Source organism: Semicossyphus pulcher, unplaced genomic scaffold, assembly GCF_022749685.1.
Source record: "Semicossyphus pulcher isolate SPU_LCO1_2020_fin unplaced genomic scaffold, fSemPul1.0.p SCAF_16, whole genome shotgun sequence".
Classification (NCBI taxonomy): domain Eukaryota; kingdom Metazoa; phylum Chordata; class Actinopteri; order Labriformes; family Labridae; genus Semicossyphus; species Semicossyphus pulcher.
The window spans coordinates 24623437-24735411 of record NW_027211670.1 but is presented as its reverse complement, the minus strand read 5'-3'; the positions used below and the strand labels follow the sequence as shown (position 1 = coordinate 24735411).

At 43.4% G+C, this 111975-nt stretch overlaps 1 protein-coding gene across 1 annotated transcript; it reads right to left on the bottom strand.

The window, feature by feature from the left end:
* Positions 1–7001: 7001 nt before the first annotated feature.
* On the bottom strand, positions 7002–100714 carry srcin1b (SRC kinase signaling inhibitor 1b). Its single transcript, XM_069664374.1, has 19 exons — positions 100663–100714; positions 77751–78058; positions 62263–62289; positions 41231–41432; positions 37417–37546; positions 35224–35395; positions 29330–30300; positions 28523–28612; positions 26868–26908; positions 23298–23458; positions 22460–22635; positions 21926–22056; positions 20349–20496; positions 17453–17750; positions 16805–17147; positions 16586–16728; positions 13228–13377; positions 8973–9024; positions 7002–8804 (listed from the first exon to the last, which is right to left on the bottom strand). Exons 2-19 carry the CDS (start codon positions 78033–78035, stop codon positions 8698–8700), a joined length of 3627 nt encoding a protein of 1208 aa, XP_069520475.1. The 5' UTR covers positions 78036–78058; positions 100663–100714; the 3' UTR covers positions 7002–8697.
* Positions 100715–111975: the final 11261 nt, after the last annotated feature.

Below are 111975 nucleotides of genomic sequence, written 5' to 3'. Positions count from 1 at the left end.
TGCGGTCTACGTTGGATGTGTCATTTGACGGTCTGGTCTACGGAGGATTTCCTGTTTGCGTCACGAGCTGTTCCCGCCCCTTACTCTGGATCCTTCACGGTCGGGAAAAGGAGGACGCATTTGTTGGACGCATCTGAAGGAGCCTTTGAAAAGGGACAGCCTTCGACGCGCCGCTGTGACGCAATCGGCCTTCAGATACGTCCTCCGAAGGCTGCAGCCGCTGAACTGGGACGCAGCTATAATGTGTAAAAACTGAATGACACTAAAGTCAACAGCCGTGAAATTCAAAACTTTATTCAAGCCTCAGAAATTTGCTGAAAAGTTGCAGCAATTGGTTGAATTTGTGATAGAAACACAACTTTGCAACTTCCTGGAGGGACTGATGTGTTATTGAACATTATGTTTGTTTGTAAACAAGATGACACGACAATTCATATTTAAAGATTTAAAATGTATTATTCATATTTGTTATAAAGGTGAAATATCCTCTCTTTTCTTCTTTTTCTAGTCAATTTGCCAAATTTATGTCAGAACACATCCCGGTTGTCATTAGGAGAAACGAAGCCGTCAACGTCCGACCTGTATCTTGTAGGATATCCAGATTTCCTTTCTTATTAATGTTCATTTATCTCAATGAATATCGATATTTTTTACCTGTTAATTTACCATTTTATTTTGGTAACATCCTCATTTTTCTGTGATAAACTTACGACCTGTATTTTGGAGGATCGCCGGATGATTTAGTCTCGTACATGTTTGACTTTGTTCTCTGAGAACATCCGTTTTTTGGGGGGTAATATTTACGATTTGCACCTCAGAGAAAAGTTTTCATTGCGTTCATTTTCGACCTGTATGTTGGAGGATATCCAGATCTTTTCTCATACATTTATTATTGTGAGTTAAATTTTTACATTGTTAGGTTACTTTCCTCCAGAGGATACCCAGGTTTTTTTATCTCTTATATTTATTCACATTTTTCTCCCTTAAATTCACAATTTCACTCCTGAGAAAATCCATTTTTTTTCTCATATATTTATGACTTTCTTTTTTCTGCATCTGCTGCCTCATTTCTTTTCATTTTATGGTCAGAAACACAAAATCTTTTCTTCCCCAGACTGAAAACCTGCTCAGAATCGGTGTGACGTATGGAAGTGGGACACGGACTCTGTGTGTTAGTGTTAGATTTGGTGGAAGACGGATTTGCAATAATGATGTTAGAAGAGAAATCCCCAAACTGCTTCATCCGGCACGTCCACATCTGTGTTTGTATCAACATTAAAAACTACAGTGATCATTTAAACTCCTGACATCCTGTCTGGCTCTCTGGTTTGATCATGTGATGACCTCCAGCTGACGGATTGTTTAACAATAAAATCTCACGCCTTCGAGGTCTGAACTAGGATCCAAAACCAGAGTGATCCGAGAACTCGCTCCGGCTGAGACCTGAGAAGCAGACAGAGGATGAAGAGAGGGAGGAAGAGGAAGAGGAAGGACCGGCTCACAGACCAATGTGATGTGAGGGGGAACATCAGAGAGACTGATGGTGATTGGCCGGGAGGATGAGCAGCGTTTCTGCTGAAGCACAAGAAGCAGCCGTCAGTGACAAAAACAAATCTCAGCACTGCCCCGAAAAAGCGAAGCGGAGAGGGAAGATCAAAGGAGCAAAAAAAAAGAGTCAAAAACAAGAAGCAGTGAGAGGGAGGAGAAAGAAAAAGACAAAATCAAGATTTACAAACAGACAAACTAATACGTGTTTCAACTTTCTGTTAAATGTGTGTCTGAAACGGTCCCCGCCTCCCCCCCGATCTAAAGCTACGCTGTGTTCCCATTGGCCGACGGGGACGTCAGGGTTTGGTGCATCGAGTGACGCTCCTCGTGCTCGTGAGGAGACGAGAGAGGAGGAGAGGAGCGTGAGGCTGTCGCTGAGCTGCAGACAGGCAGAAATGAGGCTGTGATCACAGCGCGGCTCTGCTGTCAGAGCTCTGCGACGCAAAGATCTGTCCTCGTTCACCTCCTCTTCTCCTCCTCTGTGTGACGCAGCCAGGAGGAGACACAGGGAGGAAATGCATGTGGCTGTCTCCTCCTCTAACAAACAGGAGACGACAGCAGAGAGAGGAGAGGACGGAAAAGACAAGGAAGCAAGAAACATGCAAAGAAGAAAAGGAAAAGAAACAGGGGGAGAGGAAAGATAAGGAGAGGAAACAAGGACATGAGATAAGGAGAGGCGATTAGGAGAGGGCTAATGAGGAAAGGCATGCAAATGGAACATGGAAAGAGGAGGAAAGCAGGAAACTAGGACATTAGACAAGGAAAGGAGAGAAGAGAGAGGAAGAGGAGAGAGGAGATAAGGAATGATAATAATGAGGATAAGAAACAAGAAGGCCAGAGGATTAAGGAGGAAGCAAGGAGAGAGGACAAGGATGAGAAATAGGCAGAGAGGTATAAAAAGAGGAAACTAGGACATGAGAAGGGAAATGAGGATAGGACACAAGTAGGCAAGACAATAGGGGAGGAAACAAGGGGAGTAGACAAGGAGGGAAAACATAAGGAAAGGAAAGATAAGGAGAGGAATGTAAAGAAACAAGAGTATAGGAGAGAGGAAGACATGAGGAGGGGATACCGGGAGAGGAGATAAGAAAAGAGGAAATGACGATAGGAAACAAGAAGGCAAGAGGATAGGATGGGAAGCAAGGAGTGGGGAAAAAGGAATAGAAAGAGGCAGAGAGCAGACATAAAAGGAGGAAGCTAGGACATGAGATAAGGAAAGGAGAGGCTAGAAAAGGAAGGGAAAGATAAGACAAGGAGAGAGGAGAAATGAGGATAGGAAACAGGTAGGCAAGAGGATAGGATGGGAAACAAGGAGAGAGGACAAGGAATAGAAAGAGGCAGAGAGCAGACATAAAAGGAGGAAGCTAGGACATGAGATAAGGAAAGGAGAGGCTAGAAGAGGAAGGGAGAGATAAGCCAATGAGAGAGGAGAAATGAGGATAGGAAACAAGTGGATGAAATAATAGGGGAGGAAATAAGGGATTAAGACAAGGAGAGGAAACGAGGACAGGAGATGAGTAAATGAGATAGGAGAGAGAGGAAGACATGAGCAGAGGAGAGGATACAAGTACACAAGAAATGGGGAAATGAGGATAGGAAACAAGTGGGCAAGAGGGTAGGAGATGAAACAAGGAGAGAGGACAAGGAGGAGAGCAGACATAAGGAAAGGTAACTTGGACATGAGATAAGGAAGGAGAGGGTAGGAGAGACGGGAAGAGATGAGCAAAGGACCAAGGATCCAAGGAGAGGAAATAAGGAGAGAGGAAATGAGGACAGTAAACAAGTAGGAAATCAGAGGGAACAATGAGATGAGGATAGGAAGCAAGGAGAAAAGATGACAGATATAAGGAAAATTGACAGATACAAGGTAACATAGAGAGGTAAAAGGAAAGGTGGGAAGTGAAAGGGGAAGAGATGGGACCAAGGAGAGGAGAGGAGATAAGGAGAGGAGACGAGGAGGGTGAATGGACAGCAGACGAGGATAGGAGAGAACAAAAGGACACAAGGAAAGAAGAAGAGTGGAGAGGAAAGGATGGGAAGAGGAGGTGAGTGTGTCCCTTTAACTCCAGCTATTAATAGCTGAGGCCAAAACTTCAAAATAAAAGCTGAGTAATTTAAAGTAGGGACTCTTTGTAAGGGACAACATGACAGAGAATCACAGCGTGTCGAACAGAGCTCGGCTACAGATCGATGTTTTACAGCTTGGTGAGGATTAAAACTCGACTGTAACGCCTGCAGAAAAGACCGGCAGAATAAAAAACACTTAAAAGCCTTTCATGTCGTCTGAACGCTCAGATCGTCTGTAACTGTGTAGGAAGAGGCTGAACAAGGAGGAAGCATCGGAGCCCGACGACATCTTACGTTCAACAAGAAAAAGAAAACAGATCGTGGTGACAAGGTGCTGCTCGGTGCCTCAGGGGGACACGCTTACATCTGAGGCTCTTTCAGAATAAAAGCACGGACTGACAGGTGCGCCACCCAGGCTCAGAGACAGATTACAAAGAGACGCGCAGACGAGCAGACGTAACAGTAGCTGTTGCAACAACAAATTAATGCCTACACAGGTCAACAAAGCCTCAATATTCTGGATAAGTTTTGGATTATTTGGTTGAATTATTTGAGCAGTTTTTGTACATGGATGCTGCCTCTGGTTAACGAACATTTCAGGATGCATTAATTTGCTGGTCGCCAGCGCACATATTACACCGCTTTCTGCTGAACTTAGAGCAGGCATCATGTTTACTGCACCTTTCATCCACAACAGACAGAGGGTGACAAACAAAAGATTCAAGTGACAGTAAAGTGAATGAAAATGCATAAAATTAAAGATTTTAGGTTATTAATTAAACCGTATGTCTTGCTCCATGTGTTTGACTGTTTCAGTGCATCATGATTCTTCACACTTACTATTACACGATCTATGTAACTGTCTGCACAGTTTGCAGAAACCCTTTTACACTCAGTTTTAAAATGCTACTTGGAGACGCCGGTTTAGCTCAGCGGTTATTTTTTTTAAGACCTGTTGTTGCATCTTGATGAGTCATAAATCCAGGAAGTGGCGTCTTGTTTTGCTCTCTTCTGCAAAACAAAAATAACTTTGTGCCTTGGAGTTTTTGGGGTTTTATGACTGCACACATCCCTCTACGAAAAGCACCTTAAACTAGCAACCTTTTGAGTCCAGGAGGAGCTCCTTTCTGTGTCTATTATTTCATCAATTACTTTGTTCTGCACATCTGAACAGCTGAAATGTCCCAGATAATTCTGTAGTGAAGTTTTTGTATTCTTTGCGTGCATGTGCAAAAGCAATCTAGGGTCAAATTGACATAAAAACAGAGCGCAGGTTTAGCGCAGGTTTAGCGCAGGTTTAGCGCAGGTTTAGCGCAGGTTTAGCTCAGTGACGCCCGTAAACAGAGGCAGAGTCCTTGTTGCATCGGCTGCAGCATCAACTGCAACTCGCGGCCCTTTGGAGCACGTCGACCCTACTTTCTCTTCCCCATTTCCTGTCAGTCAAACTACACGCAGGGCTTCTAGTGGAGGAGACGTAGGCAACAAGGAAATCTGAAGACAAGAGGACAGCTGGACACTTGGCGTCGTGTCTCAGTTGGGCCCTTGTGTCCAGGTCACCGAAGACTCATATTAATACGAGGTGTAAACACGGCCAGAGAAGCATTTATATCTACTGATGCTGAACCAAATCATGACCCACATTATGTGAATGAAATGTGACTGATTATTCTGTTTGTACAGAGAAACTATCACTGCCTTCAGTATCAGCAAGAACATGTGTTTGTTAACAACGTTATCTCAGACCACGCGCCCGTCCTGCTGCTGTAAATGTAGAATGAATGTTTAATAAAATCCCTATTTGACCGCTTTCTTTCAGGCTCTCAGAGTGATGAATGTTTAAAGAGCACAAAAAGGGGAATAAGTTGATATTCAGGCCGACACAGCCGGCCCTGAATACTAATCCTGGAGGTCTCTATGTGGAGGGAAGTGACACGCTGGCCCAGATGGCATCCTGTGTCGAGTGGAGGTCAGCCATGTTAGCCATGTGCTAATTGCTGTAACGGCTAATGGAAACTACTGTCAGAGACACTGTCCTTTTCTGGGAAGTCCTAACCTGAAAGTTAAGGCTCTAAATACGTCTGCGCTCCTGAGGCTGCTTGAAGAAAAGAGCGTATTAATGATAAAGTGCATGTTTAATGGGTGAAGTCATGAATTAATCACTGTTTCTGGAACTGCCAAAATGCAGAAATAGAGACGAGGACTGTGGGTGAAAATGTGGTTTAGTGAGAGCGGTGACGGTGAGCTATCGTTTCCTCTTCCAGAGTGTTTTCTGGAAGCGTGGCAGAGGATGGGTGAGGGCTGCTCCGCTCAGCAGGTCGGGGAGCGTCTGCAGGAGCAGATAAGACGAGTGGGGCTTCACTTCTAAAGGCCAGACTTCAGAGTTCATCGGGTGAAGTTTAACCTCCTGTCCACACAAAGAGACTCAGTGACCGTCTGCGTCCGGCCTCTCATGAGCCTGAAGCGTGTCGAATGTAGATGCGTGTTCCTACACGGTCACAGGTCGACGTAGTCGTTTTCCTCTGTGATATTTTCTCATTAGTTTGCCTGCAGCTTGTTTGAGTTATAAAATAGTGACAGGAGAAGCTGTTGACAGCTTTTTCCCCATTTAATGTGAAGAAAACTGAAGGGAAAACGACTGGTGGTCTTCAGGAGGACACTAACATGAAGCTGAACCTTGTGGTCACTTTCAGGAATGCATCCTGTCAGAGCTGCACTGTTCGAGGCTGTGAGGGTTTCGGGGGATTATGAGCAAAGAAAATAATTTGATTTTTAAAAGAAAGTAACCAATGACTTTGTGCTGTTGGCTTTAACACGCCGCTTGTTTAGTTAGGATTGAAATATTTTACTTTGAGGAGCATCTTTCTGAATATATGTCGGTTGAATTTCACTCTTTTAATTCCCAGAAGGTTTGCAATAGTAAATCTATATATTATTAAATGTATACAGCTCCTAAACAATTAAAAGAACACTGTAAAAATGTGTTTTTCTCTGGTTTTTCTGTTTACAGGTTTGTGTTTGTGCACAACATGTCTCCTTCTTCCAAATCAAATGTTCTCACTGACTCTTTTATTTGCAGAAAATGACGACTGGTTAAAAAACCAAAAGATGTTTTTCAGAGCTCGAATTAAGCAAAGAAAACAAGCTCATGTTTAAACAACAGAATGTTTTAACTCAGGACGAGTTCACAGGTCAGTATCTGCTGAATAACCCGGTTTGTAATCACAGCTCTCCTGCATCTCTGCGTGCTCTCCTCCAGTCTGTCACAGAGCTGCTGGGTGACGTTAGGACACTCTTTGTTTAATGGCTTGTGACCGTCCGTCTTCCTCTTGATCACATTCAGGAGGTTTTAATGGCTCACATCTGGACTGTGCCGGCCATGACATGAAGAGAGAAATGCTTATTTAAGGAACATTTAGAGCGGCCTCTTATTTATTTCCAGAGCTGGATGTCTTTAAGGTCATCCAGCAGACTGAATCAAACCTGCTGGAGGAAAAGTCTTCCACTCAGGCTTGATTGATTATCCAGAGCAATTGTGTTTTTTACTTTAGTTGATTTTTTTTTATTTGAAAACCAACAATTTTATTTATAAATGTATTCATTTTTATTTTCTGGCCTTTATTAGAGAGAGGACAGTGGACAGTGTTGGAAATGGGGGAGGAGAGAGTGGGGATGACAGGCGGCAAAGGGCCGAGGGCAGGAGGGTCGTCGAGGACTGCAGCCTCTGTATGTCGGACGATTTAACCGCTGAGCTAAACCAACAACTTCATTTTAATCTTCAGTTTTGAACCCTGAAACTGTAGCCTTTAAAAACTGCACACCTTAGAATGACCTGTGTGAAATTTCAAAGCATAAATTCAGATTCAGGTTTTCTGAGTAAAAGACGCCATGAGGATTTTCGGCTCTCTCTTTTCTTGTTGCATTCCCGGCTTCCCTAAAAATGGTGGTTAGCCACATGAGACAACAGCAAGAAAGCAAGACACAGGATGCCTTGTCGGGCCTGCGTGTTCGTTGTGCTTTTCATAATAAGACCGAGTTGAAAAGGAGACGTGCAATTCTAGATTTCCCTGTCTGTGTTTCTGTCCATTATTTCCTAAAGATGGCCGCTGCTGCTGCCGGATTGGCTCAATTATGTCAATCAAGTTTCCTCTTGTCCTGGGAGAACATCCTCTCTGAAGTAGGAGCTAAACATCTATGTGAGGAGTGTTTTCGCGCTTCAAAAGTTCCCAGTGCTCTGATGTAAAAACAGACTTTGTTTAAATGTAACATGTTGGGGTAGTTTTCGCTCCTCTGCTGCTGCTGTCAGTCTTCCTTCCTCCATCTCTTCTCTCTCTTTCACCGTCTATAAATATCTTTATTGCACTCGTTAATCTGAAAGCTCGTCTCCAAAAACAGCTTTTTCCAGCTAACCTCACACCTTGTGCTTCTCTCTTGTCGTCTTGCATAATAAGTCGTAGCATTAGAGCTGTTAAAAGGCAATTCCGAGTAAGCTAGCTTAATGGATCGGCCTCTTGGCTGGAATGTGGACCTTTGAGGCTGTTCAGTAGCAGCCGTCGCACTGAAACACTCTCTGCTGCAGCTGTAACCTTGAGATTTAAAGGATGGGTAGAAAAAAGCAGCGCGTGGTAATACTTCCTGGATGAATGGAGTGAGAGATGAGGGTTCGGGGAGAGAAAACATGGTGACATTTCTTTAACTTTGAGATGTGAAATCATTCCGTGGCTTTGCTGAAAGTCATGATGGAGGATGTGTCTGAATAAATGTGACTATTATAATAAAGCTAGTTTGATCAGTCACGAGCACCACCAAGACCTTCCTCAGGAAATCAAAACATCGACAAACTCGTACGACAAAAACTTGATCTCTAAGCAGGCTAGGTTAGATCCAGTAACTCAAAGGTCAAAACACACATCAAGAACTGGTAAAAATCACGGTGTCTGCAGAAGTCCCCCCTCTGGTGTTTGTGTAATCTCGTATTGTCTGCTGGTTCGGCCCGCACAGTTTCTATCATCTTGTGAAAGTCGCAGGGGAAACGTGGTCTGAAGTGACAGCAGAGAGGAGAGTCAGACGTCAGAGGTGGAGCTTTTAGAAGTGGAATACCTGCTGCTGGCCCTGGACTTTGGGGAAATCCTCTTTCTGTTTGCGTGTTTTGGGCCGCTCCAGGCTGCCTTGTTGGAGGTGTTTGAGCCTCGCTGCGACGGTCGGACCCTTCATCGGCCCCGGAGAGTTGCTGCTGTTCTGTGGGAGCAAAGAGAAAACAGATCGTTAACAGAACAGTCGGTTCAATTTGTTTGATTTACAGATACACGCCCTGCCTGGGTCCCGCCCTGATTCACTCTGTGCTCCATTAACAGATGAGCAAGCGGCAGAACTCTGGTCAACTTTCCTGCCACCTACTTGGCTAAAAATGCTCTGTGCTTGACTCGACCATGTTAAAAAGAGAAGGACACTCGGCATCCAGCCCATGTTAAAAAATGTTTTTAAGCTAATCCCCCCCCAAAAAACAGACACACATGGGGAGACTGTTCGTTTCAGATGGAATCACAGACTGTAAATAAAAAGCACTGCTTCTTTCTAATGGCCAGAAGGGGGCGACTAAACGAGGTTGCAGAAAGAGGTCCAAATGTTCTACAGGTCTATGAGAAAATAATCCTTCTCACTTGATTTATTCTCTCAGGAAACATTTTCCTGAGTTTATGGTCTCAATCTTTAGTAGCGCTGCACGATTTGTTGTTTAACCATCGCACTGCGATGTGCGCGTGTGCAATCACATGGCAGGACGTGCGATGGTGAAGCACGTCTGACAGCCTCTTTTTTTGTTGCTTAGTGCAAATTGAAAACTTGCCAGTTTCTCATTTTCCACGACTGATGTCAGATAAAGTCAGTCTGAACCCACGTCAGTGCATCAGAGCACAGAGTGAACTGACCGCTGAGCTGCAGAGTCTGTGTGTCACCTGCCTGTAAACTGGAAACACGCAGGCGACGCTGCTGCCGTCAGTTGGCAGGACGGTCGTAGCAGATGCTCCGTTACGCGAGGTGGCTAAAAGTGAGTGTACTCCACGGCACCTCATCCTGGTGCTGGTTAACACTGTGAAAGAAATGTGTTGCTCCACCTGAACTCTCTCTCCTTTTTCACGTAGGTGTCAGAGTCAGTGAACCATGGAGGTTGTGTTTTGTTGCCTTTGCATACTTTCCTGTATTTCTTAAATCGCAGTAAATATGGCAGAACAAAACTTTTATCCAATATCGTGCAGCCCTTATCTTTAAGTCTTCTTAAACACAGCCTGATGTTCATTTAGTAAATTATACTCCCATTTAGAGTCACAGAGGCCATAAAGAAGGGGATGCTACCTGTACTTGACAAGTCGCTTCCACAGCCACCTGTCAACGAGGTTTACACTCGAGGTTTCAAACCTGTCGTCCACAAACCAATAGGCTACGTCCACTTGTTTATACCATCTGTGATTCGATATTAGAAAGGCAACAGCAAAGCCTACCGTCCAGAAAAAGGAAAGGATGTAAACCACCAAGAAGCCTGATAGTCCAGACTGAGAGTGTCGTCTGTTAGCATCTTTTGCAGCATCCTTGTTGTTGGCTTCTTGCAGTTAAAATGCCTGATGCCCATAAAACTAATAGTCTATTACACACCAGGGCAACAGGCTAAAGGAAACCAGGGTTTGCATGTTTTTTTGTCAAGCTTTTCAGACCTAGCAACAGAAACAAGGAGGGAAATCCACAGAGGCTAATCAGCCTCCACTCCTCCCTTCAGGTTTTCTAACAGCATGTATCGCTGTCTGTCCAGAGATGTTGAGATATTGAGATTGAGATTTTGGTCATATGACACAGGCCTGGTCCAAGAAGTGTCCATTTACGGTTCTTAACCTTTCATGAATGTGTAAACAGCACGCACGCTAATTATGAAAATGCCCCACCACGGGAAATATTGTTTTAATGACTGAATTAGAGAGAGAGACTTTGTTTGATTCTGCCGACGTTAATCACGGCTGGCAGATCTTTAAACAGAGCACGGGGCCCTGAGAGCCTTCAGAGAATAAAAACAGGATCTGAATTTTAAACACCTGCGAGTGAGGAAATAGATTCTTTGAGAGGAAATCTGTCTGCAGCTCTGAACCTGAAATCCTCTCCCTCTCTCCCTCTCTCCCTCTCTCCCTCCCTGCCTCTCTCCCTCTCTCCCTCGCTGCCTCTGTCCTTTCCTTTGACAGCTACCTGCTCAGCTCCGTTGTGAGATAATTCCTACGAAAACAAGAGCTCTTTACTCTGCTAAAAATGTCACCCGAGCTGTCGAAGAAGTGCTTTCGCTGCTCACAGTCTGGAAGCAAAACCTAAACACATCATCTGCTTCAATCATGGACTCACACAGCGCACATCACACCTGCAATTATAAGGTGGTGCCGTCACACTGCTAAAGCATCAGTTAACAGAGAGGAAGACACAAAAACTCAGAGCTTCACAAACACAGATTATATTTCAGGGGGCAGGTTCGGAGGAAGCTGAGAGAACGGTTAACAAGGTTAGAAAGAGAAGTTCAGGTTAGCAGCTGAAACCAAACTGTAGGAGGGGCTGCAGACTAACTTTAGTCGAACCTTTTTCTTTTGGTATTATTCATTGAACATGCATGTGGACACATTTCTGTCCTCATTTGCATCCCTTTTTGTGCACTGATGTAAATTTGACAGTGACTCCAGACAGTGACGGGACATAGAGTTTAAACATGATTTAAAGAATCAATTAACCTAAAAACAACAACAGAAGCAGACTCTCCTCTAAACACAAGAACTAACAGGCACGTGCGGGGCAATCTTGGGACCCATCAGCTATCGAGGATATATCCTCTGGGGACAGCGGTGAACATGTCGGGCATGTCCGGTTTAGCTAGCAGTTAGCGATGAACCCAACACTTCCTCCTCCGTGCGCTGCATTGTTTACAGTCCAGTTAGCAGCTCGAGCAGCGACCACGTGCTCACATCAAAGGTAAATTCTCCCTCCAGATGTGTCTGCTAAATAAACAGCATCATCTCTCGGTTCGTCCCATCCCCCGGAGGAGCGCCCGTTCATCTGTCTGTGCTGAGTCTCAGTCTCACTGTAAACAGGAAGTTACACAGAGGCTGCACTCTGGCTTACTGCAGCGGGATGAAGCCCAAACAGAAACAGATTCTCTTGTGATCGACTTTAATTAACGGCTCTTCAGTTTGCTGAAAGAACAACATCATGATGCAGATTAGGAACAACATGAAGCTTTGTCAGGTCTGTCCTCAAGAGGAGGAGAACACTACTTTAAGTCTCTCTTTTTTAAGTCTCTACTTTAAGACAAGTTTGTTGAACGGAGGGCGGAGCCATCATTTATGGTGCATTCGAGGAAGTCAGGAAATCTGGAGGCTGAACGACTTTCATGACAGTGTCAAGATAATTTGTCTCAATTTTTGTCCCAGAGCAGACTGAACTTGCTGCAGATGTCTGTTTATAGAGCTTAAAGTTTCTGTCAGATGAAGCTGATGGGAGCCGGGATGTCGCTCCGCCTGCTTTTGCTCTCCACACGGACTGTTTTTCCTGCATACGCTGCAGCCTGCTGATACGTGATTGGTCACTCAGACTACACGTACTACAAACGGAAACCAGAACCCGTTCTGCCCCTGCCTACAGATTGTTCATTTTTATGTTGAATCTGTAAATAGAGATTATGTGCGGGGCAGAGCGTGAGCAGATTGGCCACTTATCTCTCCTGGATGGCGTTGTTCACATACACAGATACATTTAAATAAAATAGATGTGATCCAATCCCTGCAGGCACTGCTGGGATATCACGTTCACATGAACGGGATGGACATGAAGTAACTCTGACCTTTGACCAACAAACTCTAATCAGTTCATCCTTGAGCTCAAGCGGATGTTTGAAACAAATTTTGAAAATATTCCCTGCAGGCGTTCCCGTGATTTAACGTTCACAGGAAGTGGACGGAAAAAAGGTCAAATCAATGTTTTTTTAAGGTCATTGTGACGTTGACTTTTAACCTTTAGGGGTACTAAAGGTCATCATTGACTTATAATGTTATCCTATCAGACGTTTGTACAGTATTGTGACATAAATAGCACAGACGTGATGTCTCCTGGTGCAACTACAGTCAGCATGAAGTCAATAAAAACTTGCAGATTGGAGCATATTATTTAATAAATATCATGAATATGTTATTTGAGAGTATATAGCACTTAGTGAAAATGTTGTAACTTGTAATGCAACTGTCCTGAGTGTCACTCAGACAGTTTGCATTAAAGTCTTGTTATTAAAGTTTAAGTAAAGAAGAGATAAAAAGGGGGAAAGCACGGCAGAGGGTCAGTGGTAGTAGAAGCAGAGTCCACAGCAGGCGTCAGACGGAGAACACTTTTCATTTACCTTTCTGCACAAGGACCCAAAGGTGCAGGGAGGGGTGGGCGTGGCCTTTGGTAGGGTGTTGCACTGTTTTTTATCTTTTACAGGTGCTCTCTGAAATATCTGATGCGTGGACGTGTGAGAGAGTGTGGCAGAGACATGTTATCACACAGAACCGGCATCACAAAGATAATATACCTCTGAGTAAATAATAACTCAATGATTCGAACCTCGAGCTCAGCTATGATCTTCTCCTCGTCGTCCTCGTCCTGAATGGCGGACGCTGCGATCACAGGCGGGGTGGAGGCGGGTCGGGGGGTGTCAGAGGGGGTCCGCCTCAGCTTCACCAGAGTTTTAGGCAGCTCGCCGTCTTCCTCCATCTGAAAAAGGAAAGATGAAGATGTTAACGCTCCTCTGGTTTCAGTCTCACTGTCGACTGTCTAATAAGCAAAACATCAAATAAATAATACAAATAAAATGAGACATTTTTCATGGTCATCAGCAGAATCCTTCATGGCTGTCTGCACCTCCAAACTCCATTTAAATAACCAGTCATTACTTCAAACTGATATTATTATTGTAGCGTCATTATATCATCAGTTAGTTTTAATATTCACTCAGTTTGGTTTCAGAATAAGACATCTGAAGACGTCTTCTTGGGCTTTGGATGTGCTCATGGGATTTTTTGTGACTTTGGGAATTTTTATAGAACAAAGAAATAATCAATCATGAAAATAATTGTTAGTTGAAGCCCTAATCTCAACAGAACATGTTAAAAGTAACTTGCATTGTGGTTAGGGTTAAATTAGTATTACATTAAAGGGCCAGTTCGCAGATTTCCCACCTCAGTCCTATCATGCTATCATGGGGAGCTAATGCCGTTATGGTAGGAAAAAAAATGCACTTTGGCTCTGTGCCTTTGGAGGGCGCTATCCGCTTCTGCAATGGGACCTGGAAAACCTCCACCAGACTACGGAGGCCAGGGAGCTCGCTAAACTACACTTCCTCAATGTAGGACGCCGCCTCCGATGTCATGTCTCGTTCAGAATCGTCAGGTTTGAAATGTAGACTGCAGACCTGAAGATGTTTTAGACAATCCACCGAGGTGTAAATTCTGACCAATCAGAGAGCAGTTTCCTCGCGCATCTAAACTTTTGGTCTGCTGGTAAAAGCTGCCGTGTGAACACAAACCAAACTCGAGGCAAAATGCAACTTTGTAACAATTTAGTCTTTGATTCTGATCAAACAGACTTCAGGTGTGACAGCAGACTTACCTGTTACACTGTATTGTTCACGTTGTGGTTTAAGTCTAATTGAAATTTAAGAGTTTGTCGAGACAAAATTTACACTTTTAATCTGCAAATTCCCATTTTTCCGTCTTTCTTGTTTCCTCTTATATTTCCAGAACTTTCTTCTACACTTCTTCTCTTCATCTCAAGCTGAACTCTTGTCTCAACGAGGTGCCAAAAATCTCGTCAAAGAAGGAACTACTCGACATTGTTCACTCATAAAGGTCTGGTGTCCCTGTGGAAGGTTATTTCAGCACATTGTTGAATCTGAGCCTTGAAGACTCAGTCTGTTCTGAGACAAAGTGAACTCCACTCAGCAGGTTTCTCCACAGAGAGAGATCAGGGAGGCTTTGGAGCAGCAGCTGCTTGTTCTCGCCTGAGAGCCAAACTGAAAACTGCCTGCAGCCAACAGGAAAGTCACTCTGATGCACATGTGAGGGCAGGTTTTATTAACATGAGGGTCAGAATCAGAACATGGTGCTGAATCCACTGTTTTTTTATACATATGATACATATCCCAAAAAGTTTCTTATATTAGCTTTGGATACGGATGCATTGAACATATTCGTCCTAAGAACAGTCAGTAATGTTTGAAAATGAAGATTTATTTGATGTGAATTGTAGTCAGGATTTACACTGGGTTATATGTACATGCAGGATTTAGCTTTGCTTTAAAACTACAACCAAATGAGTTTTATTTTCTCTGCCAAGGAGGAAATGTTATTAAGTAATTTTAGTGCTTTAGTGAACGAAAAGAAGCAAGGTCGGAGCAGAGGAGTAATAGTCCGAAGTCGTAAATTTGCCAGAAAAAAATTGCAAATTTATGAGATTATAAAGTCACAAATTTTAGCACGAATCCTCTTTGGACATCGACCCAAATGCAGCCACAACCTTGGGGTTGTTTCTTGTATAAGCCTCCATCCACTCAACAAAAAACTCTTGATTTTCCTGGCTGACGGTCGCTTTCCTTTTCAGACTGTTTGTCTTCATCTGAGCGTCGAGTTTGTTTCTTCTTCTTTGTATTTTCACTTCTTGTTGAAGTTGTATCTGTAGTCATCCATCTTTTCTTTGTTTGTTCAGCCATAGTAGATTACTGTTTACTTGCAATGCTTGCAGAGAGCGGAAAAGCAGCAGTGGGCCACAGACTCAGTCACCATTGTGTTACCTCATTAGGCGACAGTGACTTAACAGACATTTATCTAAATGAAAATCTTCGAGATTATTACTCAAAAGACCATTTTACTAGTTTTTGTTTCTCACAAGTTTATGACTTTATTATCTCACAAATTTGCTATTGCCACTTTAAGTTTTTCCTCTGAATATTATTCTTCTCCGTCAGCTCGTTTTTTTACAATGTCCCTGATACGCTGTCGTATTATTGTCTGTCTGTCAGCAGATTTACTGAAAACCTACTGGCCTGGTTTCAGGAAACTTGATGGCCGGCTGTTACATGGGCCAAGAAAAACCCATTAAAATTTGGACTGGATCCGGAGCTCACTCACAAACATGTACAAATGTCGAGACACAGTTTTTAATATTTGTTTCTGACAACCAGCTGCCATTTTCATGATGACGAACTGTTTCTGCTTTTCAGAAGTCTTTTATAAGAATATTTTGAGCAACATTTTAAATGCAAAGCCGCGATGATGACGAGACACGAGACACAAACTTTACTTAGAAACACAAAGTTGTTGCTCTTGCTGATTTTCATCATTACAGACCGGACAGTTGGTGCCTGTGAACTGACACCAACTATAAGCTCATAACTTGTAAATAAAACAGGGAAAAGTTGATAAAGTGAAGCAAAGTTTTCCAGAGAAAAATCCGCCATTAGATGCAGAACAGCTGTTGTTGAAGCTCAGAGCTGCTCTGCCTCCTTCACTCAGAGACTCTGGCTGTCATGTTAATTGAAACAGCTGTTTGTTTGTTTAGAGGCTCTGCGGTTCACTCGCTCAGAAGGCACAAACACAGTCAGAGTTTTAATGACCAGGCAGGAGAGGAACCGTCAGTCCACGAGCAAACATGGCTTACTTTCTAATGCCAAGGCTCAAACCGTCAGAAAGCCTGGACCGGACTTTATTTTCAGCTTAAAGATTTTCACTATATTTCATCCTTTGTAACTAGATCTTTTGTTTCACTGATTAGCTGCTATCTAGACAATCTGTGTGAGATTTCTACTACACATAAAAGATTATAAATGGCCGTTATCAAAGTCAAACTGGATGTAGAGAGACAGGACTGGCAGCAGCAGCAGCATGTGTCACTGCAGGAGCCTAAAGCAGCTCTGAGAATATCTCACCTTTAGATTCTTGTTGGTGACGATGACCTCTCCTGTGCGGTTGGTGGTGAGGCCGTGTGCTGACGGGAAGCTTCTGCGGGGTGGAGGAGGCGGCGGGGACTTGGAGGGTTTCTCTGTGCGATACCTGGCCACGTTTAGATCCACTGTACATAAACACAGGAAATAAACCTGTGACATTTTGCCACAACATGATAAATAAGAAGAATTATCGGCACTCACCCGACCCTCGATGCGACCCTGCCCCCTCCAAACTGTTCAGCTTCTGGGCGGCCAGCTGCACTTTTCCGGGCTGCTGGTCCCCGCAGGGCGTGGTGGATGTAGTGGTGGTGGCTGTGGTCCCAGTGGTCCCAGCTGCAGAGGAAGTAGCTGTAGTAGAGGTTATCGGGATGGTGATATGGGGCTTGGGGGGCACGGCCGGCTTGTTGATGTGCCTGGCAGCGAAGTCGAGGTCCGGGATGGCCTTCATGAGCTCGGCCTGGGTCTCTTCCAGCAGGCGGTTGATGTCCTGGGCGCTGAACTGGGTCAAGCTGGCACGCTTCTCCTCCCAGTCGCGCTCTGCAGCCTGACACACATACAGACACAGACACATGATGAGCGGGAACATGCTAACTGCTAACAGGAGGAGCTGGGAAAACATCATTAAGAAAAACTCTGGCACTTTATTTTGTAATATTGCAAGACTAAATGTTAATGTAACCTGACTGCAGCTGCCGGTGTGTGCACAGGGACTCAACAGAGACGTAAATGCCATTGAAATGTAAATTGGATATTTGCCATCTGGCTAATCGTGACACAATAATAAGAATCCTGTGTTACACCAGGAGATCTAACAATGAAGAGAAATACACACAATCAGCAGCTGATTACCAGTCTGACTTCTGCAGAGACAGATTTATCCGCAGGACGTCGGCTCGGCAGCTCGTCGAGGACCCGGTTTCTGAAGGTCATGGAGGGCTGGATGTCCTGCTCGGGGCCCGATGAGTCTGCGTCGCCGGTAGTCACGGGCATCCAGTTGGCGAGGCCGGCGCTGGTGCTCAGGTCGGTGAGGCTCAGGGGAGGACTGTTCAGGATGTCCAGGTCCGAGCTGCGACTCATGTCCTCGGCTCTCTTCTGTGATTGGCTGGAGAGGTCCTCGGGGCTCTTCCACACTCCCTCTGTGACTTGTCTGTACATATAGGAGGGATACAAGAGACTACAATACACACAGGACACAGTCAAGGTCCTAGACTGTGTTAGGAGACTCTGCCTAACAACTACTAGAAATATTAGATTAAATACACTCAGTTTACCACAGGAAAGAGTCTTTATTAGAGAGTCAGCTGTGGAGCAAAGACAGCAGATAAGAAGGTGCGGTCTGCGGGTTCTTAAAAATAAAGGAGTTCTGTGGCTTTTATTTTGAAATCCGAGCTGTAACTAGTTTTTTATTCGCACCAGAGTAGAAACATCTCACGGTACAGAGACTCCACAGACGTGGATTCTGAACAACCTCGTTAAAAGCTTTGATGAAGTGATGATGATGCTGTCTGATGAACTCTCTCTGACCAGAACGTCTCACTATCAACTGCATCAGCAGCAGGAACTCTGACATGGAGAGAGTCTGCTCTCAGTGAAACCCTCTGATGTCTCTCAGTGTGCAGCATCTCTTGTGTGTTAAAAATGTTTTTTCATCTCTCACATAAAACATGAAATGAATAAGCAGCAAAAGGTTCAGCTATAGATGCAAATTTCTCTTTTGCAGTGATGTTCCCTATAAACAGAGTGTTATACACGAGGATCCAAATGATGAGAACATGTTTATCCATCGTTTCCTTTAGCTCAGGTGTTAGGGAGAGGTCTTTGAAATAGTGTTCAGCTTCTGTACAAACTTCTGTTTACTTTTAATTCACATATATTTAAGCAATATCTCAATCGAGTCGTGATTGTACTGAATATCATCCCGGCTGTGATTATCTGCAGGAGGCGTCGTGCAACAGAAAATTACAGGCGAGATGATATTCGGAACAACATCACGACCTCGGGTGTGATATTGCTTTTGTACAACAGGAAGCAGCAAACAGTCGTAAGAAGTAACAATAAACAACAAATTATGTTTTGCTCCCCAACTGAACTAGTTCCACAACTTAACTGAAAATGGACTGTTGTTGCAGAGCAACCCAAACATCCTCCTGCACTCTGTGTGTACAGGTGACCACCGATCAGCTGTTTTTCATCCTGTACATTTATCTGTTTGTTTTAATTAACCCTCAGCCAGTTAAATAAGAGTCTGTGTGATTCAGAGACACCAGCTTCATGTAGCTGCTGTATTGTTAACTAACAGTATTCAGATCACCTGGCAGAGGCGGAGTGATACACACAGTGAAAGGTCCCAGGGATGTTGTACTCTATATCAGCCTCTTGTCCAATCAGATTACTTGGTCAGAACTACCTGTTGTATAACTGAGCATATGTAGCGGGGGGGAAGTAAGCACATTTACTAAAGTACTAAACTGAAGGGATTAAGGTCCTAAAAATAAAACACAATCAGATTATTATAATACTTTGATTCAGATACAAACTAAAATGAGCTCGACTTTCACCTCATAAGTTAAAGCATCAGTAATAATATTCCAATACTATCTGAATATAATAATACAGCTCTCTGCAAAGAAAAGTACATTTAACCTAATTAAAAACCTTTGAGCCTCAGGTTTAGTTCTCTCTTTTGTTAAGGAGGCTGTTACAGGTGGACTTCACACTGTAAGTCTTTAACAGTTCATTATTGTTACTTAAATCATGTGTGCAGAACATTTGTCACCCCGCTTTTGTGGCAGTAAATGTAAAGGCCAGTTCAGATCAATGATTCGCAACGAGACTGGATGCAACTGCCAAAACAATCCCCCCCGACATCTGATCGTAAACGTTCTAGAACTGGGCCGTTCACATCAAAGCAACGCAACACACAGACGCAGCTGACCGTCTCCATAGCAACGACGCACTGACATACCCCACTACTTCTGCGTTAATACTATAATGTTAGTACTAGGCCGAGGTTACATGAATTAACTAGCTGGAATTCTATCATCGTTATAAAAAGAAGTAGATGACAGTGACAGTGACAGTGACGTGGTCATAATGTTCGCTGTAACACTGATTAATAAACGTTTGGAAAGAGAGGATCTGGAGCGGTCTTTGGCTGCTGCAGCGCCACAGACAGGGCGCCTCTTTTTCATCTGCAGCAACTGAAACGTTTCTTGGACGCTCCTGAAGCCTCCTCCGCCTTTCTCATTACTTCAAAAGTACTGCACACCTTTAACTACAGCAAGATTTACCTGGTGACGAGCTTTATCAGCATTGTGTGAACACGTTTTGTAACAGAGGTTCATTCATGAATTTAAATCTCTCCAGTACAATTTCTTCTCTCACAGCTGAGGAGTTTAAAGTGTTTTGAACACACGTTAATGTCTTTGTTAACGTAAATGATCTTTTTCAATAGTCACATATTTTATCGTGCACATAAATAGAAGCGTATGAAAAAACATGTTCATTTTTCCAAAGTAAGGAATCATTTTGGCGTCACCTGAAAACTCAGGTAATACTTTGGATAAACTTGTAAACTTTAAAAAAACATCCAGCCCCGTTCTTCAGTGTCTTTGGTACAACAGGCTGAGAGAACACCACCATAAAGACGTAACATGAGGGGAGAAAACGCTGCACCTGAGCTGACCTGGTTTATTTAAAACTCAGGTATCATCTGAGCAAACTGAGGGCTGTTTGATTTGTGTACCTGCGCAGCGTGCTGAGAGCATCCGTCATGGTGTTGCAGCGCTTCAGCAGGGCGTCCAGGCGGTGCGGCTCCTCTTTCAGGAACTTCACAGCCTCCACCTCCACCCTCAGCACCACCCGCATCTTACTCTGCAGGCTCGGGAACTGGTCTACATGGGAGGGGAGAGAGAGAGAGGGAGAGGGATGAGGAGCGGAGAATGACAGGCAGACAGATGAAGGGAGAAAGCAGCACGTCAGAGGGACGTGTTTGGATAAAGATGTGAGGAAGAAAGGAGGCGGAGAGCGGTGGAGGTAAAGAAGGAGGGTGGGGGAGATTACAGGACGTAGAGACAGGATGTTGTTTCTGTCGCAGCTGTTTGAAGGCGCTGGATTTTCCTGTCATATCCAGAAGGAGGATTCAGTGGAGGTCGGCCAACAGAGAGTGAAGGGCGGGTTGGACGAGCAGTAACAAAAACAAAGTCTGTGCTCGTCTGTGGGTGTGAGGACGATTCACAGCCAGGATCGGAAATGTTGGACACTCAGCTGTCCTGAAAACCGTCCATCTGTCACTCAAACGCCGAATCATGGCAGAGCGTTGCAGTCAATCTACATATTATTATAATGAGGCCTCAGAGAGCTCTGCTGTTACTCATTAATATGCAGGATGCAGAGCGGAGGTACACAGGTCAGAGCAGCAGGACGAGGGGCTAAACCTGAAACTTCATGAATATAAAGTCTGAGGAGATTCATGAATATTCATCTGTGACTTTGTCGAACATCCACCTGACGTACACTAAGCATTTAAATCATCCCAGCTTCTGACCTTTGAACCAAAACTACAACTACAGGACTGCATTTAGGAGGCATTATAGGAAGCAGGAGGAGGTGGTTTACGGAGGATGGCCTTGTGGGTAATGTATGCATGTGACATTGTTTGTCATTAGAAGTCAGGAACTCCTGTGTGAATTAAAAGAATAGCAGCAGGATGTTCCACCCACACCGTGACGTGCATGTTCTCCATGTACCATGCACCACTGCTTCGTACTCTACACATTCATCTATAAAAAAAATATGAAATACATAATTTATTTAAAATAAAAGCTCAGTTTTTTTCCCTAAAACACAGCAGATTTAAAGGAAAACAAATAAAGCATGAATTGGGGACTACTTTTAATGGCGGATTTATCCACATACTAAGTATCTGAAGTATTTGCAGCAGCAGGATGGTGTATCTGGGATTGAGTCATAATAAGCTCCTACTACAAAGAGAAAGAAGACATACAATGCATGAAGAGAATAAATTCATTGTTGGTTTTGTTGGCTTTTCATTGGATTTTTTCACAGTAAGACAAACAGATAGAAAATCATCTGATGTATTCTTTAAAGACAGACAACATGCTTATGCATAACCAGGCTGCAGCGACGGAGGGACAGTGCAGTGGAAAGTGAGAGTAAGATAGAAAAGCTACAAAGTGCCTGCAGGGAAGCGCTTAGCAAACTTGCCGAATGAGTGTTGCAGGGAATAAATGCACAAGAAAGAAGCGGCAGAGATCGCAGCATGATCTCCAAACACACACAGGAGGTCATATGGAGACTTACTTTTGAGCTCAGTGAGCGTCTCTCCCAGCATCCTCAGCTCTTTGCTCTTCTGCTCCACATCCTGCTCCGTCACCAGGCCGTGGTTCACAGACGAGTTCCTCTGCAGCTCCTCCACAGACTTCTCCAGGTCACTGTGGAGGAATACATTCATGAAACTCAGTGTGAATCATTTTCGGTCCGTCTCCTTCATGCTACATTTACCCTCGGAGCCATGCTGCATGACTCCATTGACTTATCCAGCCACTATGATTGTCTTTGGGAGTGTTCTACAGGACTTTTCAGGACCAAAGTTCACAGAATCTGTGTCTGAATTTTGCAGAGATGGGGATTGGTATAATATTGTTACTATATAGATCAGTAATGGGCCCATATCAGCCATTAAAATCAAAATATTTGGGACAATAACTGAAATTTATTACATACCAAAACAACATCTTTCTCTTGTTGTCCCTGTGTTCCTCCACCAATGCGTCTAAAACTAAAGACCCTTCATTTACGGTGTTGTTGCATAAATCAATGTTGCTCTGAACTCACTGCAGCTGCTGGATGAGCAGCTCCTCCTGGTTCAGGTACTTGAGCCTCTCCTCCTCCACTAGGAGGCGCTGTCTCTGGAGCGGGTCCTCCTGCGTGCGCATGGCGTCCAGCATCATGAGGCTCAGCTCCGACTCCGTCTGCCTCAGCAGGGACAAGACCGAGTCCTGGTTCTCCAGCTGGGAAAGACAGTTCATTTTTATAACCACATTTAATATGATCATGTTGGGACTGTGGTTTGTGGTGCTGTGGAATTGTAATGTGTTTTACAGTGATGTGACTCGCACGAGAGAGTGAGAGTGAGAGTGAGCTTCTGGTGACAAAGAGCCCAGGAGGAGGAGGGGCAAGTTTGAATGTGTTGTTGACAAAATGCAGGAAAAATCCTCCTTATTATACCTTACAGACTAAGACTAAATCTAAAACAACTTCCAAAATTAGCACTGGCTCTAACGTAAGCTAAAATTGTTAGCAATATTTACTATTTTGGGGAGCTAAAGTGACCTTTGCTTGTGACAAATGAGAAGCCTTCTTTTGTGTACGTCTCTCTGAAATCAACCTATTGCTGAAAACATTTGTAAAAACTTGAGTTGCTGACATTTGTGTGAACAGTATGATGTGCCACGCAAGAACAGAAAGCTTGTCAGGATTAACAACAGCAGCTCAGAAGGTTGGGCCTTAGCGAACGGTCACTTTAATAGACCTTCAAAAAATGGCTATAAATGTAAATCAATGTCCTTCATATCTGAACATGATCACCTTCTAGAAGATTACATTTCTTGCAGAACTGTTGTATGAGCCTGCATTACTATTTCACTCGACAAATATGCAAAAGCAGACACACCTGCATGTTGCGCAGCTGCGACAGTTGTTTGCGCAGTGCGTTGGTGTTCTGCTGCAGGCCTTGTAGGTGGAGCTGCATCTGCAGACGGGACACCGTCACAGGCTGGTTGGCCCCCGAGGGCGGAGGGGGCATCAGGGCCAAAGGAGCAGACGGTGTCAAAGCTGCCCAACAGAAAAATTGGGATATAAAAACGGAATATTCTCTCATTTTGGGCACAGCAGGACTGATAGAAGTTGTCCAAAACACTGTGAGCAAATCAAAGCGGTTATAATGAATGCTCGAGGAGAATTTAAGTCTATATTTGGACCGTAAGTGAAGCCAAGAGTCTTTAGATGCCAAATCCCCAAAGGTTTGACTCTTATGACCTCGTGTGTCCATCCAGTAAAAAAACAATTTCAGCGACTGGACACAGACGATTGGTTGTTCCAGGATTTGGCAGCAGCAGGACAACTTGTATCTGAGCTGCAGGTCAGGGGTGGAGATTACAGTTTTATGTAGACTTAACAATGATCAACAGCATGGAGAGGCTTCAGGGACAAACAGGGTCAGTAGTGAAAAATACATTTCCACTAAATCCAAGTATCTTTTATACGACAGCCCACATGAATGTGGAGTGTATGAGTGTTTCCAGCTCAGATAATCCTCTGAAATTACAATGAATGCCACAGTATGCTCTGACAGTAATTAGGTGTTGAGTCACACGCATCATGCAGAACAAACAAAGGGAGAATAACTACAACACAATCAATCTACAACAGATTGAAGAGTTGCATTTTTAGGCTGCTTTCAAATAAAGAGCCGTGTAGTCTGAGACTCCACCGGAGCAACACATTCAATGATCTCAAACACCTCAGAGCCGACACCTCTGCAGACAGGGTGACGACAGCTTCAGCTGCAGTGTGGATCCTCGAAACTCTGACCAGGAGAGCTGAAGCCACTGTTCGGGTTATTTTCACAATATATTTGTGTATTTTTTCAGCTTGGGACCTGTTTTTATTGACGTTTTCTGGGCTCTAAATGACCAATAGACAGAAAAAAGTTCAGGAACAGCAGCAGATCGCTTCAGCCAGCTGCCAAGAAACATTCTGTCATGGCTGCAAAGTAATCTTTGGGGGTAAATGTCCACAATCAAAGAACTAAACATGCTTTTCCCCCACGAACAGGCTCAGATTGTTATTCTTATACCCCTTTACCACCTCATTTTAGCATTTAAGACCCGCTTATAGATGCCGATGGTCTGTTTTTTTTGACGAATGGAATTTGTAGCTGCGATGACGAGGAGTCGCAGAAGTTACTAACGGAGGATAGCATCGTGCCGGAAAGGGGGCGGAGATTAGCGTGTCGACACGGGTTTTGTGTTCCCATCAATGCCGAGGCAATAATTACCCGGGTCTACTGCAGAGTCATGTGACCTGGGTCTGAATGCCGATTGTAACGTTTCCCACTAAGCAAAAAAGCTGGGTGTCAGCGGGTGTTAGTGGCTTTAGTGTCTAATAACATTACAGAAAGGATCCCTACAGAGATAAGAGTTTATTTTTAAGGAGTAAATTGCTGTTTTATAAAACAGAAAATAGGGCTTGAAATCGCAATATTTATTAAAGGTGAAATGTGTCAAAATACAAAATGTTCTGGCCTACAAGTCATACACAGACATAAGCATCAAATATCTTTGATTGGTACAGATCCCTGCAGAAAACACACCATAATTATGTTTTTCAATGAAAATCAGAAAAATTATGTAAAAGTGATAATTCAATTTAATATCGCAAATCATATCAAAATCGCAAGTAAAACAAATTGCAATTAGATAAGTGATTTCATAATCGTTCAGCCCTACCAGAAAAGGCCGTTACATCGCTCTCTTCAATCCCACCAGACTCCCTTGAGAAAATCAGTAATTTAACCTTACAGAATACAGGAGTTGCTGCTCTACAGCTGTCTCGATCGGTGACATTTTTTTGTCTTATTCTGTGTTACTAAAATATTTTGTGTGATCTAAAATAACCAATAAAAACATAACAAGTTAAACAATAACAGACAAACTACCTTATCAAGGAAGCAGTGGACCAGCAAGTCCTGTGTTCTGCGGTGTAAAAATGCAGTTTATGTCAATGGAGTCTGGTGGCTTTGAAGAAAGCAATTTAACGGCTGTTTTGGGTTTTTAAAGAGCATCTAACTCGATAACAAGAATGTCTCTCCGTAGGGATCCTTTCTGTAACGTTATCAGACACTTTAAACATCTGAGCCTGTCAGAAAAAACAAGAACCTTTAGTGGACACACGGAGCCCGTAAGATTATGTTGCAGCCTTACTGGTTTAAAGCTGCCCAGTGAATCTAATGGAGCTGTTCTGAAACGTTTCCTACATTTGAGTCTTTTAGATTCTAAAATATGTTTCAAAAAAAGCCCTGGTTTAAAAATACCAAAGTCCCATTTAACCATAATTCAAGACATAATTCAGAGCGTTTGACAGGCACAGCGGGCAAACACTGCTGAGAGTCTTCACAGACGTCATTACCTAAATGACTTTCTGCTGCCTCTACAGTTCAGATGAATAAGATTGCAGGCACAAAGACAGTCTACACAGATAACAGTCTGAGTCCATTTGACTGAAAATGTACATTTTTATCATCCTGGCAGGCAGGCAGATACGAATCTGACAGATCTTATTAGGCGAACGACCGAAATGTGAAGGTTAAGTGCGAGAAAGGAAGAGGAGGAAGTCTGCGAGGCTTCTCTGAACTTCGAAAGGTAGAAATAAATGTCAACAAACAAAAGTACTCGGAAAAAACAGATTCAGAATATCAGCTCATCTAGAATGTCCTATAAAGTCGAACACTTCCATTGTTGATGCTCGATCAGATAACCAGAGAACATTCATCTTTTCATCTGGGAAACTTCAAACAGAGAAACAGCAGCTCAAAGTGAAATCCATTAATTTTGTCCTCATTAGCTTCCAAATGATGCCCTTTCCTCTGCTGTGGCTGAAGCAGATTTAATTTAACTGAAGAGTCACCAGACTTTGCTCCTACAAACAAGTCGCTCACAACAAAAACCGAGGAGGAAATCAGAACATCATGTTTTTGTTTCAGATTCAATGCAACTCCGATGATTTGTCACTGAAAAACACAGGAAACGTGGAGAGTGAAGGACACCAGCTGAGAGGGGACCTTGAGACACACACACACACACACACACACTTTTTGGAAGCTCATGTGGATCCCAAAAACAGAATCAAAAACACAGGGGGGGGTAGACGAGGGAACAGGTACCAGACACTTCACATAGCTACCTTTCTTTTTTTTAGTGCGTCCAGCTAAAACAAGAAGCATGAGCAGCAGTTACACAGCAGCAGAAGCCGGCACACAGAGTATGAAGAAGCTCGCAGAGTCAGCCATTACCATCACATACGAGCCACTTAAAGAATTATGCAGAGAAAATGAAATAGCTGCGGCTCTTTGAGGAGAAAAAAAGACAATTTCCGTGGCTATCAAACAGGAAGCAGTGGCAGAAGCGACAGGCAGCGATAGGAAGTAGTGTGTCTGTTTTTTTTGGTAGCAGAGAGCACTTACTGTCAGTTCCCGAGCAGTCACTGGCTGACTCAATCTTCTCCCTGGAAGAGGCAAGTGTTAAAGTACTTACAGCCAGAACACACTATCGACTTTGCAACTGAGAGGCTATTGATGTATGGAGGGAAATGTGGGGAATATATATATATATATATATCTATATATATATGTGCTGTTGGCAGCTTTATTCACAATCTACTCTCTGATGTGTGTGTGTGGATAAATGTGAAATCATTCATTCACTAGTCCTACAAGCACACCGGTGATTAAAGATTTAAGGTCTCATATTTCACTCTCTTTCTGTGCTTTTATTTGGAGGCTTTGATGTCCGTAAGAAGATATGTTATAAGTTTATAGTATCAAACATCATCACAATATACTTTTGCATCTCTTCCCTCAAGCTTCCTTCTGGATTTCGAGGAAGAAAATGGCGTTACGGTGTAAACATCAGCTTCTTTAAGAACCCTGTGTTGTATTTTGCCTGATCGAGGACGCAGTCAGCGCTGAAATGAGCCGAACAAAGGGCCATGTTTGTTGTAAAATGCTCCAGAATCTCTGCTGGTCTCTTGTGCTATCCTTAAGAAGGCTGTGCATTGATACCCGGGCTTCCTAACATGCAAATATTGTAGAGCATTCTGTCGACATGCTTTTACATGATTGATTCATTGATATCTTTACAGTGGATAGTGTCAGAGACGGGGGAGGAGAGAGTGGGGAGGACACGCAGCGAGGGGTTGAAGGTGGGAGACAAACCCAGGGCCGCCGTATCGAGGGCTGAGCCTCTGGACATGATGTAACCGCTGAGCTAAACCAGCGCCCTGTTTCTAATGTGTTAATAAATTAAAGATTATCAACTAAACAAAACAACAACACACATCATAGGACAAAGTATGCACTTATTTATTCCTACCCCTTATCTACTTCTAACAACTATTGAATTTACTTTTTATCAGACTTCTGAGACCATATTTGGCATCAGAGTACTGATATTTTATTATTATGCAGACAAATAGCTTACTGGGGCTACCAGCACTAGTATTATTCCCCTCCGATGTCCTTTAGTTTCTTTTATAACGAGGAAGTGAAACAATTGAACTTTCAGTGTGTCTAACTTGAAGCCTGGTCTATCAAACGTGTCCAAAGAAACGACGATGAATGCAGAAGAATGAAACGTACTTTTCTGATGACACATCAGTGTACATCCTACAGCTTAATATCAACTTTCTCTTTTATATTTGTATTTGTGCAATTAAAGAGAGACAGAATAAGTGCGATAGTCTGGAGACAAATATTTTTTCATGCTACCTTTTTTGAATCTCTTGTGACCTGGAAATGACTCAAATCATTGTGCATTTTTTTGTGGATCGAGCGTTTGATACGTTCACATTCATTTGTTTAGAACCTTGTGATAAAAAAGACAGAAAACTCACTTTCTATAATACGCAACCTTTTCACTGAGACAGTATGAATGGTATTAATGGGAGTTTTGAACAATCATATAAAAGAGAATCGACTATATTGCAGACTAGGTGGGAAATAGGGTTTGGTTTTGTTTTCCTGTGAGAGGACTTGTCTGTATATGGAGGGAGGGTGTTTCCACATACAGTATTTGTGTGTGCGTGTGTGTGTGTGTGTGTGTGTGTGTGTGTGTGTCTTACGGGCTCTCTGCCTCAGGCGCTCTGCTCAGCACTCTCTGCAGCAGCCCCGTCAGGCTCGCTATCTGCTTCTCCATGGCCTCCATACGCTCCCTGGATGCACACACCGCAGACACACTCAGACTGTAACAGATGTCTCACTTTTTTTTAACATAATGCATAATGAATATCATTAAACTCTCCAGGCTCTCCCTCCACGTTCTCTGTTAAAGCCACAATGGTACATTACATACAACAAGTGCTGTTGTGGTGTAATTTTAGCTTTGCTTCCTGATTGATTGTAGTATTGAAGTAAAAAAAACATGAATAACATTCATTTATTTTAATAACAGTTTTTAAAATTGACCCCGGCTGGAAAATTACAGCTCTACTTTCACTTCTAGATTGCGTTTAGTAAAGCTCAGTCACATTAGTATTTATACCATTCAGCAGGAAATCACTTTATTCTAATAGAACTGGTTCGAGCAGCGGATTCACTCGCAGAGGCAAAGTAAATCCACCCGGAGCTTTAGCACAGGTCAGCTCTGACCCGTGGCTTTGTACTTTGGACCAAGAGGAGACCAAGAGAGTTTATAACCCTCTGCAAAAAGGAAGGTCTGCAGCCAGGAAAAAAGGAATCAACAAACTTTCTTGGTTAATAATTGAGCAATATAGCACGCTAACTGGAAGGACACCAAGGGCTAACAGTCATAACAGACCGAGAGCGACTGTAGCCGAAAAAATGAGTGATTTATGAAGTCGACTTTTAATTTATTAAATAATTTAACGGCTTTAAAATTTCAGTTGAATGAGTCAAAATAAGAAACGTACCTGGTCTCTGTTTCATTCCCCATCAGAGGTGATCCAAAGCCTCCGGCGCTCCCTCCATCCCCTCCCGGACCGGCCATCAAGCAGAGCTGCTCTGAGGTCAGTCCCAACCCCGGGCCCGGGCCCCGGGCTTTGGGACTGTCCCCGAACACCGAGGAGGTCACAGAGTCCCGTCTCAAACTCTGCCTCCCAGGGGAGCCTCGACCGGGCATGGTGCCCGCGTAGGAATCCCTCATGTCGGGTATCTTCTGTGGGGAGGAGGGCTGAGGCACCCGCAGCCCCATGGCCAACATCGACGCAGCGTAGGCGTCGTTATAGAGCGGGCCTCCTGGTCTGTACAGAGCTCCACTCTCCATCAGCTCTCCTTGTAGAGCAGCTGCTGTGTAAGAGGTGAGCGATCGCATCGATCCAGCACCCCCTCCTCCTCCTCCTCCTCCTCCTCCTCCCCCACCTCCTCCTCGGCGGTACAAGGAGCCGTAGGGGTCTGCTCTGGCTGGAAGAGGGGAGTGAGGACCTCCTGCCATACTCAGTCGGCTCGTTTCTGGGCCCAGAGAGTAGGGGTCTGCGTAGATCCCCCCTCCCCCACGCTCGTCCCCCCGCAGCAGCACCATGCTCCTGGATCCCCCCACTTCATCGTCGGGCTTCACGTCCCTGCGCTCCAGGATGGCGCTGGAGGAGGCACAGAAGGCCGGCTGGGTGTGGTGGGGCTGGTGGAGCTGTGGTTGCTGGTGGGGAGAGGAGTGGTGGGACTGGGAGTGAGGGTGCTGGTGCGGGTGAGGGTGTGGGTGAGGCAGGGAGTGAGTGTGGTGGGGGGGCCCGGCGTAGGAAGAAGGCCTGCCGCCGCTGTAGAGGAGGCGGGCGCGGGACGGCGAGCCCTGCGGTGAGGCAGAGGAGGATGAATGCTGGGAGGACATGGGCGGGTTACTGAGGCGGCGGTTTGGTGGAGAGTCCTGAGGAGCGTACACCATCTCCCTCTGAGGAGGAGAGAGCAGACACAGAACATTACCTGTAATTATCTCAGGGCAGGAAATCAGTCTGAACAGGCCTAAAGACTTTGGAATATATTTATGGATGAAGCTGATTAGAACGTGCTTTTCAACAGTGATCTGGGTCTAATTTAGAATTTTACTGCTCTGACGGCTCCTTTAGATCTGGATGTTTCTCTGTAATATGTAGCTAAATTAGAGATGATACATCTCTACATACTTGATACTTGGTGACATGCACTGAGGAAATAACTCATTTCCTCTGATCTTTAGGGACAAATGAGTAAACAGGAAGTAAGGTTTGCATAAGTTCTCGCAGCATTAAGAGGATTAGCGACATTATTGCTGTGGGAAATTGATTTCAAAATAAAAGCAAATATATGAACTGTGTTATTAGACGGAGGGGCTTTAAGACACATGACTAGCTCACCAGTGTTTGCAGACTTATGCAAATTGATTATGGTTAATTATCGTAACCGGATTGAATGCCACTATTTACTCATGACTTAGACGTTGCAGCTGAGAGTTTGGTACAACAGCGATGTCATCCTCCTTCTTCAGAGTCTGCTGAAAGAAAAATAACCCCAAACTCTAACCCTTTAAATGATCTTTAATTAGGTCCTCTGCCAAGAAGTTTATTTCCCTTTCCTCCCGGTTTGTTTTCCAGTTTGTCTGCAGGATTACTGAAACACTGCTGCGCTGGTTTTTATGAAACTTAAAGACAGGAAGCTGCACAGCCCGAGGAAGAACCCATTACATTTTGGATCATATCTAGATCAAACTCAAAACCAACAGCAGATCCGACTCACACACGAGGCTTTCAGGGAGGTCTGTTTTCCACAGCGTCGTTTGGTTCTAAATATGTTCCTGCATTCAGGAGGTATCGTGAAGTCGTCTTCTAAAAATATCACAATAATTCGGTGCAGTTTACTGTAACGTTTTACAGCCATTCATAGATGCTGTTTCAAGATTGACAGGAAAGTCTCCAAATTGCCCCCTTAAGTGCGCTTTAGGTTGCACTTGATAGCTTATTGACGGACTGAGCATGAAGGGATTATCTTTTGGCATCAGTCCCAAATGTCAGAGAGAAAGGCGAAACAAAGCGGAGCAGAGCGGAGGGCAGGAGGGTTCGGTGTAAGTGAAAGCTCCGCGTCAGGCGGTACCAGCCAGGAGGAACGGATACTGCACGAAGCAACAAAAGAAGACAACACTGTAATTGCTTGCGACGCATAAAGCTATCTCCTGGAGACGCTGCAAATTGAAAAACCAATATTTCTACATAATAACCCTAAGGCCTCTTACAACAACACCCTGTGGACAGCCTCGCAGCAGACTAATGACTCGAGTGCCATCATCTTCCATCTTGTATCTTGGCAACAGCCTTTGTATCGACACTTTGCTTTAACGGCGCTGAAGACATTTATTCCACCTCCAAGAGCCCCTGAAGTCACAAGACGTCCGTCGCAGGTAAATTCCCCAAAGGGTGAGTAAAATCTGCCGATCAATCTCATCCTAAACCACGCTCTGTCCTCCGCTCTCAGGCTCCGATGGCCCTCAGTAATCCCGGTCATGCTTTCATGGTCCGCAATCAGGGAATAATCTCGACTCTGCTGGCTGTGGTTCAATAAGCTCACACACACAAACACACACGCACGTCCTAGTCGGTCACCTTGGCACTGGCAGAAGCAGCAAAGCGCCTCAAACGCATAAAACTCAAGGAGAGCCGGCTGGTTTGATAAGGCCGTAAAACGCTCAGAAGATTTCAGAGGCACGGCACAAACTGAAGGCGGCGACGTGTTCCCATGAGAGAGACGGAGAAACTGACCTCCAAAACGTGAGCGGGCGGCGGGCGGCGGGGAATCATGCACGCAGGCAGGCAGGGAGAAAAGCAATCACACACACAAGCATGTAAACAAAAGGGCCCCAGGGTGTTTGATTGACAGCAACAGGAACGACAAATGTGTCAAAAATGCCCCGCTGTCGACGGCGCTCACTTCATCTCAGCTGTTTAACATGCAGATTCATTTTCCACAGCGTGCACGCTGCATGTCTGTAATGTAATTTATCCAGTTTATAATTTATCTTATTCTATAAAAGCAGCATTCTCTAACACTTTAAATTACCGTGCTCTCATTTCCATAATCGCTCTGTAATTAGACGGCAACAAAATGCAAGGTCAGGAAACACTAACAGTGCAAAATGGAACGACATTATCCACTCTGACTATCTACTGGCGACGCTGCACTTGGCTTCAGCTGTAACCACATGCATATAGCATTAGTAATCATGCTAATCAGGCTGATGCAACATTCAGTCTACCAGCAGCTGACTGATGAATTCAGATAAATCCTGAAGGGGCTCATTGATTGGAGCTCAGCTACTGAACAGGAAGTTACAGGTACAGAGAATACAGCTGAGATATAGGAGAAGGAAGAGGGGATAAGAAGCAGCACTTAATGCTCAGTATGAAACTCTGCAGCTCAGGGACTCAGTCAGTCTCGCCACGTGTCATCCCCGCTCTCTCCTCCCCTGTTTCCAACACTATCCACTGTCCCCTCTCTCTCTCAATAAAAGGCAAATAAATAAATAAATGCATAGTTTGATGATGTAGTGAAGAAGCGTAGGATTACAGCAGTCACTGTCTTGATTGCTAAGCAACCATCACTGGAGATGAAAATCTATCTGACATGGCTCCTACAGAAATCATGTTCCTTACAAGGCTTCATATTAAAGTTACATTCAGCCACATTTATTATTCTATTGTTATTAAACAGCTGCAGGTAACGTTAGCCAATACAAACAGTGTGCACACTGCCCTCCTCTGATTTATCAGCTTCTGTTTTCAGCGTTTCCCCCTAATGACTGTCGACAAATTAACTTCACTGTTACCTTGAATAAAACGACAGATATCACTGTTTGAACACTGACGGAAACATTTGGGAAACATTCACAGCTCTGGAAAAATTAAGACACCAGTCCAAATATTGCTTAAATCAGCATCTCTCTCTTCATGTCATGGCCAGCACATGATGTGAACCATTTAAACCTCCTGAAAGAGGAAGATGGACGGTCAAAAGCCAGTGAACAAAGCCGAGCTGCTCCATGAGCGGCCTAACGACACCCAGCAGCACTGTGACAGACTGGTGCAGAGATGCATGAACGCTGTGATTAAAAACCAGGTTATTCCACTGGCTATTAATCTGTGAACTCTTCCTGTAAAAATTAGCTTATTTTCTTTGCTTAATCGAGCTCTGAAAAACATCTTGTGGTTTCTTAACCAGTCGTAATTTTCTGCAAATAAAAGACCTGAATGAGAAGATGTGATTTGGAAGAAGGAGACATGTTGTTTACAATAAAACAAAAGTTCATTTTACACAAACACAGACCTGTAAACAGAAGAACCAGAGACAAACATATTTTTACAGTGGTCCCTTGTTGTTTTACGGAGCTGTACATTCATTACCTTTCAGAACATTGCTGGTATCACCTGCGCCCACCTGTGCTTCTAAGTGCTGAAACCATCAGCTGATCTTTCAGGAATATATTTGTTAGCGTCAGAGGTCACAGCCTCCTTTGCTTCATGCACTATTAGAATTTAGACCAAGCAGCTCGTCAGGGAATCACAACTTAAATTGGATTTAATGTCCTTCCTGCTTTAGTCGGAGGATTTTGTTGTACAGTTGGCTTGAGCCTTGATTAGTTCAACCTAGTGGAGCCTGACAGAGGTAGATCTTCTATGTAAAAAACACGGAGGCAGAAGGGCGGGCGAAGTGAGCCGGCATCGCAGGTAGCTACAGAGGTGTAGCAGGCGAAACGGCGTCAGTGTGAACAGCAGAGTCGGAAGGGCGGAACAGCGACGTGTGTGTGAAGCACGTGTTGTTTGTTTACACCTTACACACGTTTCGCTTGGTTCAATGTAAAACGACAAAGTTGGAATAACGGCGGAGCTTCGTTGGCGCTGTGGCGGAATCACAATGTAAAAAAGGGCTAATGTCTGTGGTGTGACTCGTAGCTGTTCCTTCACATGCTGAAGTCTCCTTGAGCAGCGCATTGAACCAGAAACCTGAAGGCAGCGCACTGGTGCTGTCATCATTGTGTTTGAATGTGTGCGAGAGTGAAGGTGAATAATTGTGAAGCGTTTCCTTCTCTGGTTAAAAGCTCTACACACACAGGAAGTGCAGCCCATTTTCCATTCACGACTCCTACAGCCCCGCTCTGCATGCACGGCCCCGTCCTCAGATGAACCGGACCGCAGTCCATCATCTCTTGAGTACTGTTGATGATATTCTACAGTCTGCAGACATCCTGCCTCGTCAGCACTCGAGTTGTGAAGGACTGGCTCTGATCCAGGGACAGTAGTGCTGGAGTAAGGTCACATGACTCACTCACACCCTCTCACAGACTAACTTATGCTTGGACACATTACGTAAGGCCGACTGGTGTTTGTAAACAGAAATAAGATCAGAGTTACGTAGGAGTCAGATTCTCGCACTGGGGGCGAATAAAGAACAATTTCTAAGGGGAATTACAAGATGTATTATTCGCGGGATGATTAGGTTGGCTGCTATCTGCCACTGCCAGAAAGACACAAGTGTTTGTCTCGCTCTCTAATCTATGAGTCATACGCGAGCTGCAGAGAATAAATTGGTAATGAAGGAAAAGGTGACTGTGACTGAGGCTGAATCCTTTTCTTGGCTTCAGTTTACATTTTGGCTCTGAAATAAAACAAAACTAAAACGGATGAAACATCACGAATACTGTAAAATCTCTGCGTTACTCTCGTCTGTCAGGAGCTGCAGTGTGACTTCACTGCGCCAGAGACAATCATGAAAAATAAGAGGACTCGGTGAAGCAGAGAAACATGTTTGCACCCACACAAAGATGGAGGAATGAAGTGAAAGAAACACCTACCCTCAGGTCTCCGTTAGCCAGGTGTGGGTTGTGGTGTCCGGGGTAGGTGCCGTAGACGGGCTCTTTGCAGTAAATCTTAATTACGCAGCGGTCCTGAACGTCCCGCGGGTCCTCCAGCTCGTAGAAGACATTACGGGTCTCATCTTTGATCAGCAGAGCTGTGCTGGGAGACCTGAACGTCAATACGCATCAGAGCACACACAGAAACATCACAACACTGATAAACAGCCCATGCAAAGACAATTTCAGCTCCTATTCGCAGCTAATAATCAGTGATGTGCATTTAATTACAGACGAGGAGGGGGACTGGGTGATCTGAGACTGCGTGAGGGGCTGTAATGAGAGAATCAACTGGACACCGTCTCATATTGAATTAATCAGAAGTGAATCTGCTCACTGAGTCTGGAGTCCCGCAGCTCAGGCCTCAGGAAGGTATGAGCACAAGGTTCCTCTTTTCTGGTTCTAGTCCATCATTCAGACAAGTTTTGAAGTTTTTCTAATTAAAAATAGTGCATTACTTTGCAGTTAACTACTACAACTAATTACAATACAACAGATTTTGTTGGTCATTAAAAGAACGACTGAGAGGGAGGGTATGGACAAAAATGGGAGGGGCATAGAGGCCATAGCTCCTAAATGCTCGCTCATTCGTTCAGTCTTGCAAAGGTCAAGGGGCGATCCGCTACTGACTTTGACAGTCTAAATCCTTAAAAGGTAGACACCCAACACGAGCTGGACCACCCTGCCTTGTAGTGTTTAACCAATACTGCAAGTGTACAGGAACGAAATGAAAAGAAACGTGTAGAAATCAGCTCGAATGCTAGCAAGCTAGGCTTACTCCCTTCCAATTGTTTGTCCACTACTTAGCCTAGCCTGCTAGCTTCATCTTCCTGGTTAGCATACAAACAAACAGTTGGGATAGGGACACAAAGTATTTAGGGATAATTACTGACACCAGGAGGGCTTATTGAAAAAGAGAGCATTATAAAAAAGATGATCAACATTCGAAACTCGACAGGACAACAAAAAAAGCTTTTTAATCTATTATTAAAAGAGAAAACGTTTGTACAGTATTTGTATGTTTATTGTTTATATTTAAAATTTAAGTTTGTGGCTTTTATGATTTTCAGTCTTTGAATCCTCTAAGGCGGAGGTCACACTACAAGATAATCCAGCTGATTCTGGGCCTGATTCCCTCCTTCAGACTAAAGTAAACAAAGTCCTGATGTTCTGATAGTTCTAAAGATGATCTCTCCAGACGTTCCTGTGGTGTGAGGGATGTTGAAGAACGTTGTGACCGCGCCGATTTCAAATATTAAATATTAAACATGTTCAATATTTACGATCTGATATCCTGTTGTGTGTGGGGAACCCCGAGGACAGCCGAGCTGGCACTCTGTGGATTGTGAAACAATAGCCAATCAGGAAGCAAGCTGACTGAAGGAGGAAGCTCAACAACCGCAGCCATGGCGACAAAAGCAAACATGAAGCATAAAGTAACATGTACAGCCCGTGTTCACGCCGTCTCCACCTCTTCATCCACAGTTTGTTCTTCCTGAATTATCAGTAAAAAGTCCAAAAACTCATCGCAAATTTCTTCCTGCTCGTCGTCCGCGATGTTCGTTAACTCTGAAGTCTCGTTTGACCGCGAAAGATTTAGTGAGATTTCCCGCTGTGAGAGTCAGACTCTGGTTGTTGGTGAATGAATGTGTTCATGTGTGCTGTGCAGTTTGGGTCAGATCGTTGCTCTCTACACGCTACAGGAACAAAACTGTCCAGTCTCTTCTTATCTGTCGTCATGTGTGGCTCTTTTCAGACTCTGTTAAGATTTGAAACATCTTTCAGCGCGGGCCAGACTTAAGGTTGAGATTTCATGCAGGTCCAGTTTCGGTCTGAACGTCTCTGTTTCACTCCTCTTTGGTTTTATTGATTTTCATGTGTTTGTTTCGTTCGTCCCTGTTTTCATTCACCGTCTGTTTACAGAATGTGATGTTTTCATCTCTGTGTCTGACGATGAAAACAATGTGTCACTTAGACCGCTCACCTCTTGTTGATTGATAGAACTTGACGCTAAATGAAGTGTGAATGCAGCGCCGCAGATGTTAAAAGAAACACCTCGGCCAATCAATGAACATGTAGACGGTTCAATAACTCGTGTACACACGCAGTCAGGTTCATGTCGTGCAGGCGTACCTGAGCATGGCCATGGTGAGTCTCTGGGGGAACATGTGCACGATGAGCGCCCTCAGAGTGTCCAGGCTGGTCAGCTCGTGGGTCAGGTGCACCCGGCGAGTCTCCTCCCCAAGCTGGAGGAACAAGATCCCTGCATTTATGGAGGGGGAGGAGCAATGAGGGAGAACCATGATGGGTGAAGGGGGTGATGGAGTCAAGAGTCAGCGATGAAATACAGACTGGAGGGACAATTTTCACCTCAAAATGTTAATAATTTTACACCTGATAAGAGTGAAATAATGATCTAGTTTTTCACACTATTAGCTTGATCAATATCCCCCTCACATATGTAGGCAATAACAGCGCCCCTTCCACCTCTTGCCCCTGCAGTAGAGGGCTTCAACCAACATTTATTTGATTGCAGATCAATGCTGATCATTGTGTCAACTACTTAGTTTCCTAATTTGTTTGATTAAATGTCACAAAATGGTGAAACAATCAGCGTTTCTCAAAGCACAAGATGACATCCTCAAAGGTTTTTTCTCCACAACAAGAGCTGAAATGATAAATCGATTAATCAATCAAAAAAAAATATCAAAAGCAAAATATTTTGAAGCCTCTTCTGTGAACTTTCAGGCAAAAATATCTCAAATTTGCGCCTTCCAGCTCATTAAAGGTAAAGATTTGTGGAAAAGTCTTAAGTTTTAGATTGTTGGTTTAAAAGGGCGTCACTTTTTGTTCTGGAAAACTGCAATGAGCATTTTTCACAACTTTTTCAAGTTTATTCACAGGAGAGAAAAACTACTTCATAGGACAGGAGCGTAGGAGAGCGTAGGGGAGCGTAGGAGAGCGTAGGAGAGCGTAGGGGAGGAAAAGGTCCATCAGAAACGCAACTTACCTCCGGCACACTAACCTGTAAAAAATACAGTTATTGGCTTTGAAACGTTTCAGGAGGCAAAAGGTCGAGCACCGAAACCTTATTGGCCAATACATTTGTTTTTTGCAAGTTAGACAGTGTGCAGGAGTTGACTTTTGTTTTTGACATTTCATAGATGAAGCAATGAATTGATAAATCGTAGTTGCAGCTTTATCTACAGCCCAAAGATATTCAGTTTACTGTCACAGAGGAAAGAAAGCGGAGAATAATCACTTTAAAGAAGCTGGAATCAAAACAGGCAAAATGTGTTTGAGGAAATCTGGAAACCTTTTATTACATTCCTTGAAATTTAAGCGTTAGAGATACGCTTACCTAACAATATTATAGTTTCTTATATATAGTTTCTGTATAAATATCACCTTTGAGACAAAAATTGCATTGAGAGTACTACCTTGACTGTAAACCTGTTTAATGTATTGACTGTTGTTTGTCCTCGTCATTTGTACTGATAAAATAAATCTAATAAACAGAAAGAAAAAAAAGCTGGAATCAGATCATTTAAACTTTTCTTTCTTTAAAAAACATTTTAATAAATAAGTTTTAAAATATTTGGCAGTTAATGTTTGGCTGACAACTAATGGATTAGTTGTTGCACCTCCCTCACAGCTCCGTCTTACCCCTGACCTTCTACACCCAGACTGTGCACTACAGACAGCTTAAAGATGGCCCATCGTCTTATTGATCAATATAGCTTACCTTGAACTACTGACGCCCTCTTAGCGGAGCAGCAGCCCCTCCTATTAAACTCCTATCAAAGCCTAGATGACATGTAATTCTACATTGTACCAGTGAGACTCTGATTGTACTGTCGTCTGTCATTATGGCAGGAGAGGAAGTGCAGGTGGCGTTTGATCCCACCTTCCTGAATCGACTGATTTATCCTCCTCTTCTGACGCTCGTCTCCATCACGGTTTGCAGTAAGATCATTTTTAGACAAGTCAACGTCTAACTTAGCTCTCATGTTTCCTGTGTTGCTCTCTTAATGTGAACTCATTTCTGGCTGTTTTTCGTTTGATGGCTGCAGGAATGTCCAATCTATTGACAACTTTGAGGCTGCAGTTGTGCCTCTAAAGCAGCGTCCTCTTTCAGGGACTCACTTATTGAGTTTCCTGAAGGCATCGAGTGTTAATCTGGTGAACCTGATTCAGCCCTCCAAGTCAAAGTCAGACTTCAGCTCGCTGCCTTCAGGAACTCTGATAATAAACAGAGCTGTCTAATGCCTCCAAATGATCCCGCTAAGCTACCTGTCATCATTGATTAATGGCTTACACAAGAAGCCAAATCATCTGCTGCTTTAAAACATCTTCCTCTCATCCGAGGAGGAGCGTGATGCATTCGCAGGAGTTTGAAAAAGTGGGGCAAACCACAACCAGTGATTGATTATACTTTTAAAAAGTGCACATGTTCAGAATTTCATATTCTTAGGAAACAATTCTAGTAGAAAGTCGAAGCTTTGGTAATAATAAATTCATCAGCAACACTACAGACTCGGTTTAATTAATGCGAGGGTCGTTATCACCACATTGTCTTTGGTGTTTTTATCTGTTAAATAACACACCTATCACTGCATTCATTTACCCTTTGCACACCTAATATGACACATGGGAGACTTTTCTCTCTTCTCTCGCCGCTGTCTTCAGCTTCAGGTGGATGATAATCATGTGTCGTTTCATGGGACTCTCTTTGTTCAGGTGACACACAGGATTTCACAGAGGAACAGGTAATTACACAGCTATGTTAGGTATACTGTGGGTTATGCACCACATTAAATGCACCATATTGAAACATTAAAATGAGGGTTACAAACGTAACTTCGGTTCTCCGATTCTAAAATGCTTTATAATATCACAGTGAGTGTTCTGTTTTCTAGATCGTCAGAAAATGATCCCGTTATCACGAGAAAACCAGCGTTGTTATCTCGAGATAACGAGATGAATAAGTCTGGAGAAAACAACCGGAAATGACTCGTTATCACGGGAAAACAGAGTAAACAAAATGTATGGATGCATGTCCACTTAGGGCTTCTGTAGTTTTCGGACTAAAAACTAAAACTTGTGTTATTCATGTGTTTTGAATGTTAATAATGTGTTAGTGAAGTCATCTGTCTTCGAAGGCCGGCTCCTTCAGATGCGGCTGACAAATGCGTCCTCTGTTTCCTGTGCCGCGAAGGATCCATTGGGTGCATCCTTTGTGGCCCACCGCATCCCAAGATGCATTGTGCGCCAATTCAAACGAGATGGCGGACCATTAAACAACAGAGGAATACACTTTAAAATGTAAAAGTTTTTGGTTTCAACTCAATCGAATAGCTGTGTTACACATGTTTAAGAAAACGAAAGTGCTCTTGAAACAAATTATCTTTAAAAAAATAGGTTAACTTACTAAGTCATAGCCCGCTAGCTACCTGTTGCTAGGCGACAGGAGCGGCGTTTGGTGGCGCAAAGGTAGACCAGACCGTCTCATTTCATTTCGGCTTTAATGTCTACGCAGGCTATGGATGGAGCAGCCTCCGTGGACCGCCTCCTTTGAAGGCTGCAGCCCGTGGATTAGGACACAGCTAATGAGTTCACATTTGTATGAACTAAACCAATATTATTGAATTAAATAAATAATGTGCTCCATTTTATTGTAAATAAACTTTGTGTTTTGAATGCTGCACTTTTTATAATGTTTATTATTGTTATTTATTCACCATGTTTGATGAAATTAAAGCCGGTAGTTCTTCTCTTCTCCTGCGCTCGCTAACTCTTTCATCTGCTCATGTTGTGTGCAGCAGATGAAGGATTTATTTTCAGCAGCAGATTTCTACTTTAGCTGATGTAACAGATGGTGTCTCATTAAAGGCCATAAGTCACAGCACAGCACAGATTTCATTTTTGTGTTTGTTGTTGGTCTGACCTGGTGCCCGCAGCTTGGCCTGGCTGGACGAGCGGGCCAGCGGCAGGCTCTGGCGGAGCCGGTTCATCCGGTTGAAGCCGATGGGGATGTCAGGCTCCGACATGGTCTCCAGATTCTCAGCCGACGCAAAGGACACCCTGTTGGCCTGGTCAGCGAGAGCCGGCTGTGTGGGGCTGAGGCGAGTCACACGAGGGGTGCGAGACTGCGAGACACGAGGTAGGAGGTTAGGGGAGACAAAAAAGAAAACAGGTAGAGAGCTCAGATAAAGAGACATTTATTTCTCCTGTGACGGCAGCTCAGTAATCAATGAGACGACACCAAAAAATGTAAAACGTGGAAAGAAAAGCAAACAAAATGGCCTCAGGGAATCAATGCAAAGACACAACACAGCGACTGAAAGAGAAAAGCTTTTACCACCCGGGCGTCGACAAAATGCACAGTTTATCTCGGAGAAAGAGCCTCTACATCTTCCTCGGCAAACAGAAGCTCCACAAGAAGGACGCTGAAGATAAAATTAGAGGCTCAGACGGGGCAGAGCTGCAAACGACCGTCAAAATAATCTGAACAGGCTTTAATAATGATGGACAAAACCCTCCAACAGTCCTTCAGTTAAACAGAGGAGAGAGGAGAGAGCAGGAACGATGGCACAGAACGAGAATTAAAAGAGACGTGAGAAAATAATTAAAGTTAAAGTAGTGAAATAAGACAACATAAACAGCATGGATACAAAATAATGTACAAAAACAACAATTAAAAAACACTGCGTATAATATTAGTCAAATTAAAGTCAGATTAAAAAGATTGTTTTTTAATTTCCTTTTGAAAACAAAGCAGTTTGCGTCTTTAATATCCAGAGGCAGCGAGGTCCACAGACGACTCGCTCATCTGCTCCTTTGTGGGACACATGAGGAACATTTAAAGGAGGAGGGAGGAACCTTCCTGATCTGGCTGGAACATATATATAGGAAGAAGGGTGACTTAAAGATTTGTAAACAAGTAAAAGAACATAAAATCATTTATAAAGATAGAGGAAGCCAGTGTCGTAAATTAAGACGAGTTCAGATTCTTGTTTTCTTTTAAGGTAAAGCAGGTAGAAAGGGAATTAAAGTCGTCTATAGACGTGTTCCTGAGAGTTTAAGCATCTTTCTGAGTTAAACTATCGACTATCATCTGGCACAAAAAAGAACCTTTAAAGAGCAACAGACAATGTTTTAGGGTTTCTGGTGTCGCCCTACAAAAGCATTCATATTAGCTTTTAATTAGCTACATTAGCTTTTACTGAGTGCTGATCAATGTTCACAGTTGACTCACAGTTTGAGATGCAAGAATAGCGTGAAGGTGAGAGACGGCTTCATAAACAGATTGCTATCTGCCCTATGACCTCTGTCTTTAGAGATTAATAAAAAGTTTTTCTGAGAGTTTCTCCCTGCATACAGCCGACGCCCGCTGAAATGCTAGTCGTCACTGCTCCTCTGACTACAAGCAGAAACCAGGGGGAAAAAAATCTTGTCCCCCGCGTACAGATGCTGTATTCATAGACTTTAAATAATCTTAAAATGAAAAAGGATGTTTAATTGCCGTGTTAAAATGAGAATTACAATATAACTATGATTAAAATAATCCCAAGTAGAACCTAACGAGCATGTCTTTGGACTGTGGGAGGCAGCCGGAGTACCCGGAGGGAACAGACACATGCACGGGGAGAACATGCAGGCTCCACACAGACAGGCCCACTACGTCTGACCGGGATTCGAACCAGGAACCTTCTAGCTGTGAGGAGACAGCACATCATCGTGCAGCCCCAGAAAGATATAATTATGGATACTGTTCTGCAGCTTCTAGAGAGCGCTCGGCCCCCTAGAAGATGAGAGCAAAGCTCGCTTCAACTGTTCCACAAAGAATCGACCAAACCTGCATTTAATGCTAATGAATGAACAAACAAAGCCTCTATCTGTAATGCAGATTACCACTGATATTCACCTGTCCAATTTGAACCACTGGGTAGCACAAATTGTGGAGGACCTCTCATTACAGCAGGACCAGGAGCTGCTGCAGCAGGTTGGCTTTTAATGAATCCTCACTGACAGACATTTTCCAGCCCAGAGAATACAGTAATGAGCTCCCACAGTGCGGTATGTGAAGCCAGCTCACATTGCCTCGTGCATCTGTGGTCTTTGCTTAGTCCTCACAAGCTCTGCATGGAAGCAGATTGGGTGTTTTTGAGGCTACAACAAGCTGAGAGCATGCAGGCATGGCACTCATCCATGCATGTGTACGCAAACATGTAGGAAGCCTCACAAACATGAACCCTCTGCAGACACACATGCATCTGTTGCAGGAAATGATCTCTTGGGGCTTTGCTGCTTCTGCATTAATAATGTTGTAAAAACGGCCTTTAAAACTGCTGAAAGCGAACACGAGCACCCACACATCTCCTAACGCTGCGAACAGGCTGACAGATTATGTGCGCTGCCTCTCATATGTTTAGAGATTTATGGTCTCTGAGGCTGCTTGTCAGCCAGACGCTGCACACCTTCTGCCTTCAACCGCACCAGAAACGAGCTGCATGAGAGAGGAGAACGCAGCGACTGGGAATTATAAAGTTTGTGTTTAGTGAACGGTAAAGAAAAAGAGAGCAGAGAGAGGTGAGGAGGAGAGCGTGCCAGCGCTTTTATGCACACGAGAAACACGGAGAATAACAACCTGAGGAGAAAAAGGAGAGAAGCTCAGATCGATGAAGTGCTTCACTCAGAAACTTTTTCCTCTAACTCGTTTCCATTTTCTCCGAGGTCATGTCCTTGCGTTGTACTACTCCATCTCAGCCTTGCTCTCAAGATCTTTTGGAAGGTCTCTGTCTCGTCTCTGAATCGACTGCAATTTTACTCAGTCTGGTCTCTTTATCGGACAAAAACACGGTCAGGACCACTCGTGTGGAGACATCACCAAATGGCCATAAAGAGGACTCGCTGTCAGCTTTCTGTGGGTGTTTTTACGGGAAGTCGGATCTTTCAGAACACTTGGAGGGTCTGAGATTCACATGTTTAACATTCTATTGAGAGTGTGGTCTCGGTTTCAACCCCTCAAAGTCTTTATGGTGTCTCTCTTTTGATACTCACTTGGTTTTGCTCATGACTTTGGAGCTCTTGACTACAACACTTTCTTTTAAAACGCACAACTTTTGAGTACGTTTACACCTGGAGTCAACGTTAGATCTCTGTTTTTCACGCACTTCAAATGGAGACTTTAGGAAATGTTGCTAACTAAGGCAATGAACACATCGCTCTCATAGCTCTTGGATGGAGCCCTGGGTGTGACGGCTTTCACACCATTTTGATGCGATCAGATGAAAACAAGCAGCTATCAGCCACGCTCAGATTAACTGGTGTTAATTTAGAGCTTAAAAAAACAGCTGTTTGGATTTATGTTGGATTCAGGAGGGACATTTTGCAAACAGGTATTGTGTTACACAGAACAGCAGACAGACTTAGAAACAATGCACTCTTTCATATCGTGCAGGCGTGCTGCATGTAATTGTGCACAAAGAAAGAAACTTCTGGATTAGATTCAGACACCAAACTCACTTTCTGATTGGGTCTTATCACTCAGACTTGTCCTGCCATGATACCATGATTTGTGCACCCCTATCAGAGACCATATTTTAAGGAAAAAACCATCAACATCAGCCTCGACGTACAGCGGTTAAAACGTCAACAACTTTCACAGCTGCTGCTGGCCTTGTTGTCTGTGCTAGCTGCTGTTGTGCAGTTAAAATGTGCATTTTTTAAAGACCAGTCATGTTTAAAGACGTATAAAATGATCTGCTTGAGATAATAAATTGTGTCTGATGTGTTTTTTTCTGCAAAATACATTTAATTACCTTGTAAAAATCCTCCCAAGGCATCTCCTCCTTCTCCCTCATTAAAAATTCATGAATCTGCATAGGCCCCGCCCACTATGCACATTTCCAACCGCCGCCTCCGTCGTGGAAACAAAACACGTTTCTGCCGTCGTTTAGTGGCAACTTGTTGAAACTTAGCAGCTTGAAATGTAGTAATCAGTAGTAACGTTTGTAGTCAGTAGTGAGTTTGCAAAAATGACGATGACGGTTACAGCTGGCTCGCACATCGCAGAAGTGGTTGCCATAGGTTACACATAATGATATGCATAGCGTCACCCCGTCCGTTAACAGGATTGGCTCCTTAGGTTTGTGACGTCTCAAACCTGCCAATCAGAACACGTGTTGTTCAGCCTGTCCTCGGTACACTGCAGTTTAAAAGCAGACAGGCCCAGCCTGGAGATGATGCTGATGTTGTCCCTGATATGTCTTGTAGCACATGAACAACACCACATGGAGATGTTGACAAGGTTAAATCTTTTACCTGGAGGGGGTCTTTAACGCTACTGCTGCCTCTTATTCGAGGGATTTGAATCCTGCATGGAGGAACGCTGTTTTTGGGTCAGAGAAGCAACGCCTGTTTACACCAGCATGCTCATTCCCAGTGTAGCTGAGCGGTCATGTGATCTTCTGGTGTGTAAGTACAGACAGGGATTAGTTCTTGAGCACACTGATAAATCATTTAGTCTTTGGGTTAAAATGAGACTAATCGTGAGGAGGGAGCTTCAGATGGTTGCAGAGGACGATAAGAAGAAAGGAAGGTTGGCAAACACTGGGTTATATTTTCCTCAGTAACAGTCGATAAACCTTCCCACAGGATGTCTCAGCGGACCTCCTCCCTCACACTCTCTCCTGACGATCATTCATAAGCCGCCCGCTGCAGTCAGTGACTGTGGCTGCAGTAATAAGTCATAACAGGAAGTGGCTGATAAGAACGGCCTGAATCACACTTGTACAGTGATTTAATTCATACATTGTGTGATGCATTTGAAATGAAATCGGATGACACGGCTTTAAGAGAGGCGAGAAAAACATGAAAACGCCCGAGAGGTTTAATAAAGCCGAAAGTCAATAAGGAAATAAAATGATTAAAGATTCACATGATTTCAAAAGAAAAGGGCTTTAAGTTGTTCTCACTGCAGAATCAATCATGACAACAGCTCCTACAGAGGATTAAAGGATATCAAAGTTTATATTTAACTGATTTAAAGCAGCAGAGTCCATTTATCTTTTGTTTTATGATAATTTGTGACGTAAAATCAAACATCAAGTAAGCCTCTGTAAGTCCTGAAGGAAAATATGTTGAGTCTGAAGAGACGAGGAAGTTCACCGACAACAACACCGTCTGCATTACAACACCACTGTGACTCGTGCACGGAGACGTCCTGGTTTGGGAAAGTTCATCAGACAGTTTCCCAGAAGGTGATTCATCAAATAACGAGGCAACTGTCCACCGCGTCTGAAACGACTGTTATTAAGTCCATCACAGAGTAAATCATAATGAACAATTACGCATGTGTCTAGAGCTTCAACACTTAGTGGATGACTCAGGATATTAATAAGCAATCACTTAAACAATTATTACAAGAAAAAACATGTAGAACGTCCTGGTTCCAGCTTCTCAAACGTCAGGAACTTTTGCCTCTTTGTCTGATATGATTATAAAATGTGGGCTTTACTTTGCATCTTTTGTTTGTGTCAATTATCTAAGCTAACTGCCAACAAATTACTATTATATTAAAAAACACCTGTTTTTGTTGTTGATTTTCCTTTCCCCAGAGAGCAGCGTATCAACACAAGTCAATATATATATTTAAAGGCAGAATAAGAAGGATTTTTTGACTGTTGTTTTCGCAGCATTGAATCCACAGGTGCTGCCTTTGATCCTGCGTCACACAGAGTGCTGTCTGCCTGATTCTGGAGCTCGTTTGCTCACATGTGGGTCGATTAATCACTTTTTAAATAAAGCCAAACCAGACCCCAAGAAGGAGTTTATCAACCTAATTTTCCCTTCACACAAACACAAAGCCTACAGGAAGCCTCGTCCTGAAGTGTAACCTCAAACAGAGATGATTTTTTATTTGTTTGATTTCACTGATTTAAGAAGACACGTTTAGATTTCTGCTCCTGTTCTTCACTGCAGCCACGGCGAGACTTCCTGCTGATTTTCAAATGACTCTAAGATTGTTCATCATTATGTAATACTGGAAAATATGTTAAACTAAAATGTGTCAAAATAAGTTCCAAACAGCAAAACACTGCTCAGATTAAAGAGTCTGTATTCTGATATCAGTGTAGGAGTCTAGATTTTTATTATAGCGTTAACCCTGATTTTTTCCAAGTACTTTTTGTGAATAAATCAAATCAAACTGTGACCACTTTGTTTTGTGAAACAGTTGCCAAAAGTTAAAGTGGTAATCTTGAAGATCTCAGTTTCGTTCTCTCTGGCGACACCTTATGGTGATAAACTGTAACTGCAGGCACATACGTCAGAGATCACCAGACGTCCACGGTCGGCTCCGGTTGTAACTCTTGATTTTCCTGGCTGACGGTCGCTTTCCTTTTCAGACTGTTTGCTTCATCTGAGCGTCGAGTTTGTTTCTTCTTCTTTGGATTTTCACTTCTTGTTGAAGTTGTATCTGTAGTCATCCATCTTTTCTTTGTTTGTTCAGCCATAGTAGATTACTGTTTACTCGCAACACTGGCAGAGAGCGGAAAAGCAGCCGCTTAGTTCCGCCTACCCTCTCTGGCAGACCAACCACTGCTGGACGATGGAAAACGCGTCACTAACCGGGCGCCGCCACAGACACCCAGCCCATAATAATACTATATACTGCAAATGCAAAGGCTTTCATCAGTGGGCCATAGGCTCAGTCACCATGTGTTACCTCCTTTAAGATTCAAACAATGGGGGATTATTTTTATCTTTACTTTAAGAGATGCAATTTAGCAATTTATTTTTAATTTGCACTTCTGCTGTAGAATAAGCAGAGTTTAAACTGCATACCCAACCCGACAGAGTCCGAAGCAGCACAGTGGTTTTGTTGTGTGTTTTCTGTGATATCTCTGTGGTGTCTTTGCAGTAAAAAGCTCTCATTATAAAACATAACAGAGAGCACAGAGGTCTCTGATGTTGAAACAGCTGCTACATAAATCTGAAATCTGAAGCACATACAGTCAGGAAATGTCTATTTGTATTTTCTTGCATGAGGGACTCCATGAATTTCATGAAGACAGAAGAGTCACGCAACATTTCTGATAAGAGGGACAAATGTGCATCACTCAGTTTCCTGCAGCCGCAGATTGAAGTGTAATCAGTGGAGAGAGACAATGAAAAGAGGTGTGTAATTTCACTTGTCTGACGGAGAGACGTTCAAGAGAAGGACTGTCAAGTTTCTATTAACGAGCTGTTATGTTGAAATCCTCCTCAGTTCATTTGTCACCGTTACATCGCTCTGATTCAATCTTTGTCCTCTCTTGTGTCGTACAGCGGCAGGTTTGTCAGAACACCTACACCTTATGTTCATGTTTCTTTAAAGTAAACAAGCTGCCTCAGATCTGATGTAATCTTTACAACGCTGTGACACCAAACCAGACGGTGTTTGCAATATCACAATTTCATTACACTTAAAAAAGTATATATATATAATAATTGACACAACCATCATGAGCATCATGTTGGTTTAACTTCAGTAATGTCTCCTTTACCTCCATCATGATTCACAAACAGCTGGCTGTGAACCAGACCCTGCCTTCCACACACAAAGTCATTACAACAACAGCAACAACCGTGAGCCAACAGAGCTGCCCAATAACTTTGTCCTTTTAGCATGTTGTAATATATCATGGCTTTATTATGAGTTACCTTTATCAGAAGCTTAACTAAACCACTTCATCCAGTTCAATGATAGAGTTCAGCACGACAAGGATGTGACATAAAGCATGAAGACAGTAGCCGACTGAAAAAGCAGAACATTCAGAGTCTGATATTTAATTGGATAATCCCCAACGGGTCTTATTTAGCTCTCAGCTTTAGTCGGAGGTTCTTTGAAATAACAATGAAGACAAAGAAATCTTTCAATAAACTCTGCTGCTGATTTGGCTCCTACTGATACAAAAGACCGAACCGACACCGACAGACAAAGTGCTGATGTAAAAACTTCAGATCAATTCTATCGTTCCTTCTCTTCAGACGCTCGCACATCACCGACGTGCTCCTGTGATAAACACGGTCCACTTCACAGCTCCTGCAGGCGATCCTTTTCTCTGCAGCGTTGAGAATGCTCCCAGACTCTAAAGGTTTGAGGACGCGATGGTGTTGCATCGGCCGCAGCTATTTTGCAATGTTTTGTTCACCTGTCGCTTCCTAGTCGCTGTTTTGCATGAACAACTCTCAGCAGAGATCGTGAGGATGCGAGATGGCTCACCCCTCAGCAACTCAGCTCCGGGAAACGTTGATATGTCTGCGCACAGCATGTAAACACGAGATGACGTTACCAACGTCAATCAATAATTCAATTCATCGGAAACTAATTTTGTCGATTATGTCGATTAATTGTTGCACCCCTAATTTAGATACGATCAGACGGACTTTAGTGTCCCAGTGGGAGACTCTTGGACATCAGTGTCTACATTACAAAATCAAAGCAACAACTATGAGTTGCACATCCAGGCCAATCTACATCAGATAAAGTGCAGAGCAGAATTTACAATCAAGGACAAGGAAGATGATTACTACACACATTTTTAAACCTGTGTGGCATTCAGGGCCTTAACAGACGAGGGGACAGGGGGATGTTTTGTCTGTCACGGAAAACATCTGCCTGAGGAGAAGAAGCTGACACGAGGAGTCTGGGTGAAGAACAGAAGCCTGAGAGGATTTGAAAATAAACGCCCGAGGACTGGGATGTTGTCGGACTACAGTCTGTTAGGGCTGTGAGTGACTGGATCGTTGTTTTGGCTTTTAACAATTATGCAATTTCTTGACGGCACAGAAAAAACAAACTGATCCGGATGGAAAATGAGTCGCTTCTTCTTGTTCAAATCGGTCGTATTTTCTTCATGTGTGGGGAAAAATTCTTTAGTAGAAAACGTTACAAGTAAAAACGACTGTAGGAGCCCAAACGAGAAGGAAATAAGCCACCAAATATCACAAAACACACAAAGGGTTAACCAGAAGATGAGCTGACAACAATCCACACTCTGCTACCCAATAACTTCACAGGCTGATACTAACATTAGTGTGTACATTAAAGAGAATATCCAACCAGTTATAATCTCCCTGAGCCCGTCGGAGAGCAGCAGCAGACGCTTTTATGTCGATTTACTTGAAATAACATCTTGCATTATGTAGATCTGACCCTTACCTCCACTTCCAGCATCTCGTTAAGCATGAAAAGAGCTCCATCGTTCACTCTTCAGCTCCATCAGCTCCTCTCCTCAGCACTGAGAGGATGTTATTTCATCCTCAGCTCTGTGTGTTGCTTTAAACCTTTAACCTGTTCATGTTTAACTGCAGACGTTTTCCTCGCTGTGTGTTATATCTCCACCTCCTCACTGATTGGCTGCTCAGACACATTTTTCCCACCAGCTCATACACAGGCTCCTGATTGATGAGACAGCTGTGCACAGCTGTAAAATGCCCCCTACACACAGCTGCCACACCCACGAACTCAGAGATTTCATGGGCATTACTGCTGCAGACCGTGGCATTCCTTTCCTGTGACACTTCAGCATCTAGAGCCCATTAAGTCAACATGCACACCAACTGGTATTAAAAATGCAGCGAATACAGAATGAGAAACATCTTTAAAACAACAGCCCGAGGGAGGAGCACACATGACACTGCTTCATAAAGCCGCCGTGTTGTTCCGGCTCCACAGAGCAGCCGGGGGTTAGAGCCTCGCTCAAGGGCGTTTGTTTCTGAGTGAGAGGAGGAACCTCGTGTTCACCTTCCCACCAAGATGCTCCCCGCTGCAGCGCTTCTCTAACTTTATTCCAAAACAAACAACTCTGAAATATGTTTTCCAGCAGAAAGAGTCGATATAAAGAGGTGCATTACATGTCAGTGCTCGCTCCTGCTCATGGGATCTGCACACAGACACAGCAAAGATGCTAAAGGTCACACACTGCCCTCTAATGAAGCTCAGCAGGACGCCTGTTTCATATCATCCATTCATTCATCATTCATATCGCTCTCTCTCTCTCTCTCTCTCTCTCCTCAGTCACCTCCAATCCATTCTTCAGTGTCCAGGTTCAGTCCAAGTCCTCTCCTCTTCCTGCATCCTTCCTTCCTTCACCACCACCACCAGTGTCCAGACTCCATCGGGGGGGATCCGACTCTGCTAGGATCAGACATTGCACATTCTCCTTCTTTTCTAAAGTCATAAATTCTCTCCTGTTTGCAACACAATGAAGCCTGTTCTGTGTCTCTAAACATGTGACTGTACTGTAAAGTACAGGCACAGTACAGCACTGCCCCATCTCTTCATCATTACCAAATAACAACCTTGTAATTGTAGTGTTGTGCTGGCCTCGTGTCACTGCCGGCTTATTTCTCCTCGGTAAAAACCCAAAACCTGGAGAGAGTTTGAAACGAGCATTAAACGTGTTCTTCCCACTTAGTGTTTCACTTCTTCCTCCATGCTTTCAGCTGTGTTGATGCTCAGTTCACACAAAAATCTATTTTCTTCATTTTCATCTGCAATGCAATATCCAAACTGTAATTGCACAGACAAACTTGAATGCCCTGGTGTTTGTGGCAACAGTTGTCAGTTAAGGGCTTTTAAAGGTTTAATCTCAAAGATTTTCATGTAAGTAAATGTCAGTTAAGTCTCTATCTATCTCCGAATGAGCTAACACAACGGTGACTGAGCCTATGGCCCACTGATGAAAGCCTTTGCATTTGCAGTCTATGGTGTTATTACAGACTGGGCGTCTGCGGCGACTAACGTGGGTCGCTGCATCGAGGACTGAGCCTGTATGTGGCACACACGATTTAACCGCTGAGCTAAACCGGCGATACTAAAATCAACATTTAAATAAATCTTAAGAACCTCGTGCAGCGTTACAAAGAAAAGGTACAAGTACCTCCATTTAGGAAACTCTGGCCGGCTGAACTTGTGAGTCGGAGTTCATCAGACTATTTACACTCTTTGTGCAATGACTGGACTCTTGGTTTGACCTTGACATCTTCAAAAGGACACATAAGATTTTTACTGTATTTCTAATGTGTGAGCCATGCAATCATCTAAGTCAAGTCAGCATATTTCCCTGTTTCATCTCTACATTGATGCAGATATAAAGCCTGCAGGGGAAGATAATTTCTTCCACATATAACCTAGTTCAAACTTTTCATCCAGTCATTGCTCTCCACAAAGTTCAGCCCTCTGACTGTGGAGCTCTGCAGACCTCTCAGTCCTGGCAGATGGCAGTGAAGTGTCAATAAGTGATTCTGGCCTCGTGCCTCTGCACAGAGCCGGTCGGGGAGCGCTGCAGCGGTCGGACTCCTAAGCCTTTTAGCGGTGAAAAACACTCCCGCCATTCTCTGAGTCAGATCGGGGAATAGTGATTTTCCACCGAGCATCATATCAACAGCCAAACAGCACGAGGGCAACAAAAGCGTTTGTCTGGACGGGTTAGAGTTGAGCTAGCTCGCTGGGACACACATGGCCGAGGAAGTCCGGGGAGGCCGCTCTGTGTACAAAACGTCCTGCACATGAGACGCGAGAGACTCAGATCAGCGCCTTGCAGAGCGTCAGGCTCCCCGAAGCGACACAAACACATCCTTCTGAAGACTGAAAGTTATTTCAGGATGTTTGATGACTCTTCTCATTATTGCACAATCATGTTCAAGATGCTGAGTAAAGAATCCTTTTGGTGATTAAATGTGATACAGTAAATACATCTTTGTTTCAAGTCATTAACGCTGACTTACAGGAACCAAACAGAACAAAAACCTTTGATAGATTTCAGGGCTAACCGAGTCAATGATTGGAATGATACAAACACGGAGGCTTGGACTGAAACGAATACATTCACATTTTTCTGGAACGATCAGGCTGCTTAGTTGGTGCTATTTTTCAGTGTGCATCAATTTCTGGCTCCAAATGATGTCTTGACTGTCACAGAGGATATGAGATTTCCAGAGATATACAGCATTCATGTAATCATCAATCATCCACACAAAGACCAAAACAAGAGCGTCCTCTTTCCCTCTTTTCTACCTACCAAAATAATCTGCACTAACATTTGATGCAAACTATTTTGGGGGCTATTTCAGCTCCTGATTTGTTTCGGTTTCAGGAGCGTGTATGTGACTAAAAACAAGCTACAGGACGTGTGCTCATTACAACCTGGGAACATCCAGAGCAACAGCATCCCTAATGACCTTGTTATCTGATGCTGCGAGTTTGGGACCTGGACCCTAAATGATCGACAGCTAAGACTGGCTCGACTCTTTTCTGTCTGCAGTCTGATGCTGGAGGAACACAGCAGTGAGTGTGCAGGAGCTGGTGATGACTAAGCAGGTGTTAAAAACAGGGTTCATGCAGCGAGAAATTTAAAGCACTTAATGAAAACTTTCCAGACTTTAAAAGCCTTTCAATCATATCTGAGTTGATTTAATAAATGTTATTGATGAAAAAGAAGTAATCATTAGAGCGGGTTAGCCTAATGATGCAGAGTTCACACCAGTTACATGGAGGATGTGCTTTCTGAGTGTCATTCAATCCAAATATTAAAAGGCATTGGTTTACATGATTAATTGGGTCGATGAAATACAAGATTATGTTAAAAATCAGGTGCCTTTCAATTCAAATTCAAACATTTCCCTTACCTTAAAATGAACGTAGTTAAATTTATTGACGTTTAAAATGCTCGACCCGTAGAAAACTCTGCTGCATATCAAATCAAGCGCTCCCTAAACGAACAGCCGCTCCCCCAGGGGGCGATGGAGAGGTTTGGGTCTCATTTTTGGGGGAGCTGGCATGTCATGTGATGAACCGACCTTGCAGCGGCAGTTTAGAGTGGAAGAGTAAACAACAGAGACCGTCGGGAGAAACAAAAGTCAAATGTCTGGAACAGAAGACGAAGAGCTGGTCCCCCGAAACGGCCCGTCGTCGCTTGTTTGGAGGTGTTTCAGGTTTAGGGCGAGTTAAAATAACAATCAGCAAAGAGGTCATGAAACCTGCGTCTGCACCACAAAGCAACACAACTAACCAAGTGCAGCATGATGAGAGTATGAAGGCCCAAACGGAAGAACGTCGCTACTCCTCGTCCAGCGTCAAGTCAGACATCCAGAACAGAGACGCTGTACAGGGACGCTTAGAGGACTGCATTGGGATTGGGACCGGCTGATTCCCGTGAGGTTTGAGGTTTATAATAAATGTACCTCTCAGATCTGTGTGTGTGTGTGTGTGTGTGTGTGTCTGTTTCTGCGTGTATTAGAGGGAGCGCACATCAGAATGAGTGCGCATGATGGAGAGCTTTGTGTCGGTCTCTGGCTGTTTTTGTTCCGTGTGTGGCTCGAGCAGGAATCTCCCTGAGGTAACGGGTGTGGGTTAAGGAAGCAGTGAGCTTTTCCTCGTCTTCTGGCATCACCAGCGTAAGCGTATTGAGCCTCTCTTTATTAATACCAAACAATCAAATATTGTTTATGCGCTGCGGGACGGGAGAAGACGCAAAATCAATGGAACTATTGTGCGGGCAGGAATGGTCAGAATCTTTGCAGGAGCGGGCGGTAATGGTCAGAAATCTGACGCGCAGGGCTCTACAGGGAGACCTATGCACCCAACTCCCAAAGACACACTGGAATTACACTCTTCATTTTTGGTCTTATTTTGTCGCAAAATTTGTACATGTGATCTCAACATTTACCAAAATAATCAAGATTATCATTTTGGCAATAATGGCGCAGCCCTTATGCAGAGCTAAAACAGATCAATGGCGTAAAGCTATGTGGACTAATTGAAAGAGGAGGAAAACACCAACATTCATGAGCATTGATATAATATTAGTCAGTGACAACATGTTAAGATGATAAAGGGTCTCCAAGCAGTGACAGAGAGAGTCTTAAACACGGCTTCTATAAATAAAACCTCTCTGAAGATAATAAAAGACATATAACAGCTGTATTATTTACATTTTCCTCAAACAAAATCGAGGTGAATTGTAATTTCTGTTTTAAGAATTGTCCTATCGACTCTCCGCCACAGACTCAGTCACCTTTTTCAATTTTCCGAACATCACGACTCAACATCAGTTTGAGCAGAGCCAACTCTTGTCCTGGATGTGATACAGTAATATATATGGTAATGAGGCACGGAATTATGTATTATGGAGCGTTGTGACGACGCATGAATGGTATCTCTTTTTAATTAACTATTTCCTCTGCTTTGTCTCTATGGTTACTTAAACAAGCAGAGGAAGAATCCCAGGCGCAATAGGTTTTTATAATCATTCCCTCGGAAATGAAGACGGATGATGAGTAATTGGAAAACTGGTGACAGCTTCAGCAGGATCCCCTTTCACTATGGTACATTCCTCCAAATCCAACTCTGAGGCGAAGAAGAGGAGACAATAGGCTGTGATTACTTTGGCCACTCCAGACAGAAAGACAAGAGCACGAGAGACGCAAAATGGAGCATTAATATTTGTATAAGAGAGGCTGTGAGCGGTGAAAAGGAGAGAATTATGCAGCTCTCTGCTCCATTGTGTTTCACACAGAGTCAGCAGCAGCAGCAGGAGTCGCAGGCTGCTGTTTGAATCCATGTTCACCCCTGTGGACGAGCCGACGATCCCCTCTAACTGTTAAAAAATGTGATGGGAGTCTTGTAATGTGTGTATAATATATGCACATCCATAATTACATTTCCCCTGACCACTCCAAGTCCACGCGTGTATGTAAATGTGTGCGTGTGCGTTTAAAACCTAATTGTTTCCTAATCTGTGATGTGTTTTTGCAGCGGGAGTATCACCCGTGCTCGTGTGTGCATTTAGTGAGATGGCAAACATCAAAGCGCAGCAGTGGGAGACTATTAAACACATATACACCCTCACAGTCACACACACACACACACACACACACACACAAACACACACAGTGCTTTGTTGCTGCAGGGGTTTCTATTGCATCAGAAGAGGAAGAGAGACTCCCCGACTCCCCGAGAGGAAGAGGAGCGATAACCAATCCTGCACGAGCTGCAACAAATAAAGACGGGGTGTGTTTGTTTGTCACCAGCTGAACAGGCGACACAGATGTACGGCGCGAGCTGCCAAAAAGGAGCACACGACACAAAACATGAGGTGGAAGGATTAAACGTGAGAACATTATAGAGGATGTTTTTCATCCAGAATGTGGTCATAACGTAACGCATGTTTAAATTTAAAGAGAAATCGTCCATAAAACATGAAGGCTCGGTTAATTGGCGGCTTTAACCTGCCCGTAGGTCGAGTTCGAAAGCTTGGCTGTCTCTATGTTATACATCTCCATCTAAGCAGTACAGCTAATGGACGGAAGAGAAGAAATGCTGTTTAGATTGTTTACAGTGCTATCATCGGTGCGGTCCTCCTTACATAAAGCTGGTGTTCAATCAGAGATGGACGGACCCAAACAGGTACAGTGTGATTCCAGACAGTCCACTTAAAGCATGTTAGGTGCTCCAAATGACGTCTTTATATAAATACTGATCAAAAATACATAATTAAATATCTCAACCAGGCTCAGATATTTTACGTTACTCAAACAAAAGGAAATAGAGCCTTTGTTTGGGACTATTTTCAGCGGTGGATTAATACACAATTCGCTTTTAAACCACGTTTGAAAACATAAGAAAGCTTTTATATAGCTGTACTTAACTGACTGGAATGACTGTTTTATTTGATGTTTGAATCATGCAACAGTTTTATGTTTAGAGCTGGGGTGTGAACCTTCTGAGAAATGGAAAGCAACATTTTAACGTATCCAACAAGAGAAATAAAAACGATATTCACCTCAAACACATGAACATGCTCTGCCTCAGTTAAGTTGCAGGAAAAGTAAAGTAGAGAGTAGAGCTGCAACTAACGACTGGTTAGATAGTCGACCAGTCATCGATTATTGAAACGATTAATCAACTAATCAGATCATTCATTGCACAATGACTGCATGGCTGTCATTTAGCTGTCAGCTTAAATGTAGCTGGAGGTTCTTTTAAACGTGCTAACTGACAATAAAGACAATAAATATTTAGATATAATATTTAAGAGTTTGTCATTCAAAAATATGTCTTTTAATAAACGTTGCTGCTGATTTGGCTCCGACTGATACACAAGAGAAGATTTTTGACCATTTAAAATGAGGACAAAGTGCTGATAGAAAAATACATGAAGTCCACAACTCCATCGTGCTTTCTCTTCAAATGCTCGAGCAGTACCGACATGTTGCTTGATAAACAAGGTCCGCAATCATTTTCTTTCTTTTCTTCTGCGTTGCTCAACTCTCAGCAGAGATAGTAAGGATGTGAGATGGCTCACTCCCCAGCAAACTCAGCTCCGGAAAACGGTGTCATGTCCGCGCACAGCATGTAAAACACACACGATGATGTAAACCAACTAATTATCAATAATTAGATTCATTGGCAACTAATTTTAACGGCTATTTTTGGCGACAATGTTGACAAATCGTGGGTGCTGGTTGGCTTAGTGGTTACATTGACAACCATGTGCAGAGGCTGTCAACCTCAATGCTGCGGCCCCGGGTTCAACTCCCGCCCTCGGCCCCCTGCGGCCCGCCATCCCCACTCTCCCTTCCCCTGTTTCCGGCTCTATCCGCTATCCTCAAATAAAGGCATAAAAAGCATAAAAAATGTCTTATCCTTGCACCGGTAGCAATAAGTGCACAGACAGAGTATGCATTGGTAGTCAGGTAGTTTGGCACAATTTCTAACAGGCCTGTTACAACTCAAGATGTTGTTCAGATCATTTGATTTATTGGCAGCTGTCAGGAGGTCAAGAGAATTTCCACAGATGAAATGTTTCTAAAATAAGTTGGCTTTCTGAGCTTGTTTTTAAATGTGAAGCACTTTGAAACGTTGTTAAGAGAGGTATCATCTTTAACCTACAGTGTGTGTGTGTGTGTGTGTGTGTGTGTGTGTGCTTGTGTGTGTCTTCACGGTAATGAAGCAACATGTCAGCATGTCAACAGTGTGGCTCATTAATGTGAGTTTCAAAGTTCAGGTCAGAGGAAGAAGATTCATCCGGCTGTGATGAACGTGACGGTTGTTATAAATTCAGGTCTTTTTATGGGATTTACTGAGGATAAGAAATACAGAATCGCAGCCTTGCCCTTTAACATTCTTATAGTACAAACTGTAAAAGACCCATTAAACATTTATGTTTGGTTTAATCCTAAAGCAGCAGCTCCTTCATTGTTCCATTTCACTGAATCCTTCAGCAGCGTTTGTATTCGCTGGATCAGCAGCAGGTATGCAAAGAGGCTTTCAGAATCTCAAGTAATTTTATGGTTAAGACGCTATAAGCTGCAGTAAGTGCTTAGGTTAGCATATGCACGACGTACAATCTGCCTCTGGGTACATGAAGTGAGGGTCAAAGGGTCTGTTCAGAGAGCTTAATGTATGCACAAGTGTGGTGGAAATAATAACTCATCACAGCCTTTTGTTGCTCTTTGCAGAGCTCATTAGTTAATCAAGCTGAGAGAGAAACAGACGTCTGAAGTTCAGATCATGTTTCATTCTCTTCTGAACAAAGCAGTTGAAATGTTTACTGTGTTGCTTTTTTGTATTGTTTAATGTTTAACTCACTGGAACTTATTGTCTTTATGGTGCATTCACTGGGATTCAAGCAGACAGACATTTTGGACATCACAGGAAAAGCACACCAAGTCCAACAGAACGACAGCATGGCAACAAGCAACACACATGACCATATGCTGCAACGGTAACGTCCTGTTATTAACAAAGACGATAAAGTTAGTTTTCATCTATTCTTTTCATATTACTCTTGTAATGCATGCAGCTATCAAACTTCATTTTCTCTTATGATTTGGTTGCAAACTTTACATAATGTTAAAGGGGCGTCGGTTCAGCTCAGCGGTTAAATCGCGCAGCCCATATACAGGCTCAGTCCTCGATGCGGCGGCCCTGAGTTCGACTCCCACCCTCGGCCCCTTGCTGCGTGTCATCCCCACTCTCTCTCCCCCGTCTCCAACACTATCCACTGTCCTCTCCCTCTCTGAATAAATGCATAAAAGGCTAACAATAAATAAATGAATGCTACATCTAATGCAAAATCATTTATTTATTTGTAACATTGATAGCAAAAGGAGAACCACACTTGGTGTGTCCTTTGATGTCTGACTGAACCATGGTGTGCTGAAATGATCCGCTTCTTGTTGTCCAGATTGCCGTGTTTTCTCAGTTTAATGGAGCTTTTTAAGATCCGACTGTAAATTTGATCTCAGAGGAGACAAATGGTGGAAATATGTCAACTTTGGATGGTGATGCTTCGTACTAATAACCTTGTTTGGAATCTCTGAGAGTCTCACCAAATTTGACGATCCTAATCACGTCTACAGAAAAGATGTCCTGTTTCCCGCCTCGGCCGTCTGCATGAATCATCGTGACAGCAGCCTCACCGCTTGTTTTAGCTACTTTTCAAATGTTGAAATCTACCACACTGTAGGGCAGGTTTGTGTGCTGCACACAGCGTTAAATAAATGACATTTAAGACACTTCAGTAGCAACATGTTTTTACACAAACTGTCTCAATCACTGGGAATAATCCACAGAAGCATTTCTGTGGGGACTATTTCTTTGGATGGAAAAGATCCCACAAGTCTCAACGTCTCAGAAGAACTTGGGCCTGTTTATCCAAATATTTCTGCACGGCTCGACACCAGCAATGACTAGTTTTTTATTTGTGTCAACTGTCTGTTTAAACTGAATCACTGAGCCCACATTTCACAGCAGTTTTGGCAACAGTAGGTTAATTATTCCACACCTATTAGTCTACAGTAGGCAGGTTGGCAGGTTATTTAAATGGGATTTTTCTCACGTGCCATTCCTCCCTTTAAAAGCTTGAAACCAGTTGGAAGTGCTGCAGCCGTGCCACAAACTAATAACGCAGATAGCATGACGCTGGCAGTGCCGACTGTTAACGGCTCCACATTTCAGATTAACTTGTGCCTTTCACATTTCAAACTATTTATGTCCGAACCGTGCCAGTGCTTGGTGAAACGTCTGACTCTGGTTTGATGGTAGCTTCAGTGTCGGCACACTTTCAGAGGAAACCGAGTGGTGCAGAAATCCTGGAGGCGAACCATGTGTTTGTCACAGCGTGGGCTTAAATTTGGCTCCCGAGTTTTGCTGCATGCCAACTAATCCCCTCTCTCATATGTCCTGTCACTAGGTAAAGTAAACGGCGTCATACAGTACAGATTACACTAATATTACCTGAAGAAATAAGAGGGCATGAATAATCTGACACACACAGCACTTTTACTGCCGTCTCCATTACTGCACTGGGGACGGCTCAGACGCTCTCCTGCAGCTAATCAAATAAGAACCTAGGTGTAGCTGCCCCGGGGCTGAAAGCAGTCAAACTTGCAAGTGAGGCACATTAAAGAGAGTGCAACTTCACACCCATGCTGTGCTGGAATCCACAGAAAAATGTGCAGGCTGCACAGAAGGCATATGCAGTGTTTGAGCATGAGGATGATGCTACATGAAAAGTTATCGCGAGTCGTCCTGAGGAGACGTGAACGTGTGAGGCAGTTTTCACAGTAATCCATCCAAAACGTTATGTTGGCGCTAACGGAAATCTGAGACGATCACGGAAGTCTTTCAGATTTAAATTCTGGGAACAATGAATGTCTGAGCAAAATGTTGTGCCAATCAGTCAAGAACATTTCAACATATCTCAGTAACAGATTCAACCTGCTCGTGCCCTACCAAAGCAGCAATATCTGTTTCTTCTGGGAACCATTGAATGGCTGTAATTTAAAAGCCAACCATCCAATTAATGTAGAAATATTTAATCTAGACCACAGTGGGGGACTGAGGGAAAGACTGGCCAGCTGGCTGTGCCGATAGCATGACTAAAAACCTACCGCAGGTTATTAAAATCAATAATTCAGCAGTTTGTTTCAGTGCACGATTCATCTACACATCATATCCAGCTTAGCTTATGTCGGCTTCATTAAGGAAACACATGACTGCTTAGTGGTTGTATCCCTGCAACAACCAGTCAAGTTGGAGTTTCGGACACAAGAGAAACACCAGAGACATTCTCTGTAGAGCGTCTTCAGAAGGCACAGCAGAACAAACAGGTACATGAAGGAAGATTGTCCACCAAAAATCAAACTGCGTTGTTCTCTTGCACAGATCAAAACATAAGAAATAAAGCTGGAGTTGTCTGAGTATGACATCCACACAATGGGACAAACTGTGTTGCTGTCATTCATCTTTGCTGCCAGTTTCCTGCTCCTATTGTCCTGGCAGAGAGAAGATGACTTTCCCATTAAAATCCACCAGCAAAGCTCTGGTACGCTTAATGTTTTCCTTTTTTTCCCCACACATGAACAAACAGCAGTCAATGAGTCGGACACATCTATATTTGAGTCGCAGGTGTAATCCTCTCAGGTGTGGGCGGACATCAGCGGGTCTGGAAATTTTGGAAGCAGGAGCCGAATTCTGAGCTCTAACCAGCTGCTTAACTAGACCTCACATTGTACTTAACACAGCAGCTGGACAATTTAGCCTCCACTTGAGGGAAATGTGCCCGTTTTGTTTGATAATTACAATAACTATACCTCCACACGCTCATTAGAAAGTGGCAGTGCTGAGTTATAAGTGCTCGTTTAGGCTAAATCTAACGTGCCCAAATTAAACACGACACACGAGACTCAAGAACAGGTTTGCCAGCACTCAGTCTCCGTTTAAGAGTTCTGTTCACTTACTGAGGCAAAAATGTCACAGCGACGGAGCCAAGAGAGTTCAGAAGAGAAGCGTGTGCCAACATGTGACCAACGCTTAAATGCAAGCAGGCATGCAAAGACACAATGAGAAGTTATCCTATTAGAGACAAATCCACACAGAGGGACAGATTTACGCTGAAACACAAACACAATATTGGCACTGACCTTGAAGCTCCAGTAGTTTGGTTGTTGCTAAGGGGGGAAAGAGAAACAAAGAGTAAAGGAGACAGAAGAGAGACAGGGAGGGAGAGAGAGGGGAGAAAGAGTCGAGTGTGAGACATTTTTGTTAAGCTGCGAACCAAATAAAACAGCTAGAGTGAGAGGAAAGACCGAGAGAACACGATCTGTCGCTCAGTTCTCCTGTGAAGACATGTAAATGATGCCACAAAGAGTTACTCGTGAAGTTTAGGAAGTTCAGTGGTGCTTTATTTTTATGCAGCACGTAGAAAATGCACCAAATGTCTCCCCCACGAAGCATAAATTACCACAAATTGTTGCCAAGCTTAAGCAAACAAACCAATAAAAAGCCTATTTTTTGCACATTAGTCCTGGTGCGAAAATGATGCGCTAATTATTGTGATGATAGCCAGATTAACTTGCGTTGTCCTTCACTGCCATCATAATAGGACTTTAATTGCTTGTAATTGCTTCTCAGCAATTAATCAAATGTTTACAGTGACTTCACACGCACTAATGATGTGGGCCCAGCAGCGCCTAAATGCTACCCCTCACTCTCCCTGGATGCAGCGTTGGCTGGCGAGGACCCAGGAGCAGGATTAAAGCAATGCACCGACACTGGATTAAGGAGCTGCCATTTTAACTTTATCTGGGAGGGAGCCAACGCTCGGGTCGACGTCCTTCTGATTCTCCACAGAACAGCAGCTGACGCTGTGTTTGCTCGAGCTTGACATTCAGACGATGCCCAATAATTAAGTTCAAACGCTAACGTTCACTTCATCATCAAAATAAGTCCTCGTACCTTTTCAGTTCTGCCTTTAAGAGACGGTTAGCTGCAATCGACTTATTCCGAGCAGCTAAATCAATACACTGACCGATGCTGACAACCTTGGATAATCTCAGCTGTCTTTCTGCTCTAATTCCTCTCTTGTCAAGTGCATACATAAAGAGGATTAAGACAATATTCTATGTTTATGTCAGAAATAAAACAACAACGATGTGTTAGCATGTCTTTCAATGCTTCTCCAGCTTCAAGAACATTTGTTCCGACTGAAGATGAGTCTTTGAAACTGGTCACAAGTAAGAAGTTTGACTGAGAAGCATTTTTTATGATGCATCACTTAAACAGGAAGAAATTATGCATTGTCAGGGACTATTTTCTGCAGCGGATTAATCTACATTTGGTGCTTCAGTGAGTATTTAGGGCAGCAGGGCTGTGTGTGTGAGACTGATTCAAATGTAACGACAGTGTGTGTTCTTGGTAACGAAGGAGGATGTTAGCTAGTGCAACAGTGAGGCTCACTGATGTGTTTTTGGACAACAATGGAGCTCTACTGCACTTTAAGTTTTAATTTAAATAACTGTCTGTTAAGTCTCTATCTATCACTGAATGAGGTAACACAATAGTGACGGAGCCACACTGATGAAAGCCTTTGCATTTGCAGTATATCTTATCACGGCTTTTCCGCTCTCTGCAAGTGTTGCGAGTAAACAGTAATCTACTATGGCCGGCCGGAGACGTCTGGTTAAATTGGGAAGAATGCTCAATTACCGATCATTGCCAGTGGGAGGGGGAACCGCAGGGTAACTCATGATACAATACGTGGCCCGCGATAACGATAATATCACGATACAGTGATTCTACAATAATTGATATATTGGAAGATAATCATATAACGATACATCACAACATCTGATTAACTGCAGAAGGTAAAATGCCCTTAAACAGGTGAAGTGCAGGATTAATGTATTTCTTTACTGCAATTTGGTGTCAGTTTTACATCATGTGACACAAACTGAGATGAAACCATGGATGTGTTTTCAGTCTGTAAATTTACATTATATAACAATATAACAACTATATAACTATAGAACAACTGTAAAACCAAATCAGGACTCTGGATTTTAAAGCGAGTGGCGCATCTCTTCGTCCCACATAATCCCGCTGTCGTCGTCTTTTCTTCATGTCATAAGCGCCACCGCGAGGAGTCATGAAGTAGTGACACGGTCGATATTTGGCGCCAGCCTATCGATTATTGTTTTGCACGAGTCAGGACGACGATATATTTCCGTATCTATATTTTGTCCCACCCCTACACAAGTATAACATGTATCAGGCTTTCAATACAAACCCTGCACGTGTTCCTTGTTGGTTTCTGATGTTTTCATGCGAACTACAATATAAGATGTAAAATATCTTCTATTATCAGATCACATGAACTTAATATTGAACATCACCACACTGAAGCCGACTCCTGCCAACATGTCCAACCACAAACAGCACGAGCCGTGTTGGATGATACGTTTGTCATGCAGTTGAAAGCTGATCAGCCTCCGCTGAGATGATGAGGCTCCCTTTTAGTTTGTGACCTGAATGATTTTGCATAAATTTTTCGCTTAGTTATGTAGTTATCCACATCAACGATCAATTATCTGCTCATGAATCTGTGTTGTAAATGTTCCCCTCTCAGCGGCATCATGGAGCCCTTTTGACACGATCCCTGATCCACAGAAACATCAATTATCCTCTACAGTCGCTGGCTAAAATAGAGGAGGGTAATACTTTGAAACTGTCTGTGAAGGGAAATGTTAAAGCTCCAGGATACAGTGATAGTTTGGATAATGGTTTTATCAAAGTTTGGTCTAAAGAACTGCTCTAGCCTGCTCCCATGCAACACCTTCAGAAGGAGAACAAATCAAAGCTGCCAGGTACAAAAATCTTGTTGGAATTCTTCCCACAACAGAACAGTGTCTGCGGTATAACAGCCGTCTGATCCCTGCATATTTCCGACAGCCAGTACTATGCGTCACTTTCAGGTTCATGTCTGGTGGTTTTTTGCAACCCACTCAAGGTTCTGTCATCATCACCTGAATGAAAGGTATCTCAGAGCAGAGTATTTCCTGAACAATTTCCTCTCTCAGCTCAGACTGAAGAGTGTTAAAACAGATGAACAAGGTCTTTGCGTTCCTCAATTCAGAGCGCTTTTTATTTCCTGACACCAATGAGAGAGAAAATGCCACAAAGGAATGAATGGGTGGCTGTCCTCCAGCTGAAGTGACATTGTGTGGCCTACACAGGGCTGTTTTATGCCGTACAATAACACAGAGATATACAGCTTAGTGTAGTTCGCTCTGCCAAGGAGGTTATGTTTTCAGCTCAATGTTTTTTTCATTCAGCAGAACATCTCAAAAACCTGCGAGTTTCATTTTTACTGTGACACATCTTCACTGTTTTCTAGACGGCTGAACTGACTTCGCCTACAGTTCAGATGTGTTACAAAAAAAGAGCCACTGACTACTTCACATAGCGGCCATTTTCCTCTGACATCACGGTTTGGGTGGGGTCACACTGTTGTTGCAAATAATACAAACATAGAGAAGGTGACAAATCTATATGACTTTACCACCTCTAGCGTCTTCTGCATGCTAACATGCTCCGATGTTTATGCTAACATTTTTATGCTAATCAGGTCTAAAGTTAGCGTCTTAGCTTGGCTTGTTGGCTACTAAGCACTAAACAAAGCGCACTAATGGGACAGTATTTTCACAAGCTGTTGAGTCATAATCATATTGGACAAACTAAAATTCTGCCGTCAAGATGGCGCTATGTTAAAAGTAAAGAACAAAGCTAATACAACTCATCCTACACGGGTCATTGATGTCTGGACCAAATTTTGTGTCAATCCATCAAACAGTTGTTGAGATATTTCACTTTAAGAAAGAGCGATCAGCTCATCAACCAATATTGCCACTCATACAGTCATTCTGCTGAGGCGGGGCTTACACCACAGGAGTTTTGGTTTGTTTATATAAATTTAGTTCCTCCTGAGAATTCCTGTTAAACCATCTGCTTTTGTTTTTTCTCAGTGCATCACTTCAGCAGGTTGTCGCACCATGTCAGCCCCGGCATCTGCTTCAGACCACGTGAGGTGCTACGGTCCTAACGGCCCTCTCTGGCAAACAATACAATCTTTATATCCTTTAGTGTGTTATGCAGCACTATTCTAAAATCTTGCAGAGTGTTGTTTTTGCTCTCATTGCTTGTTCATGACCCTGACAAACTTCAAACTGTGTGGTGTTCTTCCCTGACTCACTCTAAATGCTGACATAAAGTTTAATGAAATTCAGGCCAGTAGTTTTTTCATAATCCTGCCGACACTCAAACAAACGGTCCAATACAGAGAACTTCCTTCAAGGAGGTGATAGCAAATTTAAATGCACCTTTAGCAGAAAGCTGATCTCTGATTTTTCTACTGTTAAGTTTATGTTCCAAAAAAGTAAAGCAGTCAAAGATTCAGATCAGTTTAGTCACTGACTTAAACCAAGGCTCAATCTCAACAGAGAAGATAAAACACAAATCCAGCTTGGTATTGACCAATAAAAACAGCCTGCCTGACAGTAATTCTCTGCCTCTAAAGAAGAGCAAACAGTGATCTTAAACTCATCACTTCATCCCACATGAAGGCACAGAAATAGCTTCTGGGTGAGGATGGGATGTTTGGAGCCGACTGGCCTTATAACGTTTGTGCCAAGATGTCTGCTTCTATAATTTATTGGTTAGAAAGGAGTCGGGGTTTATCAGGAGCTTTGTCTGTTGAGAACAGAACCTGTATTGTTGCTTTACAACAGATGTCTCTACAGTGTTTGTATGAATGCAGGCCTCTGTTAGAGGTTGAGTCCACAGTAATCGAGTGATGTAATGACCTCATCAGAGCTACTTAATTAACTTGTAGCTGAGTCTGATATCACATTTGACACATTGGAAAACAAAGGCCGAAGGAACCATGGGCACAAAGAATTTGGAAGCATCACTACTTTGTTTTCACAGAAGGACAGACGAGTGAAAGGAGACAGAGTTTTGCTTTTACTGGGGTGGACGATTACGAGTACACATGACATGATCACAAAGCCAGCGCTGACCCTGACTCAGAACATTTACAGGAAATAACTCAACATTAGATTCTTTCTATGAAAAGCTTCAGCCAAACTTCACAGCACCTTGTAAGGTAACCAAAAGCATTTATCCAACATGTGTCATGTGTCATATCAGATTGTTTCACAGCCGTTACTCCAAACAACAAACTACCACGCCTACAGCTCCGTACAACCCCGCAGGAAGGTCCAGGATGTTTTTAAAGGCTTCATCCTGCCGACTGTGTCTGTCTGCTCCAACCGCGTCACACCTGGAGCTCTTTACAGCAACGACACAGCGGACTGTTCTCATTCACAGAAATTAAGACGTTAAATTAAGACATAAAGATGCAAAAGTTACAATAGTGTGTGTTACAGACAGACAGAGAGCAGAGCAGAGAGACAGCCATGTCACCATGGCGCTACGTTTTCATTTAGTCCCAACCTGCGGACTGTTGGCTGAGCTCCAGACCACTGCCCAGCAACTGACGTTCAAAAGTGGACCTAAAAGAAAAGGCGGATCGCCAAGTTACATCCCATTCTCTGTTAAAGACGTGGTATAAATCATATATATAATGTTATGATGTTTGATGTCCAAACTAAACGTGGATGAAGTTTCAAATCTGTAGGTAAAAGTATGTTGGAGTAATCCCCAGGCTTCTTTGTGACATCACAAAGTGCAGCCTCAGCAGGCTTTGGAGAGCTGGCCAATCAGAAGACAGTGGGCTTTAAGGGGCGGGGTTTCTTAAAGGGACAGAGCTAACTGAGTCGTTTAAGGCAGAGGCAGTATGAGGGCCTGCACAGAGCACCAGTGTGAGACACATGAGGCTACTCCACAGGTATCACAGAGTAAAATGAGAAGCTTGAAAAAAGAATAATACCCCCCCTTTAAGAAAAGTGTGAAAGTATGGTTATGTTACGTTTGTAAGTCATCTTGTGTGCCCAAGTTATTTTATGTACCATAACTACTTAGCTAGGTTTGGGAAGCGATTGTAGTTTGGATGAAAATGACTTCGTTAGTTATGAAAGTTACGTTCCGCCGTTGACATAAGTAAACGTTTTGTTGGGTTTTTTTTTTGTTAATTCAAATTTTTTTAAGATAATTTTTTGGTCTTTTTTGCCTTTAATTGATAGGACAGCTGAAGATAGACAGGAAACGTGGGGAGGAGAGAGTGGGGGATGACATGCACCAAATGATCGGCAGACCGGGAGTCGAACCTGCGATCAATGCGCCGAGGACCGCAGCCTCTGCACACAGGGCGCCCGCTCCACCAACCGAGCCAAACCAGCGCCCCAACATAAGTTAACTTTCACATGACTTTAAATGAGTTCATGTTGGTTTTTGGTTTACTTATTGGACATGAACACCAGCCTCCTGTGTGAAGGTCTTGTGGTTGACCCATCCATCCACCCCGCCATCCTCCCTACACAGACTTGTAAGCGCCCTCACCTGAGCTCCTCCTTAACTTCTGTTAGCAGCCTTACAATGAATATGTGTTGTAATAAGCTGCTCTACAGACGACTTGTTTGGGCAGCATTTTTCTGAGGATGAGCTGCATTCATTATATTCTTACGGTTCCCAGCAGCACTTGCTAACACTTTCAGAGTTGGTTGTGTTTATATTTAAAGCTCAGCACTTTAAATGTACAAATGGCTGTCATTATTTGTAACAGCGTTGGTGAAGGTGAGAGTGTAGATTCAATGCTGTTGCTGCTTTAATTAAATACTGATTTGCACCTTTGAGTTACTTTCACATTCAGAGCACAGGTTTTTGATCGTCTATGAGTCTAAACTCATCACATACGCTGTGAGCTTTCAAATAAACTAATTCTTTGATAATCAAACTAAGGTGTAGGTGGAACTTCATTCCTGTTTGAGCAGCTGTTCTGGAAGCTGCCTACATTGCAAATATTTTCTCTCTTCTCACCTGAGAAGCTTCTGAAATCCATCTCACTTTGTTTTTGAACATGCAGCGAAGGCAGCCGGATAGAAGAAACCGGGTTTGGGAAATAAAGACCAGCAGGCCTGTGGAGAGCGGCGACCCAGATTTCAGAGCTCTGAGATGTTTGTGGGCCTCTGTGAAGCCCGGTGACCAAAACAAGGCAAACAGAGCTGATGTCACGTAGCCTCAGTCAGCTGCAGTTTTACTACAACAAAACAAAACAATTAAGCTTTTCTTTCCCCATTAATCAAACATTTATAAAGTCTACAGCCACACTCTGAATCCCCAATGAGACTTTTGGCCGCCTTCTTTAATATTCTGCAGAATACACGGCGTACAAACAAAGAACCACATCAGCTAATTATATTTAGTCAAGAGAAAGAATTTCATTCAACTAAAAGTGTTGGATAAAGGGAAGCACATGTCAGGCAGACAATGAATCGGACATTTAAACTTGACTGAGATCACTCTTTTGAGAAGAGGCAAACATTTACAATAAGTCAGCAACTACATGTGTCCATGTTTCTCATCGTCTGCATCTTAAACATGTCGGATAAACTGTAGCCTTCATCTCTTTCATGAGATATCATCTGGATGATCGGGACAAGGACTCTACATTAACTGCAATCCCATTCTTCACTGCGATGCAACAACTGCAGATGCAACCACTTTACATGTCTGGATATTTTTCCAAAACTACATTGTAAATTTAGTTGCTCGTTCTGAAGTTGGATCAGGGTCCAATCCAACATGTAATGGGTTCCTCTTTGGCCCATGTTGTTGGTGGGAATGAGCTTTTAATACAGTTTCCCTCCCATCTTAACGTTTACCATCGACCACATCCTCATGTTACACTAACAATAATACTCAACCATGCAGTGCTTCCATTCAGGCAGCGCTGTTACCCTTGTGTTAACTTCAGACTGCATCCAAGGCCCGACACATTTGGACAAGATCAAGGAAAGTCGGGCTGATCGTGCATGAAAACTCTGCAGAAAGAAACCGTTTAAAGTTCTGAGGAAAAGATGAATATTTTAAACATTTCAATTCTTTGTATGTCGAGTCAGATGAGGATGTTTGCTACCGTTTTTTCCCCTCTTAACATAAGTGTTTTCTGCTCATGTACACATGCAAAATGTGTTAAATATGGTTAATTAAACTATGTAGATGACATGGCCTCTAGTGGCCCTTTGTAGGAGCGTAATGTGACTGAAGAGGTGGTGTTAATGTAGCATGTGACTGCTCTCAGTGTCAGCAAAATGCACTAAAGCTGAACTCCAGCAAACATAAGAAGTGATGATCTGCTCCAAACACTGAGGCGAGAGACAATCAATGGGCAGCATGTGGAAACGGTGCAGAACGTCTGAGGAACATTCCTTAAAGGGAAGTTTGTTTCTCTGTTTATGTTTTTATGCAACAAATTTACTGGATCGAGCATATTGTTGCAAGTCCACAAATATTTTTAGCAGTCAACAAATCCCTCATTTCAAGTGTTCCATCACTCAATGTGACCGCAAGAGCAACATGAGGCTCATCAACTTGGCCATCCAGCTATCTAACTCTAAATGAAGGATTCTCTGTCTGTGGGTTCACTGCTTATCCCGAGTAAAGTTCACTCAGTCGTCTGCAAACTTGGCACACGTATAAGTGAGGACCCAAAGGAGGGCAGCGTCGATTGTGAAGTTCATCAGATAAGTTGTTCCCAACGGCCCAAACAGGCATTAGTTCCATTTGGACACACACTCCAAAGGGCACCTCCGACAAAGCTGCGATCAGCAACACAGTGAGCTAAACAATCGACTACTTCCACCAGCTATGGCCTGAGCCTAGACGAGGTAAACTAATCACAAGGCCACAGAACCGACCGATGGTTCTTTGGAAACAGAGAGGAAGCTTAGTGTCACAGTGGAGCCTTAACTGTCCCTCTTCTTCAGGAGATCAACCTGCATACAAGCTAACCTGCTCCTCCTGAATCCTCCTTGGTTGAGCAAGATGATGATGTTTCTGCTCCTACAATGTACCATAGCGGCTATACTGCTACACGAATGACCGGCCCCCATGTGACATCCAGAGGTGGTGCATTGTATTTAACAACTTCTTGATACAGTCAGTGTTGTTATACTGCATGTCGTATATGTGCAGCATGTTTTACTCATAGACTGTTAAAGGAGAGGGCATAGCCAGGGCTAGTGTGACGTCACGTACTGGTTTGTAAGCCTCGAGTCCGGCACGTTGGCTGTTAATATCTTGTGTATTTTTGAAGTCAGACGTGACCATATTTGGAGGAGAGGGTGGATATGCATCATCAGCCACACACTCAAGCATACCCTGTTTTATTTAACGTGATGATCAATTCAGTTTCATTCTATTCTACAACACAGAAAATACTTAAACGCTCCTTTCTCTGCAGTTGACATGTTACTGCTTGTAGCTGCAGGTGTATGTCTGCAGAAGTCACATGAATGCATTAAGAGGATCAGATTAACGTCACCGTCCTTCATGCTGTCAGAAAGTTTCTGTGTTGTGACTTCTTTATCTTTAGCAGAGTCATCATTTGCCTTCACGTTGTCTAAAGATTGCAATCACTGAATTCACACACACATTGATTTCTCAGCAGTTCACTTTCTGCGTCATCGTTGTAAAAGAATAAAAATGTCGTCACGGATAATTTCTCAAAAAGAGAACAACCTGCATAACCTCCAGCCGACTTCACGAAGCACTTCCATTCGGTCGCTTCACAATTACGCGACGACAACTGCAAAATATCTGTTAATATCGTCACCCTGCTCACAGGTGCTTGTCAGAATAATAGTGACAGAAACAAACAGCTGATAACTGTGAAGTCAAGCACCCATCGTGTTATAATCCCTAACATATCACAGAGCCGTTCACTGTTTAATCACCCACTCGCTTGGTTTATTCACCTTAAACGAGAGCGGCGAAAATCTACCTGCCAAGTCCCTCCACAAATAATTTAATGCACCAACACACGGACATTTTTTGGAACATAAAACCTGTCTCCTCTAACACAAACAGGCCCCCTATGCGCCGTGACTCAGTGATTACTGCCTGCAATATTTCTCAATCACTTGAGCTGAAATCCCGAGGCGCTCGTATGCACAGAGACAGGCAGAGCTTAGAGAGCGACGGGAAGGAGAGACGGAAAAAGAAGAAGCAAAAAGAGGGATGAGCAAAGAGAGAGACATGCGTGCCTGACCTGCATGCCAAGTAGCCATTTTTGTACCCACCCTCCTTTTTTTCTCCCCTCACTCACAGTCTGACTCTCTTCCTCTCCAGCCCTAAAACACACAACACATGTGCACCCACTTCTACAGGAAATCACACTTGTGTTTATGCTCACACACTTTTGTTTTTACATGCATTCATGAACACATCACTGCGGCAGCACAGACACACCTGGCCGACACCTGCCTGCTAGGGAGCAAACGGACCCTCCCCTCAAATGCACACTCATACACTCACATTGCACAGAGAGGGAGGAGAAGATGCACGTCAGATCTGCACACACACATGCCTTGCCTTGACACACATTAAGAAGATGCCGACACACACACACACACACACACAGACACACTCCTGCACTTTACATCCCTCCTCCACCCTCCTCTCCGTCATCATTCATGCAGCAGAAGAAGAAGAAGAAGCCGTCATGGCAGCACAGCAGAGGAAACGTCTCAGCTGAGGATGCAATGACGGGGTTAGAGAGAGTTACCGTTGCTACTTAATGAGCACGTCGGCCGCCTGGCGCATCCTCCCGCTCCACACGCCTCCCTCTTCCTCCTCCCCCCTCTCCATCTTTTTTTTTCACTGCGGCTCTGTGTCTTTCCCGCGCCCTGAGGATCCGACAGAGTCCCCCTCGCTGGTACCCGTAGTAGCGCCTAGGAGGCTGTTAGCATCTCTTCCTGTTCCCTCCTCCTCCTCCTCCTTCTCTCCTGCCCTCTCTCTCTCTCTCTCGCTCTGTCTGTCACTCTCTCTCTCCCCTCGTCCCTGTTGACATAAAAAAACACCCTCCCTCCCTTTACTGTGTCTCCTCTTGTCGCTCGTTCTCTCTCCTGCTGCTGTTGCTGCTCACACAGTACAGCGTGTGCCTCCCTCCAAAGCCCAGGCATTGCCAACCATATGATATCACTCAGTTGCCTTATATGGGAGACAGCGGGTTGCCATGACGACAGCAGACTCCACCTGTTTCTACATCTCTCTCTCTCCCAATCCCGCTCGGTCTCAGAGCACCTTTTTCATCAGGAGATAGATGGTGTGGTTCGGGTAAATAGACACACTCATGTGAAAGAGCAGAGAGTGGGTGGAGAGGAAGGAGGAGAGAGAGCAGCAGACTGAGACGTGATGGACACAAGCTGACGGAGCAAGAGGAGAGAGAGAGAGAGAGAGGGAGCACTTAAAGGAATAGTTCAACATTGTAGGAATACTCTTATTTGCCTTGTTACTGAGAGCGGGATGAGAAGTTTGATGTCCTGAGCTGGAGTCAGGACGTGGTTAGCCTAGCGTAGCATGAACACTGAAAAGCTCACATATTCAGATATCGTGTATCTTTTTTTTTTTTAAGTGTGCAGGAAGCCAAAAATAAAAAATGTAGTGATAATTTTGGTAAAAAGGAATTGAACATTGATAACAAATGGTTACACATGTTAAAGTTTTTCTTCTGTTCAATAATAAAGTCACTATCTTTTGCTGCACGAGTTAACACAGTGACGACTGAGTCTCTGGCCCGATGAAAGTCCAACTCCATGTAGAGAGTCTCTGACGCGCTGCCTGTTTGGAGCTCGTGACAGAGCGTGCCACACCACTTCACCAAAGCAGAAGCTGAAATATATTTGCCTCGCGCAGCATCATATACACCGATCAGCTTTAACATTATGACCACTGACAGGTGAAGTGAATAACATTGATTATCTCGTTAAAATGGCCCCTGACAGCAGGTGGGATATGTTAGGCAGCAAGTGAATGTTTTGTTCATAAAGTAGGAAGCAGGAAAAATGGGCGTAAGCGTAAAGATGTGAGCGACTTTGACAAGGGCCAAATTGTGATGGCTAGACGACTGCGGCCTCTTTCAGCAGGTAATGCGCCCTGCCACACTGCAGACACGGTTCAGGAATGGTTTCCAGGAGGAACAACGAGTTCAAGGTGTTGACTTGGCTTCCAGATCTCAATCCAATCGAGCGTCTGTGGGATGTGCTGGACAAACAAGCCCGATCCACGGAGGCCCCAGCTCGCAACTTACAGGACTTAAAGGATCTGCTGCTCACGTCTTGGTGCCAGATACCTCAGCACACCTTCAGAGGTCCAGTGGAGAACATGCCTCAGCAGGTCAGGGCTGTTATGGCAGCAAAAGGGGAGCTACACAATATTAGGCAGGTGGTCATAATGTTATGTCTGATCGGTGTAGGTTCAGATCAAACGCAGAAGCACAAACGTACCCCCGTAAGTCTGCAAAAAGGTCGCTGTCATGTTTTGGTTCAACACATCCCAGATTTCTCTGATGGAAACAACCAGTGTTCCAGTTTGAGCTGAGAAGCGCCTTCATCTCTCAGTTCCACTCATCGTCCAGCTTATAGATCCAGAGGTTTTCTTGTGATTTGATAGCAATTAACAGATATAAACTTTGCGGGAAAAACAACATCTGCTCCTCGCTACTTCATCAATGTCAAGTGGAAATGAAGCCATCAGGGCCGAAGCACCAGTTGTTGATCGGTGGGGCAGGAAGAAAAAGCACCTCATCCAAAGTTACAGCTGCCAACACAGAGTCAGGCTGGTGATCTGACACATCATGGTAACAATAGTCAGGTAGCTTTCGCCGTTAGAGTCCAGTTATCTTTGAGGGAATGGAAATAACAGAGGACCTTTATTATCATCATTAAAGTGAACTTAACTTGCTAAGTTAGAAAAAAAGTCAACATACACTTTGATTTCAAAGGGAAACACACCCGTGTCTGCAGGTTGAAAGTCTTGTGTCTGACCCCTTCCACCACCCTGACCTCCTCTCTACACAGACCTTTCCTGTTCATTATACCTCGTCACCCGTCTTTGACAGCTTGAAGGAGACCATAAAATCCTCTCAGTCTGGGCAGGAAGCACATATACTTCCCCTTACTGTTGAACTCTTCCTTTAAGCTACACAGAGAGGAGCTGAGGCAGGCTGTTGTTTCCTGACCATCTGTCACAGGTATCAGAGCATGTGGTGATTGATGGCAGAATGAAAGGAAGAGAACAGCGAGCAGAGACACGGAGAGCTGAGAGATGTGATGGAGCGCTGCATTTAAGATTTCACATCCTGACATTTTCTCACAGTCTCACTTAAACCCTTTTCTCCGTATTCTATTGCCGACTGTTTCAGATGATAACCACTTATAAGGGGACATTAGTGACCCAGGAGGCCGGTCATAAAGCTGCTTCGACTGGAGCCCCAGAGGCATCTCGCCGCATAATGCGGCTGTGTGGGTTTCAGAGCCCACCGACGGCCTGTTATTATCTCCTAGGAAGAAAATGTTCACATGTGGAAACAGAAAGCACTCAGAGAGCTCAAACCTCCCCGCAGGCTGCACTCTCCTCTGGATTTGTTATTGTATGGAAGTCCTCATCTGCATTAAAATACAGACAGTGATGGAGGATCGTGGAGTTTATGTCTGCAAGACTTCTTTATGCAAGAGTGCAGTTGTACAGACATTTGACAAAATCCTGGATTATCAATAAAATAAGGGCTTTTAAAATAAGTTGTTTGATATATTGGACCAATATTAATTATGTCGCAAAGTTGAATAGTTTTCAGAGCATGTTTTCATCAACTTCTATGTACATTAATTTAACAGGATGTGTCAAGTTTGCATTTTATCGCACACCGGTAACAAAAAGTAATCGCTGCTTCCCTCCTGCTGCTTTAATTTATATTTTCTAAATAATTAAATGTCTACTCTGATCCGTGTGTGTGTGTGTGTGTGTGTGTGTGTGTGTGTGTGTGTGTGTGTGTGTGTGTGTGTGTGTGTGTAGGAGTGAGCAGAGCAGTATAGAGCAGATTCTCTGTAAAGGCATGAGTCATGTTTTATCACAGTATTAATATTTTTGGATGGATAATGAAAATTATTATCCACTTTAATGTTTGTTTTTGGCTGATTTACAGAACAAATCAAGACCAAAATAAATTATTACCATAAACAATCCTTGTTATTAAAGTCATAATCTGGAAGATGTAAATAAATGTCTGTTAAATCTATCTATCTCTGAATGAGGTAACACAATGGTGACTGAGCCTATCGCCCACTGAGGAAAGCCTTTGCATTTGCAGTATATAGTATTATTACAGACTGGGTGTCAATCGCAAGCGGCGCCCAGTTAGTGACGCGTTCTCCATCAGCCAGCAGTGGTTGGTCTGCCAGAGAGAGTAGGCGGAGCTAAGCGGCTGCTTTTCCGCTCTCTGCAAGTGTTGCGAGTAAACAGTAATCTACTATGGCTGAACAAACAAAGAAAAGATGGATGACTACAGATACAACTTCAACAAGAAGCGAAAATCCAAAGAAGAAGAAACAAACTCGACGCTCAGATGAAGCAAACAGTCTGAAAAGGAAAGCGACCGTCAGCCAGGAAAATCAAGAGTTACAACCGGAGCCGACCGTGGACGTCCGGTTAAACTGGTACATATGCTCCGACAATACCTTTTTATCACCATTAGAGGCGCCAAAGAGAATGAGATCTTCGAGATTACAACTTTGAACTATAAAACATTAGATATTACAGAAATTACAATACGACAGACATTGTAACACTTCCTCCTATCTTACAATGTTATCTGTTTAGTCTTTGTTGAACGAACACATTCGTACTTTAATCTGGGACCATAATATCACAATCTGTAACCTTTACTCTCTATGAACATGATGTGCTCCGGTCATTTAAGCAGAAAAAAATACAGATAGACGGGTAATGTACCAATAACATATTGGAACAGTCTCTGAAGACTAAAGGCAAAGCCTACTTACTCTAAGCTCTATAATTTAAACACCAAGATGCTCATATTAAACGGCCGAACAGAAACACTGGAAATGCATCAATATCGGTGATTGAACGACGTATAAAGAGACAAAGTCTGACATAACGCTTTTCTAGTTTATCTATACGTGTTCAGTATAATGTTTAAATATTTGTGATTATAATATAAAAACGTAGAAACACACATATGACGTATGATTCTGTATCCTGCAGGTTCATTCCACGCACACAGCTGTGACTGAGTAAACGTCATTTTAGGGCCTCTGATATTTTCAGTATGCACAGTGTTCTCTGTTTGTATTCTCTGAGGACTCGGTGCCTTTCTGAGACAGAAACTGCTTTAATGATAAACAATAATATCAGACATGATTAAGGGACTGTGCAGGAGAGTCCAATAAGTCTGCTGGCCCTCAGGAGGATTCTGGGAAACCGCAGAAGAATCGAACTTCAGTGTATTTTTATGGAAATTAATCAGGTCAGAGAGAGGTGTCTGCTCGTATTACATGTTGCATTAAGAAGGATTTCAGTGACAAGACCACCACTGTTACAAACATTAAACATCCGTTGGTATGCTGTGAGTTGAATTCAGGTGAAACTGTGAGGTTACCTGTCGTCCGACAGCGTTGGAGCCCTGCGACATGCTGCCGGGGCTGTTGGTGTACTTGTTCTTCTGGAGGTCCATGAGGGCGTCTCGCTGACGTTCGATGTCCGCCTTGTGGATGCTGTTCAGCGCCTCCAGGCTCTTGGCGGCCACCGAGTTGTGCCGGCGGTCCAGCGACGAGGACGTGAAGCCCCCGTTGCTGTTGTCGGGGAACCGCCGGGCCCCGCGGCCGCCGCCGGCAGCCAGGGTGTGGTAATCCCGCGGGAACTCGGCATCACCGGCAGAGATCATGGGACCCTTTCTCTTCTCTCGACCTGCAGCAGAGGCGGAGTGGAGAGTGAAGGAGTGAGCAGTGAGACAGCTATAGCTGTATTTGGTGAAACTATTAAATCACATGTGAAAATATTGTACGTTATAACAAATCATTTTGCACTTTATGGCATTTGTACAACAGTTTCTATGATCTCCTATATCGCTACAACAACTGGTCTGTTAATCAAAATGTTGAGCAGGTTAATAGATTCATAACGTCGTTTTTCAGGCAAAAATATTTGATGATCTTGATGACTCTGAGAAATTGTGAGCATTTTTCCCCCCAATGTTTTCATTTTCTTAAATAATCAGAAGATTTTATAGATAACAATATAATATTTAGTTGCAGCCTTATGATACAAATCACCTCGTACAGCCAACATTTACCAAAAGCACAAGATGAGTTTGCAGACTGATCTCCCACCTTCCAGGCAGCCAGCGGTTAATACCCGGGTTCAAATATAGATGTAGAGATTTGAATCTACAAAGTGACCTTGTAGTCTTCAGAGAGCATCCACACGCCGAATGACAGCTCCTGAAATGAGTCGTATTTTACACAGACAACATTTCAACTTTTCCGGGTCAAGTCAAGGCCACAAATTCTGCATTATGAGTAGATTTTAAGTCAATAAAGGTTTTAATAAAGTCATAATTTCAAGGGATAGAAATTAAAGGCTGCCTGAGAGGTAGAAGATCTAAAAAGATCCGTAACATTATAAAGTAAAGGTGTTTTACAGTCATCAGTTTGGGTGGCGCATGGATTAGCAGATGTGTTGTTGTGCTTTAAACTGCTCATTCTGCTGTGGGTCACATGGTTAGTGTCAATACCCCAGAACAAACTGTGTAAACACAGAGTAGTTAACAGGTCAGACCTGGAGGCTGATGGAGAGAGCAGCAGCGAGTGTTAATGTGACGATGAACGATGCTGCGGCGCTAGCACACGTGCTAATTCTGTCCTCAAGCAGCCTGTGCAGTATACTGTCTTCAAGAAAGAGTTTTTCTCTGTGTCTTCCTAAACATAGGAACCACACAGCGCACACCACACACACACACACACACACACACACACACACACACACACCTCCAGCCATACAGAGCCCTGCTGAAAACAGCTGCAGCGTCTGTCTATTCCAACAACTGCCACTGTCCTGAGAGCCCCGAGGCAGGACGGATGAAAAAACGGTTGCAGAGAAACGTCCCCTGTTATTATGTGACAGCAGCAACGTCTCACATTTGTGTCAAAATCAGTGGAGGAGAAGTGACAGAAAGAGAGGAGGTGTTCTCGTATTGGGACAAGTTTAGTGCCACCTTGTGACCAGTGAGACACAAAGCACTGCAGACCTGGTGAAGGTGAGAAGTTACAGGTAGAGTATATATGACAGAGAGCACATTTAGTTTGGTTGCTGCACAAGTTAAAAATAGGTCGGAATAAGGACGGAAAGCAAAGCACAGGCCTTATTCTATACCTCGACTGTAACTGCTAAGACTGTAAATAATATAAAGCAGAAGTCACTTTGTCGCTGCAGTGTTTATTAAAAGGGTTTTGACATAAAACAGATGCCATTTAAAAATGCAAGTCAAACTGCCCTCTGACAGACGCCTAGGGAGAAGGATATTAGATCAGTGAGTGAATTAGAAACAAGTTGTGTCTCTAAATGTCATCTTCTTCTTCATCTGGAAATCAGTTTCATAAATAACATTCTGCAGTTGTGGAACATGGTTGGAGAAAATGCACTTGATAGATTCACCAGACATCAATTGGATCAATATTTTGTGTCTGAAATCGACCAACCACTTTCTGTTACCGGTGGCTGGTGCTAATTTTGCTCCAACAATGTTTCGATCAATGACCTCTCCATCGACTCTCACTGTACAAAATTGAATCCAAAATACCCTCCGTGACGGGTGCAGCCGTTCTGCGCTGCTGACGTCACGTGGAGCCAGAGCTGCGCAGTAAAGATCCACACACTTAACTTGGTCTGAAGCAGATATTATGGAAAGTGCAATGACTGTAGTGTTAGTGTTAGTAACAGAACGCTGCAGGAGCCCCATTTGTCAGCAGAGCTGTCAATCATGAGGTCACACCCCTTTTAACTTGGACATAAATCAGCATGATAAGAACCAACTATAACAACAGAAACCATGTTTGTATAGTTTGACTCATGTCCCATCTGTTAACATGGAGGAGGCGGGCTTTATGACCTATACTGCAGCCAGTCAGCAGGGGGCGATAGAGAGGGTTTGGCTTCACTTTAGGGAGCTGTCATGTCGTCCATCTTTTTATACAGTGGATACGTCATTATTGCATATTTGTTAGTGAGATCCAGATTCTTTTAAACCTTTCCAGCAAGTTTCCTGAAAATCAAGCCAGTAGTTTTTGAGTAACCCTGCAGACAGACATGCAAACAAAACACTGACACTATAACCTCGTGGTTTTAGGTAATAATCAGCTGGTTCCGTGATCATTATGAGGGACACGTCAACTTGACAATCTGCAACATTGTTTGTTAAGTGAAGAACTAGAGCTAAAAAAGCATTGAGCATACGTACTGCAGCATCACCCGGTAAGCTAGCTGAGCTACAACCTGTCACTTGTTTGTTATTTATTACAACAGACAACTGCAACCAGAAACTGAGAGACAATAGGAAACGGTGTGAATAAACATGGGCGAGCCACATACGGTTAATTGCAAATATTAAGTTTTAAGAAATAAATAAGCAGACATTTACACGACATCCACGATAATAACTTTAGTTTTAAGCGCCTGTCACATGATCTATTAGGAAGAAAAGATCATGTGACAGGCGCCGTCTTAATATTGTAATAAATATGGTGGAACCTGTGCATCTTAAAACACAGACACACTTGCAGAGGTCGTGTAGAAGTAGTTTCTTACCCTGTTTCTGTAGGTTGTTTTAATTAAGACTCTACATTATTGATCTGTGCTATAAGGTCCTTTTTATGCCTGCTGGGCAAACAAAGAAGCACCGAAGCAAGACCTTAAACTTCATTCGCTTGCACTTAAGAAACTTTGTGATGCAGCAACTTCATAGGTGAAGTTACAGTTCCTATTATACTTTAATAAACATGCATAAAAGCCAGCATATAATAACAGCACACTGGGTAAACAGAACATATTATATCCACCAACATATTGAATTATCATGTGAGGAACTTATTGAATATTGAGGTAAAATGTGTGTTTATTTATATTAAAAGCAAGAGTAAAAGTTTAAAGGGCAAAGCCTGGATATTTGTTCATATTGTATTGACTATAAACCACTAATTAAGAGTTTCATTCAGCGTGGGTTCTTAAAATCTGAACAAACGCAGCAGTGTGAATACAGTCGCTTCATTTGTGTCTGAGAATGTGAAATGTTTGTTCTCCGGGGATTCAGCCTGACAACAGCAGTTTTTGTAGCTGTAAATTGTCTGGAAGAGAGTGTTTGAGCTGGTCCCAGAAGTAAATCTTCCAATAGGAGCGCAGCAGCATGCCGGTGTGTATCCATGGTAGGAAGGAGCAAAGAGGGAGTGATAAAACAGAGGGGGAGACCGGGAGAGACGGAGGGAACATCTAGACAGAAGCTTGTCACTTTAATTTATGGGAAGCCTCGAGCAAATCTCCACCATGTGTGTGTGTAGAGGAGGTGTGTGTGGATGTATGTGGGACAAACAGATGCTATATTTTAGCAGGAGAAGCCGTGCTGGTCATCTGCTGCAATACCTGCTGGAGTTTACTGCAAAGGTCTCCTTAAAAACAACCGAGTTACAGAGACGCTGTAACGTCTGTCCTACATTTACACTGAACTCATGCAGAGCCGCCGTTCACTCAGAATGTGTCATCTATATTCATAGAAATACATTCAACCACAACTGGGAGCTGCCCAGTGTAACCACTCACTGCATAACGACATCTGGTATTTGATCATCTAGTTCTCCCTTTTTCCCCCCAAATACATTTTTTTTTTTTGGTCACAGATTTGTTTGTTTTTTTCATAAACACACGTCGTATATATATTGCTTGCCACAGTCAGTCAAAGCTGCTGTTCTCTGTAATCGATAGAAGCAATAATATTTTAACTTGGCGCCATAGCTGTGGAGAAAGATGTACACACAGCTCGTGGTTTCGCCCATTCTACATTCCTACAACACCCAGCATGCATTGCACCCTCCCTCTGAAAGGAACGGCCCAGCGAGAGACGCTGGAGTGAAATACGACCGTTTTCGCTGCAGGCAACGGAATCTGAAACACGACGACAATATACCGGTGGATTGTCTAAAAAATCTTCAGGTCTGCAGTCTACATTTCAAACCTGACGATTTTGAATGAGACATGACATCGGAGGCGGGCGTCCTAGATTGAGGAAGTGTAGATTAGCGAGCTCCCTGGCCTCTGCCAGGTGACGTGTTTTACGTAGTCTGGCGGAGGTTTCCCAGGGCCCATTGGAGAAGCAGACAGTGTCCTCCAAAGGCACAGAGCCAAATTGCATTATTTTTCCCACCATAGTGGCATTAGCTCCACATAACAGCACGATAGGACTGAGGTTGAAAATCAGCAAACTGGTCCTTTAATGTTTGATAAACATCTAAGTACAACATTTGTACCTGACTTGTGTTACAGATTTAAATGATGACCTCTTCCTCTAAGGCTCTAATTTTCAAAAATAAAAGCAAGATGTTATTTTCTATTTCAATGTTACTTCACTCGCCTGTTTTGTCAGGTAATGTCTGATTTAATCTATTCTGTGTGTTCATCCAGAGGCAGACGCTGCAGACAGAAAGCCCAGACCGGCACATATTACTGAAACCCTGACATTACTCATCCATGTGTAAAACCAGCTCCAGCTCTGTCGTCTATTCTTTCTTTACTCCACCATGTCATTTCTGCTGCTGCTGGTTGTTAATGGGCTGCCACCTCCTCCCAGCTTGCTCCTGGCGTCACCTCTGTTATTACAGCTCTGCTAATGCTAACAGCGCTACCAGTGCAGCTGATGAATGGCAGGATAATTGTCTTATTATTTTACTCACACCGTTGAATCTATAACTGTGATGCTGTCGCCGCCAGGAAGACCTTATATTTCAGCTTCACTCACATACATGTAGGCGGTTTTATACATTAATAAGACACTGCAAACATGTGGAAAAGAACAGAAGGAAGACTTTCATCTGAGTTCAATGATCACACCAAACCCTGTACAGAAATCTGCCATTTTAAGACCTACTGAGGTTATATTTTACTTCCTGGTTCTGGTTGTCATTTTTCAACAGAATAAAATGTGTGTTTGTCCGTCTTACAGGCGCGCACACACACACACACACACACACACACACACACACACACACACACACACACACACACACACACACACACACACACACACACACACACACACACACACACACACACACACACACACACACACACACACACACTCAAAAAGGTGTGATGCCAGCCTCTCCAGATGATTCATTATTCTGTGTTCATTATAGTTGAGGGGAGACTAAAAACCGAGTGATTGATTGTCATTGAGCCACTGATACCATACATCAGCTGTCCGGGACTCATTCCAAAAGGCTGCTCAAGGCCACGTCCAAACATTTCTTATTACAAGGCTGTAAGTGTGCCAGTGTGAGTGTGTGTGTGTGTGTGTGTGTGTGTGCGTGTGTGCGTGTGTGCGTTGGTATTACAACCTTGGCCACTTGATGGCCGGGGTCTGACAGAGGCCATTTGTTAGTTTTACGGTTTCATCACGCTGAGGTCTGATTATTTTTAGGCGTCTGAGCTTCACTCACATTTACTTGAAACTATTTTCTTTCTGAGGTTTTGATTTGGACTTTTGTTGGAGGCTGCAGGAGGAGGAGAGGACACGCTGCTGATGATGACTGTGTACATGTTACATGTATGACACTGCACCGCACATGTTGTCCTGTCTATTGTGGTAAGCAGGTTGTCAACATGCACCTGCAGCACGGTCGCTAACTTCCTGTTTTTAGCTCTCAAACAGTCAGCAGATTCATTGATTAACAATCAAAAGAAACATTATTGGAAACTATCTCAATCTAATCCTTCACATCGTTAACAGACATATTTAAGTTTTAGACATTTGGAGTTCTTTTAAAACATTTCAATCATTTTCTGACATTGTATTGATTAAATTATGTTTGCCAAGGAGAGAGACAGAGAGAGAGACAGAGATATAGAGAGACGGATAGAGAGAGACAGATAAAAAGAGAGAGAGAGAGACAGATAGAGAGAGACAGAGAGAGAGATAAATATAGAGAGATAAATATAGATAGAGAAACAGAGAAAGAGTTAGAGACAGATAGAGAGAGAGATAAATAGAGATAGCTAAAGAGATAGAAAAATAGATAGAGATGACAGAGAGAGATCAAATGAAAAGATAGAGTGATAAAGAGAAATAGAGACATAAGAGAGATAAAGCGAGAGAGAGAGAGAGAGAGAGAGAAATAGACAGAGATAGAGAGATAAAGATAGAGAGATAAAGAAAGATAGAGAGATAGAGAGATAAAGAAAGCTAGAGAGATAGAAAGAGAAAGAAAAATAGAGCGATGAGAGATAAAGAAAGCTAGAGAGATAGAAAGAGAAAGAAAAATAGAGCGATGAGAGATAAAGAAAGCTAGAGAGATAGAAAGAGAAAGAAAAATAGAGCGATGAGAGATAAAGAAAGATAGAGAGATAAAGAAAGATAGAGAGATAAAGAAAAATAGAGAGATAGAGAGATAAAGAAAGATAGAGAGATAAAGAAAAATAGAGAGATAGAGAGATAAAGAAAGATAGAGAGATAGAAAGAGAAAGAAAAAAGAGAGATAGAGAGATAAAGAAAGATAGAGGGATAGAGATAAAGAAAGATAGAGAAATAGAAAGATAGAGAAAGATGGAGAGATAGAGAGATAAAGAAAGATAGAGAAAAATAAAGAGATAAAGAAAGAGAGAGATAAAGAAAAATAGAGTGACAGAGAGATAAAGAAAGATAGAGAGATAAAGAAAAATAGAGAGACAGAGAGATAAAGAAAGATAGAGAGATAAAGAAAGATAGAGATAGAGAGATAAAGAAAAATAGAGAGACAGAGAGATAAAGAAAGATAGAGATAGAGAGATAAAGAAAAATAGAGAGACAGAGATAAAGAAAGACAGAGAGATAAAGAAAAATAGAGAGACAGAGAGATAAAGAAAGACAGAGAGATAAAGAAAGATAGAGATAGAGAGATAAAGAAAAATAGAGAGACAGAGATAAAGAAAGACAGAGAGATAAAGAAAAATAGAGAGACAGAGAGATAAAGAAAGACAGAGAGATAAAGAAAAATAGAGAGACAGAGAGATAAAGAAAGACAGAGAGATAAAGAAAAATAGAGAGACAGAGAGATAAAGAAAGACAGAGAGATAAAGAAAAATAGAGAGACAGAGAGATAAAGAAAGATAGAGAGACAAAGAAAGATAGAGAGATAGATCGATGTAGAAAGTCACAGCAGCCTTAATAATGGTGAAGCTCTGCAGCATCATTTTGGCCACTGGAACAGAACAATAGAATAAAGAGAAAATAAATCTCTGTGTACTGTGTTGGTATTATTTCAGCTGTCCTGAACTTTGACCAACAGATTTGTGCTGCTGACCTGAAGTAAGCCGTCCTGACAGCGTCGACCTTTGTGAGAACAGAGAGCAGGAGGGTTTAAAAGGCAGCAGGCTGATGGAGCATCTTCGCTGTGTTTTACCTTCCTGTTATATTTAAAGCCGCCTATCAGAGACAAACTGCTCAACAAAGAGGCTCTGGTTTGAGGTGATCGATGACTCTAATATCAACTTATTGTCCCATCAGCAACAGAGCCTTTTCCTGTTTCATTTAACTCTGTGAATGAAATGATTGGACTGCATAAAGAATATTGAAGGGATAATTGATGATTGATTTTTCCTACTGCCATAATAAGCTTCTTTTCACTCGTGTATTATCAGATTACAAATGTGAGGAAAAGCAAATCTGCCAAACTGATTTGCCCTCTTTTTCCATTGATCTGAGATGCTGCATATCCTCTCTTCACATCCGTGCACACAAAGCCTTTGCCCTGCACTCCCCAAGAGTAGTGTACATCATTGATACAGTTTGGATTTTGATATTTAGAAATGTTTTGTAACATAACTGTTACCTGTGAAACCTGCAGAGAGCTGAGAGGTAACATTAATTCACAGCTCTGTTACAGACGCTGAGGCATGCACGATGATTAAATATCTTTCATCCAAATAACCTTTGGAAAATTTGCTCCATGCTAACATTGTAGCGTCTTCCTGTGATTTAAACCCCCCCTGAGAGATCTGGAGTAACAACAGCTGAATTATGCACACACCTCGACAAACAACAAGCCAGGGGGAAGTAAAAGGGCAGAGGCCGGAGACACAGAGAATCTTGGAGAGCTATTGTGACTTAATAGCTTTAGCACCAGTGGCGGCTGGCCAACAGAGGGCGCTAGGGCGCCGCCCCACCACTCCCGACATGCTAGACCTTCACTGAAAAAGACTTCACATTAATTTGAAATGTTGTTTTTTTTTATTAGCAAGGTAAGTATTACATGGTTGGTGAATCAAATGTATAATCTGCAATAAAATTGTTTAATTAAAAATGTTTACGTTGTCTAAAGTTACTGATAGGTCACGTGTTTCTGGCCGGGAGCGCAGGAATCTTTGCCCGTTGACTCTCGTTATAAGTTGTACATGCGCAGTTTGCTCCTCTTCAATACAACAGATAGGAGTAGACAGGGCGCACATCACCAGCACCCACAGCATCTATCTCTCTATCAGCAGCTGCTGAAACCACCAGCCACCAGGTGGCAGGTAGCAGAGCGCGAACGTGAGTACGACTCATAAAAAGGCAGAATTAGACGGACTCGTTGACGTTCAGTGTATTAAGACTGCGATGAAGACAGTCACGGCAGTGTGGTGTTAGCTAGGTACAGTATCATGGCGAAAGAAAATACTGTAAAGTCACTGAAAGATGTGTCTCAGCAGCAGCTGGCCAACAAACGCCGCACACTGGGCCCAGGTGAACCCCAGGCTAGCTACAGAGGTGAGACAGAAGCCTTGCAAGAGGCCACTTCACCACAAAGCGTCTGAAGCAAATATTTTGTACACATTTTGCTCAGTGACACAAAGAAAAGCACAAAGTTACAGGATTCTTATCAAACATGTTACACACTATCTCCTTTTTCTCTCACGTATTGATTTTGCCATCAGCTTTAAAATACAGCCTCAATCAGGTCACAGAAAAATGCATCATTCACTTCTTTACTTATTAATACCGTTCATATATTTCTTATCGTTTAAGTGTTTCCCAATGACTTCCTCCTACTGTCCTACTTTGACCACTGCCTTTGCCCCCTTGGCCGCTCTCTCATTAATGTATTCATGTATTCATTTTTCATAATCTCAATCATATGCTGAGTTCCAGCCGCTGGCATCCTTCAACAAGCTGTGACTGGTTTCACTTCTTACACCGTCTCTCCTCTCAGTCAGAAACTCTCTATTCATCAGAGATCATTAATTACTGAGGGAAGCTCTGTGGCAGGAATGAGTGTGAGAGAAAAAAATGGTGCTTCTCCATCCTCAAATTATAATATCCAGCTCTCCGGGGCTCTGGAAAATTAAAATAAAACCCAAACAAGATCTGAACGCAGGGAGGGCTATATTTGGAACGAGGTCTGCCTTCGCTGAATGCAAAACTCCTCCAAACTGTTGCCGGCAGGGAGGCGTTCAGGATCACAGTGAACCAGTGTGCAGCGTAAGAGAGCTGCTGATTGGCTCATATGTATAACCTACAATCTTCTGTATGAAGAACAGAGAGTTCCTTCCTCTTAGGTATTCTCTCCTTCCTTTCAAAGCAGTACTATTCTCAGAGATGTACCCCTTACGCTCTTTAAACACAGATGTATAATTGCTGTGATTATCAGTATTAAAACTGGAAGGATTCCTGCTGTGAGAGAACAAAGTTTGCACCATGTTGGACCAGGACGTAGCAGCCGCCATCGCTCTCTTTGACCTCAAGTTCATTTTAACTTCAGAGAGTGATTCATAATTCATTCACAGCTGGAAGATTGATAAAAAAGTGATGGGGCGTCTCAAAATACCAGAGAAAACTTAAATATCTCCCAACATGAGATCCAGATCAGAGCGGCCGGTCTGCACAGAGCACACACTTCTTTCCTGCTTCGTCCGGCAGCAGAGCACAATCCCTTCTGCACACAGCCTACAGCAGCGTAACCAGGCCTGAAGGACGCTTGACCTTCCACATGTTGACTCTGTGAGGCCTCGGGCACAACAGCCTCTGACTGATCTTGTGATGAGCAAACATCAAGAGGAGGAGAGAGAAAGAGAGGCGCTAGAGGTCTGGAAAAGAGTCTTCAGATGATGTGTTTTCCACACGGCAGTATTCACGATACATACTTCAAACTTTCTCAACTTAGTTTTCCACTACGGATAGCTCCCCTGAAGGTATGGCTCTAAGCGGAGTGTAAGACTTTAAGCGTTATGTGTGACCCTTGTTTGTGTCTTTAACATGACACCAATCTCTGAACCCATCGCCTAACGTCTGACGATGATAGAACTTCTGGGAGTGACGGCCAACTTTTTCAGGGCTTCAGATGTAGAAACAGTTAGCGATAAAGGACTTCCAGCCAGGGCTGGTGGATTGATGTCATTGTTCCAGTAACATTACACTACTCGCACCCGCACATGTATTGTTTTCAGCTGAAGTAGTTTAACTCAGTTACATGCACCATGTCAGCCGTGACCTGGAAAAGTGACGTCTGGAAGCACTTTGACTAAAAAGACGACGATAACGGGCTGTGCAAGATATGTGCTGTTAAACTACAGAAATACGACTTCAAGCTTAAAGCACAAGGAGAAGCCAGCAGAGACAGACAACAGGCAGTCTCGTATCACATCATTTGCTAGCCCTGTTAGCACACGTCGTGATGATGATACCAGAGCAGAGAAGATTAGCCTGCTAATAACGGACATGGTGACTGTAGATATGCTCCCAGTTAGTGTTGTGGGAGGAGAAGGCTTCTGTGAGCTGATGGCGTTTGTTGAGCCGGAGTACGAGCCACCGTCAGGCCGGACAAGAGCTACGAGAGGGGAAAACATGTGAGTTACGTGTGAAGCAACACAGAACAGAAGTCCACACAGTCCGCTACCGCTGCGACAGTGTTACAACAACTTTAATTGAAGGGTCTGTTTACACTTAACAATTACACTTACTTTCTATTGTTGGCAATTTATTTACATTCATGTAAAAGCGTAGTTAATGTTCTCTTACAGGCATACAGTCGACTATTTCTGGGCCGGGAGGTCTGTGTCCAACGTATGCTTTTTCAACGGTAAAAAAAATGTATAATTTGGGAGAACTCGATTACTCATTCATAAGGTAATTAGATTACTCGAGTTATGGAAATCACTGGAAATGCTCATTCCTACTTCCAGCCAAGACGTCCTTTTCTGAGCGCTGCATTTTTTACAGTCTGACTCGCAACTTGAGAAGTAAGAATGGAGTTGGAGTTGAGACACAACATGTAAGAACAAACTGATAGCTGCATGCAGAAGTCTGTTTACAGAGATAATAAGAGCTAAATCATGCCAGGTGACGGCCGATGGGAACCAGGATGGCATTACGGCGGATTGCGTTCCGCCTCTTTCGCTCCCTGCACGGACTGTTTCTCCTGCATGAAACCAAAGCCTGCTGATAGGTGATGTTTGTAATACTACTTGGGCGACAAACGTACTACAAACAGAAACCAGAACACTTCCAGTATCAGAACCCGGTCCCGTGCAGGATTCTGGTTTCCGTTGAGGTAATGAGATACGCACCAGAGATTAGAATAAACAGAAATAACTTGTCCAAAAGCTAAAATTAAGTTATCTGAAGAAAAAGCTTGTGAAACATAAGGCCAACAAAGAGGCGACACTTATCTGAATGTGGCAGGAGCAGATTTAACGTTTTATTAACTATTCTGCAGGCCTCACTGAGCAACAAAAGGAAACTGATTGCAGGTGTTACAGAAATATTTTGGATATGTGTATTATCAGTTACTTACAAATGTTTGCGTCTGATAAGGATTCCTCTCTCGTCCTCTCTCTGCCCACATCTCCACTCCCCCTCCCCTTCTTCCTCCCACTGCTCATCATGTGTGTAACAACAACTCCATCCCATTATGTCACATCATATGATTTTCAGCTGAGCATTAATTACGGCATAAATATTCAGTACGCCTTCGGTTAAAAACACATGCCTTAAGCTGACATACAAGCAGCGCTAGCATGAAGTCATGAGGGAGTGATTGAGAAGACGAAGATGTGAGACGACTTGAATGTTTAAGCAGGAAATCTGCGTTCCTTTGGGAGCGCGTGATGTGTATGCTTCAGCTGTAAAATAACCTTCATTACAACACGAAGGTTTTACAACACGTACTACCTTCACCGCCACATGAGTGAACCCATAATGAAGCCAAATACCTGTTCGTTTTTAAGGTTCTTAATCTGTAAACTAAAAACAAACGGAGAGCAAAGCTGAAAAATATAAAGGAGAACTATTTGAAACCCTGACAGTCTTTGTGTAACTGTGTAGAAACCACAGTAGTTACAGCTTCTTTCTGAGACCACACTGCTGCAATCAGAGTTCCTATATTTTACCAAATCGTCATTCGTTCACTTTAAAGTTCAAACTTCCTGTGTTGCATTTTCTTAAATATGCAGGAAGACAGAAAATAGAAAGCTATAAATGAGCCATTTCCTGTGTATTTGTGCGTCTGTTTAAAAGCTGACGCTGTGATGAAATGAGGAATGATGGCTGTAATAAATCCAGGTACATTTATAGCACAAATACTCCCACGTGATGCTTCCGTGTGACATTTATCCACTGCTGATGCGGTTACACGGTCAGTAAACATTGACATTTATCTCTGTATCAACAGTAGCCTCGCGCGAATGACGACACTTTCTTTTGGGTGTCATCTCTGAAGATTTGTGCCAGAAAGTGACTCTTTATACTAAAGGGGGAAAAAAAGAGGCACCCGGCAGATTTCCTCACATCACAGGGAGAAGATCTTAAATGTGATGCTGCATCTTCAAAGAGAATGATAATTTAGGACGGAGCCTTCGTGATGAGAAGCGGGGACAGCTCTGATCCTCTAACTGACTTGTTCTGGATCTATACTGCATGCTCGGTGAGTTTCAGCCCCGCCTGCTACTTTTAAAGGAAAACTTCACACTCAGATCAGCTCGTCCCGGTCAGAGCATCAAACTCAGGGACTCTCAGAGCATCAATTTACAAACACTTGGGATGCAGCTCATCCCCGGTGCCATTAAAGCAGGATGAGAGGCTGCATGATGAGGATGTTGGATGAAAGAGGAGGGGTAGGTGAGCACAGGTATGCAGCTGAGGTTATCAAGCGGCCGCCTTCCATCACAGAAGTATGATTGAATTCAGCCCCAGAACACCCTGCAGCTAACACACATGCCTCTTTTCCTCGTTACAGCACTACATTTTCTGCACTCACTGCAGCACTCGGGCTCACCCCGTCCTCTCCTCGCAGCCAACGACAGCACAAAACCTGGGCCGAGGCCAGACATCAATTCTGACTCAGAGAAGAAGTTCTGGTAATTAGAAAGTGATATTTTTGGCTTGTCTGAGCGCGGGAAACGTCCTGAAGGTGAGTAATTGGTATCATTGAGTGAACAGTGGGACAGGATGAGTCAGGGATCGAGATCTATTAGTGGCCACTAATCAGAGTCTCACACTGGGCTCTGGGAGGCGGCCAGCTGGATGGAGGCTGCCTTTGCTTTGTGCTGTGTCACAGAGCAGAGACAACAAACACAGTACCTGCAATGATGCCGGGTGAACTATTACTGGAAGTGTTTGTGTGTAAAGTTCAATGGCGGTCAGGGGGACTAGCCGGGTCTCCAGCTCCCCCTGAAAGAAAGATGAGCCCCCTAAATCCGTCTCTCCCCCATCAAATTTTATGATGAAAACTATTTATGGAGCAAAACTTAAATACACATACAGAGACATCAAACTGCTTATAGACATTTAGAAACTATAACCTACTATGTCATTTATGTAACGTTGCTAGTTTTGTATCATTCCAAGATTGCAGCAATAACAGGTGATCCTGCTTAACTTTGGTAATCTGAGCGGATGATGTCGGTCAATTCCCAGACTGCAATGCTAATATGCTGGGGGACGTTAGCTACAGCTAGCTGCAATTTAGCAGGAGTTGTTTAGCTGCTTCCATTTGTCCTAGTTGTTCCCTCTGAAGTATTCTGTAAATCCACAGATGCTTTTTCTGATTACTGTGATATTGACTGAATCAATTGTGCCTGTATTTTGTGTCAGTCTGTTGTGTTAAAAAGGTTCCATAGCTCTGCTTTAAACAATCAGGCCCCCAGATATCCACCAATCATGATTCCCTTTGTTGCTTCGGCTAAAGTTCTGCAGAACATCTGAATACTACAACAGTCATGTACTGGCCATGATGCTATTTCCATTTCATGCAGACAATCGGTCACTACGTCTCTCTTCTCAAATGGTGGAAATCTAATTTTAAAAAAGGGAAACTCTTCAGTATTAAAATATGCAACACAAAACCTTTGAGCCGCAACTAGGCCATCTCTTTGAAATCTGACGGCCATGATTCATTTATAAAATAAATACTGAGACGACATCAGGATCTTTGTGTCTAAATATAAATGGCGAGGCCAAATTAATGCAGTAACAGAGATGAAATGATGATATATGAATTGTTTCAAGTATTTAAGGGTTGCAGAAAATATCCTGACGAGTTATCTTAAAAGTCGTCTCACTGCACTGAAGTGGGACAAAAGACTTGATGCAGAGAGAGCACTGACTTTACTGGATCAAGAAGACTTAAAATAACACACGTACATAAACCGAATTTGCGAGCTTCTTCTTCAATTGTTGCGGCCAAAATATTACTTCTTTGGTATCAATGCAAAGACACACACATCAGTAACACAGCCTGTGATTGGTGGTAAGTGAGAAACAAAGCCTCTGGTTGGTCAACAGACTCAACACAAGGCTTCAGAAAGTGGCTAGGTGGAAGGCTAACAGTTTTGATGCATAAATAATCACAATATGGTGTTATTCAGGAGTTGGATTTTGGATTTTGACACTATATTTTGAAGCCACTTTAGGAAGTTCATGACAGAGAAACTAGCACACTGGAGCCTTGTTAGCAGCAGCTGTCTGCTGCACAGCAACAAAAGGAGTACGTCTCGAGCATGCAGCTTTCCAGAGATATTAAAGACACAATAAATGATCCCCTCCAATGTTTATACAACATTGCAGACCTAAGGGGATCAGGGGAAGTTCGGTGGTGTCGCCTCACAGCTAGAAGGTTCCTGATTTTCATCCTGGTTCAGACGTAGGGGGCCTTTCTGTGTGTTCTCCCCGTGCATGCGTGGGTTCCCTCCAGGTACTCCGGCTTCCTCCCACAGTCCAAACACATGCTCGTTAGGTTTATTGGTGACTTTAAATCGCCCGTAGGTGTGAGTGTGAGCATGAAAGGTTGTCTGTCTCTGTGTATCAGCCCTGTGATTGACAGGTGATCAGTCCAGGTGTAACCCCGCCTCTCCAATGACAGCTGGGATAGGCTCCAGCCCCCCTGTGACCCTGAACAGGATAAGCGGTGTAGATAATGGACGGATGGAAGAAGTAAGTTTGGTGACATAAATAACGACGCTCGGGGGAGGAAATAGATGTTTGGTCTTGCACAAAACGCATGTGGATTAGTTTACGTTGAATTTGCATGCATTTTTGCGATCACATCATCGCAGCTTCCTGGAGGAACTGGTTCGACACTGATCCGATAGCAGATTCAAAACACTCCAAATCAGAAGCAGCCATTTTTTTAAAACAAAATAGCTGAAAGTAAAGCCACACATATTAGATAAACGATTGTAAAAAATATGAGATTAACCGACCTGAATCAAGCCTCAAAGAAATATTTCCGAAGGGGAGGGCGGCACATCTGACAGAGCAAATACAGAGCTTGCGGATTCATCTGAGACATGCCGGCGGAAAAATCATCGTGGTAGAAAAAACTACTAGAATTTGGTTTATCTGCTTCTTTAAAATGAAAAAAAAACATGTCAAAATCAATAATAATGATAGTGTTTTGTTTGATTTGGTGTGAGGCTATCTCCGGGTAGAAACGACTAGTTTCTCAGCAGATGGAGCTCTTAATCAAAATAAATTACTGAAACTGGTCTTTTCCCAGCTTACAGTCTATAAATATGCGTCTTCTGCAGATGGTTTCCTGGTATGACTTGCAGATAAGCGTCTTTCTAACTGGCACCATGTTACATGAATGGTCATAAGTCAACCGGTATGGGAAAAATGGAGTGGGCTAAGCAATTAACAAGACCGATGTGCGGCGAGGAACAGTGGAGCAGGAGGAAATCCACTCAGCTGAGGAGGCACTTTCAAAAGACTGTTTCTGCGTCTGCCTCCGCCTGCCTGTCTGCCTGTCTGTCTGTCTGTCTGCCTGTCTGCCTGTCTGTCTGTCTCTGTTTATGCACATTTCTCAATTTCAAAGCTTGAAGTTACCTTCCTGATAGTGAAATCCCCCCTGCCATAAGTACCAACTGCTTATACAAATAATACACAAATCCATAAATAACCATGAGCCCTGATATCCCAAAACTCATTCCGACACGTAGCGGGGATGTTCTTCTACCTGGCATTTCAAAAACTCTTTCATCTGTCAACCCACATGTAACGCAGGGGAGTCAATTTAAATCCAGAGGCTGCGACCCAACCGGTGTGTAATATCGCTCTGCATCCTGCACAACAACTGCCTTAAAGCTGCCCACGTCCACACACTCTGATAGCAGGAAACTTTTCACTGTTTCATATGAATTATAAAGTCTAAACGGTTCTCACTTCACCATCTCAAACCCACAGAATGATGCAGTTCAGTGCCTTTTCAGCTCCTCACAGCATCACTAACAGACTCAGACAGTCTACCTCCGTCTCTGCTTGTTATCCCTGATCTTCTCCGTACTGTTCGTGTCCCCCGTCTCCTCTCCGCCCCCGGCATGCGAGGCTGACAGCTCAGTGGGCTCGGGGCCAGAGCTGATACTACTGTCTGTTGTAGGTCAGCCTCCCTCTGGGGGGGGCAAACACACAATCACAATACGGTTAACAGCGGGCCGTGCCCCGGTGGCTCTGCGGGTCATGTTCTCGCAGCACAGTGGGTGTCACATGTCTTCCTCTTTCTCCCTCCCTCACATCTTCTCACAATGGTATAATAAAACAACTCAACGGAGCACTTCTGGTTCCTCTCTTTATCTACACTGATACTGCAGGCAGTGCAGTGCTGCTAAATACATACACACCCTGATGTGAGCAGCATATTAAAACATAGGACTATGGCACCTTTTGCACTGGTTGTATGCATAAGAACTGATTTACATGGGTGCTAAGGAGCTCAGGTAATTGTGAGCACCTACCATGGAAACCATATCATGGGGTTATGGTGTATTTTAAGGTGAGTTTCAACTGTGAGCTCAAACTGTCATATTATTATATTTCAAGAATAAGGCAGGTGTTATTCTATATTTTTCCTACTGTCAAAAAATTCCCTCGAAAAGACCAAAACCAGCGACGTGTTCGACAGTTTGTCAATACTGTAGGGCTTCCCTGTCCTCCCTGTGTCTCAGCCAAAAGTTCATTGGTTCCTTCTCGAGCTCAAAGTCTTTAAAACCTCATATATAATATAATGTTCCTGTTTTTAAAAGGCGCAGTCATTTCCTTAAACAGCTGGACCCTGGAGTTATTCTCAAACATTACTTAATCTGTAGTAAGTGTTGCATTTTACTGGGGACTACTTTCAGCAGCGGAATAATCCACATTTGGAGCTCTGACAAGTTTTTGAGGCAGCAGGACTGTTTGTGGAAATGACGGGGAATAAAATAAAGCGTGTGTGTAAATGTCACTCAGTTCAACAGTGTGGCTTATTAATGTGTGTTTGATTATAGTCTTTGGACACCAATGGAGCTCTGTGGCACAGAGGAAGAAGATACTTCAGGTAGGGATGCACCGATAGTATCAGGCGGTATCGGAGCTCATCGTACTCGTAAAACAACGCAGATGCAACCGCACCCGATACCATTGTTCGGCTGGACGTTAGCCTCCCGTTAGTTTAGCAGGTAGGCAAAGAAGAAGAAGGCTTAGTCCTCACAGACAGCACCAACATGTACACTCACAGCCAAGCTGAAGCTAACAGTGCAACAGAAACATTAAGGCAAACTAACTTACATATTCATGGACGCGCACACGATAAAAAGAGTCTGTCGGCGATGGCTGACGTCTCCGTAGTAGGTGCAGTAAACAAGTCCGGGCACGTCTCCCTCACTGCCGTGTTTCAGGGGGATGTGGCTGTGTAGTGCTGCATTCAGGTGCGCTCAGAAATGGTAGTGCTCTTCACGTGACCTTTTTTACACTATATGTGGTATGTTGTGTTATACTGAAATCCACTGAATGTGTTACAGGTTACATGAAAGTAAAATGTGTGGCAGTGTCATGTTTAAGTAAAACAAAGTTACAGTTGCATCATTCTGTCGATTTACTTTGTTACAGTCAGAAAGTGAGGAACATTTGAAGGAATAAACATGCTTTAAAGTCATTATGAGAACTGTAATGATGTAATTAAGGACTCATATCAGTCCTCGGTATCGGCAAGTACCCAAATGTAAGTACTGGTCTGAATAAAAGTGGTAACGGTGGACCCCAAACTTCAGGCTTTAAGGGGCAGCTGTAAAGCGGGTCGTCCAATACTCAGAAGATCTGTACTCTGATCCGGGCTCCCACAGTCCGCACAAGAGTCGTCCTTGGGAAAGATACTTAATCCCTCAACTCTATGTACAGATTCTGCATAAAAATGTACACATCTGCATTCAAGTACAGCTAAAAATCCACTCTTAGACCTCGTCTCGCGACTCAAACAATGAACTGCACACACAAAAAGAAGTCTTAGCCGGATGTTCTTGCTAAACGCTGGATACACCTGAAGCCCCTAAAAGTTGGCCGTTGCTTCCAAAGGTTGCATCGCCATCAGACCATCGCCGATGGGTTCCGAGATTGCAAAACCTCAATTGCTCGTGAAAGCTGGGCCATTGATGATGAGTAAACGGAGTGAATGGTTTGGGGTGTAAAGAGCTTAAAGTGGTCTGAACAACAGAAAGGTATTTTTAAAGTGCAGTCCATTAACCGTTCACTTTCATAAACACACAACAGTTTCCAGTAGATACGTTTGTCAGTGGTTGGTCTTTTCAGGGGAATTATTGAGAAAAATACAATTGCAGCAGCTGCTTGGTTAAAACCACTCAGTTGACATTGTGCGGAGCGAAGCCATAATTACAGCTCTTTTACAGTGTATAGATCAAATGTGCTTTATGGTCGATCGCACCACTTTGTCATTTGTGTAAAAAGCCTCAGATGTGGAGACATAACGTGAAAATGTGTGTTGTGAGTTTGAGCAGGTAACTTTCTCAGGTGCTGATTTTACTTGGTGGTGGTTTGGTGATGAGGTAAATATTCTGTTCCAACATGACAATCTCTGCTATGGCTGCTTGGTGATGACAGAAAACATTACCATTATTATTTTGGTCAATGAGATCACCATGATTAAACACGATAACTCTGGCAAGCTGCACTACACTGCTGTGTATGAATGGATTCAAGAAGACTGTCGACAGTTTACTGAATATCATATCATCTTTGTATTAAGTATTTCTATTTGTGTGTCTGTATATTGAGAGTTATGTAAAACCTTCCATGTGCCCACATACTTGGCCAATAAAACTGATTCTTCAGTGGACGTGAGCAAGACGGTGAAATTATGTTAAAGTAATAATCTGGAAGATTTTCATGTAAATAAATGTCCGAATGAGGTAACATAGTGGTGATTGAGCCTGTGGCCCACTGATGAAAGCCTTTGCATGTGCAGTATTACAGACTGGGTGTCTGTGGTGACTTTCATGGAATAAATCCCAAGCGGTGCCCAGTTAGTGGCGCGTTTTCTATCAGCCAGCAGTGGTTGGTCTGCCAGAGAGGGTAGGCGGAGCTAAGCGGCTGCTTTTCCGCTCTCTGCAAGTGTTGCGAGTAAACAGTAATCTACTATGGCTGAACAAACAAAGAAAAGATGGATGACTACAGATACAACTTCAACAAGAAGTGAAAATCCAAAGAAGAAGAAACAAACTCGACGCTCAGATGAAGCAAACAGTCTGAAAAGGAAAGCGACCGTCAGCCAGGAAAATCAAGAGTTACAACCGGAGCCGACCGTGGACGTCACACATGCAGCACTGTCTGGATATCTGGGGAGTGTGCTCCTGTAATTACTGTTTATCACGCCAAAGAGAACAAAACTGAGATCTTTGAGATTACAACTTTAAGGTAAAAATAAATGAACTTTCTGTCTTCTTCTACTGCTAAATTTACAATGGCTTGTTATGTAGCTCTCCAACACAAGGAGAAAACATCTTCGATCTTGACAATGAGAAGCTAATTATGTTGCTGTCCTGCCATTCCATCATACATACATCATGTTTCCTGTCCATAAGGTCTGCAGCCTGCCTGAGTCCATGTTAAAGAATGGGAAGAAGTGTACCTCTGTCAAATTGAAGGCGTCAGTGTAAAACTAAATTCTAACCAGACTCTCCCAAAAGCACCGGCTGTAAGCCCGACATTAAAACATTTCCAGTGTGTTGTCTTAGAGTCTGAAGTCACAACATGTTCGTTTTTAACTTCAGAATTTCACTGGATGTGAGATGTTAGTGGCAGCTCAGCTTGCAGCCCCCAAAGCTCAGCTGAGACATTTGGATGCTTGCGTTTAACATGAAACCGTTTCTTTCAATGTTTTAACATGTTAACATGTTTAAGCATGTGAGGGGACCTCTGTGGATGGTTCAGAAAGGTGCAGGTAACACTAAAGGATAAGTTTGAGACAGTTTGTTAAGTTTACAGCCTGCCCGTCCTTTTTCGTGAACAATGACACAGATCAAAAACTAAATTGTAAACTGACAAAACACTTGTCGACTTTGGGTCGTCTCCACTGATTATATTAATTGACAACTTTTAGGGGGCAGCCCTGCTTATGTTCATAACTGTTTGAAGCAAAATTCAACCTGGGGCGCCGGTTTAGCTCAATGGTTAAATCGCACATCCAACATACAGAGGCTACTGCCCTCGATGTGGCAGCCCCGGGCTCGACTCCCACCCTCGGACCTTTGCAGCGTGTCCCACTCTCTCTTCCCCTGTTCAATAAAAATCAACCAATTGCACAGCCTTACTCTCTGAATAGTTTGTTATATATATATACACACACACATATAGATTTATACTTTAGGGAGCCCAAAGGAAAAACTTTTTAAGGGACATTTAAGCAGCAGATTTTTGGCCCGACTACGACGGTAACTAGGGCGACAATTTAATTATAAAGCGAAGACTTACATAATAAACTTCTAAGACAGAGTAATATTGCAGTTCTTTTAAAAGGCTCCATCAGAACACTAGGATTGGTTTCTTATCTGGGAGCTGTTTGTCAGACAGTCCTGACTCTTTGGAAAGATCAAAGAAATCAGAAGGAAAACGTCAGCAATGACTCAGATTAAAGCTTCAGACGGCGCTGCTTTGCTTTTTCCTCTCCAGGCCTGCACAAACTTCGTTCCAACACATTCCAGAAAGAGGAAAGGCCCCTGCAGTCTCGAGATGAACAAACTGATATCAAACCAGCATCAAAGTTAATTCTGAAGCCGCGGATTGTGAGTCACTGGATCCACCAGCATGAAAAAACGGGGTGCTATATCTACTTCAGAGGGCTTAAAAACTGATTGTGAGTCAGTTGCTCTCACGAGGGTTTAGTGTACAAACTTGACACACCTCAGAAAAAACAACTATTCTCCTAAATGCACCAGAGAACAGCCCCAGTTATGGCTAAACTGGGGTTTCTTGCATTTTCTGACAAACACAAACACATTTCACAAGAAGAAATAATCAGTTTGCATTTCAACCGACTGCAGCAAGTCCCCCGAACATGTTCAGCATTTATGATTATTAAAACGGCCCTATAGAGAGAGAGAGAGAGAGAGGATGTAAAGAGTTGGAGAGCAGGGGGCTTTAATGTGCCTTTTAAGCACTGGTTTTGATAATGAAGTCTTTGTGGACAGTGTCCCACATACTGTTGAAAAGGTGCATAAAGTAGGAGCACTTCTGTCCACATGAAGGTCAGCCCAGGTTAGCCGGCTGCCCACCGCCGCATACTTTCTGTGCCCTACATGACAAACCGCTGCTTAGTTTCTCCTCTCTGTCCTTTCCATTTCCTCTCTGGCTCCTCTCTCCCTCTCTGATATCTTTTTTTGGTTCTCTTGGGGCTATGCAAAGAAGCCGGATAATCCTGCTGCATGCAGCCTGCAAGAGTCTTCTGCAGAGAGAGAGTGAGTGGCAGCGACAACCCAGAAAAATCTGCCGGTGCAGAACGTGGCAGTTTTTGAGCAGAATCGAATGAATGAAGGAGTGAGCGTACCTGGCTCGTGGTCCTGTGCAGGTTGGTGTCCCCCTCTGGCCGAGACTCTACATGGCACTGGTGTGTTTGTGTCTGAACATGTGTGTGTGTGTGTGTGTGTGTGTGTGTGTGTGTGTGTGAGGGAGGAGGAAAGAGGAGAGAGTGCTGTGGAGGAGATGGGGAGAGTGCACAGTGCAGTGTGGAAGATTGGAGGCAGGGTACTCAGTGTGTGCTAAGACAGAGCCTGTGCATCTCCCTCCCTCTCCTCCCCACTCTCTCTCTCTCGCTCTCTCTCTCTCTCTCCCTCTCTCTCTCTGTGAGTATAATCCTTTCCCGGTCTACGGGGACGAGCTGCAAATGAACCGGCTCTATCTCTCCCTCTCTCCCTCCACTCTCCTCTTGTTCTGTATCTCGGCTTTGCACATGAGCCCCGAGCAGAATTACCCTCCCCATGCCTCCACCTTGCAGTAGATAAGCCAGAATAGCAGAGAGCACTCTTGCCCTTAATGACTGCTACAACTCTATCATGCCTTTCCCCTCTTTTCCCTCCACTGTAAGGTCTTTAAAACACCACGGTGTCCGCACTTATTCGTGTCGCAGTGACTCCTGGGTGTGATCACACCGCCGCTCCAGCTGTGCTATTTAGACATGCATGTTTGTTGTTTATACAGTCAGTCAGGACGAGCTAATACCTCGGTGTCATTACGCCGCTGACACGCTGTTTCTGAGGCGGCGTGTTTGTGCAGGGGCTTCAGCTGCATTTGAAGTTTTGTGTGCTCATTTCTGGCGACACTTGAAGATGCACTATGCAAATGTTGTTAGTGACTCAGACAATCTTTTATCCCATCTGCAAAATTCTGGCAACAAAATAAACAGGCTGTGTGCTGCATGTTAGAGGAGACCGAGAAAGAACCCCACTACCAGCAGTTGACGACATTATGTAACAGACCCCATTCTTCTATTATATCAGCTTCACAATGTTGCTACTGTACACTGTATTCCATCTTTTACCACTAGTGTTAACCATCTGTGCAAACAGTTGTATCCGTTGAGTAAGACACCCGTAGTTACACACTTCTGTTGCACTTTTTGGATGGAATTGGAAAATATTTAAGTATGTTTCCCACCAACAATAGCAAAATGTAAAGTTTTTAAATGTAAATTTGTTGGGTTTTTTTCTTCTTCTGCCCTAAATGCTACTTGATGAGTGTTCTTCTTTGCAGGTACTGTTTCCACATGACCACTTTCCCTGCACAGACCAGCTCCACGGAGTGATGGTTTTCTCAGTTTGGTGTGACAGAGCTTTACTGGCCTGCAAAGATCCCTGACCTCAAGCACATCCAATACCTTTCGGATTAACTGAAGCAGGACCTTATCACCCAACATCAGTGTTGGACCTCACTCATCCCCTTGTGTCTGAAGGGAGCAAATCCCTACAGGGTTTAAAATCTGGAGGAAAAACTGAAACGCAACTGGGTTTCTTAAAAGAACTGGTCTCCTCATCAGTCTGACCTGCCGTCATCTCTGCAGGGAAAAGCCAACAGCAGCCCTGACTCCCATGCGCACACGGCCACCACAAATCAATCAATAAGTCAGAAACACAAAAAGAGCAATCAAGCCAGGTACATTTAGTGCCGACGACAATACCTGCTAATAAATGCTAACACTGAACAATTATATACTACAATTGCTCTCACCGAGGGTCACTTCGTACAATTACAAGACGAGGTCAAAACCTAGTATGTGGCTGACCCCATCAGGTCAATCTGCTCTGCTCGGGCAACAATGGAAGTGTGGCGTGTGCGTGACGGCTGCGGGACGTGTTCATTTTCTCGGCAAAAATACACGGTGAAAATGAATTGTGATGAGTCCTGACAGCAATATTAACGTCTCTTCCTGTAGTTACAGTCACAGGCACGGAGAGTAAAGTAGGTCAACACTTCCGGTATGCTTTTTCAAAGTAAAAGCTCGATCTGGAATTCCGACTCCCCTCGTTTACTATTATTTACTTTGCGTTTACTTTATTTGTAACTTTTCCAGGAAGTTATTTGATCAATAGTCACTCACAGGCTCCTTATTGCCATTCCTGCTTAATTTTCTTTTAAATAAAAACATAGTCATAAGTCTCCCGCAGGCCATTAGTGTATATGTTAGTAAAAAGAAATAAATATCATGTTACAGACGTAAGTTGGGTGCGATCTCTCTCTCTCTCCCCCTCACTCACTCTCTCTTTGTCTCGGCTCATACGGTTGTTTTCGCTGTGTGTTAATTAAGGTCCCGTTTCTAATGTAAATATGTTTTCTGTTAAGACCAACACATGGAAACCTTTAAAACAAAGACCCGAAACTAACCTTGGATATGCGCGCTGCAAACATGGTGAGGACAGCGGACGAGCAACAAAGTATTCAGAGCCATGTAGAGAGAGTCGCGTCAGTTGAGGTCCAATATGCTCCATGATCTGCCATTGCAATGTCACAACTCTCTCTCTCTCTCTATGGCTCTGAAAGTACCGTCAGTCTGTCACATACATGTGTAGGGCTGACCCCGGCGGTCAGCCAAAAAGAACAGCATGCAAATTATCCCATCAAAACAAACACGGCCGAGAAGGTCAGTAACTGAATGCAGCTCCCACCTGTCATTTAAAGAAATCTTTCCCCTAATTAAGCACAACTTTAAGGCTTAATATGATTAAAACAGGCAAGTTTTATATCAACTAACCCCCTGTATATTTGTCATGAATAGAAAAATAGGATATAGAGACCAAAACATTATTTTGTACCAGGCTGTGAACATGTTTAATTCTGCTGTTAAGGTGAGCATTTTAACATGGGGCCTAATGGGGATGCCCAATGACTCGCTTTAGGAGCCAGCCTCAAGTGGCCACTTGAGGAACTGCAGTTTTTGGCACATGAATCATCCCCAGAGGTTTTCATATGCAGGAAATTAAGCAAATTATTCAGCTTCACCTGTCATCTATCAAAAACAAGTTGTCATTGCCCTTCATGCTGCTGGGAAGGTGGCAGATGTATAAATACACCTCAAAGTTGAACCCATGCTGTCAGGTATTATTGTAAGACATACGGGAGGTTATTTGTTTACTGCTGCCAAATAAAGATGTCACTCCAGGTGGCATTAATCTTCGACACCGTGTCATCACCGCTCATGCTCCGGCTTTACAGTTTGTCGCCTGTTCCTGTCAGTCACTGCGATTCACTGCTGCAAGAGCAATCAGCAGCATACAGAATCAATTGGCTGTGATGTAAAGATGAGTTTCTCTCCTGCAGCTGGGCTTGTGACAGCTACATCCATCTGTACGAGTCTGTTTCTATAACGTGAATCTGAGCATGTTTAGACCAATTTCCTCTTCCTGTACGCCCACGCAAACGCTCCCGATGCCTAATTTAGACCGAGTGTTTCTCCCCACCCACACACTCTGGCCTGCTGTGTGTATCCATGATGCTCCAGCGCTGCAACATGTCAAACCTCTCGCCTCCCCGTGATGGCTGCGGGGTGGGGACGCCAGCCCGGCAGATTATGAGCGTGTCAAATTGGCAGAATGTATTAGCGTCACACCGATCACCGTCACAATTTACCCCCACTAGTCAATTATCAAGATAGATAGCTCGCGCAGATAATAGCCTGCAACGGCAACTGGACCCATTTTCTGCCTAGTGGACGGAGGAATAAAGAGAGATGAAGAGGGGAGACGGAGAGGAAGGAAAGGAAGCATAAGAGATGTTGTGATAGGGAGAAAATGCTACTTTCAGCACAGCTAAAATCAGATTAGGTCGACTGAGATAGAAGGAGAGGAGAGGCAAAAAAATAAGGGGCCTTTTTTATTGCAGGCTGCCTTTGGATGCAGGCTGGGGGCCCGGGTGGCAGAAATATGGAGGCAGAGGCACACTTGTCATCCCAATGAAATCATTCTCCAAGGCTGCTGAGGAAGGCGAGAGCGGCACAGAGATGAGATCCTCCAGCCTGTGAATGTGCGAGTGTGTGTGTGTGTGTGTGTGTGTGTGTGTGTGTGTGTGCATGAAGCAAGAGGAGTGAAAGAAACAGAAAATAAAACCAAAAAAAGAGTGTTTGCTGATTACATCGCTGTTGCTTTTAGGCATCTTTTCTCTCACGCAGAGTTTGCAGATATCTTCCTCTTTAATCTGCCTCCTCTTCTCTCCTCCAGAAAACAACACAACATGATTCATGTCGTCAGTGTTTACTCCAGTGATCCATAAATCTACTTTTCTATTACAGTAAAATCTATATTACTGGTAATATCCTTTTAAAACCTTTTACTTGTAAGGATTTTCTTTGACATTGAGTAAATTCACTTTACTATGTGCTCAATGAAGTGGGCGTTAAAATCAAAACAAACGGGAAAATTGGCGTCCAAGCAGAAAACATTGATGACTGATTATTAGTTTATTTCCAGGAAGTTATCCTGCCATTATTTTGAAAAAGCAGCCCCCAAATTCATAATTAACCATACATTTTCCAACCGATTGGATCTGGTATCACATTGGTGTTTTTTGGCTTTTGCCTTTATTTTGAAAGGAAAGCTGAAGAGAGACAGGAAGTGTGGAGAAGAGAGAGTGGGGGATGACATCAGTGGTAGACAAAGTACACAACTTCATAACTTGAGTCAAAGTATAGACACACTTGGTCAAACGTAACTCCAACACAAGTGAAAGCTGCTCAGTCAGATTATTACTTGAGTTAAAGTACACGAGTACTTGCTTTTAAAAATACAAACATTTAAAATGATACGAATTGTTCTACATTTCAAACACCTCAAACAGGCTGGAGATACGGCCGTGGGTGCTCGGGAGGAGAATCGTCCTCCTTCTCTGCCGCAGCCATCATTACCACCACTCAATGAACTGCCTGATCGGAGTTATGTTTGCTCTGCGTTTGCGCTATGTTCAACCATGGAGACGCACGAGGTACAGGTACGGCAACACCACTTAGACAAACCACAAGCAGAACTACACGAACACAGTTTACCGTCTTTTGGATTTTAGAAAAGAAGAGAAAATTCATCAGCTGACTTCAGAGCAAAAGAGTAACGAGAATGTTCATAGAAATGTAGCGGAGTAAAAGTATCAAGTTTGCCCAAAAAATAATACTCAAGTAAAGTACAGATACTCAAAACTTGTCCTAAAGTACAGAACTCAAGTAAATTGACTTCGTTACTGTCCACCCCTGGATGGCAAACACTAAATGATCTGTGATTTTGGGATTGTCCTTAGTCAGCTGGTCTAATAGTTTCAGAAATCACAGCAGCATTTAGCAAAACACAAGAAGAATTTTAAAACTAAACATTTCACAAAACTTGACAATATGCACCACCCTGCACCACCGCGCACCACCGGGCACCACCGGGCACCACCGAGCACCACCGAGCACCACCGAGCACCACCGGGCACCACCGGGCACCACCGGGCAGCCCCTTCACAGACTAAACAATCATTACTTTAATCAAGAAAATAACGATAGATTGAGTGATGGTGAAAATAATCATTAGCTGCTCCCTAACACTCTGCTTCCTGCTGACAATCCCACGAGGCAATTTATTGATTAAAAAATGACAGTAATTTGACGCTGAATCTGTCACTGATGAAACATAATAATGATGAATCTTAAGTGTGTAAAATCTCATTTTGCCGCTGATTATTGATTAGTCTAATAAGTGTCTATTATAACAATAATGAGCAGCAAAATGAGATTTTACACACTTAAGATTCTTCATTACTTTGCATCATCAGTGACAATACATTTAGAGATCTGATGCACATACTTAGTGTAGTAATGGTTCTTGATGTACTTCTACATCTACTAGTGTTAGGGCATAGTTATTCTGTAATATGCTTTGATAACTTGCTGCTTTAACTCCCACATTTCCCAGTTCTGGATCAATAACGTCCATTGATGTATCTATCAATGTATAAGTCAGCTGTCCTGCTATCTCCCAACACATGAATATCATATAAATAATTAACTGATTTTATTATAACGTAATGGATCAAATTCTGATACAAGAAAGATTATTCAGGCTGTTTTAAGGATAGTTTTTTCTTTACAATGATTGCAGAAGGCAAAAAGGCCGGTGGGCATCATGTGACCTTCTAGCTGCATCCAATAAGCTAAAAGGGATTCACAGCTCACTTGTGTCCCTGTGGGCTTCAGCCTCTGTAGGACAGGGAGAAACTTATACAAACTTCAGTTCAGGGTCGGGGAAATAGTTTGACAACGCACGAACAGCCGGTCATGGTCACAGAAACAATCCTGCTCCTCATCAATCATGTGAGCGTCCTTTATGAACAGGCAGCAAACTTGTTTTGAGCTCAAAGGTTGGAAAGACAGACAGAGATGAGCAAAGTGCTGCTAAAGAAAGCAACAACTCTATGCCAAAGACAACAATGTGGAAACACCACAAACTTTAAGCGAAGCATCCAAACCTAATAAAACAAGGCGAGTTGAAGAGCTAACTGTCTCACACTAGCAATGAAACCATCTCCTGGAACAAGCTGTGGAAGCAGAAACGAGGAAACAACAGCAATAAACTGCAGAGTTACTATCTGCTTCTTCCACAGCTACAAGCTCACACACACAGGGAGGAAGTTACAGGCAGCTGTGGCCACTCTGGAGGAGTTATGGAGGAGCAGCAGAGTGTTAGCAGCAGGCTAGCAGCAAATACTGAATCCGATCTCCTCTCCTTTGTCCACCTCTTCAGTCTCTTCACCTCTGCCATGAGGTCCATACAGATGCAGATACATACAGAGAATACAGAGCTAAGACAAGCAGCTTTTTTGCCAGAATGCTGTAAGATATTTATGCTCTTCTTGCAAGCGATTGCCCCTTCTTAGCCTCAGTAATGAAGTGTGAGAACAGAAATGAATGAGTCATTTCAAGGAATAGACTGTATAAAAAGATGGCCGACATGACAGCTCCCTTAAAGTGAAGCCAAACCCTCTCTGTCGCCCCCTGCTGACTGGCTGCAGTATAGCTCATAAAGCCCGCCTCCTCCATGTTAACAGATGGGACATGAGTCAAACTATAAAATCAAAATACACGTCAAATACATTTTCTCAAACATGGTTTCTGTCATTATAGTTAGTTCTTATCATGCTGATTTATGTCCAAGTGTTCATTTTTCGGACAACTTTACTTTTAATTAGTTATTTGATGCCATAAAAAGGGGGTGTGACCTCGTGATTGACAGCTCTGTGGACAAATGGGGCTCCTGCAGCGTTCTGTTCCTGAGTAGCAGAGTAGAGGAGGAACGGCGAGAGGAGACGTGACTAACACTAACACTACAGTCATTGAACTTTCCATCAGCGTGAATATCTGCTTCAGACCGACACAAGAAGCTGTTCTGCTGCAGACTGAGCCCACCTGAGGGCTCCAACACGCCAAGGACACCTGAGGGCTCCAACACGCCAAGGCCACAAGGTAATGGTGTGTGTCGGGTAGAGGAAGGGGCTGGACGTCCATAGTGCGGCTCCACCAGCCGATCTCTACTGCACACACTCCGGATACAGATGAGCAAGATGGCAGCGCCCGCTCCGGAGGCTTCATTTTTGTACAATGAGAGGAGGTGGTGACGCGTTAACCATGTTTCTATAAGGTTTAAAGGTTAAATAGTTTCCTAACTTTGCTTCAATTTAATTGGTATTCACATCTATCACCACCAAACAGAGTTGCGACCTCAGACACTTGAACATTACACATACCTTTACCTTTATAACGCAAAAGACGTTAGAGAAGCTGATAGTAAATAAGCGATGTAGGTGGAAGGAACAGGGCTGCAATCAGCTGATACTTTCCTCTAAAAATCGATTGTTAATTTGCAATATGAAATGTCAGAAGACAGTGAAAAATGGCCGTCACACTACAGAGAGAGGTGACATGATCAACGTGTTTGTTATACTGTGGTGTCCAGTTCTCAGATCGTACATGCCGCCCTGCGCCCGGGGACAGAGCGTGACGCTAACAAGCTCAACAAGCTTGTTAGAAAGGTCGCCTCAGTGATTGGACGATCTAAGCTGGACTCTCTGGAGGCGGTGATGGAGAGGAGGATGCTGTCCAAGCTGGTTAGCATCCTGAACAACGTCTCCCACCCCCTCCTCGACACGCTGGTTGAGCAGAGGAGTGTCTACAGCCAAGGAATCAGACCCATGAGGTGTCGCGCTGAGCAGCTCAGGAGATCGTTCCTGCCGGTGGCCGTCAGACTGATCTCTGCTCAGACCAGGAGGCTGCTCAGGTCTCAGTGGACACATTTAACTGAACTAAAGTCACAGTGTGATGCATCTTTGTAGCCTTTAACTCATTACATTCATTCAGAACACATCACTGCAATTTGTATGATTGTGTGCATGCACAAGCTTAAAGGGAAACTGGAGTACATGTGTTTGACTTTACTTATGGCCCTTTTCATTGTCGCGCGAGTTAAGTGAGCAAGTAAGTCAAGACATGGAGCTCATGTTTGTCTATATATATCTATATTTGTACAAAGCTTTCAACTATTGAGTTTATTTTGACATAATGACACAGAAACACAGCAAATCCTCACATGTAAGAAGCTGTGACTGAACAGGCAGCATGTTAGCTTAAAAACGTTAAACAGAGAATGGGCATGTGGTTAACAGTCAGAAGTATTTGCCATGTCATGACAAAGAAAGCGAGCACACAGTCACTCTTCCATGAATCGAGGTGGAGGATTTATTAATGTATGGAGATGGATTTTGCTCCTGACCAAGTGTCTCAATCGTCCCCGGAGTTCTGGCAGAAATCACCTCATTCCTATTATTCCTTTCAGTCACACTGGCCTCCGTCGATTCAGTCTGTCCATTGAATTTTATTCTGCAGAGAGCGGGCCCAGCCTTTGCATTTGCAGTATATTGTATTATTATGGACCGGGTGTCTGGTGGGACATTCGTGGAAAAAATCTCAAGCGGCGCCCAGTTAGTGACGCGTTTCCCATCAGCCAGCAGTGGTTGGTCTGCCAGAGAGGGTAGGCGGAGCTAAGCGGCTGCTTTTCCGCTCTCTGCAAGTGTTGCGAGTAAACAGTAATCTACTATGGCTGAACAAACAAAGAAAAGATGGATGACTACAGATACAACTTCAACAAGAAGTGAAAATCCAAAGAAGAAGAAACAAACTCGACGCTCAGATGAAGGATTGAAGAGTAACAACCGGAGCCAACCGTGGGACATATGCGCCCACAAAACCTTTAGATGGCGCCAAAGAGAACGAAACTGAAATCTTCCAGATAACACAGAAGGTGTTTTATTCATAACATTTGATCCAGTTTCCAAACAATCTGTAAGTAAAGCTGTTACGTTGTGTTTTTGTAAAACCCTGAAGGCCCGTACCCAGAATCACTCGAAGAAAGTTCATGAACTTTGTACCAGATAAAAAAGACATGAGGTCATAACAGTGCGCCTCCAAAGCTTGGCAGACCACCTTTTACCTTCTACGACAGTCTTTCATCGCCGTATCGTTTAGCAACAGCTCAAGTTTTCACTTTGGTTTAATAATTTACTAAAAAGTATTCAGTGTTGCTTATTATCTTAAAAGATGCGTCAACAAAAAGTTTCAGCTCTAAAGACAAACTACACGGTAAAGTTAAGCTTAAGGGAATCAACAAACATATTGACTTGATAAATATCCGGATATTTATCAGTATTTACTGTTGTGGAAACATTTTTCTAGCCCAGCTGGACGACAAAACTATAGTTTCCTCCTCTCCCTCCTCCTCCTCTCGTGTTTTCCGATACCCCGTTATTCCCGCAGACAGAAGCTTTTCATTTGTCTGATCGGGGCTTCAGGAGCAACACTGTGAATAATCACCAAAGAGCGGCTTGTTAAATGTTGTTCTCTGTAATTTAGTCATCAATGCGGTCGAGCGGCGATTGTTATGTTTGCTTTTAGAGGACGCGTGTCAGAGCTGTCGTACCAGATTATGAGATAACAAAGTGCAGGGGGAGATCAGAGCTGTCACAAAGCACATGTAGAAATACGACCACACACACACACACACACACGCACACACGCACACACGCACACACACACACGCGATGCCTGCGGGCAGAGGCTTGTATGCACACACTGTAAGCCTCTCAGGAAGTGGAGGTGGTGTACTTCATATATGTATCAGTAAAATTAGCATACGACTGATTAAAATTTCTAGTCTCTTTTTTTTAACACAGTTGTGAGGCAGCTTTGGCTTTTCCCCCAATCGTTCTCCACCTGACGTAGGCCGCTGTGCACACTGATGCTGGGAAGTAAACAGTGAACAGTCCTGGGGATTCTAATTTAATCAACCACATGATTCAATGCAAACATACAGTAGATCAACATGCATCAGATCTGTTTGCCTGATAAACAACATTTTTGTATCATTGTTGTCAATGTAAACAACATTATTTACACGTTTGGATCTACAGACATGCTAACAGCTCTGTGGGGCTGTTACTCGCCTCCACATGCTAACACGCTCACAATGACAGAGCTAACACGCTGATGTTTACCAGGTTGTCAGTGTAATTCATTAAAAGCTTAAAAATCCAAATAGCTGGTGGCAACAGAAGATGGAGTAGGAGGCGGAGGAGGCGGAGGAGGAGAAGAAGAAGAAGATGAAGGAGAAACAGATGAAGAGGCAGAAGAAGGAGAAGGAGAAACACAAGAAGAAGCAATACCGCTTTTTCACTCTATTGCAAATGTGCTGCACACAAATAGGCTCCAAATACACACATGCACAAACAGGACTCGATGGACATGCATTAAAGGAGAGATGTCAGAGTGAGGGGGCAGCACATGGACATGCGCCCCGAGCAGTTGGGGATTCGGCTTGCTCAAGGGCACCTCGACAGCGCCCAGGAAATGAACTGGAACCTCTCCAGCTCTCAGTCCCAATTTCCATGCCTGGTTTGTACCAGGACCTGAGACGGCCACCCTTAGCATGTCTAAAATGCACTTGCAACTAAAGTGCTTGTTTTCCCATCCACTTATTATTAAGACCTGGACACTGGTCCCAAAGATGCCAAGATGACGCCCTGGGTGCAGGATCCCATTCGGACCGTACACCAAACATTTTGATGACATCAGAGCTACCTTAATAGCTTTTGTTGGCGAGAGGAAAGTTGAACAAATCTAACACCTCATGCAGTTTGAGTGTTCCTTTTTAAAACTTTCACATTTTAGCACTTTTGGCTTCAGGGGGAATTTTTTGCTGCAATACCGCCGAGAGGTGCAACAAAGCGTATTTCTGCCGACACCAGAGGAAGTGAAACAGGCTCGAAACTGTCAACAAGAAAAGGCAGTGAAACACTGATT

Excerpts from the sequence above, each read along its gene's own strand:
- srcin1b (XM_069664374.1), bottom strand. The coding sequence starts at position 78,035 with ATGATCTCTGCCGGTGATGCCGAGTTCCCGCGGGATTACCACACCCTG. Across the intron at positions 28,613-29,329 it reads GGGAATGAAACAGAGACCAG|GGAGCGTATGGAGGCCATGG; the intron begins GTACGTTTCTTA and ends GTGTGCATCCAG. Across the intron at positions 13,378-16,585 it reads TCACCAACAAGAATCTAAAG|ATGGAGGAAGACGGCGAGCT; the intron begins GTGAGATATTCT and ends TTCCTTTTTCAG.